The following is a 144,179-nucleotide window of genomic DNA, read 5'->3' as shown; positions in this document are numbered from 1 at the left end:
AGAAGTGATGATACAGTATTTCAGCTGTGAATGCATCTGTGTGACTGTATGTGTGTGTGTGTGTGTGTGTGTGTGTGTGTGTGTGTGTGTGTGTGTGTGTGTGTTTGTGTCTGTACTTAACACTGGAATGTACAGTGCATGATAGGAATGGAAATCTGTTATATTATGTCATATATGATGAATCCTATTCAATGAAGAGATCATCCACAGAACATGTGCACAGTACTTCTTATTGCCATAACTAGAATTACTGGAAAAATATAAAGTCACTTTAGATTTTGTGTGGTAATGTACATGTCTATGATGAGATGCATTGTAAGTGCTGCAATTTAAGCATTCTCTACTTTTCTGTAAAAAAATCAAGCCATACAAATTGTTTGTGAAATATCCTACATGTACATGTATACTTAATTTTTGGTATGTGTATGCAATCAAAAGAAAATGTTTTTGAAAACGATGCAGCAGCTTTTCCCATCTACCCCCCCCCCAAAAAAAAAAGAAGAATTGCAGAGGAGGAGACTGATTGCACTCATTATTGGAACGTCACAAGAAACGTGTTTCAGCAGTGGGTTACTTTGAGATAAAACAACCGTTGGCACTCGACTAAGGTGAACAAGCAATAACTTTTGCTTCTGGCGTTTTGCCTGATCCAGTGGGAAACGTTACTAATTAAACCCTTCTCTGAACGCCAATAGTACGACACTGTCGCAATACACTGCTCTCTGATTGGATAAGATCTTTGTGCATGTAGGTGACATGACGTATGCTTAGTGCCAACTGTTTCAATCAGTTAAAGGGATATATCAGGAAAGCAATGTTTAGATGTAAGTGGAACATTGACTGATTTTATTCTACCTGGACATGACAATATACCTATATCAAGATGTAGCATACTTTCAGAAATGGTACAATATGACCGGTAGTGATATTGAAAAGAAATTTTATTCTTTTTTTTTTTTTTTGATTTTAGAATTTGAATCTAATTCAATTTCCAAAAATTGCAAGTGTCATTGTTATTTGGTAAAAAACAAATGCTACAAGTTCACCTTTCTTAATGTATGTGTTGATTGAGTAAATGCAGCAATAGTAGGTAGAACACGTCTATGAAAGTTGGAGGAAAATAAGACAACCCATTCAAAAGTTATGAATGTTTGAAGTGTCAGTGCCATCATTACTGGCTAAGAAGACTAATAGTTTGTGGTGCCATATGAGTAGAATGATATTAAAAAAAGGAACATATTTTTACTTTTCTCACATAATAAAAGAAAACTTGACTTGCCTCTTTTAGAAGGCAGGGAAAATAATATTACCCTGAACATATATCAGTAGCAAGTCAAGGGAGTGTGTAATTTTCAAACAAAAATAAAATTTTGTGGAATTTTCTTTTTAGTTTCTTTATATGGCTTTATGCATGGGACATCACAAACGTACAGTGATGGTGGCACTGAAACTCTGAAAATGTACAACTTTTGAATGAATTGTCTGATCTTTCTCAAAATTTCATTGATGTGTTCTACTAATATTGCTGTATTCACTTAATCCACACATACAATAAGATATTTGGTATAATAGGCAGTCTTTTTTCCTTGACTTACGTCCTTTTAGCTCTCAAATGATGCCTTGTGCACGTGGAATTAGCCCTGTCAGGGCCACAGATTCAATATGCCATTGACATTATGCATGAAAGGGTTGCCTGCAGTAATGAGGGAGTTAATCATCATTATGTAACATATTCTTAATACCACGATCATCATTTGGATGTCAATTCTACATGCACTTTTTTCACCACAGCTGGCCGTGGCTGTCATTGCATGTATAACCACAGGAAGAAGCATACATAATACGTAGCTGCTGAAGAAAGAAATGTGCCACTTGATGGGCTCTGAGGTTCCTTTCACTCTCAGCCTGCACTATAAAACAGAACACTGGGGAGTGATGTAGCCTGCACTATAAAACAGAACACTGGGGAGTGATGTCAGCTCAGACTTGGGATGAAACAGTGTACGCTATGAAAGCCTAGAAACAGTGTACAATATGAAAGTGTAGCCACAGGTTAAATTGAGTCACTACTTCGAATGACTTTAGATATTTTTCACCTTGAAAATGGGTTTTGTGACTTTATGACAGACTAGACAAACTTTTTGCATAGAACCCCTCCTCAATGTTTTCTGTTAATTAAATGTATATTTTTTCTGCTGATACAAAAAGAGCCAGAAATACAGTGTGCCATCATTTATTTGCTTGCTGAATTGTCATTCTGGTCAGACATACCTGATCAATATCTGATGCATATTTACAGTTTGATAGATGAAGGCTATTTTGTCGACTTTATATTTCCTGTAGCATTTATCTCTTTGCTAGATAAATCAAAGTGATCTTATTGTTTTGCTTCCTGCAAGAAGGTCACTATTACTACTTCATAAGCATGAAAACATTGACCTTTGTGCATGAAAGTGATGAGCACAGACTTGGGCCATTCCCAGATACAAGTTCATGAAATTACAGTTTTGACTATATATGGTGAGATTGGATCAAAACAGTCAAAGAAAGGGTGCCCAGTTTCCTGACAATGATGCAAAACTTATGATTTAAGGAGTATCTCATAATTGACTTAGCAACATTTTGTGCCATTTGATATCATACACAAAAAGTTTGCTGATGGTATTAAAAGAGTTAAGAAGGATGTAGTATACCTTACACTGCTTCAGGGTGGGGGATCAAATTGACTTTTAAAAGAGGGTCTATCTTTCAGCGTCATCCAGAGGGGGAGACAGGTGTCGTAGGAAGCTGTCTATTTTCAAAACAGCGGATTTGCTTGACATTGCGCAATTGTTCATTCTTTGTCACGGACGAGGCAGGATGCAAAAGGGGTAGGCAGGGGGGTTCGAAGCATGGCCCACACATCTTTGAGGTGAATGCAGTTTCCCCTAACATATGACATCCTGAAGTTGAAGTAACGCCTACCTAAAACGTCTCGCTGGCGCGGTGCGTAGGTGCTAGGATCGTCTCCCCTTCCCGACAGTGCGAGAAGTGGTCGAGGATAAGGAAGGAGGGAGCGAATGGGAGGTGAATGTTTTTGTGTCTGATTCAGAGTTTTCTCAGTGAAATTGTAGATGTTGCACCTTTGGTCTGAAACTGGATTTATATATCTGTGATGGCATTTATCAATGATAGCAAGAAGCGTCTACTTCATGGCAGAGAATCGAAGAAACAAGGTAGGCTATTTCCTTTTTAATTCATGATTTAGCAAGGTAAAATGTTAACATGATTAGCTTTTTTGTGTGTGTGTGTGTGTGTGGGGGGGGGGTCCAACCATGACCTACTGTCTACAGTGCAAGAGATTTTACAGGGAAGGGTAATTCATAGAGAAGATTAACACTGTGTATACATGTATTTCACAGAGATTTCTATTTTCGCTGAATCAGTTTTTGAATTGTTGTTTAATGTGGGAGAAGATTTCACTCCTGGGTTGTTCAGATCAAGAGTAGAAATATGTCAACACACACACACACGACAAGCACGCACACACACAATCCCAAAAGTGGAAAAAAAACCCCCAAAAACGATCAACACATGAAGCTTTTCAAATAGGAACTGTGGTGGTTGCAAACACTTTCTGTTAGCAGTGAAAGTGCAAGGTTATCACTTTGAATCTAGATTTGCTCTGATTTATGGCTTAAGCGAGAGTCTTTGTCCATTATCATGCCATTCCTATTTGTTAGTATACTACTTGAGTAGGATCAAGTACTTTTTATAGAGGACACTTTCCAAACAGCAACATTGTAGTTTTACTCTCATCTGCGGTCACTATCTGCATCTAATACTAGTAAAGAAGTTCTTGGAAGTTCTTCTCTTCTGTGTGATGGCGATACACACTAGTAGCAGAAACGGAGGTTCATAAGCTGCCATGAAGCACTCTAAATCCTGGTATGAATGGGTAATGTGACTGACCTGATACAATACTAGTACTGTAGGGCACCTTTTTTTTTTTCTTTTTTTTTTTTGGGGGGGGGGGGTAATTTAGGAGTGCTTTCAGAAGCACTCCATCCACAGATTAGATGGTCACCCACATTTAGCATACCCCTTTAATATCCAATGTTGCCTGCAAAGTGTTTGGTGTACCTTACAGGTTAATCTTCCAAGGTGCCACTATTAAACCAACATGTCTCATGCTTGCCTATGGCAACTTATATACCAGAGACTCCAACTCTCCCGCTTTGGACGGGAGATCTTCTAGCTGCCAAAAGCTCATTTTCGCAAAATCTCCCGTTCTCCGCTTGAGATTTAATTTCTCTCGCCGAAACACTTTGTTAAAAACCTGGAATTAAATTTTGATGAATCCAAGGGATTCAAGGTCGAGCATCATTAGATCTATAACATCTGTCTTCATATGATATGATAATTATGATATGAAGTTGTATCAAACCAAAATATGTATGATTTGAATTATTTAATTATCTACTTAGTGCCCTCGTATGTTGAAAAAAGCCTGAGATAGCACAAGAGAGCATCTAGAATCCTAAAGCTGAATCCCTGCTGCAAGGGACTTTGCACTCGTGATGTGCGCTTTTATACCATCCTCGCACATCATGTTTTAGTCTTCCGTTTGCTAGGGGATTCAGGTGGGTGAATCTCCAGATCAGAAGGTGCTTGGGGTTGGAGTCTGTTATACTCTCAAACCATGAGGCTAGTGATGTTCATATGGCACCCGTCTACAATGTAAAATGTGTGAGCGATCCTGCTCATACATGTATGTCCATTTTAGCAACTGAATATAAATGTATATAAGAAATATATACTTTGTAGTCATCAAGTTATGTGTGTGTGTGTGTGTGTGTATTTTATTGTCGTTTTTGTTACATATGAATATATACCGGTACATAGTGTTCCTATTGGCAGGTTGAGTCATTTCTTACTGCATCAGGCACTGTCAAGAACACTGCTCAATTGCTGCCACTCATATTTTCACACAGATGCTTGAAGCAATTCTTGGAAATCTTGTTAAAGGCAAAGACTGTGACAGGATATGGGAGGCTCGCCATGGGAGGCTCACATAATATGTCTCTGTTGACAGTATCATAATTGATATGAAGTTTTGTGAAGGGGGTGTAAGATTTCTTCATACATTGTATGTGTCACTGCATCAGTTAGGCACAAATGTCTTTCTTGGAAAAAAAAAAGAAAAGAAAAAAGAAGACAGTTTAAAATACATGTGTATATAACCCTAAAGTTGGTTTTTATGCAATGTTGGTCTAGTCTGCAAACTGATGTACAACAGAAAGGACATAAGAAAGGAAAGAAATGCAGTGTCTCTAAACATGAGAAAAGAGCATGAAATAAAGATAATTTCATTTACAAGGTGAGGGGACAACAGAGTTTAATTTACAAGGCAAGGGGACAGCAGGGTACAATTGGTTTTGTAGGTATATCAGTAGGTGCTTATAATTATGATGTTGAAATGCTTGTGCTAGGTGGTCATTACTTTTGTACATTGTGCGCATATAGGTGCTACGTTCAGTTAGTGCTTGGGTGTATATACTGTATTATTCAGGTGTGTCTCTCAGTTCTGCCCTGTAATTCAGTGTGTTAGCCATCACAAAGTCATACTGATGTGGAATAATCTTGTAGCAATATCCATTTGATGGAGCAACATGTGTGACAGATGATGATGGAATGATAAAACTTTTATTGGCGTATGATGTTTTCATCATGATATTTAATGAATACATTATCTATGTGCATAATTTTGTTTCTGCTTCTCCAAAGCTGCATGTATCAACTTTCCCATGTTTGAAATGCGTTTCAATACCCACCATCAAAACCTTTTGGATTGCATTTCTAGAGTTGTTGCATTGATCAACTCTGTCATGAGACAAGGACTTGTCACTGAGCAGCTTCATTGTGCAGTTTGACCCAAGGAGCGGAGATGACTTGTTGTAGATGGCAGAGGTTGGCATGGGCAGGTCAAAGCTATATCAAAGGTGTTTCAAAATGACTTTGCATTCCAAATCAACTCTACAGAAACGCATTTATTGCTGAAATGCGTTTGTGATTGCACTTTTTTTCTGGCGTTTCAGAAACACATTTCTAACCCCATAATCAAAATATAACCAAAACTCCTAGAAAGTTGTGTGGAAATCTTTTAATTCTGTACCAGTTGTGAGTTGATAAATGCACCCCAAGATGTATCATGTGTACTCTTCCAGTGTTTGTTGGTGGAGGCTCTGCCGCCTGCATTGTATATAGACACATTGACTGTTTGTCTCTGTTGGTCATGAACCGTAACACAACCCAGTCCGGTATAAATTCTCTTCCAGGAAGAAAATTTGCTGGTACATGGTAGCTGTATATATTTCTTGTACCATGCTTCTTTGCACATGGTAAAAGCATATATCACAGCTGTACATGATATCAAATTGCAACACTGTAAAGATATATATAATAGCCATTAGCAACAAATGATCAGGAAATGAACGAGATATCTGAATCATGGGAAAAATCTCTGAATGACTCAATTGAATCTTATCTTGGCATGATCTGAACATTGAACTGCAATTGTCTTGTGATCAGAGCATGGAAAAATGATTGAGATAATAATGATAATGATAGTTAACAATTCTTATCACATTACCCGTACATAGTGTAGACGTACGTCTCTAGGCCCCAAGAAAAAGAAAGACTATAACTGCACACATGTAGGATATGGGATTGCAAACAGCACCAAGTTTCGTGTTTGCTTCAATTAAAGAGATGCGTTTTCAGGGCAGATTTGAATTTATTGATGTTGGCAAGTTGTCTTCGATTCCAAAGTAGATTATTTCCATTTTTGTATGTACAGGCATGGTATGCAAATATTAGTTCTCCCCATGGACTGTGGTTCTTCTGTTGGAAATATAACATTAATTTGCTTTTTAAACAAAGATTTCTATATGGTGTTTTGATTTGATGTAGATCTCTCAAATAGTGTGGAGCAATAGTGTGGAGCAAGAAACAAAAACATTCAAAAGCTAGTAGTAGGGCTACAATGTAGCATCACTTTAACTTCGAATAGAGATTGATGAAGTCAAGGTGAATTCATTAACAAACAGAATGATGGAAACATAAAATTCCAAACTTTTTAATTCAATGTTCAATTTTAACAAAACTGTTTGCTTGAGAGTGACAGAGAGTAAAGTGCCATGTGCATGCTTTCTCCGCAGCAGCATACAATCATTGTCTGTACCCATTGAACCTGATGGATTGTATTGTACATGTGACTGATTCCATTGTTAAAGTTAATGGTGATCCAAAGCATCTTACTTTTTATACAAGTTTGTGTGCCTAAAATGGTACACGTATAAATCTCTGCCCGAGTCAACCACTGCTTCTTGGTGTCCTACAGTAAGTCTTCACGTAAATTTGACACTGGAGGAATAGTGTGCCTTTATGCACTTACTGCAATACTCTCTTGTTTGGGGGGGGGGGATTTTAAAGATTTCCCCATGAAATTTTGCACACATTTGCTGTTTTCATGAAGATCACACAAATGGAGGTCAAGTCAGGAAGTTATCTTGTTTGTTTTTTTCATATTGTATCAAATCTGTCAATTTCATTAATTTTTTCCCCCAACTACGGCATGCAAAATTTAAGCAATCTGCATATTCATACCCATCGCAGCTTTAAGTTTCTGTAAGTGTTTTCGTGCTTTGTGTATTGCAACCATGATCCTTAGGGTAGATATGAACAACAATGAAGCCTTGAAACATCTACAACAACAACAACAAAAACAAAAAATGACAAAAACAAAACAACAGAACAAAGAGGATCCTCCCATTTAAAAGCATTTTGCATTTTGTTGCCAGTTTGACGTCCATTGGTTGCTAGGAATCGGTTGTTGTTCGTGCATACTTTGTGACATTCTTGCACAGGTGAGTAATGAAGGGGAAGTGAGGTTTATGGACAGTCCTCTGGTGGTTGCCACAACTGCCTCAATGCCGCCAATCTTTTTATGAAACGCATTGTAATCTCATCTGAGATGTTTTCATGGTCTAGGCCACAGAGTTTGTTGGGGCTCTTCCAATTCTTATTTCTGGTGACCTAATTTGTTTGTGCAATGTTAAAGACCTTTTAGGAACTGTGGCATTTTAATAGGGCATGCACTGAAGTAACATGAACTTTCATAGCAACTGATTGACAAATTGCCCTACATCTGAATAAATAAGCACTGAATTGATCAGTGTTTTAGTGGTAGCCGTGACAAAAGAAATCATAGGCATACATATTTGGGCAGGGTTCAAACCTACAACCTCCTGATCTCCGGACAGGCATCTTATCCACTAGACCATCGAGCTTCCCACCGACAGCCGTGCAGTGCTGGTTCTAACAAATCCTTACAGATGAATCTGACTTCAGAGCACTGTAACATATGGTGGCCATAACTGGGGGCTTCCAAAGAAGAACAAAAGCACTTTCAATGGCTTATGCAATGAGCCAGATGCATTGCTAAAGCCATGTTCAGACGTATTTTTATTTGGAGTAAAATTTTATGGTGCAGCAATTAAAATTAAAATTAATACTTATGTTACCACGACCCTGTGTCCACATGATGGTCGTGGGAAGAAACTCCGACCAAGTTACCATGGTCTTTGCGGAGATCACCGTGGAGGGTCGGTGTAACTTTCGGAAGTGGTAGCACCGCGCATGTCGAACATACGATTGTATTTTACCAGTGGCATTTGTCTTCTCCATTCTTGTTGATGAAAATTTCTGAGTGCTAGCTTCTTCGTCGCGATAGAATTAGGTTAGAATTGATTGCACTACACGCACACGTGTACTCGCAAAATGTCAACATTGCGATTTGACCTTGGAAGTTTTACCTAGGTCGTAAGGTACATGTATAGTTCAGAGATACTCTGAGGGCTTGTCCTCACGGGCAATTTACTCCGACCGGCTAGTCGTGGTAGCGAGATACTCCTGAGAAAACTCAGGAGTATCTTGGTCGGAGGAAGAGGTTGTGGTAAGTTCCTCCAATCCGGAGGAAGTTACCACGACCTTGTTCAGACGGGCACTACTCCGATCTTTCCTCCGAAGTTACTCCGACCAAGCTTCCTCCGACCCTTTCTCCGAAGTTACTCCGACAAAAACTGCCCTCGTATGAACACAGCTTATGTCAGTGCATTAATTATCGTTTGTTGGGCATACTTGAAGGCCCCCGGTTTAGAAATTACCATAAAAACCAGCACCCAAACCAAATTGATCTATAACATGCAGCAGGTACAGCATAATTATTCAAATTCATTAAATTCTTCTGTCGAGTTTTTTTTTTTTTTAAATTTTTTTATTGCAACTGATTGGCAAATTGCCCTACATCAACATAACCCCCCCCCCCACTGAATTGATCAGTGTTTTAGTGGTAGCCATGACAAATGAAATTGTGGGTGTGCATTTTGAAAAATGAATTCTACTTTCTTTGAAAAACAGCGTGACTCTCCTGACCTTCAAAAAACATTCAACACTGGGACAAAAGCTTTCATAGGTGATTAGACATGATTGATAGCTACCGGGTACTGCCCTTATTGGTATTTCTCTTTCCATCCTAGTCCTCATCAAATTCAAATTCTGTTTCTATTTCTCTTTCCTTTCTGATCATTTGGGATCAAATTTTCTGTCTGTGGTTTCTTTTGTGGCTACTTGGGAGAATCCCCACCCACATGACAGAAAAATAATTCTCAGAAATAGCAATGCACACATAGTATGTGCTCTTTATTATGAGAAAAAATGAAAATGATGAATTAGGTCTTCACCTGTATTGTGATGCAGTGAGGTATGCATATATATACTATATTCTATGCAGGACAGCATAACAGTGAAATTCAATGAAAGCCTTTGAATATACAGGGAGAGAGGGTAGAGGCAAAAGAGCCAGAATACAATGAGGGAGTTCGGAGGAAAAAAAAAGAGGGAAAAAAAAGGAGAGGAAAAAATATGATATATGATAGGATGTCAGCAATTCTGTTTTTCATCCTTTTTTTTTTCTTACTATCTTATGTACTTTTGATCGTGTGGTATATAGGCCTACAGTAACTTTGCTGTGCCGTTCCTCATTTAGCTTCTTTTTTTTTTTAATTCCTTGGAGATGCCTCAATGTGGTATCTACCATCTCTTGGATGATAAGCCATCAATTTTTGTAATGTTATATCCGCAAAATCTGAATTCATTGGTAATGTCTTCCCACAAATATCAATTACACCATATCATCTGTCACACCACTACCCTCGGACACTTTTACCCAATCACAAGGAATATTGTTCAGTATGATTAGGTTACATGTAGGCACTGCAAACCTCAAGGAGGATATATGGATAATCAACTACACATTTTGTGAAAGTAATCTTATAATAATAATTTTCTCTTCAGTCAAATTACCAGTGTGACATTCTAAATATTCCACCAAGAAGTTACATGATATGTATACAGATATGGGGGAATAAAATGTGTGTAAATGCACTCACATCATTAGAATCTGTACTTGCTATGTTGTCAAATTATTTGATAATAAGATAAACTGTAACTGTATGAATGACTAGAATATCCCCATGGATATAGGTCCTTCGAAATACTTTTTGATGAAATGTGTTTAGTGCCTATATCTGATAGTCGTACTTGTTGATGTCCTCGTGTCTTTTCGCCGAGTATCCAGAAACCTACTGTAATACTCTTCACGGTTTGTATGTGCTGTATAGTTCTGCACTGCGACACTGTATCACACTGCGATCCAGGTGACCATGTGGCAAGGATTTCAGAATCTCATTTTCTCGGTGACAAACTCAATTTCTGTGGTATGTGCCTGAAAATCAGTAATTTCAGGGCTCAATAGCCATGTTGAAGTGGTGCGCTCAAGTGCTCATATATCCATGAAGTGAGAGGACTGGAGAGCATACATGTAGACCAGTAGAATACATGTGTGGATCCCCTAGTGTAACTGAAATTAACTGCCATGTACCGATATGACCTCTGCATTCAAGTAAAGATTCTTCGTATCTATTTGAGACAATGAATCATGTCTGGATTATTCTATTGTATTTTTTTCCTCCTGTTTTTGCAGTAGTGAGATGAATCAAGAATTTCATACCTTGTACTTTTGATGTTTCTGAAATACCACACAAAAACAATGCATTAGAACACATTAAAGCCCATATGTAATCATAAAGTATCCAGTTAGTGTGGGAATGAGTTATTCATTTGGATACAATATTTTGGGGCAAAAACCATCAAAGTGGGCAGGAATCAGTCAAATAGTTACATAATTTTCTCTGTCATCTGCAGGGCTGCCAACTCTCAGGTATTGAGCGTGAGACTCACGCATTTTGGTCCTTTCTCACTCTAAAACTTTATTTCATTTGCATGCATTTCTATTGATCTCACGCATTTTGACTCCTAAATTATAGCATTGGCCTGTGGGAGTCTCACTCTCAACTAGTTTCCAGTGTTGACAGCCCTGCATCTGTCATTACATACCTGAACTCTGATGAACTCACTTTGGGCTCTGTAACAGAAAAGACAGTATTCATTATCACAAGCCAGCTTCAGAAATTAAGACCACTGAGGCATAAGAGAGCTGAATGTTAAAAACATCAGTTTCGAGCACTGATGTCTCTATAATTTAGTGATGTGCCTTTGTGGCCTATTTAGTATAGGTTGAAGGCATCACAAAGACATAATCAAGCACTTTCTCAAGACATTACATGAAACCATTATTGAATAGAGTTCAAAGATGGTCACTGTGACCAGCTGGCTGATGTATCAAGTATCTGTCTTTGAAAAGATCTGGTGCCTTATGTAGTTTACAATGAATAATATGATGACAAAATATTACACAAGTAGATATGGCTAAGCAATAGTATTGTGCAATAACCATATACAAAACATTGTAAATATGATACGTATATTTGATTTTTCTGTCAATAAATGAGAGAGATAACTGAATGCAGGAGATTCCAGTTTTGAGGGGTTAGGATGGAAATCGATTGGCCTCATAAAAATAATGTTTGAAGAGTTTGTTTGCAAAAACCGATAAGTCCATTTTTGAAGATTTTGAAATACGGTCTCTGCCATAAAGTACAAAATAATACCTTTTAAATGATATATTGGTCACTATAATAAAGGTACATTTTTGAAGTTATGGTCAAAAGAAGCCAACATTTTCATATAATTCTCTTTATATTTCTTGACCTTTAATCGCAAATATCTCCATTTGGCAAATATGGACTTATCGGTTTTTGCGAACAAACCCTTCATTTAGTGACCTAACTCTCCTTGAAAATTTGAGTGTTAAAGTGCATACAGTGCAGAACTTGCAGGTGAGGATGCAGGATGCAGTTGAATGATAAAGAAGGAATCCAGAAATTACTGTTATATGGACCTACGATATGCATTGTTTTCATAAAGAGCGGGTAGCATATGATTGTATTAAATGCAGTTTAAGTGTAGCTTTTGAGGCGTTAATGGTTGAACAAGACTTTATGTAGTCAGGAAGATTATTCAAAATGTCCCTACCAGAATGTTTGATTTTTGATTGAGACCTATAAACTGATCACCAACGTAATGTGGAGTATATCTCATAGAACTTGGAATAAATCATCCCAATAAAGAACTGGACCCATGATGAGGTGAGCACTTGATAAATATTCCTTCAGGGTTGTGGGAAAGTATGGTTATTGAAAGGTCAGACTGTTTAGAGAGATTAAACGATAACAAATTAGTCTCCTTCACTGCTTATCTATGGCATGACGGATGGCTTTGTTCTTGAAAAGTTGCTTTCGCTTGTTAATCTCATGTATATGTCACTTGATACCATGGACTTCCTTGTAGTATACATCACAAGCATTTTAGCTCAGCTACTGGACATGATTGCTTCTGTGAAGAGTGTTATCTGATGAAAATAAGAAGTGCATTGGAGCTCAGGCTACTGTCAAACAGGAAATGTTTGTATGCATTTTAATTTTGTGAATTTCGCGAGAGCCAAGATTACCCAAATTAAAATGCGTGCTGAAGATCTTGTTTACCCTATTATGATGCATCGGATGCCTGTGGCACTTCACAGAAATTTCATGCCGCAAAAAGGCCGTCAGCTCCAATTCACAAAACTTTCATGTTGCGAATGTTTTCTTGCCTTACAGTTCATGTATTTGTGATTATCTTGTGCTTCTAAAATGATGTTTTCTAATATTAGGGAGTGATCACTGGATGGAGACCAAACTCAAGAGAGCCCCAGCTGCCTTTTATAATAGGCCCATTCACACACAAGGGAAAAAGTGCGATTTAAAAATCGATTTTCTTATCGTGATCAAAATTTCGAAATTTTTTCGTGTGTGGACAGAAAAATCTCACTAATTACCACGATCCTTATCGCGATCCAACTCGCACTATTAGTGCGATTTTTCAGAATAATCGTGATTATTTTGCTTGTTTACAAAATCGAGTCTCTTTGAATCGCGCGTGCGCGAAACTCTATTGGGACTGCGGGGTCAGTCTTCGGTCATGCAGTTTTTGCGCATGCGCAATTTGGCCACTGATCGTTCTTTCCTTGCTGCAAAGTGCGATTTTTCCCTGTGTATGAACGGTCGAAAAAAAAAAAAATCGAAATTTGGATCGCGATTGTAATTTCGATTTCCGTTGTGTGTGAACGGGCCTATTATGTTCACGACAAAGCTTAAAATCATCAGTGGTAGCTAGTCATTGGTGATATCAGGGGCAGATACAGGGGGAGCACACTGAGCATGCACCCCCTCTTTATTCTTTGTTAAAACAAAAGAAATAAAAAGAAAAAATGGGGGGGGGGGGGAGCGTGCACTCGCCTTTAATTTTGTAAAGGCGCCTCCCCCTTACGGAATTTGTGGATCTGCCCCTGGATATGGTCTTGCATTGTGAGTCGACATGATGCCTAATCTTAAAGATTGTATTTTGGGGTGAGAGTCCCATTCTACGATAAAGCCACGTACCTAGAACCATACAGGCAGCGCTACCAATGAACCCAATAATCGCGCAACAATACAGTAGTATAGACCTACAACATACTGTATACGTTGAATATTTTGCTAGGTTTTTATTTTCGCGAATTTCGCAAGTCAGCTGCTATTCACGAAATTAAAAACGCAAAAATATTGACTCTAACACCGATATGAATGTGATGTACGCATATATATGTGTACATTTCACCATTCAGTAAAGGACTCCATTATCGTGAATTTAACCACTCACGAAATTGTCAGGAAGTCCCGATTTGCGAAAATTTAGACTCGCGAAATATATGGCATATACAGTACTCAGGAGGTTGACCCTAAAGCTGAAGAGGAATAGGTTTCAAGGAGAGGTCATACTAACTTATGAGTTAGTCGATTATTATGTCGACATAATGCTAAACTGTGAGTGGGGACCCCCATCAGCTCATGGATAGAGCATAAACCCTCAGAAATCTTGTGGTTCTGATCCTCGGCTGGCTAATCATCATACACATTGTAGTTTAAAACTTTGAATGTCGTGTAAACGTAATCTAAGTGATGTTATCATTTTCTTTGTATACGTCTGCCACTGGCAAGCGTGTGCTTGCCAAGAAAGGGGTGGGGTAATTATCCAACTTCCTTCTCCCATGGGACAGTTAAAAATATGATGGATCTCAAAGCCACTGATGGTGATATCAGTCGATTAACCCTTATAGGACTACCAAATGCCCTTGGCATTGTGTGCATTCATGAAATGTCAGCAAAGAGTGAAAGATATCCGGAATGACGATCAAGGTGTGGTCCGAGACTTAAGGATTTCATAGTGATTATCTTTTCTTTTGAGTGCCTCTCCGTGAGTTTCTGTTCTATTTTGTCTGAAGATGGTATTGCACATCATTCTATATGTGAGCCTACATGTATCAATACACAGGGGCTGTGAAAATGTTGTGAAATACAGTAGATATTTCTTCAGTATTTATTACCAATGACATTCAGAGCAATTAAGGAACTGATTCACACTTGCCTGAGAGAGAAATTCCACTGAATGCGAAAGTTGAATACTGAACAGGGGCAGATCTAGGAATTCTGTAGAGGGGAGGCGCCTTTACAAAATTTAAGGGGGGTGCATGCCCCCCCCTTTTTTTCTTTTTATTTCTTTTGTTTTAACAGAAAAAAAGGGGGCTCACATCCAGTGCGCCCCCTCTTGATCTGCCACTGCTGAATATTAAAAGCAGACAAAAGAGAGAAAGTTTAATTCAAATGAAACTTGTGAATATGAAAGATGCCAAATTTTTGAATTCTGTGTGTTTCGTGACACAATGATCACAATTTGCACATTTGTAAAATAAGTAAATTAGATGAGATGATAATCTTAAATGTCCTGTTTTGTATCTGTGGGATTTTTATATTTGTTAGATTTAAAACATTTAACTCTTTTAATTAAAAAAAATCAACCTAAAGTTGAAATTTTCCTTCAAAGAGAGGGAAGTCTAATCAAGGTTACTGTATATTACATTGTAGTGATGAATTGCAAAGTGACACTGATATTTGAAGAGTTTGTTCGCAAAAACCAGTAAGTCCATATATGCCAAATGGAGATACAGCTGTATTTGCAATTAAAGGTCAAGAAAAATAAAGAGAATAATAAGAAAATTTTTGCTTCTTCTGACCATAACTTCAAAAATGTACCTTTATATGTGGTGACCAATATATCATTTATTAAAAAGGTATTATTTTGTACTTTATGACAGAGACCGTACTTCAAAATCTTCAAAAATGGACTTATCGGTTTTTGCGAACAAACTCTTCATTTTGTGAAATAAGATATAGGCCCTACAGTATATGACCTATTTCATTTCCAGACCCCAAAATAGGCCTATGCATATTTTTTTTTTTTTTTTTTGTGGTGAATTACAGGATTGAATTTATTGCCAGTCGTTAAACAAACACTATCTATTGATCTTCCTCAACTTGCAGAAAGGATGTCATACTTTGTGCTATTTGTTTTATATTTCCAAATACCAAAGATATGTGTGTGAGTTGTGTTTATGTCTGTATGTGTCTGTGTGTTTTGCTTTGATGCACACATTTACAGTTTGAGAAGAAATTTACTTTCATGAGGTTTATATCCCACGATGTGTCATTTTTAGCAGCAAGGAACCCATAAACTCCCTCAGGACCATAGAACTTTAAATCATTGTTAATAAAATCCTGACAGTGTTTAGTTCACTGATCTTCATAATTCTGAAGGTCTGTTTATCCAAAAATTAAATTTAAAGGTTTGTAATTCTGAAGGTTCATTCATCTGAAAAATGAAAACAGGATCATTAATCAGAACATTTGTGGTGCTATTCTAAAGATATGTCATTCCGACGATCCGTTAAATCAGAAAATGAAATAAGGTCTGCTATTCCAAAGGTTCGTTTATCTGGAAATGTACAAGGGTTCATTATTCCAAAGGTTGTTAAATCCAAAAATGAACTAACAAACCTTATTTCCTATGTGGATTAACAAACTTTCGGTATAATGGACCTGTATTCATTTTTGGATTAACAAATCTTCTTGATATCATTTCTGTAGTGACAGTAAGAGAGTTTAGAATCTGTGATGAGTTAAGACCTTGAAAACTCCAGGACCAATCTGTGTGCTTTGCCGATCATGAGAATTTTAGGGGTTTCAGAAGAAAAAACAAAACATGTCCAGGATAGAGGCGACAGATTAGAAAAAAGAAGACCAAAGCCGCAAACTTCTGTTGCTATGTGATAGACTTGTTAATGGGTCGCTGTCCAGGTTTTGGACTGTCACATTGGCTAAGCAGACAAATTGTTCACTTCCTTCCCCTCCGTGTTCAATTGCTTCCTGTTCTGCGTCCCAGGCCAGGGGGCGTTAGCTGCAGATATGTGTGACCGTGGCAGTGAGAACAATTCGTGAGGATGAGTGATAAGCTAATTGTTGTCAATGGTGCTCACGACAAGCAACATTTTTTGGCATGCATGGCAGGCTGATAAAAACTTCTCTTTTTTTTTGTGTACATCTGTGTTTTTGTTTTTGTTTGTGTGATTACTGTTATTAGTTTGTAACTGTGTGTGTTTGTGCACTTATAGAACTTGTCAGATTGCCAGCATGAGTCCCTAAAACTGAAATCTTTTGTACAGTTTTTTTTGTCCATTCTATTTGTTCCTTTTTGTGTGTCTCTATCACATATGTACAATAAAAATTTTTCCATTGTGTCATTTATGGCAAAGAAAACATCTAAATTGAAATCACAGTATTAGTCATGTTTATACATTTTAGCAAGATATTGAACACAAATTCAATTGTTTTAATAAATTCTATTCAATAGATATGTAAACCCATCAAATCCCTGCAGAATTCTGCAACAGAAATCATCATCTCATTATCACATGAGTATCACACACCTCTAAATTTCAAGAGAAAAAGCAGATAGAACTGGTCAAATTCATGCATCCATTTTAAGAGAGAAACAGGAACTATAATCATTTAAACGCGTTGCCAGGATCAGTTTCAAATCTAACAATTGAAGAGGCTTTTACAAAATCCTGCAACCAAAACAAACCACTGTTTCTGAACACAAAGGGCCCAAATGAAAAGATGCTGTACCATGTTATACTATGGACATTGAATGATAAAAATTATAGAAAACTCAAAAGATACAGCACCACATATGAGACTGAAATTAGTTTCTTGGACTTCAACAGGTGAAAGAAATACATGTAGTTTTGTGCTTTTTCAGAGAACTGGAGTTATGTAGCGTCAAGTGGGAATATTTGAATGTTTGAGTGTTACAGCTTTGTTTCACAAAGAGGAAATGATATCAACTGTTTGGTTTATTGGTGAAAACTGAAACATTGGTTTGTTAGTATGGGGGATTGAATTCATAATGTGTATTAATGTCATATATTTTGTGATGCAATTATTATTTTTAAGAATTTTATATCAAGTCATCTTACAGTCACAAAATTATGCAAAAAATATTGCCATCAGAAGCTGGAACATAATGATTGTCAGCTCCAAGAGGGGAAATCACCAGCTTTTCTTATGAAAAAGGTATAATTTTTATTCCTCTTTCCTTCCTTGTAGTTCTAGATTGCAAATTCAACCACTAGCAAAATTGTCTTTCATACAAATCCCAGTTTGTGAAATGTTACGCTCATTTGAAGGAGATATTTTTTCTTACCCTTGGTAGTTAACTTTGCTAACACCAAAGATTAGCATGGCTTACATTAGTACTGTCTGACCATGCGTCAGCTTAAAATGAATTTTACTTTCATTCATACTGCCAGTGAAATGTTGAGACATCAAAAGACAACTTCAAGGAGATTGCTAAGGCTTGCAACTGCCGATCGATGGCCACTTGAAACCTTGACGGAAAAAATGCAGACTGGACTGCAATATTTTTAACTTTGTGTGAAGTTTGTTGTGCCACTTTGCAATGAGAACACTCACAGCAGAAAGATCGCGCTATTTCTCACATGACCATCTCTTGAGAGAAAGAGAAACACATCCAGGGATCTGCCTAGGCCGTATTGCTACTTCAACATCTTCACAGCCAAGCCAAATGTGCATGCTCATCACTGTAAAAATACACATTACAGTGAAACCTAGATTGTTATAACAGGTTCAGATGTGGTGAAATACTAAAAATAATGAGGTTATATTGCAGGTCCTCCCATCCTTCTACATTCTTGTATTTGTATCCCTGATATATTGAGATGCCTGCGGTAATGAGGAACAATTTCAATGGTGTCAAGTAGCTCATTATATTATTTATATAAACAAGGCTCCAATGTTGTATCTTTGTGTTGCTGTATATTTTTTTTTTTGTTGGAATATAATTGAAGAATCTAAATATTGGGATACTTTTTGTTGTGATATTGCCGGTGTGAATAGGCCCAGTACTTGAAAAGAACAATAGATGTAAAGAACTATGTCAAAAATAGGCTATATCATCATTAGGGTCAAGAACTGTCTAGAGCAGAGTGGGTGAGGTTATAGATAGTCACTGATGCTAGACATAGAACTGTAAGAAAGAGGAGCAAATATGCGAAGTTAAGAGAGACAAAATGAGAGAGGTTAAATGACTGATTCTGACGAGGAGGAGGGAAGGGGGTGTAGATGGCATTGAGGAGTCACTTTGTGGCAGCGATGAGGGATTCGGAGGGAGGCTTGTTGTGGATGGTAATGCGTGGTGGCATGAGAGGGCTTGATGTGATTGATATTGCCCCCCTTCCCCCTCCATATCACTCTTTAAGGAGTGGATGGGTTAATATCAACCGCCTTGTCCCTCCCTTCCTCCGGAGCGTCATGTCACTTCCCTGTTTTTGTCTGAGAATGCCACTTGGTGTGAGTGACAGACAACGCCAACATAAGATATCATGCACAATGGATGGCTTCCGTTGGCTTAAAGGTGCATTCTTGGTTTGCAGTTATTTTCCCATCAAAAAAAGAAATAAAAACAGAAACAAAAGAAATGTTCAGTGTTGTATTGTCCAAACATAATTCATGAAAATCTTAAACATTTAATTGCACCCAATTGATACATTGCCTGTGAGCCATCACACTGTTTCATTTTAGATTTTGAATAGATCACTTGATAAACAGAGTATTTCAAGAAAAAGACACATCCAAAATGAATTTTTAACAAAACCCATGAAAGCAAACTGTAGCAATCACACTGTAAATTGCAAATATTAACTCCTCCATCAATTTTATAGATACATTGATTTGAATGTAGTGCCCACGTCATAACATTGTAAAAAGAGTAATTTTTCCAGTTGTTTTCTAGAACACTTTGTATTGGTCTGATTTGGGAGTCAGAGCACTGGAAACCTTCAAACACTTTTCACTTTCAACTCTAATAACTTTTGAAAGGATAATGATATTGTGTTGGATGTTAGCATCCATCATGAATAGAATGTACTTAATGATATGTACAAACTTTCATTTTAGTTTAGTTATCCCTGCAAAGTGGTTGCTATGGAGTTTTATATCTTGCTCTTTATTCCATTCATTGCAGAGAGCACAGCTGGGTAAAATTATGCACTTGACAAGACCATTAACGTCAAAGCCTCTTTTCTCCGTAAACACTTTTCTAGAGTTTATGCTTTCTTTCCGTTATTTAACTGAGCGTAGAAAGTCCATTTGAATTGAAATACATATATCATTTTAAAGCCTACCATCTGCTCTTTCAGAATCTAATCTTAACTAGAAATCCATGTATGGTGACTTTTTGGTTGTTTTGTGATGCAGGGTCACATATAAATGTTCGTGTCACATTAACTGCCTTCCTGTGATTATACACTGGTTGGAAAAAAAAAAAGGAAAGAAAAAACTAATTCAACATTTAATGAATGTATTGAGTGATCACCAATGCAGACTGATTGATAAAGGTTTGTTATGGTGTTCACTGTTAGTAAAGTAACACTCATGCCAACCCTATTTCTATTAAATCTCATTTCCAAGAAAATATTCAATGACAAAATATAATGATATAATTATGTCAATTAAGTTTCATTGTTCAAATCATGGTCTGAGTAATAAGAATAAAGTTAATTTTATAAAGTAATTACAACATTACTTTCCTTTGGTGATTGGACCACTATTAGATATTCAGATAAATCATGATCATCGAAATTAAGGCATCTGTGGATATATTTGATGTCACATCAGAAATAAAAGGTGAACATAGGAGTGATATTTATATTTGCTTGTTATATGTTTACCACACCCTCAAGTCAATAAAGATAACAAAGAAGGAAAGAAAGAAAACATGTTGGTACTAGTGAAACTTACAGCTATTTGATTTTAATACCATATAGATAAAACGTGCTCCAGAATTCTACCTTTTGCACTTCTGTTACTATTTAATGTAATTCACCTAGGACACAGACTGTTTGTGTGGATTCAAATTTTGCTGTCACCATTTATAAACTGCACTGTCTATATTAACCCATTGCGGACAATTTGATTATGCAACAACATGCATTTCCCATAGACACATGCCCGAGTATACTCGGGACTCATCCTCAACGGGTTAAGCATCTTCACTTTGCCCCCCCCCCCCAAAAAAAAAGTAACTGAACACTAGTTAAACCAGTTGAGGTATATCGAGTATATATACTTATGTGGAAAAGTTTGAATATCAGTGATTCTGGTTGACTTTGTTATATTTAATATGGAATTTGGTTTTGTGTTGAGAAATGAGTGAGAATGTTTTGACACAAACTGAGTGAGTTTTTTACTACAGAATTTATAGAATTTAAAAACAGGAAGCATGCAAGCCATTACTTTGCAATTTCATAGCAGAATTCTCCACTTCTGTGAATGCTTTTATATCATGAGAAACATGAAAAAAGCTGTGATCATGATTCTTTTTCGTGGATTTGTATTTTTTATAGCCTGACCTTGTTTAAACACCTTTCCGCAAGTTTCAGGTGAAAACAGGAATTGCCTCTTATAGAAGCATGTTCTGTGTTTGACATCATCGTTCAGTTTTTTTATACAGTTGTTGTTGTCATTGGTACATGTTTTGTAAATTCACCACAGCATGAAAAAGTGATATCACTACATCCTACAAGCTTTAATGTTAATGACAGGAAAGGAAATCTGTTATAATCATGATGTGCCAAGATTAAAGGGTCTGTAATTCCATCGCTGTGTATGGAGAAAACATCGACCTGTAGACGTATGCTTCCGTATCCATCGAATGCAGAATAATTGATCAGTAGAATGTGCGTACTAAACAGTAAATGCCTTCCCACATGCTTTTTAATGCTCACTGGGATATATAAAAAGCCAGTTTCATCAAAATTTGTGGATATGTATGAGGTTTGCATTTGCTGGGGGCATGCATCAAAATAATTCATACGAGCAATATGTATTTTACAGATGTATGTCAGTTTCATTTAAACATACAATCGTGACATTCCACAACAAACATAATGAAACTTACAGTGGAGGACAAGTACAATGTACATGTAATACACTTAAATCTTTATACATGTGTGAATAAAGATATAAACAATACTTTTCCTCCACTGCAAGTCTTGTATCTTTCAATTTGAGTGACATTGACTCATTTGTGAACTTCAGGTTTGAGAGTCTATAAGAAATGAACAGTTTACAAAAAATATTACCTCCAGGAATTTAAGGACATTTTGTATTGTCTCTCAGGTGGGAAACCACCATTCATTTATCTTTCGAAAGAGTGCTAATATTTGTACTTCTTTCTCATTCATTCACTACGGGTCTCCATCACATATTCAACCATTCATGAAATTTTTGGACAAGTTTCAATACATGTATGAAATATTATATAAGCATATATAGTGACTAGGGAATTTTCCAGTGTTTTATGAATGTTACTAAAATGATTTTATTTTCTTGACTACTTTGTATTCTACTGAAGAAGGGCCTCTTTGGCTTGTTCTCAATTACCAGAGAAAATAGTGTTTAACATGTTGAAAACTTTCCCAAGTACACTCAGACAGGTGTGTATGGGAAATATGTGTTATAGCGAAATCAGCTTGTCCTCAGCGGGTTAAAGGACAAGTCCAACTTCATGTACATGTGGATTGAGTGAATGCAGCAATATTAGTAGAACACATCAGTGAAAGTTTTGAGAAAATCAGACAATCCGTTAAACAGTTATAGATTTTTAAAGTATCTGCACAGTCACTGCTGGATGAGAAGACTACTACAGTATACACTGTATGATGTCACATTATGCGTACAACAATACTAGGAAAATATAAAGAGAATTTCACCAAATTTTACTTTTGGGAAAAGTCCACATTTTTTCGACTCGTCACTGATGTATGTTAAGGGTAATATTATTCCCCTTTGCCTTCTGAAAGAGAGAGGTCAAGTGACCTTTTATTATGCGAGAAAAGTGAAAATATCTTGAATTTTCTGTATATTTTCATAACAGCGTTGTACACATGTGACATCAAAAGCTGTAGTAGTCTTCTCATCCAGCAGTGACTACTAAAGCAGAAACTTCAAAAATTTGTAACTTTTAATTGGATTGTCTGATTTTCCTTAAACTCTTCCTGATGTGTTCCTTTAATTTGCTGCATTCACTCAATCCACATTTCTATGAAGGTGAACTCTTCCTTTAATGATGACAAAGTACCATCAAGATTGCATGAAGAAAAATTCAAGTAAAGGTTGATGTATAGCTCTAAGATGACAGATCGTTTGCGCAAAAGTGTCTAAGAGGATGCTTTGAACAGCAGAGACTCCAACTCTCCCGTTTTCGACGGGAGATCTCCCGCCGAAAACCCATATTTGCAAGATCTCCCGTTCTCCCGTTTGAGATTTAATTTCTCCCGCCCTGGCTCTTTGTCTCCCGTTGGAAAGGATTTCTTACTTATTTCTATCGTATGTTAAAAAAATAAGCCTTAGATAGCACCAGAGAGCATCTAGAACCGTGGGAATTTCGCGCTTCGCACACATCAAGTTGGAGTCTCCCGTTTGCTAAGGGTTTCAGGCGGGAGAATCTCCAGATCAGAAGGTGCTTGGGGTTGGAGTCTCTGGAACAGTGTTAACAATAGGAAAGACCTCCTTGAGGTGAGGGCTCAAATAAAGTCTGATGCAAAGTGAAGAACCACCTGTTGCCCATAGTGACTTCAATAGATGGGCCCAACTGTAATTGCCAAAATGTTCACAGTTTTTTTATTTCAGTGAATGTGATGAATTGTCTCTTCATTGCGAAATATTGACAAAAATGAAAACAAAAATTTACCCGTCACACACGTGTTACTGTCCCACGCAAGCATGCTAGTTGCAACATCAACCAAGCAGAATGGCGCGGCTCACCTCCCTGCATTAACCATTAGTTGAGGACGGGCTGATTTTGCATACAACATGCATCTCCCATAGACACCTGCCAAAGTAGGCCCCCCTATACTCGGGACTCATAGTAGAACCCTAGTTCTGTAATGCTATTAGGCCCCTTGCTGAAATCTTTGGAATGTACGTACTCTGTTTTTGAGAGGTTTGATCTCAATTCAAACAATGCTGTTACAAAATAAATGGTTTATTTGAAAAGGCACACTTTCTTGTGAAAGTTTGTGACATGTTGTTCAGTGGTTGTTGCTGCAATTATCAATGTAATGAGAAAACAAGAAAGCACGGAATTCATGAAAATATCTTATTAACTGGCATTCTTAAAAATATCTGTATACGAAAATATCAGAGTGTGCAGTAAGTGACATCAAGCACGAGGTAAGCAAAATCACAGAGTACAACTGTTAAAGGGAAGGTAAACCCCAAGAGCAATGTGGATTGAGTGAAAGCAGCAGCATTAGTAGAACACATCAGTGAAAGTTTGAGGAAAATCGGACAATCGATGCAAAAGTTATGAATTTTTAAAATTTTGATGTTGGAACCGCTGGATGAGGAGACTACTAGAGGTTATGACGTATGAGTGGACAACAATACCAAGAAAGTATAAAGAATATTCTGCAAGAATCCATTTTTCATGAAAATTACAAATTCCATCAACTTGATATTGACATATGTTAAGGGTAGCAATTATTCCCCCTGCTTTCTGAAAGCGGTTGGTCCATTGCTCTTTCATAATTCTAGAAAAGTGAATTTTTGTTGAATTTCCTTTATATTTTCTTTGTATTGTTGTCCACTCATACGTCATATCCTCTAGTAGTCTCCTCATCCAGCGGTTCCAATACCAAAACTTTAAAAATTCATAACTTTTGCATCGATTGTTCGATTTTCCTCAAACTTTCACTGATGTGTTCTACTAATGTTGCTGCTTTCACTCAATCCACATTGTTCTTTGGGTTTACGTTCCCTTTAAGTAAGAGAGTGACAGATTGTGTACTGTATTTGCCATATATTTCGCAAATCGAGACTTCCCGACGATTTCGCGAGCGGTTAAATTTGCGATCGTGGAGTCGTGTACTGAATGGAGTTCTACGTACGTGTACGTCACATTCATATCAGGATCAGAGTCAATATTTTCGCGTCTTTTTAATTTCGCGAATAACAGCTGACTCACAAAATTTGTGAAAATAAAAACCTTGCGAAATATTCAGCATATACAGTATGTCCTCATGGTGTGATTTATGCATGCACTGAGTGTACTCTATCTAATAATGTGGAGATGTTTCCTTACAATCCATCCAGTCTTGCCCTCTAGATGGTAGGGGCACTCTTTGATGTCATCAATTTTCAATGTTTTGAGATCTGTGGACAATCATTAGTCATCCTAATTGTCCAGAAACTGGTCTGGATCGGGCTCACTAGCCCTGAATTGAATTTCTGATAGCCACTGGGCATGAAGGTTACAGTCACTCCTAAAGAGCGCATATTTGTGAAATGTTGTGTGTTTTAGGGGGAGGGGAGGTTGAATAGGGATTAGTGTGTAAATGTACTGGTGCATAGTGAGATGTCAGAGTGTTAATAATATGGTGGGATAGGAATTACATACCTATGGCTCTGGGAGGGAAGGGCTTACTCAAGATGATCTTAGCTTTTAAAGAAAGTGTAGGATGCTGAACATACCTCCTTTTACTGTCAAACATAGCAATGGTTTCAACTGAATTTTCACACGCCCTCTCTTCTTTTCTTTTTTCTGATATGGATTTTAGATATGACTTTTAGTTTTGACTTTGCTTTCTAACCATCCATACCACAGTAACATGTTCACTTTTTGCCACATGATGTAACCGCACTCTGTAATTGATAATTATATCTCATTTTTAGATCCAACAACTTTCCAAATTTGCTTCTGAGTGTGGTCTATCATGTGTCTTTCACTCTCGCTTGCTCTCAATACCACATGATATTGATTTAGAGTAATTTAATGATTATAGTTTGGTATTTATTTGGCAAGCCTAGCTCCGTTTAACATAACATAATGTCATGATATGTTTTATAATGATGATCTTTTGTTTCACCTTGAATTATATGAGAAATAATAAATTAAAAATTGAAACTGGAATTTTCTTAACTCTCTAACAATTTAAACTTTATACAGAAATGTATGCCATTGGTAAAGCTTTCAAGTAGGGTATATCAACCTCATTAGATGCTTGCTCTGCTTTGTTAGCAGCTGTTTTAGTTTTCACAAGAAAATAAGGTTAAAGACAACTTTAATAAACATGTGCATTCAATTCGTGGAGATTTTGTACAACATCTACATGAAGAACGGTGTACCAAAGGTACTTCAAGATGAACATGACTGTGAAAAGGATATAGATTGACCGTGAACAACTTCTTTTGCATTCTCGAACAGATAAACTCAGGTATTAACCCATTTAGAACAATTAGTCTCAAGGATACTCAGGCAGGTGTCTAAGGGAAATGCATATTGTGGCAAAATCAGTCTGTCCTAAATGGGTTAAATTAGGATTAGAATGAGATATACCAGTCTTTTGTTGTCATTAACATTTGTATGGTGCATGGACCCCTTTCAAACCCTAATTCTGCTGGAAGCTCCCTGAAAACTTTGACATTTCTTTCATTTCTTGATTTAAAAAAAAAAAAGTTATTTCTATTGTGTTGTTATGTGTTTCAGTGTTTTCCTTTGTTGTTGTATGTTAGATAAAGTTATAATGATAAAGAAATATAAGTTTTCCTGATCTTGGAATTACTTGGCCGTATTGAGATGCATGTATCATTATATGCACTCATATCTTCCTGATTACTTTTTGGAACTTTCCTGATTTAAATGAATGAATATATGGCAAGCCTAGCTCTGTATATAGCACCTGCTATAGATGCTGCCAGGGGCATGTGTGGACATTTCTATTACGTGTAAAAGCCTCCCCCTTATCATGACGATTTTATTTGGCATCATCACCAGGAAAACAAAAAAACATATCCCCACCCCCTCCCCACTCCCCCCCCCCCCCCCCCACAAAGTGGCCGAAAAAATTGTGAAAGGTATTGTTGAGATTTGATCATTGAGGAAATAGATGTGAATTTGGATACCTAGGAAAATGTGAACCATTACTCAAACAAGAACAACAAAAAAAGAATGCATTTTCATTCGTAAGTCTGAGGAAGTGACACATTCAGACCATTAACTGTAGTATAGATAATGAATCAAAGCTGTGCAGTCACAGATTTGAACGCTAGGGTTGGTCTATCTGTAGTCTGTGTACATTGACGTTCAGGTGCAAATTTTAGCATTTAGAAGGTGAACAAACATATATGGCACAGGTTGGATGAGTAATCAAAAAGGAATGTGGATTGATATGTAGATTTTTCTGTGAAACAAGCAACTAAAGTGAAATCAATGCTTTGGAAACAATGGAAACAAGCCTTGGAAAGTAGGAAAAAAAATCCTTGCCCGACATAGCCACATAAAGCATAAGAACTAAATTCTGAGAATTGAGATGCTGTAAAATGGAGAATAGTGGCGTGATACAAGGTCCACGGTGGGAATGGGAATAGGCAAAAGTTTCCAAGAATTGGCAAAGCTGGTCATTTGCATATACCTGTGAGTTTGGGCAGTATGAACTATGATGCCATGTGTTAGAAGAGATGTTAACCCCTAGATTACATCGGCAGCCTATATTCCTATACACTGTACATGTAACTTCAGTGGCATAACTTCTCGGCGGCGCCGAGCATGACTTCAAAGGAGCGTAGCAATTCTTTCTTTATCTTTGACACTTCTCTGGTTCAATATGATTATATGTACACCTAATTCAATGAAGGTACAATGTACAACGTGTAGAAGAGAACATATTCACTTTGTATCAATCACACGTGATTTAACCCAAACAATGTGTGATCTGCATTGTTGATTACCTCTAAATGATAGCCTACTTTTTAATCTGACCTTGCCTCCAACAGCTATTCGATGAAAAACTCTTAAAACAAGATTTTATGGACTTGTGGACTGAGTATCACTGCCATGGCAAAGATTTGCTCACTCATGTCAAGGGCCATTAACCAAGTGCGAATCTCCTTTTATCCTTCCCAATTCTATTTCCTGATTTCATTAACAAGCGATTCAGCCCTGCTAATCAAATTATCCCTCTCTATATGTACACAGAACATGGATCATGTGAACTCCTGGCACAACACCAGACAAAAAATTGTGGCAAAGACAACTTCTCTTTAACATGTATAATGAGAGACATTACAGATGTTTGAGCTCCCCCCCCCCCCCCCCACAGTTGACAAACATCAAATTGAAATCAGGTATTCTTCTGACACTTGTAACATCTTTATTTTTGTATTCTTTCAGTGAAATTTTCTCCAATCGACTTGTGGGAAAAATTGATTAAAAGATTAAGGGTTTTATGTAATGGAGTGTGTGTTGTAATAATGAAGGTCAAAAGGTTAACATAACATTACAGCTTCATTCACACAAACAAATCAAAAAGCGTGCTCAATCAATCTCCCTTTTTTTAACTTCATGATCCACCTGGAGAGCAGTTCACACAAATGATTGAAATGAGTCAAGTATTCCCTTTTCTGTTTTTATTACAAAATATATAGCTCTGGTAGGTATGTTCAAATCTAAATAGAGGTCTATTGCACAAAACGGAAAAGTGTAATTTAATATCATGAAACACTCAAAATGTGGGAATTAACACGTACGACGTACGACATGTAGAATGTAAAATGTTAGATCTACAAGATGTAAAATGTAGCGTTACAGAGTACAATGTACAATCAATATAACAATGAGGACATACCAACAAAAAGTCAACTTGAAGTCCATTCAGTAAATGCAAGTGTTTGGTGGATTAGTGTCCACAGTTCACGGTCCATTTAACTGAGCGATTTTACCGTGCCGACTGGTTAAGGTGAGCGAATTGCTGTAGCAGAAGACCAAAATGAAGAACTGGAACGGTGACAGAAAAAGGGGCTCGACGAACGGGATCCTGCGGAGCTGAGCGGACGCGATGCGATGGAAGAGCTCAATGCGGGGATCGTTCGGAGACTTGATGCGACACTCCGTCGTACGGGGCTGAAGAGCCAACAGAGGTTGAGATGGATGTCAGCTCTCTACCGGCGCGGTGAGTCGGGCATCGGCGGGAGGCTGAAGAAAACAGAGTTCGACAGGACAGTGAGTCGCCTGGAACGATGTAGATGTTGATCTAGATGCTCAGCCGGACAGCGGGTCGTCCATGGCGGGAGCGATAGATGGATGAGGTCACTCGACGACAATATCAATGAAAGTTGTGCAGTAACTCGACGACATCGTCGGAGGACGAATAAATGAAAGTTCTGTGCAGGAGGCAACAAAAACTGCGAAGCTCCATCCCCGAATCTCTGGTACGGTGCACAGAGAGGACAGCGGCCGGGTAGAAACTTTAAACAGCCAGCGGGCCCATAAAAACACAGAAGGTGGAAGGTGACTCTACCGCAGGACAGATCCGGAGGTCATTCCTCAACGGTGGTTGAAGTGGGAGTGTTTCGATGATGCGAAGGGTCGCGTGACATCTCGCACGTGCGATAGGTGACGCGCGAATAAAGGTCGCGATTAGTCAAAAGTGACATTAATGATAATAATTACGCACTTAATACACACTAAAATCTACAGTGATTGGATTAACACTATATCATGACAGAGACTCCAACCCTCCCGTTTTCGATGGGAGATCTCCCGCCGAAAGCCCATTTTTGCAAAATCTCCCGTTCTCCCGTTTGAGATTTGATTTCTCCCGCCCTGGCTCTGTGTCTCCCGGTGGAAAGGATTTCTTACTTACTGCTATCGTATGTTGAAAAAATAAGCTTTAGATAGCACCAGAGAACATCTAAAACCCTGGGAACTTCGCGCTTCGCACACATCAACTTGGAGTCTCCCGTTTGTTAGGGGTTTCGGGCGGGAGAATCTCCAGATCAGAAGGTGCTTGGGGTTGGAGTCTCTGTCATGAATATTAAATCTACGTAACGTGTGCTACATCATTGCAACACGACATAACAGTGAACCGGTCTAAACCAGATTGAAAGGTCAACCAACTATACCAGGTACATGGAAATTTCCACTAGCTATGTAAGGCTGGGAAAATCTTACTGATATTCATAGTAAGCAGTGACAAAATAAACTAGCCATTTTCAATACACAGGGCTACTACACATAAAGTAATGATCGGCTAATCGAGCCACTACAGACTCATTTTCTTTCTAGTAAGGTTTATGAGAGCATGTCATGTTGTTTCCTAAAAAATGGCAGGGAAACAGTTACAGTTACAGTTGTGTTCAAACTGACCTAATGGTGCTGATCATGTGTACTTGTTATAGTCTTGTTATCAGATCTTACACCAAACTTTGATAAACTAGAGATGCTACCCTAGGTTGGTAAGACTACATCATATTAATCATTTTGTAGATTAATTGATGCTTGAGCTCTATTCAGCATTTGACAGATAGTTTCTAGAAAGGATGCCAACATCCATTAATTTTGAAAGTCATGATGGCAGTCGGTTGTCGTAAATTCTCAGAAGTGTCAACTTGTCTTGAAATGCCATATACCCAATAACAAGTCACCATAAACATGCACCATGCCTTATGCAGATGGAGGGGAAAAAACATGATCACAGTAGCAGAGGGAAATACATTTGATATTTTGATATGCAGTGCCTCTTATATATATTCCATGGATGATTTTTAAACTGATTTGAATTACCAGTTGCATGAAAATTACTATGCCATAAAACAGCAACAACAAAAACACCGGTACCCTGTATTGTGTTAATAGATGCAAGTAGGATTTGGGAAATCTTCTGAGGCCAAGTTTATGATTATGGTTAATGTAGAAGTAGAAGTTGCCTTTCCTTCTTGACAAATCTGGTGTCAAAATTGTGAATAATACTGAAAATGATATTTGATTAACTTTATGTGTCAGAGGAGAATAGTTTATTGGGATTTCCCCTCCCCCTTAAAGAAATGTCAACAAAAGACAAAAAAGGAGAAGAAAAAAAATGTATTTCCGCTTTGATAAGTGGGTGGATGCTGGAAGTGAGTTTGAGTTATGGGCATGTGCATTTACATTCCCACTTTCATGTCAGAAATATCAGTTTAAACAGCTATCAATTTCTGTTGAGTGCTGAAGAGTTAATTTCATGATAATAGGAAGGACAGATATGAGTAGAAAGTAAATCAGAAGGGCTGTATTTGCATTTGCCAAAAGCAAACTCAGAAAGACTTTTGACATTCTGTTTTATGTTTCTTACTATTTTGCTCCACTGTGTATACATGCAACTAAAAACAACATCAAACAAAGAACAAAAACAAGACACAATGACATTTTTTGTTATTTTTCTTAGGTGTAGTTTTGAGACCCCCAAAAGATAAAGGATGTCAGTGAAAGTAATCATCTATATTCCTCAAGGATGTGCTTTAATCTGTTGGCAAATGAATAGGGTGTTCAGACACAAAAAATTTATACCAGAACGGTATAGCTTTCGGTATAAACTGGCTTGCATCTGAACAGGGGGTTAGAGGGTCATGTGACCTAGATTTGTCATAAGTGAGAGAAGAGCAAGCATTTCCACAAAAAGAAAGTAACAAAGGACCGGCAAAGTCATAGTTAACTCTTGGGGTAGGTTTGTCCAGTCATTTTTTTGTTTCCATTTAGTTTTTTGTTGTTGTAATTCTTATCAACGTGTCAATCCTGATGAGACCATGAGAACTATTTCCCAGAATAATGTGCTGCCACTCAGTACCAGTTTGATGTCCTTGTGAGCAATGTTCGATGTGTGCCTCAAAATTGTTCATTGTTAGGAATTGGGCAATAAATCTGCTGTTTCCAATAAGATTACCGTAAAGTTCCGTATATAAGACGCACCCGTGTATAAGACGCACCCCTACTTTCGGACCTAAAATTTAAAAAAAAAAAAAAAAAACACGAAAATTTTCACGCAAATATTGCGTGTGTCATACATATTATTTCATCTCAAAATTTCCCTAGAAATGTATTTGCTCTATTTTTCGTTTCCTTTTATATTTTCTTTTAACGGTATTCATCGGACATCGGCAAAATATGGAAGTCGCAAAATGCGAGACTTGTCTCGGTACTCACTTGCTATTGTTTTGCCTTTCAATCGTGGTACATGTGTCATGCATATCGTACTCACGAGTGTACAGTACGATCTTTGCTGTCATGATAGCAGAGGGTCTCGCATATTGACGCATGTCAGACTGGAAGGTTCATTACGGAAAATAAGAAAAACATCAACAAGTGTAGCAGAGGGATCATACGGCAAGACGTACGGTGCGTACGGTAGTACACTCATGCACTACCAGTAACGTGTGTCTCTTGTACCATGCTTGTATGCACAGGCACAGTGCTAGCCTTTTGCAAAAGGCAGCTCGCTATAATTTCAGCACACGCACACAGAGAGCAATGGACTTGCACACACAGCGCGCAACGGGCAAGCGCACTTCGATCCGATCGCTGTGTGCACGCGAGTCCATTGCAAAAGCCTCTCTGCAGCTGCTGCCTTTGCCAAAGGCTTGCTAGCTAGCTACAGTGTAGCTATGCTATCCTAGCTGGCCTCGTGAAAGTGTAGCTATGCTATCCTAGCTGGCCTCGTGAAATGAAGAGCAAACGAATGACGTGAATATGCATGCATGCTTCACACATCGTTCATATTTGCGGTGACATAGTGTCGATCCTGTGGCCATATTGATACTAGTACATTGATAAGTTTTACGGTATCGGTAATTTAGTAATGATACCTGTACATCGCGTATTCCAGCTACTAGGTTGGCTGTTGGTAGCTTGGTAGACTGACATCGGTAGCATACAGCAGTGCTGTTACAGCTGTTGTCTATGGCCAGATTGATACATCGTTACTGCACAAGGCCGATGTAAGTTTATCTCGTACTTGCAGCTTTTGTGTGTGTCCAGATTGAAAGATCGCTAATTTATCCGTAAGTTTTAGTGATTGCTTACCTTCCAAACGTCGATGGGCATACATGGCTCCAAGTTGGCCTTATAAAATTGGGTGTACATGACGGATTTTTTTCCGTGATTCGACTGTACCCGTGTATACGACGCACCCCCGATTTTCAACGTTTTCCGACGAAAAAATAGTGCGTCTTATACACGGAACTTTACGGTATATGGGGATATTTGACCTTTGTACCTTAGTGTTTATGATTAAATGCCACTTTATGAGTTCAATGTACTCATGAATATCATTGTCATGTTCATGGGGCCTTTGTCCTTGCATTATTGTGCATACACTTGCAAATGCCATTGCAAAACAAATTTACCGGCTATTTGGTTTTTGTTACCTCCTCAGTCACACTATACCATGCTGAGTCCTTGACACACATGGATCTACAAAATTTGTACAATGGAATATAGGCCTACTTAGCTTGTCATGTTTAGACTGTGATATTTCATTGTGGATAAACAATTAAATGGGCTTACTCGCTAACTTTATGAGCAATAAAGTGCTCTAACGTGCCTGGGGATGAACGAGATGTACATAGAACTATTAGAGGGTAGGATTCTACAACACGTTCATCACATTCAGGGGCAGATCCAGGAATACCAAAAGGGGGGGGGGGGATGGGCGCCAAAAATATTTCTGGTGCCACTTACGGGGTTTCATCGGCTGACAAGCATAAAAAAAGTGCTTTAGTGCAATTTTTTCGTTCCTTATGCCACTTCTGGGTGTCATTGGATGACAAGCAAGCAAGCAAAAAAAAAAAAAAAAACGCTTCGGCACACAATTTTTCCATTCCTCGTGTCACTGCCGAGATTCATCGCCTGACAAGCAAAAAAGAAAAGGCTTCGGCGCAGTTTACGATTGGCTGACAGGATGGTTTCTCCGAAAATTAAAAGGGGGGATGTCTATGCCCCCTTTCATATGTTTTATTTTTATTTCTTTTGTTTAAAAAAAGAGGGGGCCCCGCTGATACCCCCCCCCCCCCCCCCCCCCCCCCCCCCCCCCCCGTTCACTGCGCTGATTTGCAGAGTGAAAGAGGTTATACACACCACCTTTTCTAAGGCAAAGGGGAAATTCCCGCATCGAAGTATACCGGTAGTTCCGTTTCCCTGGATGTTGTGATACTTAATTACCTTTTCCGACTGGCAGGTATCTATCATTTGTAGTTATGTTTGAAAAATGCATCAAATCTTTCTTCAGACACTGAAATGAGGCTCGGTCTGCGATGACAGCAAACTGTGGTTAGAGGCACTGTTTACCAGTGGGAGCAGTGATTTTAAAAAATGTTCAAGTTTTCGCATTTTCAAATTTGATACATATGTGTAGATCAGTTGTATCACAAAATCACAAAACATCCTACCATATAAAAGTTTTGCCATATAGCCTAATTAATATACAGAGATATCTCTATTTTTCTCAATAAACCATAACTTCAGATGGTTTATTTTAGAAACAATTCTTGTATAAATATTGTTCACATTTTGTATATTTAGCAATACTTGACATTGATTGTAATGATTAACATTTTGACATTGGTTGTTTCTATCCCTAACTCACATGTTAGAACTATTTTGAAGCACTAAAGCTAGGTTTTTCTTTCATCTGCAAATGGTAAATAATGCCTTTAACACATTTTCATATAAGTTCTGTTGCCAGTGATGTGAAAAGGCTCAGAAGGAATAGCAGACACCTTCCTTTCCTGGATATCTTCCTGAAGTGTGATTTTCTCGCTAGTAGGAAAGGAGCTGCTTTTTCCTTCAAATATCGTTGGATTTATGTCAACTTTCTCTGTTACCCTCTGAATTTTTTCCTCTGTAATCCAGATTCTGCATTATGCCATTTGGAGTTATGTAGATCTTTTTGGCGATGTTTATTATTATGAAAGTTCATTATTTCTAAACACAATAAATTGCCTATACCTAGAGGTTCGTTTATGCAAACATTTTTGGCATTATTCAGAAGGTCCGTTATTTGGAAGGTTCTTGAATTTCTGATTCTTGTGGAAAAATACTGCAAGATAATGACCATGACATGTGATGAAAAATCAGATGTGTTAAAGGATAGGACAGTGCAATCAAAGGTGTTTTTCAGGGTTCGAAATTGGCGATGGTCCGCTGGCCATTGGCCACCCAAAATCATGTCGGACTAGCTAAAAATCATAAAATTCTGAAGTAACTAGTCCGTCTGGCTAGCCAAAATATTGCTTCAATGTCAAAATTGATTCTAAGTAGTCAGCCTGGCTAGTTAAAAAAAAAGTTAAGTGCGACCCCTGTTTTTTCAAAGGACTCCTGTACAATTTTTCTGCATTAATCAAAATGCAATTTACAACAGATTTTGCAGTTAAGCTGCTGATTGTTAAATGAAGTGTATTCGGTTGTCATCCTTGTCAAGTTCAACTTTTACTTCAATGTATAGTACTTGAAATGCTGTTGTTGTAAGCACATGGAAAGTCTCACTGTATACTGGGCAAGATTTCTAACTATAATTAGTTTTTGAGGAATTTGTGTCTTTTTGCCCAGTGCCTACAATTTGCTCTCCAGTGGAGCAATGGAGTCTCTATATGATAAAGTTACTCCCATCCATCAAAAAACAAAACAAAACAAAACAAAAACACTTCAAGTTGTTTAAAGGAGCCATAATTTGTTTCAAAGACAGAGTTCTGTTGTCTGTCTTTCAGCCTACATGTACTTTAAGAAATACAAATTGTTCTCTTAAAATATTGAAGATTTATCTAAAACAATATGTGTGACGTGTACATGGGAAGGACAAAGACAGATTTTCCTCCTCTTATTTTTGGACTTCAAGTGGAACAAATGTTAAAGAAATTTCTGCTTGGGTGATTGTATCTAGCTGTTTGTAAAGTACTCAAGTAGATTCTTTTTCCTTTTGTGCTAAGAGCACAAACCTTGAAACATGACAGTGGAAAAAATTTAAACAAAGGAGTGATTCAAAGGAGAGAGCCTTAGCATCTCATGCCAACTTTGTTACTTAACTCTGCATTAGTCATGGCTGCTATTTGCGAGAATTACTCATTTGTATTCTGCAACCCCCTGTACTTTGAGAAAGTCGAAAGAATTGTCAAATAGAAAGTCCTGATAGATAAGAATATTGTACCTTATTTCTCCATCCATTCATGTCAGAAAATATCCCAATGCCGACACTAATGGGTCTGTGAGTTTGTCACAGATTTGAGGTCAGTCATCATTCTTCATCTTTAATACGATATTAGGAAGAGAAAAGGAATTTCTTGGCTTCCAGCAATGCTTGCATAGCAACAGGTTTTGGGATGGTACACTATTCGTCTGTTTTTTTTTCAGCACCAGCATGAGGGACATCATTTATTTTGGAGGCAGCTCCTTGCCAAATTTGCAAGCATGCTTTGTCAATGATAACATTTATATTGAACCTATCTACATGAAAACAGATAAAGCACCTGCCTCTCTCACATCCAATAAGCTGTGTGGGGATGTTTGGGTTGGGAAGGCAACAAATCTTGGGGAATCTACGCCAAAAAAGAAAAAAAAGAAAAAAAAAAGGTTTTAGCCCAGAAAGTTAAGTTTAGAACTGGACGGTCAGTACACTGTGGTCATCCCATGCATGTTGTGTCGGGGGTCATGGCCAGTCTTTGATCACATTCCTTTATCTTGTATATATGAAGAGTTTTATTGCAAAATGAGGTAAGTCCCATCTTTACACATTTCAGAGTAAGTCCATCACCAGATAGAGCAAAATTAACCCTTTCCAGTAATGCCTCACATAATAAGGAATATTCGAGAAGTTATGATTAAAAATATCCTGTATTTTGATATAATTTTCTTTTTCTTATGTCAACTTAACAAGAATGGAGTTAGGTCCTTTTTTCCAATAAAACTCTTCATATATAGTATCATTCTACTGTATAATTATGTGACCCATCACCATTATACAAATTATTAAGTTGTGACATTCTTGATGGCAGCGTTCCTTGCAGAAAGTCGCAATCTTTATCATCACATGACTTTTACTTGACATGTTGTCACACACAAATATGGAAGCCACCCATCCAGGCTGCATAGCTATAGTTACATGAGGCAGACTGTAGAACTAGTTATGCATACTCATTTTGATGGCACGATATTTGCTCCTGTGACAATTGCTCCTGTCTTATTTTCTTCAAGGACTTAGGGTTAGGGTTGTGATAAGGTTTTATGTTAAGTTTGATGTGAGGATTAGGATTAGGGTTGGGGTTATGTTTGTGAGTAGAATTTATGTTTGGCTTAGCATGGTGGTGAATATATTTTATAGGAGTAATTGTTGTGGATGCAGATGACATGGAACCGATATTTCCTAATGATAATGGGCCTTCTGGAAAAATATTTTATCCTAGCAATCTGTTTTGTGCTTAAGCCTTTTTAGGAAGACCTTGATATCATTTCCAGTAATACTTGTCTATACACAACACTCTCTTGCAGTTGTAGTTAACATAAATTACTGTACGGGCAAATGCTTCCGTACATTGTAACAAGACAGAGTAAAGAGTTGATGGGAGAAAAATGTTGATTACAATTACAAGTGAATGCTGGGATGTGGTTTTCCAATAACGATAATGCTGTGACTTGTAAAACCACTGCATGCGGAAGTCTGAGGACTCTAAGCCATAGAAAGGAAAAGGATCTTATCTAGCCTGCAATAGCATTCGTACTTAAGAAAGAAAGTTGATATTGTGTGTGATTGTGTGTGATATTATAAGTAGACCTCTTTCATTTTCTTGTAGCCCCTAGGATTGTTTAAAAATCCAGGAAATAAAAAATGAACTGAATACTACATGTTTCACAACCATAATGTGAGCGAGGCTTCCAAACCATCACCAGCTTTCAGCAGTCAAATCACCCTCTTGTTCTACACCCCACCCCGTAACCGTATTGTTATCAGACTGCATATGGTTTCAACTAATTCAATGTTGAATGCATTTTGTGACTCTATGTTTAAAGGGATTATATAGTTTTGGTGGAGACCTAACTTCAGGTTTCTAACATCTTTGGTGAGATAATGAGAAACCTCTTATGAAATATGAAAGAGCCTGTAATTCCAAGAGGAAGTCAAAGTTTATTTGATAAAAATTGGTTCTGAAATGGCCGAGATACCCAAAACAGAGCGATCCAAATAAAAGGTGGGACCCACATTTCATTATGATGGCTTTGTTTTACTTTGTTTTTGGATGTCTCAGCCATTCCAAAACCGATTTTCATCAAATCAACTTTGAATTCCTCTTAGAACGGTGTGCTCTGTACTATTTCATGAGTAGTTTCTTGGTATCTCACAAAAAGTTAAAAGCCCAATTCTCACCTCAACCAATACTATACCACCCCTTTAAATCTAGTGTTGTCTCCCCAGATTGAAGGCACAGTGAGTTTTTAAAGAGTTTTTTTTTTTTTTTTATAGCAATTTACCCCTTCCACTCTGTAGCTTACACAGTGTAGTTCTTATCTTGTGTGCATTCCTCTTTCTTTAATTCCTTGTATATTTCTGGGTCTTTGGCTCATCAAAACAGTAGGACTTGGGAGAGTCCATTTTGTTCACAGGTGTGAGGCACAGCATGTTCATGTCTAAAGGCTTGAAGCTGAGTGATTAAAAAAAAAGATGTTTTTGGTATCCCAAAAAAACAAACATGGCTTTTTGTCTGGTATGGATCCTGTTTGAAAGCAAGGTCAAATGGTTTGTAGTCAGAATTTTGAGGGAAACTGGCAAAGTTCCTCATAGATTTTATAGGAAATGAAAAAGACTGTGGCAAATGATTATCATTTTATGGTGTAAACCTCAGAGCAAGCATAATCAGATATAGATGATGAGTTTCCGTTGATGAAACCAAGGAGCGGTAGCTCGCTGATGAAACTAAATTGCAGGCCGGATGGTTTTCAGGAAGCAAAGGAGAAGAAAGATCTGAATATACATTGTACTCCATGAATTCAGAGGAAAATTTGAGGAATATTCAATGCATAGCTTTGCAGCAAGTTAAGAAGGATATTTATACAAAGGTTTGTGAGTTAAACCTCTGCTTAAAAAAAACAAACATTGTGCAAGGATGAAATGAAAACATTAGCTCCCTAGCTGTGCTGGCATAATGCTGTAACACAGAGAACTATGGGGGGGGGGGGGGGGGGGGGGGGGGGGTTAGTCCCCTATTATACTCGAGCGGGTGTCCATGGAAATGCATTTTATAGCAAAATCAACTTATTCTCAATGGATCTATCGCTACAGACATATTATATGTAAATGCATCTTCTGTTTTTGTTTTTGTTTGTTTGTTTGCTTGTTTGTTTGTTTGTTTTAAGTACCACTCACTATCCTTCAGGGAATAGTGGTATGACTGGACTTGCCAGTTGTAATAAAATGTGACGGATTACAGGTTACTCTAGTCATGGTCGTTTTTAACGTTTCTTCTCCGAGGAAGTACTTTTTTTTCGGGGTGGTTTTTATGGACTGCAGACCGCACTGACCAGGCATCTTAATGATGGCCCAGTGCAAATATCACAGGTGAATCCAAAGAGGAGTTTAACCCTAGAAACCAAATACAGATGGATGCCATGGACAACAGATTACAGTATTTATCCAGGCTTGAATCACACTGACAGAAAATAGTATATTGGTGTCTGTAACTTTACTCCACAGTAAGCATAGATGATAGTCTGTTGCAAAGTTGAAATCATTGTTTTTTAGACTCCTTTCCTACTTTTTTTCACATATGACAGTGTACTTGGCCATTAACAAGGAGAGTAGCCTCATGCATGACTATAGATGGGATCTAGGTAATTGCTTCTTCTTTTTTCCCTTAAAATATTTCTGCCATTTTTGCACAAGACCTTGGCATGTGTAACAGTCAGATCATAGAAGATAACTCTATTGCAGACACAGTTTTGATATGTGTGTTTGATTCAGGTTGTTTGTTTGCCTAAAGTGGCAGTGCAATCTATTGTGCTAGTGCCGAGTATACTACAGCTCTGAAATACCATGCCATTTTTGCTGCAAGGACATTTATGTATATGTACACTATTTGAAATAATTTGTCCTGCACATACTTCCTCATTTTGGCACATCCAAAATGCGATGTCAATAAGCCCACAAACAATGTAATTATATTATTTTAAAAAAAGTATTTTTTTAGATCAATTTTATCACAAAGGCAAATGAATTGAGTTCTTTTGTTTTTCTTGTTGCAGTGGCATGTGAGAAAATAAGTAATGCGGTCTAGACATAAAAATAACATTTGATGTACTTGACAATATTTTGGTAAGATCTCATTTTAACTATCAATCACATTAGGGCACAACATGATTATCAAAGAATGCACCCTTTGATAATTTTGTGATTGCAAAATGTGGAATAGTGTAATGGATTAACTGGTCATAATATTTCCACAAGCAATCTATGGAGCAGTTGATGTACATTGTAGTGGATGGCATGACGTCCATGGACAGAATTGTTTGCAAACCAGTAGTGTGTGGAATAAGGAAGTTATTATGCCCTGAAATGTCTTCTGACATATTTACAGTCAATATTTGAAGACAATGGGTGGGAACATATTGTGGAATTGATCTTTGGGCAAGTCCAAGATAACACGCGCGTTACGTATGGGACATTCAGAGACTTTTATGACCTGAAAAATAGTGTTAATGGCCTTTGATCATATTGAACTTTATCATGGTGATGGATATCTAGGAGAAGTATAATCATGTAAAAAATTGAGAAAAATGACCTTGACAATTATATTCTAGAAGAGAAAATATGTGCCGTTACGTATGGGACCAGAAAAATTTTGTTTTTTTGAACATTTTTTTCAACCTCAAAACTCTCTGAAAGTATTTCATTCTACAACTTGTAACTCACTGTGATGAAAGTCACAACACTCAAGATTATCACAGGTAAGTTTCATGTCATTAGGCAAAAAGCTCTAATTACAGGTTCTAATTAAAGACAGACATGACGTGTTACGTATGGGACAGTTACGTATGGGACACTTTGTCCCCCATTCATTTAGTGTGTGGAGAACCATGTTTATGGGTATTTTGCATAATTATTGAAGTAAAATCAGTTGAAACTACTCAAATACTGATCCAGATTGTCAAGGAAACAATATTCCCCAAATATTCACCATCATAGTCATATTCAATCATATTTTCATATTTTTATGACCAATCTGAGTATGCATGCCCTTTGTCCCCCATTCGTTTAGTGTGTGGAGAACCATGTTTATGGGTATTTTGCAAAATAATTCTGCAAAATACCCATAAACAAATTTTTGCATAATTATTGAGGTGGAATCAGTTGAAATTACTCAAATACTGATCCAGATTGTCAAGGGAACAATATCCCCCAAATATCTACCATCATAATCATATTCAATCATATTCTATATTTTTCATGACTAACCTGAGTATGTATGCCCTATTTTTTATCAGGATAGTTACTACTAAAAAATTGAATAGTTTAAAGTGTTTACTTCCATTGAAGAAGGGCAGTTTGCCATTTAGTTTCAATAAAAAACAACTTGACACAAGAAATATTAATTTCAATAGATAAGCAATACCTGCTGCGTGGAATTCCAGTAATCGAGTAGATGTATGATGTCTGTCTAGCAGTCAGGTCATTGATTTGATTCACACCTCAGTATGTATGTACCCATTAATTTTGTTGTGGCTGCTATTGAAAACTGAATAAGGACAATTTGTGTATCACTTGCAATTTAAAAAAAATCATTTTACTTTATTTTTTTTTTGTTGATATCACAACCGTTTCAATTTGGATCTCCATCAAATTAACTTTGAATTCCTATAGTCTTACAATTGTATGCTCTTTAGTAATTCATATCATTGGTTTCCAGTCATCTCATAAAATGTTGAAAACTGAATCCCCATTTCTACAAAAACTATACCATCCCTTTAATGCTGATTTTCATTGTGTATTTTGCCATCTTCCCCTCCCCCTTTCTGAAAATTGTTCAGTCAAGTTCATGTATTGTTTCAAGTGTCTATAACTCAAAAAGTAGCTACAAAGTTGGGATGCTTTCTTCAGGATGATTGACCATTTGTGTACAGAGAGACCTTCCCAGCTAGCTACATGCATTCACATGCAATATATATGAGGATGTCCCATACGTAACATTATTTCAATGCCTTATAAAAAAAATTTCTTTTACTGTTTTTTCTTTTTTCTATGGTATTTAATTTCTCTAAACAATAAATTAGAACTTTCCAAAAGGGCATTCAAATAACCTTAGCAATTTGAGAAAAAACCTAAAAAAATGACCTCATTTTGTTACGTATGGGACATCTCATGATAGGACACGAGCTAATTTGCATAATCATTTGCATAATCCCTAAATTTTCATACCAAGTTAAACTATTTGATGAACTTCTTATGTCCACATATTAATCAAATATCATTTGCTTTCCTTTGGATAAATATGAATTTTTATAAATGTCCCATACGTAACGCTGTGTTTTACATTTATGCAAATGAAGCCCTTGAAATTTGCATAAATTTACGTAATATAATTTTTTCCTCCATGGAAATCAAAACTTCAACTCATAAGCTTCAAAATGATACCAAATATGTCAATATTGAGCAAAGATGAAATTTTGCCTTCTGAGGGGACCTTATCTTGGACTTGCCCCTTTGTGTTTATATAAATTTGCTTTTAAAACTTTTCCTTTCTACTCCCTGAATCTGATAAAAAAAATATCAAGGAACTTGTCACTGTATCTGTGTCAAGTTACCTGTTTTGTTTGTTTTCAATCGTAGTATATTCTTTATTTCATGGAAATAACATAACATTTTCTACTATAATATATAATTCTATTTTCTCTTGGACACTGCCTTATGGGAACACAAAAATTCAGAATTCAAAGATAAATGTGCTTTATTCAGTATGAATTGTGATATTCACTACCCATACTTACTCATTATCGCTGGTACGTATTTCATAGTCTACAGCCCTGAAAACCATTCAAACTGTTATGTTAGTATTATTTTAAGACATTCTTTTGACATTTGGAGAAAATGTACTGTGGGCTTCTAAGGGTGTGTAGAGGCTGAGGAAACCATTCTGTACCATGTTATAATTGACTTTGATATTACCACAGAATTTTTTAGTCATAAAAACTGTGTGTCCCTTTCTATCCTATTTATTAAATGACCTCAAAAATAATGTTCATTACAATAATGATTATCATTTTAATTGTGATATTGACAGGGTCATTACTTTCAGGAAAGTAAGAACCATCATCATTAATTATGATTAATTACAGTACAATCATTGCCCTGTACAATATAACTGGCTCCACCAAAAGGAATTGCATAAGTGCTCTGCAGTTGAACTTTTGCGCCTCATATCATGACAAATTCACATGTATCTGTTGTCATGCCATTTCTGGATATTTCTTGAAAATGTGTACATGCCACAAAAACAAAAGTATTGGTGTAGATACAGAAAGAAATGCATTTATGTAATAAAGAACATGGTGCAAGTTAGTATGAATCATTGCACTGCTCACTCACTTGTTAACTGTGGAAGTTGGACTGACCAGCAAGATTGTTTGGTATCCATAGTAACCTCCAGCCTCTTTGATTGTTCTCAAACCACACATACACCTTAATAGCATTCCAGAGTAATGATTGTCCTGGTGCTAAATTGCAGAGAATGATACAGGGACGTTGTCTTGAATCATCACGTTTAAAGGACAAGTTCACCTTCATAAACATAAGGATTGAGAAAATGCAACAATGTTAGTAGAACACATCAGTGAAAGTTTGAGGAAAATTGGACAATCGATGCAAAAGTTATGAATTTTTTTAATTTTTGTCTTGAAACCGCTGGATGAGGAGACTACTACAGCTTGTGAGTCATATGCGTACAACAGTATAAAGAAAATGTAAAAGAAAATTCAACATATTTTCACTTTTTTCGCATAATAAAAGAGCACTTGACTTGCCTCTTTCTAAAGGCAGGGGGAATAATATTACCCATAACATTTGTTGGTAACGAGTCAGGGGAATGTATACTTTTTTCAACAGATGGAATTTTGTGAAATTCTCTTTATATTTTCCTTATATTGTTGTACGCATGTGACATCTAAGTTATTCATACACTGCAGTAGTCTTCTCATCCAGCGGGTACTGCACAAAAAATTCAAAAATTCATAACTTTTGAACGGATTGTCTGATTTTCCTCAAACTTTCAATGATGTGTTCTACTAATATTGCTACATTCTCTCAATCCTTATGCTTATGACGGTGAACTTGTCCTTTAAGTTTAATACTAGTACCTGGGTATATGCTTTCTTGTGCCTTTGATGCAGTAGTGTGCTCTATGATTTCTTCATGGAGTGAAGTTTATGCAGCAGATTTGAAATGTACCATAACCCTTGGTGGAATTTTCAGTCAAGAATGTGAAATAATGTCCATTTTATAGCTAAATTTTCATTCAGTAAGAAGAGGATAATATAGCAAGTAATATGAAGTGGGAACAATTCATCATCCAAGTCTATAATCTATTTATCTGTCTATCTATCTATCTCTCTATATCTCTATCTATCTACCTATCTATTTATCTTCCCCTCTCTCTGTGTGTCTGTGTTACATTCTTTCATATAATTTCATTCTGTGAAATTTAGTTCTGAAAGTACCTGTAGATTTGAGTGTGTGCAGTGATATTAAGGGAAACCAAATCCAAGCAAAAAAGCAACAGCAACAACAATGATGACAGTGATGATGACAACGATGACAACATCAACATCAACAATAACAATATCAACAACGTCAACAACAACAACTGTTGTGAAATTATATTTACAAGTATGAACTTGTAACTTTATTTACCAGTCTGGAAAAATACTAGCCATGCTATACTATATACCTGGTTTGACTTTGTAGTTTCTCGTAATCTGCTGTGGGAATGCCTTGTCAAAACAGAGAAGAACAATGACAGAGTAACAATGTCCGCTTTAAAACTCAAAACTGAGAGTGTGTGAGCAGATTGCTCTCTGTAATTTTTTGTGACATCACAAAAGAGTGATTGTGCCTTGCTGGCCCTTGCAGAGCACCGAATCGTGCTGGTGCTGATGGCCGAAGAAGTCGATCAGTCGCTTTGCTGCTGACATTGGGATGTTAGCTTGACAGCGGACAAAACAATTGATCGCTGGTTTCGAGTGTCAATTACTATATCACAAAGTCCTGATTTTTTTTTGTACCATGTGCGTGAGTGTGTGCGTGTGTGATGTTGTCATTATCACTCGTGTATCTTGATGTTGTCAAATGCTTCTTGATAATGGGTATCGTTGCCCAATATGAAACAATGAATTTCTGAAGGAGTAGGAAGTCCTACTTCAACTATAGATATAACATCCAAGTTGTTCAGTGGTCTGTTTAGAATTCATGAAAAAAAAAGAAGTCAGTAATTTTTGGCTGCATTAACTTCCTTTTCTCGGTATATAGTTTAGCGAGGGGCTCATGATTCCTACCATGCAGTGCCATGAGATTATAAGCTATTGTTACAGGCACAGCTATAATCATGTGTGTGTGATAGTTGTGATTGGAGGGGACATTTGGAATGTTTCATCCAAGGGGCTTGAAATGCTATTGAGGGAGGTTATAAACCTCTGAAACAAATATCGAGGGACTCATACTCTCCCAGGAATAGTTTTTCAAATCCATTCTTTTCTCTCTTTTTTTTTCAAAACATGCTTCTTCTCAGATGGGCACTGTTATGAGTGCCTGTATTTGCCCCAACCTAATTTTCATTGTGTCAGTGTCTACCTTTTTATATTTGCAAGACTTTTCTCTGTGGAATGAGCCAACAGTGCAACAAAGGACAAGGGTGAATCAGACTGCTTGTCTGACTTTACTGTTTCTATAAACAGATGCAGCTCAAACACAATCAAATTATATTCTAAAAAAGAACCAACCAAACAAATTCTTCATCTTTACAGAAATACCCTGACACAATTAGTCTGTAAATGCAACAATGTTAGAGATTACCAGCAGTATTTGCCAAGGTATGTTGATTGTCAATACTTGAGATGTGTGTAATTTTTGTTCAACCAATATATATCTCATTCTTTTTTTTTATCGTGGCTACTACTAAAACACTGAATAATCTGTACTTGTATATACAAGGTGTATGTCAATGTGAGGCAATTTTTCAGTCAGTTGCAATAAAAACAACTTGAATCAAGAAATCATTAATATGAAAAAAATAGATGATTTGTAAATTTTTAGTGGCTTTAATTTTTATATTCTGTCCAATTATCATGCTCAAATGATGCAGGAGGCATTATTATCATGTTCTCTCTGATATGTATGTGTTAAAGTGTTGCTGTTCTGAGCAACATCGGTATATACCTTTGCAGTAATTTCTTGCTTTGAATCTCTTTTCTAGCCGTGGAGAGCCTCTTGCCAGGCTTCCAGGAGTTCCTGTCGGACCTGGCCCTCATCAACCTGACCAGTGGTCTAAAGCAACAGGTGGAGAAATACCAGCAGAGCATCAGGGACTACAAAGAACAGCACTTCACTGCCCCCACCATGCCCCTGCCACCGGTACCTACAGGTAAGCGCCACGCCCTACCATAGTCAGAACCCATCTAGATGGCATAGTGTGCCCCTTGTCACCATCAGTTGTACCCTTGAGTAAGTGACATGCCTTACCCAAGCCCATACCCGGAGGTGCAATGCGGGTACCATGCCTTACCTCCACCGCCTGAAGTCTTATTTGGGTGCCACATGGCACCACAACCCATATCCATCATAGTTTGGTGCCATGTCTGAACACTCGGTTCAGTGCTTCATTTCATCACAGCAGCTCCAAACTTATGTGTTACAGTAGGTGCCATGTCCTACCACTGCTGGAACCATAGATGATACCATGCTCCACCGTTGCGTAGATGTACCAATTAGATGGCAAGTGTGTCCCTTGTCACCATTAACCATACTCCTAGGTTGGTGACATGCACCACCAAAACCCATACCCAGAGGCACAATATGGGTACCATGTCTTACTGCTGCCTCCTGAAGTCTTATTTGGGTACCCCACCTTACCACCACCCATAGTATACTGATAGTTCGGTGCCATGCCTGGACACGTATTTCAGTACCGGTGCTATAACTAAACTTATATGTTGGTGCCATGCCCCACTACCAGAACCATAGATTAGGCTACCTATGTGACCAAGTAATTTCAACCTATAGATACAGCTTGAAACTTTATCCTCATATGGATGACTCATACTGCCATTATATCTGCAAGAAGATGAAATCGAGAATTCTGTGTCCTTGAGGTATGTATTCTGTGGGCTATATAACTGGATATATAGGTGTGCTGTTTGTAACTTCCAACAAATGCCAGAGAATGCCAGCTGATGACAGAGAAAAGATTTGTTGTTGAGGTATTCATCACATAAAACAAAGGCAACAAATCATTGAAGATTCCAGAAAATTTTGACAAAACGACATCAAAAGGGTTGTGAGCATTGGACTGTTGTTGTGTCATCTAAAGTAGATGACATGTGATCTCTTCAAAAGCATGTTCTTCATCATGTGGCTGTGATGTTGTTTTCAATAATCTCCCTGTATATTTGTTTGTCTACATGTAGACATTACTGGTGCTTATTTTATGTCAATTAAAGAAAAGAATGGTGTTTTGTTGTGATTTATTGAGAGTATGCCAAAGTTTAGCACATCCAATGAAACAAAGATATTTGATTCCTTTGAATAAATTTATTTAAAAAGTGAATTTTTGCTTTTGGGATGTAAGTGATGAATAAGGACATGATGATTATGCAGTCATTATCATGTGATGTGATTATCAAAGACTCCATGGAATTAAGCTTTCATCATTGTGTCAAATTTTACAAAGAGCTCTTTTCTGCACTGCAGATTTGTTGGGCTTACGTTTCATTTTGTAATAATGTTAAATGACAAGTTCACCTATGTGTGGATTGATTGAATGCAGCAATATAAGTAGAACACATCTGTAAGTTAAATATGAAAATCGCACAGTCTATTCAAATGTTATGAATGTTTGAAATTTTAGTTCCACCATCACTAGATGAAAAGACTGCAACATTTTGTGACATCACTGCAGACAATGATATGAAGAAAATAGTACATAAAGAGAATTATACAAAATTGAAATCTTTGAAAACTACACATTTCCTTGACTCGTTCCCGCCGTATGTTAAGGATACTATTGTTCTCCCTGCCTTCTGAAAGATGCAAGTCAAGTACTCTTTTATTATGTGAGAAATATGAAAACATATTGATTTCTGTTTATATTTTCTTAATATTGTTGCTCTGCAGTGCTGTCACGAACTGTTTTAGTCTTCTCATCTAGTGATGGAAGCACTGACACATTAAAGGGATCGTATAGTTTTGGTTGAGACCTAATTTCAGGTTTCTAACATTTTTTTGGTGAGATAATGAGAAACCTCTTATGAAATGTGAAAGAGCATGTAATTCTATGAGGAATTCAACATTTATTTGATGAAAATTGGTTTTGAAATGGCTGAGATATCCAAAAAAGAGCGATTCTAATAAAGTGTGGGACCCACACTTTATTACGATCGCTTTGTTTTACTTTGTTTTTGGATGTTTCAGTCATTTCAAACCCGATTTTCATCAAATAAACTTTGAATTCCTCTTAAAATGGTATGCTCTGTACTATATCGTAAGTGTTTTCTTGGTACCTCACAAAAAGTTAAAAGCCCAATTCTCATATCCACCAATACTGTACCATACCTTTAAAGAATAAGTAACTCTTGAATGGATTTTCCGATTTTCCTCATACTTTCAGTAGTGTGCTCTTCTAGAAATGTTTCTGGATTGTTACTCAATCCATGCATTTACTTTTGAGTAAACTTCTCCTTTAAGTTTTAGGTGAAATTCCTTTGCAATGCTGTCTGGCAATGCTGTCTAGAAATTGTATTTTTGTTGTTCGTGCATGCATGAGTGTGTGTGCGTTTGTGAGTGTGCAGATGCTAGCGGAGCCCTCTGTAGCAGCTTGAGGGACAGTGTGTGTGATATTTGCGATACTTGAATGCAGCCATTTGCAGTTTATTAGTTGACTCCAGCTTTAGTATCCTACTTTGTCTCGGATCGTTAATCATAACGATGTGCGTGATTGCCCCCAATGCACTATTAGGTGGAATGAATTATGATTTTTCCTACAAGCCTTCACCCGCTTACATTAATCACCGCAGACCATTGTCTCGGAATTGTGGTGTGAAAAGCGTAGCTCTTCGTGACCTACCAGCCAAAGTAAATATCAGACGCAAATATGTAGATCAACTTAATTGTATAAAACTGCAGACAATTGAATAACATAAATCTATGTATATATTTGCACAGGAAACTGTTTTAAGAGAGGAAACACACACACACACACAAACCCTAAATATATCTGCAATGTATGTGCATAATGACAACTGTGGAGGTGGAATATGGAACCAAAAGAAAAAAGGAGAAACACCAACATTTTAAACATTTCTCAACAAAAACTAAATATGCAAGACAATAGTCACCCTTTACTCAGTAGATTACTGCATCAATTAGGGCATGTAGAGTGAGCTCAGTTTTGCATCCATGATCATGAAGTAATCATGAAGAATCTTCCTTTCGGATATGCAAAATAGAGTTTTACCTCTAGCTGAAAGGACTGCATCCAATGCAACAATGAAGGATTATTGTGGTTTGTTATGAGCATTAAAAGATTTGTTTGCCAGCATCTGTAATGGGTTGTGAGAAACTTTGTAAACCAGGAAAACTCCTTCTTGCAGTTCTAGGACTGTGTGCATGTTTGCCAACAGAGGGCAGCATATTGTTTGATGATTTGTTTGACATACATTTCCCAGACCTCATTTTCTGAGAACTTCATTCCTTTCATTGCTTGATCATGGAGTCAAATAACGTGCCTAGGAGCATTTAAAATGTGTTTGAAACATAGTGAAATTCTCATTTTGCTGAGAATATCCAGGTGATGTTGTACTTTCCATATTGCGAAGAATTAAGGAGAAATTACCTGAAAGGAATCCCAGTTCTGTAGTGCAGCAAGAATAGTAGGCCCTACACATGTAAAAGTGAAGACATCAGGGAAATGTGTTTATTTCATGGACTGATCATTGTCTTTTACTAGGATAATATGATTCTAGGCAAATGCAGGCAGAGACTAACATGAAATATGATTAAATGTCATATCATCAACAGAACTAAAGACAGCAAATTGACAAGGGGAGGAAAAATGTCAATATCATTGAATTTGATGGATCAGTGCTGAGAATGAATGCTCTGAATTGTGAATATATCAACAACATAATCATTCCAATAAAAGGATTTTAAAATTTTGGTATTTTATGAGAGCTCACATTCATTCAACATGTAAAAGCGAATAATTATACTCCATGCCATCCCATAACTAGGTTTTTGTATAAAACTGGTGATGTTTGTCATTGATGTTTGTCATTCCAAAGGTTCATTAATCTGAAAATGAAATAAGGTTGATTATTACAAAGGCTTGCTATCCCCCCCCACACACATTTATGATATACCTAGATGTTCATTAATCCGAAAATTTAAAAGGATTTCTTAATCCGAACTTTTGTGGAAAATTGAAAGGATTCCTTAATCCAAACATTTGTGGCATTATTCCGAAGGTTAGTTCTTCAGAAGGTTTGTAATTCCGAAAAGGAAATAAAGTTTGTTATTCCGAAGGTTCCAAAAATGATCAATGGAACTTGTTAATACAAAAATGAAAAGAAAGTGCATGCCAGCAAATTATGAAACTCTCTTCATAATTGCATTTTGTTTTCTGATTAATGAACCTTTGGAATAGAACCCTTTTCATTTGTGGAAATAAAAAACCTTATTTTGTTTTTAATTAACAAAGCGTAGGAATCACAAACCTCCAGATTGATAAATATTATTTAATTTACAGACTGAAGGTACAGTTTACCTTTGGGAGCAGTAATTTAAAAAATGTTCGAGATATTGCATTTGATGTACAAGTATGTGATGTGTATGTGTAGGTCAGTTATATCAAAAAACATCCTGCCATGTAAAAACTTTGCAATAAAGCTTAAGACATAAGGAGATATCACTATTTTTCCTCAATAAACCATAACTGTTGACGGTTTAGTCTAGAAACATTTTATTATAACTATTGTTCACGTTTTGTACATTTAACAATATTTACCGGTAACATTGATTATACTGATTCAAATTTTTACATCATGGTTGCTTCTATCCCTAACTCATATTTTAAAACTATTTTGAGGCACTGAAGCTGGGTTTTTGTTTCATTTGCAAATGGTAAATTATGCCTTTAACGAACCTACGGAATAAATCTTTGGAATAAGGAACTGTGGTTAGCATATTTTTGTATCCAACAATGCAGTACATCATAACTTGAGACAAATTGACTTGGAAGCTGGCATTGAGTCAAGTTGTGAAGTTCTTGAAACTGAAGCAAACATTTTCCACCTCCCCTCCTGGCCTGGGAATGAAGTATATAAATGTGAGGTATAGAGTCAGAGAATGCAACCTTCGAATGATTCATCAGTGATCTAGAAACCACTATCAGGATATCAGGGAACATTATTTGGTTACTTATCTCCCAAGCAAAACTGAAACCAAAACCAAATGCTGCAAGACAAGCCAAAAAAAAAAAAAGAAGAAGGAAAAAAAAGAAAGAAAGAAAGGTGGTACGGGATAGCAAGGGTTTACTCTCTTATATTATATATCAACACATTGCAATTAATACAAATAATAGCCTAGATAATGGAAGTCATTGTCATTGCTCTAGTTTTTTTTTTATTTAGCTATTTAAATTTTCTTTTTAGTTGATGAAAACAAAATCTTGCTTCCTATGCACAGTCTATTGGTAACTTGATAAACATGCATGCTGTTCAGCATGTTTTGCTGATTTTGTCTGCTGTGGATGGTGTGTAGGTCATTAGAATTTGGAGGTACCAGATGATTAGCCACCCTGACAAGAAGTATGATCATTTCTTCTTGAAAGAATGTTTCTGCACTAAGCTTTACTGGGTGAAAGTTTCAAAGGGCAGAACTTGTGAGTATGCAGGACTAATAACAAAGAGAAAACAAGAACAAGAAAACAAGAAAATGTGCAGAGAATGTATATTTGGAGCTTCGACAAATAAGCAGCATTACAGTTAGGTATTGTTACAATCGCTTTATGGGGAAAACAAAACTACTATCAACAAAACCAATGCCCACTGCTATCTGGTTGAGAAAATAGGAGTAAACCTTGTCTCCATTCAAGCATTAGCTATTTGTAAGGGTGTTAGTAAGATAATCCCACCATTTTATATCAGTGTGTATACATGTAGGACTAGGCAGGGAGTGATCAGTTTAGCTTTTAAGTTTGTCCTCCCATTGCTAGACAATTGGCAATCAGGAAGTCGGGATGAGGTCCAGCTAAGGGGCAGGATCAAAGGATCAAGTCAAGCATGTCTTGATGGGATGGATAACGGAGATATTTCCGCACAGAGATGTCCATTCCTGTATGATGCCAGCCTAAAAGTGGCCGAGATATTTACATTAGACAAGCCACTTGGCAGCTTCCTGTAGATCTGGCAGATGAAAGGAGATATAATTAGGCCATTCATGCTGTCACTTTAGAATAGTGATCAGTTAGACATACCAGGATTTAAGCCTTGGGCATAACTGCATTTATTAAATGAAAAACTGGAAATTTCACAACTTTATGTACAAACTATATGGCAAGTTGCAAGGGGATGACATGCTCACTGTGCTATTTGCATATTCTTATTCACTGGTCAAGAACTGTTTCCTGAAAATTAGTGAAACCTCCTTATTTTTCACCCAATTTCAATCAAAATTTTACCATTCAGCTCGTAATATTTTATTCTTTCTTATCAGACTAACTTATATTTGGACTGGATTTCCCCTTTAAGGGATGGTATAGTTTTGGTTGAGATGGATATTTAGGTTTTAACTTTTGCCGGGATGATTTGAGACCATTGATATGAAATATTGAAGAGCATACAATTCTAAGAGGAATTAAGAGTTTATCTGATGAAAATCAGTTTTGAAATGGCTGAGATAGCCATACACAAAGTAAAACAAGTAAGTCATAATAAAAGATGGGTTCCACCTTTTGTTAGGATATATTTCTTTTTAAATACATAAGCTGTGAACTGTTGTATCAGATCATTCACAGACAATGAAACAGAACCAAACTCCCTTTGTAGAATTCAATTTATTTAAATTCTGTTCCTATACTACTTTCATGTGAGACTAATATATTCCCAGGTACACAATCTCCTTCAGACTATTTGAAAAGCCTGTTGCATGATCAATGTCTGCCCTTCCGAGATCACCTTCCTTGCATCTTCCTTACCACCCTTACCACATTCCTGGTCAACTTTTTTTTTTCCATGGGCATCATGCCCAAAGTCTGACTAACACGTGATGATAAAAGGCATCCTTCCTAAACTCTGGACGAACTGCTGGAATTAAAGCACATAGTCAAGAAAATGACAAATTGTGTTCAGGAGCATCTGATATTGCCACAGCACGTACAGCTGTATGTGGGTCTTTTTATTGTTGTATGATGTGAAGTTATTTTTTTCTATAGATTTAATGCCACCCAATGTTGAATAATATTGACAAGGATAACAGAGCAATTCACCCAATTCTAAGTGTCTCACTTGGATTAAAAAAAAAAAAAAATTCTTGTGCCAAAATCTAGAAGATAGAAAGTAAAAGAAAAAAAAAGTAATGCTTGAAATCATGACAAAAGTATAAACCAGAAGATTGCAATTTTTTAGAATTAAGGAAAAAAAAATGTCTGATTTGCTGAGTGGAGTATTACTTAAAGAGGAAATCCAGTCCAAATATAAGTTAGTCTGATAAAAAAGAGTAAAATTTTTTTGAGTTGAATGGTAAAAATTTGACTGAAATCAGATGAAAAATAAGGAAGTTATGATATTTTGAAGTTTTGATAATTTCTCCAAAACAGTTCTTGTACAGTGGGTATGAATATGCAAATGAGTGAGCTAACCATGTCATACCCTCACAATTTTCCATTGATCGTGTCCCCCAAAATGACGAAAATTCAATGTTTCTGTCATTGAAGTCTGAAACATGACGTTATTCCTGGTTGAATAACTTCAGAATAGTGATCAGTTAGACATATGAGGATTTGAGCCTCTGGCATAATTGCGTTTGAATGAAAAAATGGAAATTTCAAAATTTTATGTACAAAGTATATGGGAAGTTTCGAGGGATTGACATGCTCACTTTGCAATTTGCATATTCATATTGACTGTTCAAGAACTGTTTCCCCCAAAAATAGCGAAACTTCAAAATGTCATAATTTCCTTATTTTCATCCGATTTCTATCAAATTTATACTGTTGAACTTGTAATATTTTATTCTATTTTATCAGACTAACTTATATTTGGACTGGATTTCCCCTTTAACTTACTTGACTCTATTCATAACAGTGAACTGGTATATGGTGTCAAATTCCAATCTCCAAACACTTTTTCAAACAAACAAGCAAAAAAACAAGAAAAACAAACCTGCCACTATGAAAAACAAAATCCAGGCTATTGGAAATATGCCCTTGTGGTCTGTGTCATGGTCTGATTAACCTTTGTACAAGTTGACCACTCAAGTTAGTCTGACTTTCAGCCTGTGTGCTAATTTATTTTTTTTTTCAACTGTTGAAATGGACATATCATTTTAAAGACCATCCATCTTTTCTAGTGTGACCATCAAATTGCCTTCCTACCAAAACAATCGAAATTATGAATGAATAGTCTCTACCTTGGGTCACAACTTCACACACAATCTGAAGTAAAATTCTGTGAATGTGTTATTGAAGTGAGGCTGCCTGTACATTTTAGAGGGTTTAGAGTGATTGAGAAAAGAAAAAACAATAACACAGAAGCCTCTTTCATGGTTTTTGACCTCACAATAAGGGCCTCCCCCTCAACCACACACTTAGGGTGCACCAAAGAGGATCAGCTGCCCACATTAGCTGCATACCCATGTGTTAAAGTCTTGTGGGAGGTGTGTGTTGGATATACCAAGATATCACCTGTTCTATACTTCTTCTGTGGAGCAGGTGTATTCTAAGAAGGCTGTGCTATTCTATCCTGGTTCTTTCACATTGTTGAAAATGATGTCATTGAAAGGTTAACCACAAGAGGAGGTGCATGAGGTCTCCCCTTTCACAGAAACTTCTCAAACTATTTTGGAGAGCCTACTGAGGATCCGAAGCCAAGGTATCCAGCAAAAAGTTCATGGACACTCGCTGAAAGTTTGTAGGCAGCCCGATAACGGAGAGAGAAAGGGAGAGAGGGAGGTCGAAGGAGGGGTATGAGTCACCCCCATATCGAGGTTATTAGCCCCCCTTGTTGTGGTTCAGGACTTATTTCAGGATGCCAGAACTGCGGAGTTTTGGCCAGAGCTTGCCCCAGGTGTGGTGGTGACGCAAGAGCATTACTAAACCTAGTTCTGAACAGAGAGGAGTCGTGCAGTATAAGGAGAGACTGGAGAAACAAAGAAGTTGAATAAACAAGGTAGAGCTTCCTTCATCAGGGACTCTGGTATTTGATATGCCCCAGGAAGAACAGTCATTCTAGCTCACTGTTAGGAGCAAGACCATAGCCTCCAGACTGCATGTAGCGAGTGGGAACATTTCTTGATATGCGGCCAATGAAAATCATTGCCATAGCAACTGCCTGCTTGAGATGCATGTCATCCCAGGGAACATGGACTGTTTGCTGTGTAATCGATGCCCAATGGATCAAGTTTTAATCAACCCTTTGCAGTTAGACTGTTCTTCGCTGTAGACCAAAGAAGAGGAAGAAGTACCGGTAGTGAAGGAGGGGAGGCACCTACTTTTTGCTCCAGACAAAGCTATCACAGAGCATCTTGAGCTCAGTAGAGTTGTGCCTCTACACCTGTTGGCAGCTGGTATTAAATACCAGTCCTGTGATATCATCCTGCGACACCAGCAAGCGGACTTACACAGGGATACTATTGGTGCAGTTGGACTGGGATGTGATTTTAAGATGATGACATTCTAGTTGAAGGAGACAATCAATTCTGGAAATATCGTGTGTGAAAACAACAACAACAACCTGGCAAGTCTGTGCTAATATCTGCCTTGGGTTATATACATATGTGCAGAAATGAATGCTGGTTAATTGACTCATGTGGAGTGTGGCTTCAAGTTGCTGTTGATTTTTCAAGTATCCTTGGAGTTTGCTGGAACAGAGTTTGGATTTGCCTTCATCATCCATACTGTCTTTGCTGTAAGCTTTGCCAAGCATTTGAGGTATCCCCTCTATCATTCAAAAACAAGAATTCTGCACTTGCTTCAGTGACTTGTTTGCATTGGACTGCCAAAAAGAGAGAGTAATAAATCAGATCAGTCGACAGCCACTGACCCTACTTGAACTCAAACTCGTAAAGATCTCTGCGTTCCCATACTCTTACTCACTTGTGTCATAATCATGCGTGTAGAGCCAGGGAAGACAGAATCGAGACTTGATTTTCATCAATCACTCTTTCTGTGTATGTGCCAAAACCAAGAGCATCCAGTGCATTTAGGATCTTACCGCTTTCATAAGATATGAATCTTCTGTTTTGTGATGCTGTGTAGTACATGTAAGATTAGTGCTCGAATTACTGAATTCAGACAGTGGAGTTTCTTTTTGGATACACCCTCTTTATGCACGGTTAATGGAGTGCTCCTTTCCATCTCAACCCGTTGTCAAGACAACCATCATGTCTCTTTGTATGCACTTGTTCACTGAGTGATGAGTAATCGTGCCACGAAACCAAAGTTGATTGGAATGTGCACGTAGCTGGAGATACCTGCATTAAAAAGAGGATTTCACCCTATTTCGCATGGTGAATTCCCGAGGATTTTTGGGATTTACGGCAGGGAAAGAAGGCAGCCACCTGGCATCCGTCATCGAGAGAAGACCACTGTCATGTGTTAATGTAACGGAGGATTTGCAACTTGCGTCACGGACATTAAGAGATCGTCTCGTGAGGCTGAGCGACACTGGCACGTCTTGAAATCCGCGGGGACTGAATTGAGTTGGAAGAATTAGTGAGCTGCTTAGCCGTGGATGTTGGCATCAAAGTCTCTCGCAGCTCATTTGCGTCAGGGACATGTCAAGCGAGGACACGGGAATCGTTGATTCTTGGCATTTTGAGTTGTGAAGGCAAAAAACAGAAACAAAAACTAGAGATTGTAATTTGTCATCACTGACAAATTAAGGTGATCCGATTTTTTTTTATCAATGATTCGAGTCCTGATCGCAATAGGCATGACCATACAAGTTTCATCTGTGTTTAGAGACATTGGCCGTGTGATGTTTGCATTCTCATTTAGAAAAGGGAGTCATATCTGCCATCTTTGGTACCAAATTCTGTATACACTGAATAACGAAGATACAGCAATGAATACATATGACCTTTGACCCACCTTTGCACTCCCAAGATTGCATCTGATGAAATAGTGGTTATTTTGTGAAATGATTCTCGCGACATCGTCTATACGTGTGAAAAATATGGGAAAGATAGGACAGGTATTCACTAAGATACAAGATGAAACATTTATGACCTTTGACCCTAATTTACTTACCCAAGATGTTGTCCGATCTAGTAGTTGTTATTTTATGAAATAATGTACGAGACATGAACTAAACATGTGCAAAATATGGGGGTGATAGGGCGTGTTTTTCTTGAGTTATTGCAAAGAAAGTTGCAGAAAGAAAGAAATATCTCAATACATAGAAGATAAGCTTTAATTTCAACCAATTTTTTATCGTAATTCCGACATCGTATGAAAAAACGAAGGAAATGAAACGATAGCGCAAAGTCTCAGCTACAATATATTAAAATCTGGGAGAAATTCACCGAAGAGTAAGTGAGCTAGTGTTCGATAAAGACAATCATGTCAATTTTCACATTAAAGAAAATTCCCTCCCATAGAGATAACACGTCATAACGAAGATACAAAAAGAAGTACATATGACCTTTGACCTCAATTTGCACAGACAAGATGGCATCTGAGTAAAAAGTGATTATTTTGTGAAATGATCCTTGTAACATGGTCTTTGCGTGTGCAAAATATGGGAAAGATAGTACAGGTATTCACTAAGATACAGGATGAAACACTTATGACCTTTGACCCTAATTTACATACCCAAGATGGTGTCCGATCAAGTAGCTGTTATTTTATGAAATAATTCACGTGACATGAACTAAACATGTGCAAAATATAGAAGTGATAGAGGCCGTTTTTCTTGAGTTATTGCAAAGAAAGTTGCAGAAAGAAAGAAATATCTCAATACATCGAAGATAAGCCTGAATTTCAACCCAATTTTTTGACGTGATTTTGACATCGTATGAAAAAACAAAGGGCACACTTACGGTAGCGTAAAGTCTCAGCTACAACATATTAAAATCTGGGAGAAATTTACCGAAGCTTAAGTGAGCTAGTGCTCGATAAAGATAGTCATGTCAATTTTCATTTCCAGAAAAACTGCACTCCCATAGAGATAACACGTAAACTGGTCAAATTTGACAAGATTACTTTTAATCCATTTTTACGAGGTGATACCGTTATCCAATCAGAACACTGTAATTTTATGTTTGAATGAACATTAAATAAGCTACATCATACTGAAATCTGGGTGAAAATTGACAAAGGACTAGTGAGATACGCTCGAAAAAACTTGAAATTTGATGACGTCATTTTGAAAATTTACTTTTTTTACTTTATTAAGAAATTTGATATCTTTTAATCATTTTGTCAGCGTTGCCAACCCATGAAATGACATGTACAACTCATCAATTTTCAAAATATGTATAGAAAATGGGGGGTCACCGTCCATCCTGACGAGTAAAATCGGATTTAAAATTGGCAGTTTTTGGCATAGTTGTACTGTATATCGCCATTGACGCGCGCGCGGAATTTCAACTTTGACGGGCCCGTATGACGTCATATTGAGTCGGATTGACTTGAAACTTGGTAGAAATATTCCTTGACATTTCAGGCAGCCGATACGTGTGAAAAAACGGGAAATTTCAATTGCATATAAGCTGTGCGTGCGTATATGCGCGCGCGCGTACGCGTCCGTCCGATTTTTTCAATTTTTCTAAAAATGCTCCAAATGGTCTGAAACGTGTGCAAAAAAAATTTGAGCTCGATTTGAGCATACAAATATTTCAACGCGCGCGTACGCGCACGTACCAAGAGAAAATGTGAATTTTGAGAATATGAGTAGAATGCGCATAACTTGAAATATATGTGACGTAAATTTCATTGAAAAACTTCATTCCATTAATGAGATATGACTGAAAATGTGTTTTCATATAATGACGTCATAGTGACGTCACGGTCGACTGATCACTTTGATTTTAGTTCGATTGCCGTCTTTGGGACACGATACATACATGGTATAAGTTTGAAATTGATAGGCAGAGTACTTTCTGAGCTAACCTCTGCACAACTTTTGGGGAGAAATAAAGAAAGAAGAAGAAGAAGAAAGAATCCGTACAGATACAATAGGTGATCCGAGAGGATACTCGGATCACCTAACAAGACAAAACTAGGAGCAAAACTGTGAAAAAGCATTTGTTTGAATAGTTGTTCGATTATCTTCAAGACAGAAACAAGATAACTTTCTTTTGTGATGGGTGACATTTTATCTCTTTACATTCTGTGGGACTAAATCCCTTCACCATCAGGCAAGATAAAGCTATGTGGACCATGCAGAATAGTAGCAACTAATATGTGACTCTGAATGTTTGCCTAAGAGAAAGTACTAATTGTGATTTCTAACAAGTTATTCTTTGCACAGACCATTTATTGTGGACCCAAATGTTCATAGAAAGGAACATTGACACAATGACCATATGGTTTCAATGATTTCTGTAACTGTTCATTCAACTGGTTGAAAAGGGGGAAAAAAGAGATTTTACTGTCAGACATTATTTTGAAGTTAGCACTCTGCTTGGTAGTGGGACCGCGAGATGAAATTTTGGGATTGATTCGCCACTGTGCTGACGTCATTCGGGGCTGCCTGGAATGCAGCGCTCAGTGGAAAGAGGATTAGGATGTGTCAATCCAAGAGATTGTGCTAAAGGTGGTCATGAGAACTGACTTAAATGAAAAGAGGAGGAGGCACGTAATTTGTTTATTGCCCTGCTTGCTTTGCTGCATCTAAAAAAGAAAGTTTTGACTTTTCTGCAGACTCTTTTAATCTGACTTGTAGAAGTTTTGGGGAACCAGGCGTGCTGTGTTCAAACCCTATATATGGGCTTGTATAAAAGTATCTTGGAAGGCAAAGTGTTAAATGATAAACTGCCAATGGGAGGGAGTCGTGGATGCTCAAGACGTGATGTTGTTAAGTCATGTAAGTCAGAATCTTCATGTTGAGGAATTGGAATGCTTCTCAGTCACTGACGTTTCTAGAGGACATCGACTGCCAGGGAGTGGATTGCTTGTTTCCTGCGTTACGTCACTTGTGGCTTTTTGAGGACACCACATGGAACGACCTGCGGCTTTCTTGGCCAGAGGGCTTGTTTAGCCCCTAGCACATCAAAGACCAGACAGGACAGAGAAAGAACCCCTCATGTCCCTTTTCACTCTAGTCTCATTTCAATTGTGTGTTTGTCCAGATTGTCCAGACAAGTTTGATGAAAGACCATATTTGTTAAGTTCTCAAGAATGTGATAGCATCTACTTGAACTCTGATTTCCCAACTTCTGTCATCTGTGAACTCAAGAAAAGTGGTTGGAACTGCAGCGATCCATTCTGCCCTCACAAATCCGGTCTTGCCTTTTGGGTATCATTGACATGTAGCCCACCCCGCGATTGATCTGCTCTGGATGCGTGGCATGCATTATGGTGATTATAAGACTTTGAACGATTTCCATCATTTCTGAATAAATGAGGAATGCATGTCGCCGGGAAAATGTTCTAATCATTCAGACATCGAGGTACACATCTGTGGCATTCTAACTCTTTTGACTTAGGCAGGATTTTCTAGGAGAGGATGCTGTCAAGCCATTTTGTGCCAGATGAGATGTAATCAGGGTACAAGGTGATACAGACTACGACAGAGATTCCTGGAGCTCCGCGCTAATTCTCTGACCTATGAGTGAGTGATAGTGACGCACGGCCCTCAGAAGGGGGTGGCTTACACCTCCCATTGGATTCTGATTCCTGGATGCATTTCTTCCTCGGCAACCCAGATCTTCAAGTGAGTATAGTGAATGCAAATCATCTTCAAGACATTTGATAACCTTGAGAGAGTTGCACATGAATGTTTCACATGGGAACAGAAGGAATGCCACTGTTCATAAATGTTCAGCAATGATTCTCTCCGAACTGTGTGGAAGATGCCCATCAGACTTGTAAGAGCTCTATTCGCAGTGTACAAGTTTTTAACTGTATAATTGAAAATTTCTATCCGTAGTCATAGCACTTGACTGCCACAACATGGAGAACTTACTCTGTATGTCCAAGCCTTCCACGGAATATGCAGTCTTGCCCGACATGGGGCAACTTTCACGCAACAATAACGCTGATACAGAATCCAGTGACGGCAGCATTGTAAAGTCCAGGATGTCTGTGAAAAGTTCTTCCAATGCGGCGGTCTCATCATCAGCCGTCTCCAACGAAGAGCTGAAGGAATTCTTGGAGCAGATGAAGTGGCACATCAACAACAAGCTGGATAAGACCAGGATTGAGATGGTGGAACTCAGGAGGAAGGTGGAGGCCATTGATGTCAAGCTGGAAACGGCTCTTGGTGACAAGAATGGAGTCATGACCAATGGCGAGGAGAAGAAACCTCACCTTGAAGATGAGAAGGACCAGACAGAAGGAGGTGGTGGTGGTGGTGATGAAAAGGGAGTAGGAGGGGGAGGAGGAGGGGGAGGAGGAGGAGGAGGAAGCAGCAGCGGTGGAGGGATTGCAAGAGGGAAAGCAGCTGGCAGCAAGAAGATGAATGGCAGCTTTGCCAGGAGCTTTAAGGGTGTCTTCATGAACAGCAACAATAACAAGCTTGACAAGAGTGCTGGAGGGGTAGGGGTTGGTAATAGTAAGGGGGAGGATGAGGAGGAGGAGGGGGAGAAGCGGAAGACAGTAACATTTGGACAGGAGGTGGTCGTCAAGGAGATCCAAAGGGTATTCAGTGGCAAGAGACGCTCCAGGAAGTCAAAGAAAGTTGAGAAAAAAGAGGAAATGCATCTGGAAGAAGAGGAGGTAGATGAGGAAGAGGAGGAGGAAGAAGGAGAGGAAGAAGAAAATAAAGAGGATCATTCAGTGGTGGAAACGAGTAAAGGATTGGATTGTGTTGTTAGAGATGATGACGATGATGTCAGCGATGATTTCACAGATTCAGATGGAGACGACGGTGATGAAGGTAATGTAAAATTTGATGTAAAAACATTGTTGAGTTTCCGTGATGCCACATTGTATGATATGACAGTCAGATTTGTTGTTTACCCATTGAAGACTAGTCACGATTATACTTGGGCAGGTGTCTATGGGAAATGCATGCTGTTGTAAAGTCAGCTTAAAAAGCATATTTCCATCTACCTAATGATTACAAATCTCAACAAGTTCTTTTATCTAACATGACCAGATGTGCACAACCTGATAGCAAAATCCATACACCTTTGTCACAAGTGTATTTTATACTTCAAAAACAAAGTGCTGTGACTGGAAAGCGATTAGCCCCTCAATAGCATTCCAACCTCCTCAATACATTCTGATGTGTTTTGTCTCTCCCGCTTGGTACTAACTGATATATGTTACTGATTTTCAGCATATTGTTCAGAATCTTTCCTGGCTCATTGAGTGTGAGTACTACACTGAGCAGCAGGAATTCAATGAGGGAATTATGCTCTAAGTTCATTCCCAGTAAGTGACCGTGCAAGAACTATGAAGATTAGTGGGTTCAATGATTATGCTGATGCACCAGTTACATGGATTTTTTTTTTTAACCCCTGTCTGACTTCCCCCGAGGTGCAGTAGTTAGCACTGTATTATGCCCTTTTGCATTCATACACATGTGGGAAACAGGCATGCATGTGCCTTTTTTTTGCAAGTATTTACTCAGTTTGGCAACCATCCTGGTTACAGTGGCCAACTGCCAAGAAAGACTGCATGTCAATTTTTCAATGAGTGGCTGTTGAGTGCTACATTATCAAGTATGATTGTATAAAACATATATTCAGAATCACAAAATGATAAATCAGTGTGGCATAGGAGAGAGGGAAAGTTGCACACTTCCCCCTGTTGATGTACATACAGATTTTCCCCACCACCCACCCCCCCCCAAAAAAAAAGGCTCACCAGTATCTAGATTAGAAGTTGCTGTGTCATTCTTACCGTCACTGCTTGCACCTATAGGCCACTACAGTGTGCATCTTTTGTATCGAATGTCAAAGAACAAAATTCTTTGTCTTCACATATCATGTATGTTAAAAAACAAGAGATTGATTTTGAGGAAACTCACATTCCATTCACTGTGTGATCCTGCATCTCAGAATGATATACAGATATAGTTCCCCCAATGCTCTTGTAATTAGAATACCTGTGCTTTATTGAAGAGTTTTCTTCATTATTTCAACACATGGCCATGGCATTCTCCTATTCGTGCCCCCCCCCCCCAAAAAAAAAAGAAAAAAAAAAGAATGTCTATTTTTTTCTTCCTGTGGCAGAACTTTTGAAAAGGAATTATATCAGAAAACTTTCTCTCAATATGCATGGTTTCAGAGAATCACCCCTGAAGATACTGTAGAGTGTTATTTAAAGGACAAGCGTTTGAAAATGCATATATGATTGACCTACCAAAATCCCACTATTAAAATTAATATGTATAATAGTGTCATATAGCTAATACTGATCAAAACTAATTATGAAATATGCATGTCAATCAAACTTTCACATTTGATATAATGACCATACTAAATACCCTTTTAAGGTTATTTGATGCTGACCACATTTCCTCGATGAGTTTGTGTGAGGAAAAGCCTGTTCCCACTGCATATCCTGTTGTAATGAGAGGCATATTCACACTGATATCTATCTACTCAAATTTCCTCTATACTAGTAATCAAATGAAACTCATCCAGACACGCCATGTATACTGATATCTCATTTTTTCTTGATGTACTTCCTACTGTTGAGCTTTTGGCATGGAAATAATTAATTGTTTAGACAGTTATTCAAACCAGCTGTGGGTCCACAGCATGGCTATTTCATACTGCAATACATCAATATTTCTGGTAATGAAGATTATCTCCTAACATGTTAAAATTTAACAGTCTCTTGTAAGATATTTTCAGATAAGAATGAATATGGTGTTGTTTGTTAAGATTGCAATATTTTGCTTTGTTTCACTTCCCTTTCAAAGAAAAAAAATCCCAATCAACATTTCATCAATGTATTCCTAGGGGAAGCTGAACTGATTCTGCACATCGCATAGTTGTGATGCAACAGTACATGAGTTTGCAAATTGACAGTTATTCATAATTTGGAATTAAGTTTCTATAGGATTCTATGTTATCATAAGATATTTATCTTTTTTAACCAGAGGCAATGTGCAAGGGGTATACTGGTGTTCAAAATCAAAGTCATGAAAAGTATACCTCATCAGAACTTGTAATGATAGAATATGTGACTGGCCTGGAAGAACATTTTAATCCTAGGATGGCATTGTAATGAAAACTACTTGACCAAGGTTGCCACTTAGAATTATCTTCTTCTCTTTTTTTTTTCGTCAGTGTCAGGTATCAGGTATGTCTGTTTAGAAACACTTTAACTTCATGCCACGGAGTTTCAGTTTCTAAGTGCAGCTAGACATCATGGTGAAAGAAAGTTTCAGAACTCTTGCCTGAGTAAAGTGACTCATAGAATACAGATATACAATTCCAGGAAATATGAGAGAAAAATCACAAAATTGGAGCTTTGACCCTTTGAGATGCAGCATGATATTTTTCTGTATATGTGACCGTGCACCTCAAAACGAACATAAAGTCACACACACTGATTTTGCGTGAGGACTGAAAATAAGTGAAATGGGTCAACCTAGCCGAACTTGACTTTTTCATATTTTCTGAAAGAGCGGGTCTTCTTTTACATTATGCTAAAATTTGGTATCATAAAACGGGCAGGAAAGTGTGTTTATTTAGCAGTTTATCTCGAACATTTTTGGTAGAATAGTGTGATTAGGTGTGTCTTTAGAGTAAAAAACTTGTCCACACTCTTCACTTTCAACTCTAATAACTTTTAAAAGGATAGTGCTACTGCTTTGAAAGTTAGCATTAAGTATGGACAGAATGTGTTAATGGTGGTATGCTTAATTTCAGTTTAATTTGATAATCCCTTCATTGTTGTTACTCTGGTGGTTTACTTCCTGTTTTTTGTCCCATTCATCGCACAGCCAGCACGGTTTGGTAAAGATTAAGTGCTTGAATAGACACTGTACTTCAGAGCCTCTTTTCTCAGTTCACATATTTCCTGAGTTTGTGCTTTCTTTCTAATATTTAGATAGGTTAGGAGAGTCCATTTGATTTGAGTTATACATCATTTTAAGGCTTAAAGTCTGCTCTTTCAGAATATGGTCTTAACTAAAAATTCATGTCTGGCGACTTTTTGTTTGTTTTGAGGTGCAGGGTCCCATAGTCTGTAGGATTTATTCGAGAAAAGTGCATTTGTAAATACCCATGCACTAGTGACACTTAACGTCTTAAAATATTGTTTCAGCGTTTAATGACCAATCTTTAAGTCTTTGTATGCTCGAGAAAAAGGAAGCTGATGTGACATTTTGCATAATCTGATTAATAGCAAGCAAAGGGTTAATTATTTAATGGGGAGTGGTGGAGCAGGATTGAAAGGAGCACATCCTGAACTGACACTTCTTTCTCTGTGATGGGCCTTGCCCACCCCTTGTAGGGATGAGTCAGTGTGGTGTTGGGACCCATTAGTTTCCTCCATGCTACTGCAGGTATCGCATATAAAGTACATCATTTTCAGCAGCAAGATCTGTTCTGAAAGACCAACAGATTTGAAGATCAGGAGAACTATTGACAACAACAGCGAAAACTGTAAACATTTGGTACAGAAAATAAGCTGACTCTGATTTGTCCTAGTATAGGGTCTTCAAGAAGCCCACTACAGTAATCATTTTTCTCCACTCACTGTGTAAAGGAAAATTTTTTGTTTTTATTACAGGTTACTCACATCAACGAGTGGAAGAAAGAAATAACTCCTTTAGGGGAGAAACAAACAGAGAAAGAAGGAGAGAGAGAATGAAAAAGAGACAGAAAGGGAGTGTCAGTGAGAAACAGAAATGCAGAGAGAGGAATAAAGAAAAAAAAGAACAAAAGAACAAAAAGACAAACAGCAGTGAGAGTATGAAAGGGAGAAAGAAAGAGAGACATACAGGCTGAGGGAAGAATAAAGATTAAAGGGATCGTACAGTTTTGGTTGAGACCTAACTTCAGGTTTCTAACTTTTTTTTGATTAGATAATGAGAAACCTCTTATGAAATATGAAAGAGTATGTAATTCTATGAGGAATTCAACATTTATTTGATGAAAATTGGTTTTGAAATGGCTGAGATATCCAAAAAAAGAGCGATTCTAATAAAGTGTGGGGCCCACACTTTATTACGATCGCTTTGTTTTACTCTGTTTTTGGATGTTTCAGTCATTCCAAACCTGATTTTCATCAAGTAAACTTTGAATTCCTCTTAAAATGGTATGCTCTGTAGTGTAAGTATTTTCTTGGTATCTCACAAAAACTTAAAAGCCCAATTCTCATCTCTACCAATACTGACAGGAAGGAGTGAGACACACTGGAGGAGAGATGAACAGACTGAGGGAGGGATATAGAAAGAATGAGAGATAGACAAAAATGGAAAAAAGAAAGAAAGAAAGAGGGAGCCAAACTTAGAGAGAAAGAAAGATAAAAATAGGTAAAACAGACTTGGCAATGGATGAAAAAGAGAGATGGAGAGTGATAGAGAGAATGACAAACCAATAAAAGAGAGAGAAAGAGAAGAAATCAGGGACTGATACACCTAGAGAAAGGGAGTGAAAAGATACTGTAATGAACTGTAGGAAAGAAGTAGAAGGAAAATGAGAGACAGAGACTTGGGAGAAAGAAAGAAAGAAAACTAGAGATTGTAATTTGTCATTACTGACAAATTAAGGTGATCCGATTTTTTTTTAATCAATGATTCGAGGTCTGATCGCAATAGGCATGACCATACAGGTTTCATCTGTGTTTAGAGACATTGGCCGTGTGATGTTTGGATTCTCATTTAAAAAAGGGAGTCATATCTGTCATCTTTGGTACCAAATTCTGTATACACTAGATAACGAAGATTCAGCAACAAATACATAATTTAGGCATGACCATACAGGTTTCATGTGTGTTTAGGGACATTCGCCGTGTGATATTTGGAATCTCATTTACAAAAGCGAGTCAGACCTGCCATCTTTGGTACCAAATTCCGTATACACTGTAACGAAGATACAGAATGAAGTATATTTGACCATTGACCCCACTTTGCACAGCCAGGATGGCATCTAAGCAAAAAGTGGTTATTTTGTAAAATGATTCTTGTAACATGGTCTTTGCGTGTGCAAAATATGGAAGAGATAGGACATGTATTCACCAAGATACAGAATGAAACATTTATGACCTTTGACCCTAATTTACATACCCAAGATGGTGTCTGACTAAGAAGTTGTTATTTTATGAAATAATGTACGTGACATGAACTAAACATGTGCAAACTTTGAGGGTGATAGACGCTGTTTTTCTTGAGTTATTGCAAAGAAAGTTGCAGAAAGAAAAGACATATCTCAATACATTGAAGATAAGCTTTAATTTCAACCAAGTTTTTTAACGTGATCCCGACATCGTATGAAAAAACGAAGGGTAAAATACGATAGCCCAAAGTCTCAGCTACAACATATTAAGATCTGGGAGCAATTCACCGAAGCATAAGTGAGCTAGTGCTCGAAAAAGACAGTCATGTCAAATTTCATTTGCAGAAAAACTGCACTCCCATAGAGATAACACGTCATAATGGAGATACAGAAAGAAGAATATATGACCTTTGACCCCACTTTGCACAGACATGATGGCATCTGAGCAAAAAGTCGTTATTTTGTGAAATGATTCTTGTAAGGGAGAGATAGGACATGTATTCACCAAGATACAGGATGGAACATTTATGACCTTTGACCCTAATTTACATACCCAAGATGGTGTCCGATCAAGTAATTGTTATTTTATGAAATAATATACGTGACATGAACAAAACATGTGCAAAATATGGGATTAATAGCCATTGTTATTGTTCATCTATTGCACAGAAAGTAGTAGAAAGAAAGAAAAATAAAGAAAAAATTATGTTATTTTTATAGAAATTTGAAGGAGAAGCATGAAAAAATCAGAAAAAGATAAAGTTAGGAAAGGAGATTCAGACTAACTAAAGAAAAAGAAGAAAAAAAGTGTTAAAAAAAAATAAAAAAAAAACTGGCAGGGGTGAGCATCGAACCAGGGACCTTAGGATTACGAGTCGGATGCGCTATGCAATGACCTATTTCATGCTCCATAGGCCCTGTGTATTAAGCAAAATGACGCTGCATCGAAGCCACATGCAATTTTTCAACCAAGTTTTTCGACGTGATGCCGACGTCGTATGAAAAAATGGAGGGCACATTTACGATAGCTCAAAGTCTCAGCTACAACATACTAAAATCTGGCAAAAATTCACCGAAGCATAAGTGAGCTAGTGCTCGAAAAAGATAGTCATGTCAATTTTCACTGCCAGAAAAACTGCTCTCCCATAGAGATAACACGTAAACTGGTCAAATTTTACAAGGATACTTTCAATCCATTTTTACGAGGTGATGACGTTATCCAATCAAAATGTTGTTTTTACATTAATGAAAGAACATTTCATAAGCTACAACATACTGAAATCTGGGTGAAAATTGGCGAAATTTAAGTGAGATACGCTCGAGTGAATTTGAAATTTGATGACGTCATTTTGAAAATTTACTTTGTTTACTTTATTAAGAAATGTGATATCTTTTAATCATTTTTTCAGTATCGCCAACCCATGAAATGACATGTACAACTCATCAGCTTTTAGAATATTACAAGAAAATGGGGGATCACCGTCCATCCTGACGAGTAAAATCCGATTTAAAATTGGCGGTTTTTTGGCATAGTTGCACTGTGTATCCCCATTGACGCACGCGCGGAATTTTGAATTTGACGGGCCCGTATGACGTCATATTGAGTCAGATCGACTTGAAACTTGATAGAAATATTCCTTGACATTTTGGACATGCGATCCGTGTGAAAAAACTGAAAATTTCTATTGCATATGAGCTGTGCGTGCGTATATGCGCGCGCGCGTACGCGTCCGTCCGATTTTTTCAATTTTTCAAAAAATGCTCCAAATGGTCTGAAACGTGTGCAAAAAAAAATTGAGCTCGATTTGAGCATACAAATATTTCAACGCGCGCGTACGCGCACGTATCAAGAGAAAATGTAAATTTTGAGAATATGAGTAAAATGCGCATAACTTGAAATATATGTGACGTAAATTTCATTGAAAAACTTCATTCCATTAATGAGATATGATTGAGAATGTGTTTTCATATAATGACGTCATAGTGACGTCACGGTCGACTGATCACTTTGATTTTAGTTCGATTGCCGTCTTTGGGACACGATACATACATGGTACAAGTTTGAACTTGATAGACATAGCACTTTCTGAGCTAACCTCTGCACAACTTTTGGGGAGAAATAAAGAAAGAAGAAGAAGAAGAAGAAGAAGAAAGAATCCGTACAGATGCAATAGGTGATCCGAGAGGATACTCGGATCACCTAAAAAGAAAGAAAGAAAGAAAGATAGATAGATAGACAGAAAGAGAAACAGACAGACTTATAGAGAGATACAACATGTGTACTGAAAAATGAGGAATGTTGGCATGCATTTTAATTTCGTGAATTTTGCGAGCCCCAAGACTCACGAAATTAAGATGCACGCGAAAGTTCTTATTTTTCACTATATGCATTGAGCGCCAGTGGCAATTCGTGAAAATTCCATGCCACGAAAAAGGCTGTTGGCTCCAATTCGCGAAAATTTCATGATGCGAATCTACATATCATGTTTTACAGTATGTATGCAGAATATTTCATGAGGTTTTTGTTTTCGTGAATTTCATGAGTTGGACGCAATTTGGGAATTTAAGAACACACAAAAACATTAGTAACTTGCATCCCGATATGAATGTGACGTGCATACATACATTTTTCTATTCAGTACTGCTCAATCATATACTCCACAATCGCGAATGTAACCACTCACGAAATTGTCGGGAAGTCCCGATTCAAGAAAAATTAGACTCACAAAATACATGGTGTATAAATTACAGTAAAGAGGGAGAGACAGACGGACAGACGGACAGACAGAGGAATGAGAGAGATAAAATGAGCGAAGAGGAGGGAGGGCGGTACAATTTTTTCTCTCCTTAATAGACTGAGAGTACCTTAACTCTCGTTCCAGAGGGGGGGATTTTCATGCGTTGACAGCAATGATAAATGGTATCCTATCGCAACAACATATACTTTATGATTCCATATTTCACTGCAGGTGATGTGATAATCCGTCTAAACCAATTTAGCAAATTAGCTGCACTAGCAGGCTTGTGGCAAAGTCTGTAATGAAAGATCCATGTAATTCTCTCTTTTTCTTTATGAACTTTGGTATCATAATGTGCATGTGTCAGTTGTTTTAGTCAACGTTTGCATTTTCCTTGATACCATCTTCAGTCTGTAGTGTGTTTGAAGTGTCATGCTTTGAAGTCTGAAATCATAATTTTGAATAGTTTGACCTTTAAACTGTTAATTCTCTGTGATCCTTGAGATTTGCAGTTTGTGTGGGATCTGACTGATAAACACTTTTTTGAGAGCAAGAAGGGCATAAGTACTCCATCTTCCCTTTCCGCTACTTTGAAGATCAGCAGCAGTGAAACTAATGATTGTGCTCAGAGAAAAAAGGGTTAAGCCTAGAATAAAAGAAATAAAAGGGAATGCTAGCTTTAAAGAAAAAAGAATTACAAAAAAAAATGAAGACAAACATTATGATTGCATCATAGGAATAATCATATTTACCAGGACCTAGATATCTTTTTATCATAGCAACTTTCAAATGACAGCTTAATTGATCCTTCTGTTTAATTTCTGTCTTCAGCAAATATTAAAAAAAAAAAGAAATGAATAACAAAAGTCAAGTAATACCCACTCTATACGATTGAAAATTAGAAACGATCAAAAAAGAAGAAGAAAAAAGGAACTGTTGAACAGTTGTCCCAAGTTGGAATTACTCATCACCGAATATTTCTTGCTATCTGTGATATGTCCAAATGGGTCACATGACCTGGAGATGAAGAAGTCCGGGGAATCCAGTGGAACATGTGTCAAATCTCCGAGAGGAAGCTGATTTAAGGTTAAAGGATTCCAGCGGTTCGTGAGAATGTGTGACATTAATCTTGATCGCAGATGACTGCCCCCTCCCCCCCCCCCCCCCCCCCCCCCGGCCTTTACCTTGAGTCTGTGTATAGACCACTGGCCGAGATTTTGTCGGATGCTATTATCCCATTGCCCTTTCTAATTAGGATGCTTCCGTAGCTATTCCATTCTTCTGACAACCTTGAACAAATTTATGTCTTTTCTTCATGTGCAATTTGCACAATTTTGCCTTAACAGAAAGGAGAAATAAATGGTAGTAAAAATACATACAATGTACCCACTAAAACCCCCAAAGTGTATTTTTCATTGTTCTTCTTATTCATCTATTCATTTATATATTCACAGATCTATCTTCGGAGGGGGTATGCTCAGAATTTTGTCCCTTAATCCTATACTAGCAGCAGAAAAATACCCTCTTTGCTGGTCCCCCCCCCCCCAAAAAAAAAAAAAAAAAAACCACCAAAAAACAAAACAAAACAAACAAAACCAAAACAATATATATTTATATATATATATATATATATATATATATATATATATATATATATATATATATATATGGAAACAAAAACAGATAAGTCCATATTTGCCAAATAAAGATATTTGCGATTAAAGGTCAAGAAAAATAAAGAGAATAATAAGAAAATTGTTGCTTCTTTTGATCATAACTTCAAAAATGTACCCGTATATGTAGTGACCAATATATCATTTAGAATGTATTATTTTGTTCTTTATGACAGAGACCGTGCTTCAAAATCTTCAAAAATGGACTTATCGGTTTTTGCGAACAAACTCTTTGTATTCCGTGGCTCAACAGTGGTAACCACATAGATATACAATTTCTTCTCACAACACACATTCTATAACCCAAATAAGTGAAAGGCAATGTAGTGAGTTTCAGTTTAAGTAGTTTCAGAGTCATTCAGTTATTGTGGAGAGCATTTGATGAGCTTCTCTGCAGATTAAGGGGGAGGATGTTTCTTCTAAGATGGAACCTCTATGGGCACTGTCAGTTGCTCCTCCCCCCCCCCTTCCATACACACATTAAAGATGTTCAGTGGCCCCTTGACAATAACCATTACGACATAACATTTCCCCTGACCAATGGTTGAAAGAAAAGAAATAAGGAAGTCAGCGAGGATAGTCTTCTAGAAGTTTTAAGAGAAGTAAATTTTTCATCGCGCCTCTTTGCTGATTAAGTGGGAGATCCAAATTTCCTGCCAGAAGATTTTAGCAAGCTCTGTGGGATACAAGCAGCTGCCACATGACTTGGACCGAAAAAAAGAAAGAAAAAAAGAAGAGGCAAAGATCTTCTCTTTTTCTTTTTTTAAAAACATTTGTGTTCTCAAGGTTCACTCTTTTTATTGTAAAACAGAGGGCATGTACCATATTTGATGTGAATCACTTTATTAATCCAAGCAGCATAATTTTGTGTTTTAGCATTAATTTTTCACAGAATCTTAGAAGATTAATCAGTCATGAACCAGAAAATATTACGTGATACAAAGCATATATATATATATATATATATATATATATATATATATATATATGCGTATGTCTCCATGGCAACATGATGTATGTAGGGGTACCTTGTCAGAAGGGATGGCTCATCTTTGGATTTGCATATTTGGGAAGAAGAGGACTGTATGTGTCTTTCAAACTAAATTTCTTTTCTGGTTTTCCTTTTGAATTGTCATGCATAATGTACTTGAATTCAGGTCATCATATTTGGTATATTGATTTGCAGATGTGCATCAGATTGAATATGTCTTCAAAGGCAAGTTCAAGTTCACATCAGAAATTGCTCATTACAGAAAAAAAAATCAGTGTTTGCATTTATCAACTCACTTCTAGTGTGGAATTAAGGTTTCCAAAAAACTTTCGGGGAGTTTTGGGCATTTGATAAACACAAAGCTGTTGATGGGGTTAGAAACACATTTCTGAAATGCCCCCCAAAAAATGTGTTTGAGCCGGAAACGCATTTCTGTAGAGTTGATAAACGCAAAGTTGTTTTGAAACATGATGATAGCTTGGACCTGCCCATGCCAACCACTGCCAACTCCACATCTCTGCTCCTCGGGTCAAACTGCGCAAGGGAGCTGTGCAGTAACAAGGCCTCCCAATCGACTCACGACAGAGCATGAAAAATGCAACAACGAGAGAAATGCGATCCGAAAGGCGTTTTCAAATGCATTTGGATAGTGGGTATTGAAACATTCAAACTCAATGTTCTCATGTTAAGTTTGTTGACCCCTCCATTTGTTTGTTTGTTTGTTTGTTTTTGTACCATGCAGCCCAAACAAGTAATGGACCACTTGATATTGAGAAGCTGAGGCAAGAGGCATGGAGGAATAGCAAGACAAATGATTCAGTGGTAAGAATAAGCATTTACTTTTATGGGTAATTACCTCCGCCTAAGGGAGGAGGTTATGTTTTCATCGGTGTTGGTTTGTTGGTTTGTTTGTCCATGTGCAAAATAACTCAAAAAGTAGTAAATGGATTTGGATGAAACTTACAGAAAAGATTGAGAATGACACAAGTAACAGACAATTAAATTTTGGCAGTGATCTGGGAATTTTTATGGATTTTATGAAGGATTTTTGATATTTTGGCAGGTATTGTCAATGAACTTTGGAGTTCAAGTGGCATATTTTTTTTAGGTTTTCATACGTGCACTAAAGTGCGTGCTCTAGTTTCTGGTCCAGGGCGAGGCATGCCGCGCAGCTGGCATTGATGACTTAACCAAAGGTTTCTATATTGGGAAATAAGGCGATTTTCAGCATGCATACTAGTACATACTCAGTATGTATGGGTAGAAATCACTGATCTCCCTACGAAAGATAAAGATCAGTGGGTAAAAAGTTCTGTTTAACCAATCATCATAATTGTGTTACCTTCCAGTTTAACTTTGCTTGACTGTTGTCTGATGTCTTTTGTTGAATTGAATGCTGAAAATCAAAAACTTTTTCACTGTCCATTTCCCAAATGACTCTCTATACCAACTTCAACAGAATTTCTCTCTCTCTTTCTTTTTCCAGAATGAATATCAAAATACACAAGTTGGAAGGTAAGTATTAGAAATGTTTATTTTCTATTTTTATTTCTGTTATTGTTGATGTATGATAATATGAGAGAATAGCAATTGTGGTCGATCATCTTATCAAATGTGACCCGCTACAACAAAATGATCCTAAAGTCGGGCGAGGTCGATTATTTGAAAATTGCATGATATAATCCCCTAATCTTTCTGCTTTAAATTGATATATAACACATTTTATAAAAATGATCGGCTGTGGAGATATCGATGTTTAAAAGAGAGCATGTCGAGACGTCTGGAAAATCGCTGTTTCGAGAAAAGCGTCCTAGAAGTCTTCCTTTCGATGCAATCGTGATCAAGGGACACGCAAGTCAGTTTTCACCTCTGGACAATAGAAGGTAAGCCCTAGCAACCCCCGAAGAGTTCATTCAAGAACATCAGCGTCGGCGGTCTCCTCACCAACCAATCAGTGACCAGGATGTGAGAAGCATAGCGCACCCCGCCCGCACGCACCAGTCGACTGGGCAGTGTGCGAGCTTCACGCTTCGGTTAGCAGCAAGCAGCAAACTGACCAATGAGATCACTCTGGTCGTTGTTAGGGGCGGAGCCTATCTGTGGCGCTCAATCCAAATTTTCGAACCAGTTTCTGCTTCATTGAAACGCCAAAAAACATGGCTCAGAAAAACGCTATTTTTTTATCTTTCCTTTGATTATTTTGCTTCAAAATTTCGACAGATGATAGAAGACATGTTAGACTCCAATAATATATCAAAATCAGAAAATCGTAAGTTTTGACCAATTTTAATGCTCTGACTTCAAACTCGATTTTCACGGCTTCGACCGTGCGCGACTTTAGGACCTTTTTGTTGTAGCGGGTCACAAATGCATTTTACAGAATTTAGAGTGTCATGTGAACTTTGGAAGGTATGTAGCAATAGTGTATGACACCTACGCATTTGTCAGTCATATGTCGCACAGTGTTTGGGTTACAAATTACGTATGACCACACATCTATACATGGTGGGCATCCTTGTGTTAGTTTTATTATGATGATGATGACTTTTATGTAATAGAAATAACTACAGTAGTTACAGTAATAGTGATTGTAATAATGATATTATAATTGTAGTAATGCTATTGAACAGTAATGATAATGATGAATGTAACTGAAATGACATTATAAATGATGTTAAAATATTGTAATAACTCTGACAGAGAATTATTAGCACTGGTAAAAATCATCCTGTATGTACAAATTGTTTGACATTTATATGCACTTTATTGTCCCCCTTATAGTATTACTGAAGACTTCTATGAACTCCCCATCGCAAATGAACCCCCCAAGCTGCCGTCGATGGACAATCGGCCACCGATCCCCAAACAGAGGATCGTGGACGAGGTGGAAGATGTCTACGAGGACCCAGATGACAGCACCACGGAATCCGGTCGGGTAAGGGTGCTAGGAGGCCACGCCCTCCCTCTCCTCCTCCCCCACCCACCTTGATCTCACCCCTAGTCTCTTGCCCTAGATATGCTAGCAGAACACACAGTCATAACACTCTTAGATTACTGCCAAATTTTTATGCACATACCATGAAACAGGATTCTTCAAACATCCAGTTGGACAATTAGAAGCAACTTTCTGGATTTTACAATCAAGGTTTGATTTCACCTGTGTGAGCTTTCTCCTGCTGTTTTCTGCAGACTTCATCAGACCAGTGTTGACTTGATATAGATGTGGTTATTGACAGTCTTATAGTCAGATAGACTGGGAATGTACATTGAAGATAATTTATTTTGTCCCATGTCGCAATTCATTGTGTTTTCGCGCCCCCGCTGGATGTGAGCCTCCCAGATCCATCTCTTCAATTTGTTCCTGTGTTCGGACAGAATGATGAGACTGACAATATCCCAGTGAGTCAACGCCAGTATGATAAGGCCTGCATAAATCAGTAGGTGAAATCTCACAAAGGTAGAATGAAACTCGAGTTGATTACCTATTAATAAGATTTGCATCTAACAGACATTTACCAATTAGATGAACCCCTTCAAAAGGTCCAGTTGGTCCGTTTATTCACTAAATTGATAGTGAGATATGGTTGGAAAAACAGAGGAATTGGTAGAATAGGCAATAGAACTGAACTCACAGTGTTTAGAATCATCCAGAAAAGATGCAGGCAACATTCACAACATTAACCAAACACAGCACAGTACATTTTATTAGTTCAAAGAGGGCAGGTGGTCAGACTCTTTGGCCCGAATGCATGAAGGTGGTACAATCTTGTCCATGGTTTAAACCATGGACAAAGACCATGGGGTGCCAAGTGTTGCATGGCCTATTTCATTACGAAATGTCATTTCATTACAAAATAATCATTTCATCAACAAAATGACTGATTTCGTAACGAAATATTCCATGCACCACTCGGCGTCCCATGGTCTTTGTCCATGGTTTAAACCATGGACAAGATTGTACCATCTTCGTGAATTCCGGGCCTGTATAGTCGCAATGTCCTGTTTGATCATTCTACCCTCATAATATGCATAATGTTGACACATCTTACACAGTCTGCATTTGAGTGACCAAAGGCATTTTAAAGATACGATGAGAGTAACTGACTGAAATTGATTGCAACTTAACAATGCAATTGTATATCAACCTTTCGGTTTTTTTCTGTGTATGTGTGTCTGTGTTTGACAGGTGTTATGTGTCACACATTTAGCCATAATGAAGCCAACAATGAAATATTTTAGATGGCAATTTATGAAAACACAACACAAGTAAAATAAACTGTAGAGAAGGCACTGTATTTTCAGCTCTGTACAGTGTATGAAGACAGTGTCTAAACTACAGCATAGAGGAAGTGCACCTGTGGACACGTTTACACTCAATCGCTGTGTAAATAATCGTTAGATAGATAATGAATGTGACATCATAGCGTCGTTACAGAGGTAGGCGTGGGAAACCGGACGGCGATAAAAACACGAAAATGCTGTGATGTCATTCAGGATATGGAGGAAACAATGTGAAGTGGGCCAAGCCACGACAGACACCTAAACTGATTCATTTAGATTCACAGAAAAAATGTGAGCTGGCCAGGACTTATATCAGTCATATAAAAGTTCAGTTGTGACAGATTAATTTGTTTGCTAGTCAATTGTGGCTGTACCTATATGGTGGACACTTTAGCTATATCATACTCCAACCACTGCTAGTCTTGGATATGTCTGTTACAGGGGAATTAGAGGATTTGTTTGTGTTTGTGCACATACAGAGAAGAAGTTTGTTTGGAAGATCGGTGAGTGCCATTAGATATATCACAAAAAGCTCTTTTTCACGTGCTCATTATTATAAGATCTTTGTTGGTAAGTGTTGCGCTGTTTATTTTTCTGGAAAAAAAACCCAGATATTTTTGTTCTCCATCACAGTATGGTATTTCTTATTCTACCACACCTCTCTTTGTACACCTCACCAAACACAACAAATGCAGTATTTCAGCACTCATTTATAAACATTCTTAAGCAACTCAAATTCATGATATTTTTTTTGTTTGTTTTTCGTTCTTATTTTTGCATGGATAGATTTGTCAGAGAGGACTATGAAGGTTAACCACCGTTTATTTGTACCTTGTTGCCATAGTGACATGCCTCCATAGAAAAAGTTCACACTAGTTAATAGGAGCTTTGAGTGTTAGAATGAAGTCATACTAGTTGTTGTTGTTGTTTTTTTTTTAATGAGTACTAAAGTGCAGAAATCCATACAAAAGTCACATCTGGCTGCAATATCAAATGCATTGCTGGACTATTTGATAGCACAAACAGACAAACATATGGATAATCAAAGAACAACGCTTCTGTCATTGTTTTCAGTGAACGCATAGAAAACCAATTTCTGTGACATACTCACAAATTGTCTTATCTTATTTCTTGTCAGATTCACTCATTATGATAGTAATTCGTCTCCCTTCTTACGTTTTTGAGAATAAGGATCAATACATTTGTAATTGTCTTTGATCATCCACCAGAAATACATACTGTACTAAGTACATGATAGTTCAGTAGTGAACTCAATTTTCACAAATGGTTAACCAGTGATCAACTTGTGTACTGTTTTATCACTTCCCAGTCGTAGAATTTAACTTTTTAAGGGTAGGTTAACCTTTTTTTTTTTTTGGATGGAAAATCATAATTTCCAAAATTGGTAAATATGGTTGTCAATCTTTAAAACCATAATATGATAGCAAAAAATGACCATGAAGTATATACCCAAGTTATAGTGACATATTTATTTGGGGATTTTTTTCTTCTTTTCTCTCTCTCTTATATGGTGCAAAAAGACCATTGATCAGTAGTTCATTATTTTATAAGCTTCCTCAGTTTGAGAAATGTCACAATGGCACATGTATCAGTATGTCAAGCTCATCTAAAATATCAAATTTTAGGGGAAATGGCTGTTGATGATGTGGAATAACATACAAATAGCAAAATAGTCATCGTTCGTCCTCTACATCCTCTTGAAATTGACGTATGTACTTATTTCATGTTTTTCCCTTTTTATGTGAGCAGTTTCCACTGAACAAAATATAACTTATTCGCACATGACCTCTTGCAACTATAGACACTGCTTCATTATTTGCATATGCCAGACATATATATATAAGAAAGCACTCAAATAGATCGCGTAACTTTAGCACTTCTGCCACGTAGATCTTTCTGTAGGAAAAAAAAAAATTCTCTCAGTTACTGCATCACTGGTGGTCATGCTCCTTACTATGCCAAACAGACAGAAAAGCACTCTAATGGATCGCAGAGCCATTCTTACATGCGCCAAGTATACTTCTTGCAACGTTTCCTTTCTTAAAGGGGAAGGCGAGTAACTGATCAGTGGGAATCAGTGCGAATGCTGGGGGATGATTGTTCCAATTCTTGTGGGATTCATTTAAGAGTACATAATATATCTATTGTTGTGTGAAAATAATTTGCTTCAGAACGGTCTCATATTCAAGTAATGTGCAGCTTAATGCCCCGTCACTGACCAGGCATGCTAACCTGGAAACATTAAACTGCACATTACTTGAATATGAGACCATTCTGAAGCAAATAATTTTCACACAACAATAGATATATAATGTGCTCTTGAATGAATCCCATAAGGATTGGAACAATCATCTCCCAGCGTTTCCACTGATTACTACTGATCAGTTACTAGCCTTCCCCTTTAAGGGGATGGTATAGTATTGGTGGAGATGAGATTTGGGTTTTAACTTTTTGCGAGATAGCAAGAAACCACTTATGAAATAGTACAGAGCATACCATTCTAAGAAGAATTCAAAGTTTATTTGATGAAAATCGGTTTTGAAATCGCCGAGACATCCAAACACAAAGTAAAACAAAGCGTTCGTAATAAAAGGTGGGTCCCTCCTTTTATTGTCTCGCCCACCGGAGGTGAAGGTGAGACTATGGGATCCAAATGGCGTCCGTCTGTCGTCCGTCCGTCGTCCGTCGTCCGTCCGTCGTCCGTCCGTCATCCGTCGTCCGTCCGTCGTCCATCCGTCGTCCGTCGTCCGTCACAAATGTTAAAGTTTACCTGCAAGACTCTCTTATGATGCATAACTTGGCATCTGTTACAGCAATGGCAGCCACACTTGAATGATAGAAGCACTAGGGGTATCTTCATGTTATGATGTTGTCAGAGGTCATGTGATGATGTCAAAGGTCATTTGAGGTCATATATTAAAGAGTATGTGCAAGACTCTCTTTTCTATGTTAAAGTTTACCTGCAAGACTCTCTTTTGACAAATAACTTCACATAAGTTGCTTGGATTACAACTTAACTTGGGTCATAGATGCACTGGGGGTACCTTCATGTTATGGTGCCGTTGGAGGTCACAGGATAAGGTCAAAGGTCATTTGAGGTCAAACGTTAAAGTTTACTTGCAAGACTCTCTTATCACATGTAATTCGACACATGTTGCTACAATGGCAATCAAACTTGGGTGGTGGATGCACTGGGGGTACCTTCATGTTATGGTGCCATAAGAGGTCACATGATAAGGTCAAAGGTCATTTGAGGTCATACGTTAAAGTTTACTTGCAAGACTCTCTTACCACACGTAACTCAGCACATGTTGCTACAATGGCAATCAAACTTGGGTGATGGTAGATGTCTCTTGGGAAGTTGAAGGTAACCACAAGGTCAAAGGTTACAGACAGGGGTCAACGAACTTTTAGGGCCCAATGTTAAGTTTTTAGGGCGCATTTCGTTTATGGCTCATAACTTTTGATCCCTTTGTCCGTTTGTGACCAAACTTGGATGGAAGATGTCCCTTGGGGAGGTGAAGGTCGTCACAAGGTCAAAGGTCACAGACAGGGGTCAACAAGCTTTTAGGGCCCAATGTTATGTTTTTAGGGCGCGGTTTGATTGTGGCTCATAACTTTTGATCCCTACGTCCGTTTGTGACCAAACTTAGACGGTAGATGTCCCTTGGGGATTTAAAGGTCATCACAAGGTCAAAGGTCACAGACAGGGGTCAACAAACTTTTAGGGCCCAATCTTATGTTTTTAGGGCGCTTTTTGATTGTGGCTCATAACTTTTGATCCCTTTGTCCGTTTGTGACCAAACTTGGATGGTGAATGTCCCTTAGGGTGTTGAAGGTCACCACAAGGTCAAAGGTCATAAGCAGGTCAATTAACTTGTGGGAGTTATAAAAAATATTAATTCCTTGTACGCGAATGGGCGAGACACAATTCGGCGATTGCCTTGTTTGAATCGCTCTGTTTTTGGATATCTCAGCCATTTCAAAACCAATTTTCATCAAATAAATGTTGGATTCCTCCTGGAATTACGTGCTCTTTCATGTTTTCTTAAGAGGTTTCTCATTATCTCACCCAAACATGTTAGAAACCTGAATTTAGGTCTCAACCAAAACTGAACGATCCCTTTAAACCGTAGTCTTCTCTACTAGCCATGTTACTATAAAGAGCAACGCCATATAAAATACGCTGCTTTAGAATGCTCAAGCTTTCTTATGGTTGCTCCATCTCTCTCTGTAGCATTAACCTCCTCCAGCAAGAGTAGACAAATTCAAAAGAAAGTAAAAAAAAATATTAAAAAAATAATAAGAAAATCAAAGTTAAAGGGAAGATGAGATTCACTAATCTTTCTTTTTCTAGAGTGCTGTATTGAACAGTCTGCCATATGTGCAACAGGTAATGTTATGTATTTTATATTTTGTATTCTATCATCTCTTTGTCTGTAGCTACTAATTAATAAGTAAATAAAACAAAAGATGCATAATGCATAGATATATGCATAAATACATGGAGATATAAAGATGGATGGAGAGAGAGAGAGAGAGACAGACAGATTGACAGACAGACAGATAAACAGACTCTTGGAGACAAAATTAGATATTGGAAGTTTTGTCCAAGTGATTTAGATTTACTCACTCGCCCAACTGACTTGTGCCTGTGATAAAAGGTATTCGCTGTCTGGAACACAGTTGTATTTTGTAGTGTGTGTGAGCACTGGCCACAAGATGGTGGCTTGATTCACTGTAAACCTCGGATACAGTCAACTGCCAAAGAAATGGCAAAAACGCTAAAATATTTTTCATATGCTGATTTGTTCTTTTTCTTTAAATTCAGGAAAATCTATCATGAACACTTATTTATGTTTTGAGAGTGCATTAATGTTTAAGTGGTGAAAATTTTTCTGAATGATAGTAATGTGTTTATACTTGTGTATATTTTCAATTTGTTTAAACTATACTCATTCAGGTAATTTGTTAGATTCCCTCTTGTCTTTGCTGATTTTTAGTTTTTTTTCTTTGTGTTGCCTTGATTTCTTTTGGCAGTGCACATTTCTGTTCTTCCATGTATGTGTATTCTGAACTGTCTTGATAATTCCTATATCAGTCTCTTGCTCTCTTATATCAACTCTAAATATATTCATTTCTGTTTTCTCCCCATCTTTATTATTGTATATCTGTGTCTCGTATATTTATCATTCAATTTTCAGTCACCAAATCTCTGTGTGTTGTGTGTGTGTTCCCTAATGATGCATATCACTCTTTGTATAGATATAATTCCTCCCCCTCTGTCCCTCTATCTCTCCCCTCCCCCTCCCTTCCCTCTCCCCTCCCCACCTTTCTCTGTATCTCTCTTTGTTTCTCTGTTGGTTTAGTCATCACCATATTCACCTGTGTTTCTCCCTTCTTAACTCACTTTCTCTCTTTTTCCTTATCTATCTATTCCTTTTTCTCTCCCTCTCTTCATCATTCTATGACATCATTTAAGAGTAACTATCCCTTGTATTTCCCATGTTTCTCTCTCTCTCTCTCTCTCACACACACACACACACACACACACACACCCTCTCTCTCTCTCCCTCTAACTATTCATATCTATCTCTGTCTCAAATAGTCTTCGTCTCTCTGTGATATCATCATGAGTAACCTCTCCTTACAATTGTATGTTCCTCTTTTAATCTTGCCTCTTTCTCTTTTCAGTAACTATCTCTATCTCTGTCTGTCCTTGACCCTATGTGATACCATTGTTAACGGCTTTCCCATATGTTCCTCTTCTTTATATATATCTCCCCCTGAATGCCCCTATCTCTATCTCTATCTCTATTTTCTATCTCTATCTCTCTTTCTATCTCTATCTCTATTTATATTTCTCTCTCTATCTCTATTTCTATATCTATCTCTTTATCTATTTCTATCCCTTTGTCTCTGTCTATGTCTCCCAATGACATCATTGCATGCAACTTTTCCCCATGTTTCAATTTTTAATCTCTTTCTCTATCCTTTTGCCATCAGGGATCGATGCCACCTGGTTCTGTCAGTGATGAAGGAAGCGGAAGCACATTCATGTTCCAGCATGGGGGAGGGGGTAAGTTTTGCACCCCTTTCGGATGCAGATGTCTGTAGCATTGTCGAAATAACACCAATGGACATAGCAGTTTGCTTTGAATCTTTTTAGCTGGTCTCGTGAGAATTAGTATTCTAAGTAATTGTCATGTATAGGTCAGTAATTTAACAAGTTTCAGAATATAAGATATTTCACTGCCCATGAAACACAATGGTGTACTTAAAAAACAGTATTTGTTAGGGTAGAACCTGTAAAATGTTATACTGGTAACTACCACAATGATTTGTTTATTGAACAAAATGATACTGAATTTTATGTCTTATTGATGATCTTATTTGTATTATTTATATTTTTTGTTCCAAATGTTCATAATTATTGTGTAATTTGTATTGTTTGTAATCATGAAATCAATAAAACGTACAAATACAAAAAAAAAACCACCCAGTATTGTATAATCTACTGAGGAGGCTCAGTTAATTAATGTGAAATACGCTACACCTATACTCAAGGAATTTGGAATGTGAATGCAGAATAGCAATTCATTGAAGATTCCTTTCATTATGTGTGGAGACACTCATTGTTACACAGGAGGTTTGCTCTGCTGGCTCAGATAGAATATACTGATGCTTAGAGATTAGTGACTTCAAGCAAATTTGTTTTTAAAGGCTTTTCTTTGTACTTAAAGCTTTGTTTTGTTACCAATATTAGTTATAAGCGGAAAAACTTGGTGTTCCATTGTGCCTTGTTCATTTGTGTGAAGGCTTCCCAAATAAAACAATTGGAATGCTTCTCTTTCAGAAATACCAGTGGATGACTACAACAGTGACTCTACAGATTATGATGAAGTCGAAGTCGAGGTTACGTGAGTATCATGAACTGAACACATTTTGCTTTCGAACATTGAAACTTGAACATGGACAATTCACTATATAGGGTGAATTTATCTCAAAGAGGAGGCAGTGTTGCAGGGGAAAACCAATTGCAATAGATTAATGCAGATCAGATCAAGCCTACATATGTGTGGTAATAGCGATGAGCATTGCTAACATAATTTCCTTTGAGAAATTCAACATGAGAATCATGATAACATGGTTTATCTTCACTCCCCATTCAATGTCCCCTCACCAGTTTGATATGAAGAACCATTCTTTGAGGAATGTTTGACATAACATGATTTAATTATAGGTACTGTATGAGACCTTGACTAAGAAATTATATGATATGATATCCTTCTTTTTTTTTGGGGGGGGGGGAAATGAGTATGATATTGCATGAAGCGATATGTGCTGTATAAAGTTGGAGCAATTTGTATTTTGTTTTCCAGAGAGAAACCTAAAAAGAAACAGACCGACAAGCTACAGGAGTTCAAAAATGAGCATGCGTCAGAAACAGACATCGACCTCATCGACAGACTCTCCTACTACAACAATATGATCAGCACAATAAAGGGAGGCATCTCTCTTGGGAAGTGGGAGAAGCGCTACGTGATTGCCAGGGACAACCAGCTCATGATTTACAAAAGTTACAAGGTTTGTTGTGCGGCTGTCTTGCAGACAGCACTGAAATTTTACAACCAGAATGTAACACATTACTTTCGTCTCTGACTAGTAAAGTGGTCTCTGTCATTATCACTATCACCATCATCACCAACTATTTCAACATCTTCACCACTACCTCCATCACCACAACCATCATCACCACCGTCATCACCACCGTTATCACCACCATCATCACCATTCACCATCACCACCAGCATCTCCATCACCATCACCATCACCATCATTGTCACCCTATCACCACCACCATCATCATCACCATTATTGCCAGTACCATTACCATCACCATCTCCATCACCGTCGTCATCACCATCAACGTCAACATCGAAATCAACATCACCATCACCATGTGAATCTCAAAAACCATCACCATCATCACCATCATCACTACTGTCATTTTTATCATCATCATTACCATCACCATCATTATTATCACAATCATCATCATCATCGTCAACATCACCATCACTGCCACTGCCACTACCACAGTCGTCATCATCATCATCACCATCACTACCATTACCATCATCGTCACCACCATCACCACCACCACCATCACCATCATCATTATCATCATCATCATCATTATCATCATGGTCTTTTTCTCCTCCATCTATTTCTATTTCTGTTTTCCTCATCTCCTCTTCTTCCATCTCCATCTCAGTTCCCCCCTCCAACTTGTCTTCCTCTTCTTTCCAACACTCTCAAAGGGTCTCCTCATCCTACCATCCCATTTTCAGGGATAGCAATGACAGTCTTCAGGTCTATGTAATGAGATAGAGTAGAAATTGCAGATTCTTTCAAATCTGGGGCACATTTTTTCTGCATTGTGCAGTCATCAGCAATTAATAGTACTGATGTATATTTTAAAATTTCTGAATAAAAGACTATTTGGAGGATTTTCAATTGCCATAAGTGGGTACAACCTTGAAACAACATTCATAGGAATATAATGGTATTTTGAAGAATTCTTGCTGTTCATGTTCACTACTCTTCCCTGATTTCATTAACTTTTTTCTTTCATTTTTACTGTGATGATGATGATGATGATGATGAATCAGGACAAGAAGGCCCAGAGGTTGCCCATGATGGGGTTAGACGTCTGGTACGTCGGTGTCCAGACCAACAGGGACTTTGTCTTCCGAATCAACCACCAGAGCATGAAGCACCCTCTACTGATGGCAGCAGAATCCAAGCTAGATGCCGATAAATGGGTCGCTGTAAGTATCTCTTTCTGCTCTCTCCTACTGAGACTATACAATTTTCATTATGCTGTGTGACCTCAGTTATCCCACCATCTCTTTTCCGAACTCTTCTATCATTCAGACATGTTCATGTAGTAAAGATTTTTTTTTAAAGGTGATTTTAAACTCAATCCAAAATGTAACAAAACTCAAGATTTATCTATACCATTCCCTCCAGAAACTTGCTATGAATTTTACATTGAAATGATTCAGTTCCCTTTAAAAATGGACAGTGATTTTAAGTGTACATTGGCTAGCATAGATTACTACCACTGTTGTGGCACATGTTACCAACTTAGATACCACTGGGTCGGCAGCTGTATGTTCATTTACATTAACGCCGTTTCTCCCATATCTGACCATATTGGTTATCCGGACGGGTGCGGGTCCCAACATGGCCGGATATCTGAGGTTGGACTGTACATAATGTATGCATGAATGCATCTTTCTATATATGTCTGTATGTATCTATCTGTGAATGTATGAAGATATGAAATTCACTATATATACACTTTTAGATGTATTTCTCTCTTTATGTTTATTAACTCTCACTATTTAGGAAGAGAGAGTGAGGAAGGAGAGAGAGGGAGAATTTTGAAATTTACTTTTAATGATCACAAATATACATTGTAGTATTAAGAATGAATATCATTGAGTTTGTAATTAATGTAGATAGCTTTCAAGAACTGCATTCAAATAATCAAGTTAGATAATTGTATTGAATCTCTACCTCCTTTATAGTGTAAGTATACAGTCAAGTGATATATTCAACCTGATTTACTCTTTCCTTTATTCTGTTTCTCTGCTTGTCAGAGGGGATTGATGTGCTTTGAAAATTTGGCTCTCCAACATTATGAGTTTGTACCCTACAAAAATGATTGCATTTTTATATAGTTTCCACGCCTTCCGGGAAGATATTACAGAGCCTGTGATTCTACCTGGTATATGGATTTGCTTTTATGCTGCAACTTATTTTGCAAGTTTTTTTCCCTTTTTGTTGTCCTTTTATAAGATTGCAACACGTGCTTAATGCATATACTTTCACAGAGTATACATGAAAAAAAAATGGCAGTGTCCTCAGAAAAAACATCCTTCTTGTTCCGTAGTAGACAGACGTTGATAACTATTCACATTTCTATTTCTTGATCTTTCATTTATGTGTAGGCAAGTCTCATTAGTAATTTCTATCAAGTTTTCTACTCACGCCCAAAAGTGAATAATAGGCAGTTGTCTTTTTCAGTTCTTTTTTTTTTAGCTCGTTTTTGTTTTTGTTTACAAGATGTCCAAGTTTTAGAAGAATTCTATGGTGGTAATTCAAGCAGGGCCATTTTCTGCAATTGATTAAGCTGCAAACGAAATGATATTCTGGCTCTCTTCAAAGTTCAAATTCTTGCTTAAATTTGACACGAGAAATCTTTTCCATTCAACAGATATCATCCAGACTCTCCTCATTTGCTCAACCCTCATATACCTTTTTAGCTTATCACCATGCTGAACTCTGCTGATGTGTCATATTTCTATTTTCAGTGCCTTGCTGAAGTTGCTAAAACATATGCATGTTCTCGTGATCTGCTGTACCTGTTAAAGTTTCTGTTGTGATGCAAAAATGTCAAATGTACACATGCTAGTGAGAGCTATCAGCAAAGAGATCTATCTAAAGCAAGAGACATACTGTCTTATCAAAATCAATTTGTTTATCCTGCCCTTAATCAAGATGTGTTGTATTGTTTTTACTTTTTGTCTTCATTTTATACTTCATGAGCATTTACCATTATTTTGTGGAGGTTTCTCTCTTTTGTTGTTTTTTTATTTATCTATATTTCTTCAAGATATTGAAAAAAAAACGTCTTCAGTTTGTCAGGATATATTTTTGAGAGATGAATATGGTTTATCATACATATATATGTATTTTGCTTCAGTGATATCACAAACATGCATGGCAAGAAGCAGAAAACAATGTATATTTTTTTCCCATATACATTAACAAAATGGCATAATTCTTGAGATAATGTATTGGAGAGTAGGGTGGTGAATTTTGTTATCTTTATTCCTATGAGAACCAAACTTTGCATTTTCTCATCATAGAAGTGTGTATCAGCATATCACCACACTATATGAATATCAAAGTTTGGTCACATGATGTAAGAAAGGATTATCAATAAAACCAATTCGTGACTGAACTCAGTCAAGAGACACATCAACAGCCCTTCCTGTCAATCACAAACTGTCGATTTCATTTTATTTTCCCCTGCCTTGTGTGCTTATAGGTTCTCAAGCGATACTCAACCATCGACCACACAATCATACCGTCATCAGGATTCCAAGCCGAGGAGCCGGAGGAAGGGAGTGGGGGCAAGAAAGGTATCTTGTAATTGACTCAACATCCCCTTTTCCATCTTGGATTTGATGATTGAAAGTAATTTGTTAGTATGTTTTAGTTGCTAGTGTATTGAAATCCTGACCCATAAAGGTGCCTTGCCTTCTACATGGGATACCGTAACGAGTAGTTGCAACAACCCAGGTCATCAGATGTTCACTTGTTTAGAATAATGCAGGCTGCTATGTAAGAGTATGAAGTAAAATGTTCAGAAGGCAAAGAAGCAGAACAAAGCAGCTTTCATTCCCATGGTGTAATCATTGTCAGCAGACACAATAAAACATTTCCACCCATATTTGATAACTTGATGTACCTTCATTACTATACTAATTCAGTCAACGGGTACACTGTGCCAAATTAGAGCATCAAAAGTCAGAACTAGTATAAGGCAATGAGATGCACTTGCACCAATGTTGCATTGCTTTGATTCAATATTTTTTGGCACTTGTATATGAATGTTTTTCATTGCATTCTATTGTTGTGTTGCTTTGGTTCAAAATTTTGGGCACTTGTATATGAATGTTTCATGCTGACTGTAATAGATATTTTTCGATCTGCACCGGTACAGATAGATTGTCATTCAGATACACACAGAAAGTGTGTGATAAGATTCATAGAATGATTTGCCTCGAGGCTCATTTACTTTTGTATAATATGTGATAAGATTCATAGATTGACCTGCAGCTGCACCATGAGGCTCGAATATTTTTGTTTAAAATAGGGAAACTATTTTCAAGAGGGGACAAGAAGGAGAAGGAGAAGGAAAAGGAGAAGGAGGTCGCACCCCAACTCTCCTTGGAACCAGGTGGTGGACTATCAGGTGAGTGTACCTCTTGTTCGGACCTCTTTATGTGCTACACCCCTTGTTGAGACTTTGCAAATTTTGGTGGAATCACCAGCCAAATTTGCCTAAACTGAAAAGTTCCTCGGATCAATATTTTGCTGACAGCGATGAGTCACCATAGACCCGTTGAAGACTTGTCCCGACGATACTCGGGAAGGGGGGGGGGGAGGATTGTCTGTGGGAGATGCGTGTTATAGCAGAATCAGGGGGGCGTTTCATCAACGAGTTCGTCGGAGTTTTCACCGACAAATTTGCTATCAGCCAATCAGACCAAGGATTTCATTAGCTTTTAACAGTTGTCAGTATAAATCCTTGCGTCTGATTGGCTGATAGCAAATTTGTCGGTGAAAACTCCGACGAACTCGTTGATGAAACGCCCCCCAGCTCACCCTCAACAGGTTAAGGATTTGACCGAGAGCTTCATTCTTTGCTGCCAGGGTGGTGATTCCTAATTGTTTTATGCTGATTTTATGGGAAATGGTGGCCTGAAAGGCCCTCCAAATGAATGGTTGTGGAAATACTGATGAATTTGCTGTGCTGTTGAGGTGATGCTGACAAAAAGCTAGGTGATATTAGGTGGATGCGTTATTGGGATCATTGATTGTCATTTAACTTCGTTCATTGCCTTTTATTTGGTCTTACAGTTGGACAGAAATATGTGTCAGTGATATTGATAGGAAGGTTTCCAGTGGGAGAGTCCAGTGGGTAAAGTTGGTGTAATAGGGATATGAGACATGGCGAATGTTGATGGGAACCAACATGGATAGAGATGAAAAGCAGATTTAGAAACTGTGGTCTAATTGATGATAGCTGGTTTTGATGACAGGAAAAATGATAGAAAGAGAAGTGGCAGAGTTTATTTTGATGATGATGATGATGATGATGATGATATGGTGGTGGTGGTGGTGATGATGATGATGATGATGATGGTGATGATGATGATGATGATGAGGAAGAGGAGGAGGAGGAGGAGGAGGAGGATAATGATAGTGATAATGATGATTATGAAGATCTCTTGATGGTGGTATGGGTGCTGCTGGTGATAATAATGTTAAAGCATTGGAGGGAGGACCTTGATGGTACTAAAGTTGATGATGATGGTGGTGGTGGTGATGAAGTAAACTAAGTAAATTTGCATTTTTGGTGCCAGTGCCAGCAAATTTCTATCACTTAATATACTGCTTTGCAGGATATGTCAATATATATGGCATCAAGTATGGCGAGCCGAAAATCAAGAAGAAATGGATCACGGTGAAGAACACCGTGTTCTCCTGCTCTGCAGCGAAAGATGATGTGACGCTCTTTACCTTCAACATGAAGGGGATGCAGATTGAGATCGCAGACAAGAAGGAGGTGAAGATGAAGGGAGCCTTCAAGTTGATCCAAGACGGAGAGGTCCTCCTCTACATTGAGGTGAGAGGGTGCACACACACAGGGGGGAGTGTAGAGATCTACACAAGAATGAGATTAGCAAGCTGCAATGCTATCTTGTACTAAAAGGCCACTTTGGGCACATTAACTCTTTATGTGCCACGTTCCCACGTCCGACTCAGTCGACGGCGTGCCAACGTCGCATATTCTGCTCAACAAACAAAACCGCCAAGACCGATCGATAAACCGCTAATTACTGCTAATCCCTCGGCACAATGAAAGCGTTTCTCATGCTTTTGTTCCTCTCATATACGGCTTGCATTCTATGTGGTGATCGACTATCAAGCGATGTTCCCAACTAGATTTGCTCGTACATTGCTTGTAAGTTTCTGTCACGGTTTTATGTGCAAAAGTCATGCCTTTACAGTAATGTAGCAACTGGTCATTCAAAAGAAAAATTGAAAATAGATTCGTCATACAATTTATATCGAAACAAAGCTTGGCATTCCTCTTTAACTTTGCCTACTATTATGCCCATCCTAACAGAAATCTGTAGAAGTTAAACAAATTTGAAAAACAGAATTCTTTCTCAAAGCATGACTACCTTCGTGTCTCAGAATAACGTGGCAAACAGGGGATTTCCACCATGGCACATAAAGAGTTAAATATGTTGTGCCATTCTCAGGAAAGAGCGAAAGATGTGCAAAGTGTGCCTTTGTCCCATTTAATGCCATGCCAGAAATTCAATGAGAAACTTCCTTTTTTTTAGTTACGTTACCAGCTATAATGTTTAGTCAGTGTTACCAGATCACAAAACTGGCATATCTGTTTTTCTCACTGACATGTGAATATTAAGTTATCTTAATAGGTGATTGAGAGTCAGCCAAGAATTCTTTTCTGACTTAGTGGTTTACGAGTGTACATTGTCTCATGCAACATCTTAACCTGGTGAGGATGGTTTAATCTTGCTACAACATGCATTCCCCCATAGACGCCTGCCCAAGTATACTAGGACTCGTCCTCAACGGGTTAAAGTGCCATGTTGAGATGCATGTACGAAAAAGAGAAGACACAGATTTTTGTTAAAGTGCACATGTCTAGTGAGTCCCCATCAAACATCTCTGGTTCCCACAGACCTTAAACATTCTAGATGCAGGCTACCTGCTCAAGGCGCTGGTGGCGCCCTCGCTTGGTAAGCAGCCAGACAGGAGCAGCACAGTGGGCAGTGACGAGTCGGCGGAGGACGGAATGGTCCAGAAGCTGCTGGCCGCCTTTGAGAACTCGTCTTCGAAGGCGGACGAGACAGACAACATCCAGGTATGTTGGTGGTTTCTCGCATGTTTTATATACGTCTGTTTCCTGGTATTCAACTCTCATGTTTTTTATCTCTTCTCCTCAGCAATTAAAAGGACGCCCTCTAGAGCCAACTCTCTCTCTCTCATTTCAGATATATTTCTTTTGGAATTGGCAATTATGAACAGTGTTTTGTAAGAGAGGGCTTTAATTCCTTCAAACATTTTTCATAGTTTACTTACCTTCTAGTTTGCTTTATGTTTTATATTTTTTGGTTTTTTTTTTGGGGGGGGGGGGAATGAGACAGGGGCTTGAGTTTTCTGATTTGCAGAAAGTTCTTTTGAAAAGTAACATTCCTGTGTTATTAAACCTTGGTTATCTTTTCACAGGAGTATATTATATGTGAATTTTTGTGTTGCTGTGAGAGTCATATTCCTATCATATCTTGTCAGAGAGTGAGTGATGTTTTTCATCATCCCTTGGGTATGTTTCATTTTGGTTGGATCATGTCATGTGAAGTTATGGTGTACATCTTTCTCAGTGGAGTAAAATGCATGATTTTTTTTTTCTCTGATTTCCCAATTTCACACAAACTGTGGCATGTTAGTTATCCATTTGTGACTTTTTGGGGGGAGCGTGCATCAAAACATATTGTCTCCTGGATTCTTGAAATTCTTGTTAGAATGGGCTTTATTGCCATAAAAGCATATGTCCCACAGAGTTGGCCAAACAATTTGTTTTCAGTGCAACTGTAAGAGCATGATGTTAGGATTTGGATGACGCCCTAATTATGGCTGTTGGATATGATGTGAACAGCCATCTAACACAAGCGCATTTCATTTTCCAATTAAACTATGATGAGACACCTGTCTTTTTCCCCTGGAGAATTTAGTCAAAAAATTACAGGAAGATCCGATAAAAAGCTCTTTAGAATGAAAACATGTATCACTTTTACTGTAAAGAATATCATGAGGGAAAATTTGGCTACATAATGTGATCATTTTCAAATGAAATATAATATCTCCTGAAATAGCATGAGATACAAGCCTGACATGTCAGTGCATTGATTAATATTTATTGCAATATGACCCTCTATATTCTTTTGAAGCAGAATTATTACTGGGTGTAGTGATTGATGGAAAAACCATTAATATCTCATTTGCGTGTCCTATCCTAATGTGTCTATGTAAAATGCATGTCAGTGATGAATGTACGTGTTTGGATGGAAGAGAATGAAACCTGGGAGCAAATGTGATCAAACAAAGGTTGCACAAATCAAGTTTACCAAAGACATTTTGTCCACTTTTTCTTTGCATGGAAGTTGCAATCCCTAATCCTAGAATTGTTTGTTTGGTGTTTTTTAATCTGTTGTGGTAAATTTTAGTTGAGAAGAGTCAAGAGAGGTCACACCCAAGCAAACAAGGTTTGTTGGTTTGTAGTAGGAAGAAGCCCACCTGTCCACCCAGTCCCTCCCCTTTCCCTCAGCTCCTCTACACCCCACCCTTTTCCCATCCCTTCCTCCGACCTTCCCCACCTCTTCCCTTCCCCTCCCATCTCTTTTCTTCCCTTCTCCTCCTTCTCTTCTTTTCCTTCACCCCTTCTCCTTGCCCACCCTCTCCCTTTGTCACCCCCCTCTCCTTCACTCTCTTCTCCCATCTCTCCTACCCCACCCATGTACCCCTACCCCTCCACTTTCCCTGAATGTCCCTCTCCTCCCTCCCCCCCCCCCTTCCTTTTTGCCCGAACAGGACAACAGGATCCTTTGTATCAAACTCTGCATGGCTACCACCAACAAGTATACCAAACAGGCTTACAATCCAAGGCTTGTGTAATTGTGTACCATGAAGAATTTGCCCCCATCCTTCCCCTCCCCTTCTCTCCCCTTCCCCTCCCCTCTTCCTCCCCCTCACTCCACACCTCCCCTCTCTCCTCACCCCACCCCCTTAATTGGCAAGACAGGACTAGAGTAGCTTTTCTGCCTGCCCCAGCATGGCTACCTGTGATGATTATTACACCAACTAGGCTTGAAATCCCAAGGCTTGTGTACCTTGTATGCATGTCTGCTTGTGATGTTCTGTTTAAAAAAAAAAATCAAGTGGATGTGCATGTATTTACCGGCTGATTTGTAACATTGAAATCCAAAATGGCAGCAATGATCAAACTTATGAATGTTGAATCAGAATGGTGTGATGTGAGTGCCCATAACTCCAGACTGGTTCCCCAATTCGAGTTGCTTTCTGCCATGCACAGCTCCTCCGGTAAACCAGGATACATCGGCACCAGCAGATGCTCACTTGCACGTGTGTCCAACTTGTTCAAAGTTTTTGTTTGAAGGAATTCAAGGAGATTGACATTATTTTTTTTTGCCCTTTTGGGGTTTTTTTTTCAAAATATATTTATATCTATTTTTTCTTTACAGGTGATGCCTTTAGATAATTCAGCCATAGATTCGTTTGTTTGTTTGTTTGTCTTTTGTTTGTTTGTTTGTTTGTTTTCCAAATGCCTTAGATGCTATTTAATCCTCATGTGGGACTAAAGCCAGCAGTTTTGCGTGTTGTTTCAATGTTTTCACATGAGGCATCAATATCTCTTTTGAAGCATCTAATACAGTAATTCCCTTCACTTATTCGTATGTTTTGTGCCGTAACCTTTTTTCTTGTAGTGTGTATGCATCCTCAAAGTAAGAGAATGAGACTATAAATAGCTGTCAAGAATCTGAACACTTCGAGAATAGGTTTTATTTTTCTCTTCAGTAACATATAATTTTTGAGAGTTCAGCTCTTTTCCTGTTCTCATTTCCGTAGAGTACATTTCATCATACAGATGTATCATCCAAGTAAATTTACTATTATGTCAGGTATATTGTTCTGGCAAACGAATAGTTAGAAGGTGCAACTTTATGGTGCTACTCACTCTCTCCGACATATCCACACTGTGTTTAGAGTATACACTAAGAGATGGAGGAATTTGGTCATGACTTTTTAATGTCTTACTTGACTGGTGGAAGAACTTCTTGTAAGTAATGATTGTCGTATAAAAACCAACCAAACCAACCAAACAAAAAACAAATGTAGAGGCCATCATCATTGGACATCCCTGACGGAACGTATGTCGGCATAACAGAGTCACCTAGTCAAGAAAGTGTCTACGTAAACAGTTCCATCAACACAAATCCCCACGACACCACGTCACGTCGCCGGAAACTCGGCAAGATTGTGAGTCTTTTTTTCACTTTTTTTGTTTTGCTGAGTTTTTTTTTTGTTTTTTTTTTGGAAAAAAAAAGACACCATTTGGCCACAGATATTCAATGAGAGCACAAGCCTACATTTTGAAATGCATAATCTCATGTCGGCACAAAAATTGAAAATGCCACGCTCACTTTTAAAACCTTGAAAAAAAAATGTCATCAGATGCCCTCTGTTTGGCTAGTAAAGTGAATGCATTTCACTCAGGTTTTGAAGAGTTTTGAAGTCACATTCTGTTGAAGTATATTGTATGTGACAGGATGAGACAAACTATTTTTTTTTTACTTGATGAAATTTATTGTATGAAAATGTAATTCCTCATTATTTACAGTCTTTTACATCCTATTCACCTTGCTGTCTGTGAGAATGCACAGACTTAAAGCTATTAATGCTTTGCAACCATTTTGTTTATTCGGGACTTGTCTAACAAATTCAAATCTAAAGCTATTGCTTTGCAGCTGTGTTGTTTATTTGAGACTGGTCTAACTCAAAGTACATGCACATATAGGCATGTGTGCCTGCATTCAGATGCAGTTTCTATGGGTGGACACATGCTGTTTGCCAAACATAAGTGGGACTCTAATTCCTCCATGTTACTTGTCTATGGTACAGACCCTTGTATCTCTCTCTTGGTATTTTCTGGGGAAAAAGCATCAGAAACAGGAAACAAATGCATTAACATGATGCAAACAGGATTAATTGTCCAAATGAGCAGCTTCGACGGGTGATTCATAAAGGATGAAGCAGACAAGGTTTTAGCATTAATACTGCATAATATTAATGCAATATTTTATTTTTAATGAGCACTTATGGCTTATTGCAAGTTCTCACATGCAAGCAAGCTGTCTATCACAATCATATATGTGTATATATACATTCGTTTTTGCATTTAATTCAATATTTTAATTTTCCCTCATGTAACAGGTTGGAAATGCTACAGTTTAGGATGTATTCCCGAACTCCTGTTCTTTTTGTTTTTCCTCATATGCTTCTAAATGTGCTGTAAATGAGCCAATTAATATTTCACTTTCAGCAGCAGTAACTGATGTAGTTTTATTTTGCAGGATTGATTTGCATGATGAAAACGCATTTGCTTTGCTGTCTTCGATTTTCTTGTACATTGCCTTCTCAGTTTAATAACAGCAGATCATTTCATAAGCCTTTCATTTTGCTAATGCCTTTGCAGTTGGGATTCCTAAGCCCATTTATTCATTTATTTATTTTTTGAGACTTTTTAATTTGGCAGAGTAACCACCGTTTCTCACTGACTTTCCCTGTGGCATTGTGTTCACTTCAAATCTTGGATTGTAAATGTCCGGGCATATTGGGCACTGTACTGGTTAGAATTACTCATACGTGGACTCAAATCTGGCCACAAACTACTGTATTGGCCATATATTTCACAAGGTTTTTATTTTTGCAAATTTTGCTAGTCAGGTGCAAATTGCAAATTTAATAACACACGAAAAATATTGACTTTGATCTTGACATGAAAGCGACATGCATGCATACATTTCTTGGTTCATTGCAGTACTCTCAGATCGCAAATTTATCCACTTGTGAAATTGTAGAAAAGTCCTACTCGTGAAAAACTAGATTCAGTGAATATATGGCGTATACAGTAATCTCACTTGGATATTGAATGACTAGGTATGGCAAAGTAGAACTGGCTCCATTTACAACAAGGTAGATTTTGCAATGTCCATTCTCATGAGGGAAAAAAAAAAGTATTTGCGAACAAAGTAAAAGAAAGAAGTGTGAGAAGGGTCAATTTTTTTTAAAAGGAAACATGGTTATGATAAAGTAGTCACTGGAACAGTGCTGGAGTTGACCATTTGAAACCAGCTCCTGGCCTGGAATAAGAGATTGGTGGTCTTTAAAAAGGGTTCTTCCCAAGAATGAAAGTGAGTTTGAATGACATACATTTTCATCTGATAGATAATTTTAGTGATTTTTTCACTCCTTATTCTGAAGATGGCACTTTTTTCTTTACTTTTTTTAAACTAAGCTCTGACTACTTTTTTTTAGTTGTTGTTACTAAAACTCCCTTCTTCAATAGAGTAACTACTTCTGTAATCACAGACATTGAGCACCAGAGTAAATGATACGTTTGCTCAGGGAGTTATACCTACATGTTTGCCTCAATTGATTTAGCCTGCTCATTTTAATATTCATAAGCTCTCTTGAAGTGTAACTTTATCCTTTTTCCCTAGCGCAGGTTGATATGGGGGAAGTCATTAGCACCAGACCAAATTTTCCTCAATCTGATAATGCTTTTGGCCTTTTGCTTCAATGCACTTAAATTTACTCAATAGCCTGGAGCTACTTCATGTCATTTGGCCAGTGCTTACAATTGAACAAACAGATGAACAAGCACACACCCAACAAAAATGGGTCAAATTGGTTACTCAAATGACCAAATAAGAGAGAGAGAGAGAGAGAGGAAAAAAAAAATATGTCACTGTTTGGATGTAATCATAAAATATAATAATAAATATTAGCACAGAGGTTTTCATCACAGGGATATTGTGCACCTGGCCATTTATTTGCTTTGCAAACACACATTTATCACAAATTTCACAGCCCCAAAGCCACAAATGATTTGAAATGATGATGGATTAATGTATTTTTTTTTATAGAACTCAAACACAGCACATCATATCTCTGCAGTCATACTGCATGAATGCTTGTTATTCCTTGAAATCATTATTTTAGCATCAAATACGTTGTATGTAGTCTTTCATCATTTTTTTTTTACTATGCCAAGTAGTAATTATTAAAAAAAAAGTTTTGTGAAACCCATATCATGAAAAAAAAAAAGAAATTGCTCTATTTCACAAAAGTTAGTCAAAATATGGAAAATCTGCTTAAGTACATTTGCTGCTAAGACATACAGTCAAACCTGCCTTAGTGGCCACCTGTCTATAGTGGTCACCTGTTGCATGCGGTTAGTACAAACAATTGTCCCAGTGAGAAAAACCATGTGAATGACCCTATCACATCAATTGCAGCCTCATATCTGTAATAGCCACTTTTTGTCTCCCTCGGGTGGCCGCTATAGACAGGTTTGACTGTACTAAAATAAATTCAAGATGAGTGATTTGCAAATAAAGGGTACAGCAAAGATTTCTGACCTTCTGTGCATATTTTTCTTTATTGAAGCATGTATAGTCTTTTTCCATTGGTTGGGATGCATTCTTTTATTACATGTATATTGCATGTCAATAAGTGTCTTATATAAAAAGATTCAGTACCAATCTTTCTTTCAGGAAACTGTGGCCAGAATCTCCAAAGTCTAAGTCAGTCTTGATTTTGTGGACCATATCAAGCAAAATCACAAATGCTACCCAAATCATAAGAAAAAAAAAAGCAAATTTAGGCATTGAGGTGATTTTGCCATTTTCTTATGCCATGTTCTTCTTATTTTGTTTGCTTTTGCCAGGCTTTTGGTAAATGATTTTGCTAAAGGGCTACTATATTATGGTTCATGATTATGAGGAAATAGCATATTCAAACAATTTATATTAACTGTAAAGTAAAAATGTGTGCCCACTCGAATCAAGCATCTTTTAAGATGCTATCACGTAGTCAGTATTCATTTCACAAGGCTACCATTCATCTTAAAAGAAAGAAGAAAATATAAGCAGATACTGTACAAGTAGAAATTTTCGCGGTGTTGAAATTTTTGCGCATTTCGGGCAAACCAGAAATTAGCGCAAAAATAAAAGCACGCGAATGTTTTTGCTTGCCATATGTTCCAGTAGTTGATGTCTTGATTCCGCGGAATCAAAAACACGTGGAACTCTTCTTACATGGCCGAGCGCGAAAGAATTAGTTGCGCAAAAATATCCACTTGCACAGTATCAGGCATATTCTAGGACATATTCTATATGTGTGTTTATAGAATCTACATATGTTTCATATACATTCTAGGATATGCTCTAGGATATATTCCTGGATGTTAAGGTTTCCAGAGGATTGAAAGACCCCACTCTTTACTGTTTTCTGTCGTTGAGAATGAAACCAAACAATGTGACTTTTGTTTAATCCTCCAGAGACCCAGCACTTTGATTTACCATGTACATCCTGTACGTTTTTGTTGCCAATGATAGTCAAAGAGTTAACAAGACTGAGACTTCTCTTTCTCTCTTTTTCTCCCATGTGACTTTGTGTTTTGTTTCCATCCACCATGTTCATCAATTATCATCCAAAAATCATGAGCTTTGTGTCTGAAATCACCTGAGTACATCTACCATTGACACACTTCGCATTGTTCTTTCTTTTTCACTTCCGAACAGTTGTTTAGGATGTCTTGGGGGGTTTGTATCCATGATTATCTCATCTAAACCAAACATGCACACGCAACTTAACGGCGCAGTGCAGTCTCGCACAAATTGCACAGTAAAGGGATGGTACAGTATTGGTGGAGATGAGAATTGGGCTTTTAACTTTTTGCGAGATACCAAGAAAACCCTTATGAAATAGTACAGAGCTTACCATTTTGAGAGGAATTCAAAGTTTATTTGACAAAAAATCGGGCTTGGAATGACTGAAACATCCAAAAACAAAGTAAAACAAAGTGATCGTAATAAAGTGTGGGTCCCACACTTATTAGAATCGCTCTGTTTTGGATATCTCAGCCATTAAAAAACCAATTTTCATCATATAAACGTTGAATTCCTCATGGAATTACATGCTCTTTCATATTTCATAAGAGGTTTCTCATTATCTCACCAAAAATGTTAGAAACTTTAAATTGTGTCTCAACCAAAACTATACAATCCCTTTAAAAGTGATGTTGGGTTAAACTGTGCACGCATCTCTGTAATATGTGGTTTCATGAAATTGTGAGAGGAAACTGAAGGACACTCACATATAAAAAAAAGAAATAATTCATGCCATTGACAGTTAGTGCACTTGACTATTTAAACATAAGCACACATGTCTCAAATGTGCATCAAGTTCAAGTAATCTAACATGGTACTTAAATGTCTGATAAACACAAAATATATTGTTTTAACCCTTCATGTGCCTAGTAAGTTTTCAACCAGTGCCAAGACGCAAACCGTTTGGGGCCAGATGGATTTGAAGACAGAGTTAAATACTATAAGGAAGCAATATTTCAACTTCATCAAAACATGTCTTTTTTACAGGCAAGAAAGTAAAACTAGACTGCTTTGGGAAGATGTAAAAAATATAATCAGATATCCTTATGATAATAATCCATGAAGATGGATAATCTAGACAGTATAGGCAATGACTGTGCCAGTTGCGAGAGAAAAAGTAAGCATGACGATGTTTGGGGCAGATTATAACCTGGTGCTCCTTTCATGAGGTGAGTAAACGTGCACATGACATATTAAGGGTTAAACACCCATGGTTATATACACATGAGAAATATGACAAGGTGTTGATGATGTAAGCCCATAGGAAAATTTGAGGCTTGCAGCATACTCCTGCGGCATACTTTCCGCAGGTCTGCGGCAGACCTGCAGCAGATTTCACATGCAAATCTTAGGAATTTCACATGCAAATTAGTCTGCAGCAGATCCTAGTATTTTAGACTCTATGGCCCGAATTCACGAAGGTGGTACAAATGAAACTATGGTTTAAACCATGGACAAAAACCATGGAGCGCCAAGTGTCGCACAGAATATTTGGTTATAAAATCAGTCATTTTGTCGATGAAATGATTATTTTGTAACGAAATGAACGTAACGAAATGACAACATTTCGTCCACAAAATTATAATTTCGTTAACGAAACGGTCATTTTGTCGACGAAATGACCAATTTCGTAAGGAAAAAATCCGTGATACACTTGGCGCTCCATAGTTTTTGTCCATGGTTTAAACCATGGTTTCATTTGTACCACCTTCGTGAATTCGGGCCTATGTCTACATACAATCGCAATAGAGCACATGGTTAGATTCTGCGCGCACAGTTCAATATAGAGTAAACATGCAAGCAGATAGCCTCAAACAAGGATGATATAACGAGTGTGAAGATCAAATTTTCATAATGCTAAAAATACTTTGTAGCAGTTCTTGTAGTGATATAGTTAGGGGGTACAGAACTGGAGGCTAGTATTTGTGGACCAGATACACAGCCGCTTACAGCTATTAGAATAAAGAGACTGTCAATGTTTATGTTTACTTTGAATTAAAACACCACAGCAGCCTTTTATGAGATGTACACAGGACACCATTCACATTGCATTACAGCAGTTTGAGAGTAATAGATATGTGCTGATATTTTCTTATTTTGCTCACATTCATTTTTGTTTTACTACTCCAATGCAAAATTCAAAGTCACTTTCAAAGTCACTCTTTGAGCTAATTCTGAAAACATACCAGAGTCCAGGTCATCTCATAGTTATAAAGTGATCTGACCTGTCTTCATGTTACAACGACTGAATCACAGGTCTTAACCCGTTGAGGACGGTTTGATTTTGCTACAACACTCATTTCCCATAGACGCTTGCCCGAGTATACTCGGAACTCGTCCTCAACGGGTTAAATGTTAAGAGAAAAAAAAAAACAGAATGAGCCGATTTGACTGCTCCAAGAGATTTTGACTTGTGTTCAGTGCTGCCAATCTATTTTATTTTTTATTTTTAACTTGTGACATAATTTTCTTACAGGATGTAATGCATTTATCCCTGAAAATCTTCTATAAAAAAGGGAAATGCATTAAAAGATTTGTGTCAGTTGGTGACCAGTGAGATGATGGCATCACCTCAAGCTAGTTTGCATATTTGTGATTATGACTGATATCAATGAGAATATGTGACACTTTAGACTAGAAAAGCTTGTTTGCTTTTTGTGCAATCATGATGGCATAATCACTGCTCTGCTCATTTGATTTGATTTTTGTATTCCGTGAGTTAAGCTGAACATTGTGTGCCGTCCCATTTGGAAGTAACAGAAGAAAAATTACATATTCATAAAAACTCTAGGAAAACACAGAAAATGAAGATAGTAGAAATCATGGAGTCCATATTTTTCAATGAGTCATTCATCATTTCATTGCAATTTCAGGTGGGAATTGTAGAAAGCTAACATATCGTATTTTCAAAGTGAGAACTGTAAACATAGCTAACAAGGCATTATTTGTACTGGGACCACATACGAAGCTAATGTTGGGTCTGTTTGTCACTGGAGGACTGTGAAAAAGCTAACACATCAATTCATTATTCCCCAAAATGGGGTCCATGGATTAGCCTTCTTGATCTTGGGGAATGAGCTGTAGAGACGTGATACATCAAATATTCTGGGCACAAACTGTCACTAATCAGTGGGCATCTCTTTTTTTTCTTTTATTTTGTAAGGGTAAAAAAAAATGTACTGAGCAGAAATCCCAATAGTCCTTAGAGGAAGATCGCTATGAAGAATATGTGACATGTTGCCATGCCAACCTGACGAAGTCGTAGAATTGAAAGCAGAGAAGTTTGGAGAAAAATGCAGATTTGGCCTCAAAATGCAAAAATTAATAAATAAATAAAGTGATATCGGCACAAAAATCATATGAGAGCGACATTTTATTATCGCCTGTTCAAGTTTCAAGGTCAAAAAATGTATTGAAACCTCGTCAAACATTTCCTGCCTTCATTAGGCATGCTCTTTTGATATTTTGTATTGGTGTGGTTATATGCGTAGTCTTCAGCAAGATCAAAACCATCTAAACTGCAAAGTCAGTATTTGCAAAACGATATTTGTGCAGGGGGCTTGCTTTCTGACCACTTCTGTGGTAGAGTTAAGGAAGTGAAATGTGACAATTTGTGTGAGCAGGTAGAGTCTGAAGAATTACAAAAATAATTTACTGCCATCAGAGCATCAATGCATGGTGACGGGTCACAGTTCAAGTGCCATGTTAAGTGTTTTGATGATATGTCAAATGGTCATTACTCATCCTTGGTACAATTTTGCCTTGGATCTCACTTTTCTGTTACTTATTTTATTGTATTTTTTTTCTTCTGGGTTTACTGAGCCAAATGGTCATGAGATACTTGTATTACTATTATTCAAGGCTTATCTATGTTATTTTCATTATTTTGTACATGTGCTCACCTGCATGTGAAAGGGTTAAATTTCATATCATTTTTTGCAGTATTTCTTCCTCATCATCATATCAATAGTGTTTTGCAAATTTCACTTTACGGGCAGCTGTTGGATGATTTTGTAAATGTACCAAAGAAATGCCATTTAAAAAATATTTGTGTTTGAAATGCATGAAATTCAGCACTTAATATATTGCTTTGATTGCATGCATGAGTAAAATGTACATCATTGTATATTTTTTTTAAAATCACATTCACAAAGAGAAGATCACAGCTTATTTTTTTTTGTTTTTTTTTCATCTTTGCTCTTAGAACAGCACGGTTGGCCAGATTGCAAGTCATGAACCACATTGTCAGACTAAATGTATTCTCATAAAATAGAAAAAACACACATGACCAGAGTGGCTATAAAGAAATCTATTTAGTACAGTACGAGTATGGTTACAACAGTGACCTTTGACCTTTTGTACCACGATACCTCATCGAGTAGAACTATATATGGCTCATTAGTTTCAGAACAACCGCAAGTCGTGCGCACCGGAGTTGGACGGGACGTACGAGAACACTACCTCGCCTAGCGATATTCCGGAGCAGGTTTACGATGATATTGACTTGCCCGCCGCTCCTCAAAAGACCCCCCAGCAACGAAAGGTCATGACCTTACCTTCCATGGCTGTGAGTTGTTACCAGCTGTACAAGTTCTTGTTGTTTTATACACGCTTTCCATGTTCTTGCTTTTACACTAACAAAAATGCTTCTCTTTTATCAAAAGATAACAAATAAAAACACACACAAAAAAAAATTAATGCAGTTCATCCAAAGATTTCATTTCTGAATGTAACAGCTGTTGAGAGATTGATGTTAATTGGTGTGTAATGAGCACATGTGGCCCATTGCTTATTATCAGTTGCTTCATTCTTTGGCTTTCCACAAATGATACTATAGCTTCTTTTTTTTTGGGGGGGGGGATAGCAGGGGCAGTCAGCTCCCCCTCCCCCTTTGAAATTGTCAGAGCATTGATTGAGAGTGTGACAAGTGTGACAGAAGGTTTAATCCACAATATCTTACTTCCCATGTTGAGATGTGAAAGAGTAAGAACATGGGGGGGGGGGGTGGTGGAGAGTACTTCTGCCCCCCCCCCCCCAGAAAAAAAAAACATGTTTGGCCTTGGTTGTTTATAGAAAAGTTAAACATGTCTCTTTGGGTGCTGTTCTAATTTTTACCGAGTTGAGCTGCTTCTACTGAAATTAGATATCTCCCCTGTGTTCACATTAGTCCTCGCGATGCGCGGAAAGTCCTGTGCTGTGGGACTTTTTCCTCGAAAACCATAATGTGAATGTTCATTGGGACTTATTGTTCTCTATCCACGCAAAGCAAGTCGGGTCCAGGGACAAAATTTGGAGGGGGGAGTGACCTTTGGCCACAATAAATAGTGCCCAGCTGTATTCATCAAGTATATGCGCAAAGTCTTGTTTCAAGTGGCAGGACTCACCCCAAGCCCCAATTGCCCCTGCAGCTTGGGGACAGTATGAATAGCAGTGTGAACGGTCATTCGTAAAAAAGATAGGATCTCTGGTGACTTTGGTGACTGTCCCTGCAACGTGGGTCCAATGTGAACGCGGGATTACTCAGGAACACATTCTAGGGGCTGTTGATGGATGTTCTCATTTTGCACCTGTCATATTTAATCACTCATAGAAGCCTGTTTTCTGATGTGTGGCATGCAGTGACTGACACCTTCAAAAGTCTGGGTTTGTGTTGGGCTTTCTCCTTCTTCTTCAGTAATAATATTTCAACATGGTCATATTAGAGGATTTCTAACAAATCTATTGCAGTCTGCTCTTTTCTACTCTGATGAAAGTGATATATAGGAAAGAGATGTGTATTTTGCTAAACCTTGAGCTCAAAATGGACAATGACATAGTGTGATAAGATGACTTGCTTTATGCCCATATGCACCAGCTGTACTTCCTATTTTGAAACCATAGAATCATGGATATCCAAAAGATAACCACTAGCTTGATGTAGTCCCCTCATTGTTCATATGTGATTTTGTTGTTGTTGTTGTTTGTTGTTTCAGTGGCAGAATTTTCAAAAGACTGTGTATTTGCCATATCTATATCTAATTCATAGATTGCAAATACCCTATAGGAAGATTGGTGGTCCTGTCTCTTTCTCATCTTTGCATATATTTCTTTCTTTGTGTATGTGTGTGTTCATCTAATAAAAATAAACTACATAGTTCCTATACTCTTTCTCCAACGTAAGAGATGAAATGAACAAAATTCAGAATTGCCAATTTGAGGATGAGAAGATGGTAATTTCTGCAGCAAAATTACCCCAGGACTTGATGGGACATTTAAATAAAAATATTTCTACCATGTTTTAGGAAGGGATTATGGTGACTAGGAACATATAGGATGGCTTGGTTGTTTCTATTATGGTTTCAGAAGGGTTTATGACTATTGTGGCCCCCACTTTCCCTACACTTCAAACAAACAAACAAACAAACAAACAAACAAACAAACAAACAAACAAACAAACAAACAAACAAACAAACAAACAAACAAACAAACAAACAGAAACAAAGAAAAAAACAATAACATTGGTAATAAGCAAAAGAAATATGCAAACTTTTTCTACATATTTGACATCCAAGGACATTGTTCAGCTTGTTATTTGAAGGTAGATTTAGCCATGAATTTGCTCTTGACCATACTGACAGCAATCAAATGATGGCATTAATTCTTTGGATTTGAAAAAAGAAAATGCAACAGCTCTTCACAAGTGGGATGTACAAGTGGGATGTAAATCCAACAATCTGTACATTACATTGTACATGTAAAACACTGCCCTCTCTTGTTTGCTGTCGATTAGTTTACACGCCACAGTGTGCTTGAGCGGTGGATTTGATTTTGGTTTGATGTTGGGGTGAGGGAGTCACTCATGCCTGTGAGGTACTGTCCAAAATGTTTGTCCCCTTGAAGATTTAAGCCCTGTGCTTTCATGGGTATCATGTGGCTTGTATGTTGCATTACATCAACGATGCTTTGACCCCAAAACCTCTTCTCATTCTTCAAAGGTACCATGGAAGCGATGTGTATTGAATATTTGTATGCTGGTATTATATATTCCACGGTATACTCCAGCTTATGTTATTAGAATGTGGACTTATAGTCCACATCATGATTTTCTTTTTCACGAGGTCATTGTCACGAGGTTGTCATTGCTGTGATGAAATGCTTTGGTGGAAGGGAAAAAAAACATCTTTTTTTTTTAAAGAGCACACTGGGATGGTCTGCTAGGTGGATTCCCAATCTTGACTGTGATCATCTTGAAATAACATCACACTTTGAGCTGTGTGTTTGGAGAAAATTTGTGAACATGTTTTCTGAAGAGAGAGGCATAATCATATCACCATGATGTGTCAATAAATAAAAGTTCATTAAATTATTTTTCATTGGCTCAGGTTTTTGCTCACAATATATCGACCATGAGTTTGGCACAATATCAAAATGCAGACAAAGGAAGGTGCATATTATTATATTCTTGCTCAAATCATCTTTTGTATGACCACTGGGAATCCTGCTCGGTGTGTTTTAGATTTTTGCACATTTGTTTTCATTGTCATATATAAGAGACAAGAGAGCATTATTTCCAATATAATTTTCATGTATTCTCACAAACAGGCATACTTCCTGCGTAAAAGTGAGTAAATGTTGATGAGTGTATGAAGTAGAAGTGATGAATATGCAGCATATTTTTCTTGAATCTGTGTTACTGTTTGTTTGTTTGCTTGTTTGTTTTTTGTCCAAAGTCGACAAGACAAAATAGAAATATGTGTTAGTTGTTGCAGCAGTTATTGTTATCAATTTTGCAAATGAATAGTTGTTAGACATTTTGTGTCAAAATGCTGATTATCTGTGTCAATGATTGAGGTTGTATGTGCCACATTTGTGTTATCCCATTGTGGTGAATTCACAGTGGCATTCCCATATTTTTGTTGGAATTGCTTTTCACCAGCCCATTTCAGCTTCAGATTTTATTATTTTTTCTCGGATTCAATTCAGTTCACTTTACTGAATATCTTTGAAAAGTATGATATGTATCCTTGTTTCATGTATTTTTAAGTTTATATGTCTTATTGTTTTTTTCTTGCCAGTAGCTCACTTTTATCATAAAATACATATTGATGTGTGAAGATTGTTACATGAATAACTGATGAGACAGCTATGATTAGCAGAGAAGCTGTATGCAACACCCCAACATACTGTGGCTTGCAGTGTCAGAAGGTTGTAAGAATATCTTGGGAGCTCCTGTCATTTATTTTACATCCTTCTAGCACTAAAAATGTCAAATGATTTGTGGATCAGAAAGCTTGGAATTCAGTTTGAAAGCATGCTGCAAGTTGGTCAAGATTGCTGTGGTATGGTCTGTATAGATAAACACTTTGCCAAAACAGACCAAAGAAAATAATGCAAAGGAATATCATGCATGCAAGAATCCACAATCATCTACCCCAAGTAGTGTGCAATTCTTCACTTACATGTACTTATAAGCATTATAATAATTTTGTTTTGATGTATCATGATATCATAACATTCTTAACAGTAGTTACTAGGATATGGCAGAGATTTTTTCCTATACAATGATTTAGCCCCAGCATTCACTTGGATTTACATGAACAGTTTTTATTACCTTATTGGACTTTTATTTCCATATATCTCGTAGAAATAAAGAAGCATGTCAGTGCCTCAGATTTCCTCCCCCGCCATGAAGAAACAAGATTAGCATGCCCTTTTTTCCCCTCATAGTGAACATTTTTTGTGGAATTATGAGGTAAAACTCTGCATATTCTGCTGATAATGCAGGAATATCCATTTTGTGCTTTTGTTGTTGTTGTTTTTTTAATCAACAGGTGAGAGTTTTTTTTTTCTTCCTCCTCCGGCAGCTCCCAGCTTCCTTTCCCCACCCTGAAATTAATTATGTTGATTTGATTTCAGCAGCTATGCTACTTGTTTCTGCCTTGTACCGAAGGAAGATTTATGCATGTTATGTTTGATTTAGGATTCATGTATAATTCTGTTTGAGTTGGTTTATATACCATCAACAGCATTGCTTTGTTCCCTCACTGAAGCACCAGAAGGTCAGGTGAGAAATCACTTCTCTTCTGCTTGTGGCATCAAACGGATGCGATGGATTGTGTCCGATACCAATATACACAACACATGCACACACAACACAGACTTTGTTCTTGCTGTGGATTTCCCCATGCCCAATTTCCCCTTCAAGGGAGTGGTGACGAACAGATTTAAGTGAAATGTCCACCAGCTTGCTGCACGTTACATCATTCACTTTATGGTTTTTTTTTATTCTCACTCAATGCTGTCATCGACCACCCACTCGTAGTCGCAGGATAAATCCCAACCGACATTCGAGGAACTCTATCTCGAGGTGGTCGGGGATGACGACTTGGCACCGGTGTCCCCCAACGACGACCTTCCTAGTCCAGTCTCCCCGCAGGCCCCCTCCACCCCTCAATCTCGCATAAAGAATTTGAAAAAATTAGTAAGTGAAAGAGTTGTAACCAGTCACAACATCCACCAGGTGTGTCTATAGTACATTCCAGCAAACACACACACACACACATACACACACTCTCTTTTTCTCTTTATTGTATACACAGACCTACACCGCTCACCCTGTCAGCCACATGCTCATACTCCCTCACATACAATGTACATATTCCCTCACATACAACAGGGAGGTGATCTCTCACCTCCCTGCATACACAGATACATGCACACACACATTCTCTCTTTCTATCCATCTATCATTTATCTTTCCCCTTCCCTCTTCATCTCTATGTCCATCTGTCTATCTCTCCCTCTCCCTCTATATCTGTCCCTCTCTCCAATATCCCCATCCATCTATCTCATCAGTCTATCATATCTCTCTCTCACACATACATCTACCATCTCTCTCTCTCTCACACACACAGATATATACACATCTTTCTCTCTCCCATCCATCTATCTCCCCCTCTTCCTTCCCTCTTCATACATCTCTCTCTCTCTTTTTGTCTGTCTGTCTATCTCCCTCTATTCCTATTACATACCCAGTTACAGACCCTCATCCATCCACACACACACACACACACAAACACACACACACACACACACACACACACACACACACACACAAGCATCTACAGTATGAAACTGTAAACATGAAAATTTTTGCAGTGTGAAAGTTTCATGAAATTTACCCTCAACTGCATCTGTAGTGCAACGCAGCAGTACCATGGGGGAAAGGTTTAAACATTTTCCCAAGATATGTGCAGAAATGCTCTCATGCAGCAGATTAGCAAAAAGAGAAGTTCAGCAGCACTGGACTAGTTACAAAAAAGTACAAATGTGAAAGTTTCCATGTTTACAGTTACTTCTCACTGCTAGGCACCAGTAGTCGAGTAGTTGAGTAGTCTCGTTTATTGCACATACCATGATATTTACCTTCCTGCATTGCATTGACACATACATACATACATACACACATGGAGCATTTCGTATTCTCTCCCTACAAATACCTTTTACCTTGTACGTTGATGTGACTTTGCTTGCGTGCTTCAGGGGCATGTGAACTCACCTTTATGTGTCTTGCTGCCGGATGGGAAGAGCTTTCAGTGGAACAAGAGGACGTACTGAATTCTGGATTGCATAACTTCCTATGCTCATGCTTACTCCTTTTTGCGTGCTGTGCTCTTTTATTTCCAAGTCTCGTTTTCATAATACGTGATCCGGGAATGGGAACACTCTCGTAGCCAGCAACTGCACCTGTGGTGTGTACAACGTGGTTATCCCTTTAAAGCATTGGCAAAACTTGTTCATATGAATTTCGTGATATGCAAGTGTCACAATGAAGAATCAATTTGCTGGAAGATTTTTTACAATGTGGAAGGAAAATTTTGTAATTCAATGTTTCTTCAAAATGGGCTAAATGCAATACTCATGCTCAAAACAACCGTATGATCTACAGAAAGAGGGGAAAAAATTGACAAAAATAAAAAAGACCTCTCGCATGTATAAGTCATAGCTTATTAACACTGAGGCCTTCCTGGCTTTTATGTGGAATGATGGTCTTTTTACTTTACCTTGCATTTCTGAGGATGCGTTTCAAATCTTCTGTGGTACTTGGTGCACTGTCTAGCTGTGTATTCTGCAATTTACAATTTATTCTGCATATTGCACAAAATAATGTTCCTAAATGCTGCTCATTCATCTGACTTAATGCATATCTTTCAAATTCCTCATGTTTAATGAAAGCACTAACGATTAGTTGTGAACGATGACCAGTGGCCTAATTTGATTTCTAATGAGTGAACATTTTGTCTTAACCATTGTATACCTGAATCCCAGGAAAAGTTAAACTGTTTGGTATATGATTTTTATTCTTTTTTTTTTTGGTCTTTGTATATGTAAGTTTGCATATTTTGGCTATTCCTTCTGTGACGAAGCATGTAATAGTATGATAACAAATGGACCAAATGCATCTCCCGTGTGTATCACTTTCAGAGGCGTTAAACATACATGAGCACTTTGATGATGTGTGTGATGATGAAACAGTCATTATATCTCTATAGGTATAGAAAAACAGTCATTCCCTGCTCCTCCTCCCCCTTCCAACTACCTCATTTAAAATACATCTTTTTGTGTTGAGTGATGATCCTAAAAGTATTGTACACATGCACTTTCCCCACCTTTTTCACTTATGTCACTTAGGTGACATAGTGAACACATGTACGCATATTTTTACATTACCAGTGAGTATATATGCACACATTCATTTTGTATTATGCACATAATATTATGATGTATGATTATAGACATACATGTCTTTTCATGCTGAAAAATCATATTGTGTACATCGTGTCACATTGTACATGATGTTATGAAACATATATTCACCAAAGAATTCTTTTGCTGTTCTGAGAGTGGATTTGCTCAGCTGTTCAGCATTGAAGTCCTATGTGATGAATATTCATGATTTAAATCACGAATGAAGTCCATACTGTTATAGCAAGGCAAGAAAGTTCACAGCATGTTTGTGTGTTTAGTGCACCATACGCATTCCTGAATGCATATTTCTATTTGTGTGGTATAAATTCACGCATGAACACATACTGATAAATGAAAAGAAAATAATCTGATATATTTACCTACAAATCTGCACCCCTGCTCCCATTCCCCTTATGTTTTGCGTAATTCTCATTGTGTGGTCATACAAATGTGTGAAATGTCATTGCAGTGATGTAGCAACAGTTTGCCCATCAAAAACAAGCATTGCTTTCATGAAATCTACTTGTGTCTCAATGCACCATGAAGAAACCGTGTTTGTCATTTAGGATGTGGCATTGTCTTACGTGTTACAGTGCCACCAAGGAATAAAAGTTTTCATATTCACAGCTCATGTATGAGTGATTGAAGATGCTATACCCTGATATCTTTCATTTCAGAAGGATTTTCACTAATTTCTTTAGATTTGGATGGCTGTCTGTCTTCTGAACATATATATCTGCTCATCTATCTTGTACCTATTTATCTGTATGATATATATCCATATATTGCTTTATCTGTTGTGCATATTTGCAACCTGAGAATGAAGACGTTTAAAAACTTAAGTCTGAATTTGAACTCACTTCACTTGTTGGTACATTGTATTTGTTTCCCCTGTAGCATGTTGCTCTTTTTACATCCACTCCCAGAACATATGTGTCAATGTTTGTTTGTTTGTCTGTCTGTCTGTCTGTCTTGCCCTGCATGCCCTGCATGTGATTTTCACCTGCATGTTAAAAAGTCACCATGCATGCCACTGACAACAAACTGTAATCATTAAACTTCTCTTTTGCATTTGTGGTACGTGCATGGAGCAATTAATATGTTCATATGACAAAATAGTGATAGATGTAACACAGACTGTGTGTCCTGTCATCTTCCTATCGTAGTGTGGCAGTATTACACACATTTGTATATTACTCATCCAGCAGAGTATGTCTCAAAATGCATCATTTGCGTTCCTAGGTTCACTCAGAATGTGTAGATAGAATGCACCATGTGAATATAATGTGAACAGCATGCAGACTTAGAGAACAAGTAGTGTATATGCACATCAAAATCTTCATCACAAGAATTTTAACTGAAAAAAAGAAAAAAAGAAATGCCTTTAACAGTACTTTGATATCTAGCCTTGATTTCAAATGTCTAACAACAAACACATTTCTTTTTCTGTCTGATCATGAAATGTACAATTTTTTTTGTTGTTGATAGGAAGTTATTTAATTTTTGTTTTATTTTGTTTAGGGTTCTTCTGATAACAGGTTGTATGACAATTATACTGCATACATGAATGTGTCAAAATATATCAATATAAGCTTTATATTTACCCAGTTGTGCATAAAATTAATAAAAGTGATTAAGATTAAAAGCACATGCATTCTTTGTAGATATTGATTTTACAGCTTTCTGCATTAAAGATGTGAACTTGATGGCTTATCGTTCTAAATGCCGACGTGCCATTAATCCAGTTTCTTTATTCACAACATATTTGACATTATAGCAATTTAGAGGTGGGAAGAAGGAGAAGGAGGCCATCTCGCTGTCCATGGATGTACCCCAAACTGAGAAGGTGGAGACGGAGAAAGAGCGAAAGCAGAGGGAGAAGAAAGAGAAGAAGGAAAAGAAGGAGAAGGAGAAAAAGGAAAAGGAGGACAAGAAGAAGAAGAAGAAGGAGGAGGAAGCGGCGGCCGCAGCGGCTGCGGCAGAGGCAGCAAAAGATGCGGCAGCAAAAGAGGCGGCAGCCAAAGAAACGGCTGCCAAAGAGGCGGCGGCGGCAAAAGAGGTCCCAGCAGCAGAGGAGAAATCAACCCCGTCTCCGGGGTCCCACTCTCCAGCAAGCCTGCACTCTGGAGCAGTCAAGAAAGAGGGGGTAAAGAAGTCCCCCGGCCTGGAGAGGAAACCTTCCGGTTCGTATTACCACTCTTGTGCAATAATTGTCATAGAGTGCTTCAAATCAAAATGCCATGAGGAAAAGAGTTTCAGCAGAGACAAAGAGCCATTTGCAATTTGCACACTCTCCCTGACAAAAAAAGAGCAAAAACAACAATCTATCCTCTTTGGTAATGCCTTACTCGTTCATGGAAACTAATGAATTGTAAGTAAGACTAGAGAAAGAGAAAGCAAGGTGAGGCATTAGGTAAACTTCATTGTGTTACAGCCATGAACTGTCACTGCCAACTGAGCAGTAGGTGATGGGTTTAAGGTCTTGGATCGATTGCTTCTGTTTCATTCCCTCTATTATGTTAAAAGTTGAATATGTGATCGGATATGAGGAGAGAGATAGCAAAAAAAAAAAAAAGGAGATACAAATCTATGATAGCAAGTTCTCTATGCTAGTATGCAAGTTTAACGTAGTTTTGCTAGTTCAGCAATTAGTTATTGTTCATGCATGAAGAGACTGCAAACTATTAATCCTGCTTTTTAGCAGTCCCCTCCATTTCCAACAATTTTAATTCTGTATTTGTCGTAAAAGTCACAGCATTCATTGTATTTCAGTCTACAGTATTTTCCATGATTACATTGTCGTGCTGATTTTGTTGTCATCATGTGTATTCAAATGTTCTATTGCCTTTGCATTTTTGGTGGAACTGAAATAGGTGAAATGAAATGAAATTTAAATGAAATGCAACTTGCAAAACCTCTTGTCTGTAAACTGGTCTTTGCAGCTACCCTCAATAAGTTCAAAGACTCGGAGATGAGCCACCTGCTCCTTAAGGACAAACTGATGCAGGAGAGGAAGGAGCTGGAAGACAAGAAGAGGGAGGCCACCAGGAAGAAAGCGGACCTCAGGTATCTCTCTTACAGTGGAACACCCTTATAAAGGGGTTTCAAGCAATTACCCTCTGGGCAATTGCCGCGGACTCTTCCCCTGACCGTAACCCTAATCCTAATCCTGAACCTAATCCCCAAACTCTAACCAGAAGCCTAACCCTAAGCCTAATGTTCACTCTAACTTTATCACTAACCAATACTTAGCCGGGGCATGGTGGGGGAGGGGGGGGGGGGGGGGGGGTAATTGCCCTCCGGGGGTAATTGCCCTTATACATTATAAAGAGGCCCCACTCCAGGATAGGAGGGAATGCATGCATGTTCCCCAAAAGGGGTACTTTCGCGCAAAGAAATCTGCCTTGAGAATTGTAATAAAAGGGGGTTTATTTGTCTTTTCACACAGAAATTTCTTTTTAAAGGGGGTTATTTCTTCCTCTCTTTCTCTTTGGACTCCTGAAAATTTAGAAAGCATGTTTAAACATTGATGTCTTGAGATTTGAATTTTTGTTTGGTTTCTCATGAGTTCTGAGATTTTGAACAAACGCCCACAAAATACTGCTGAAGGCATTCTATAATGACAATTTACGAGAGATGAGGTAGGGGCGTCTGTCTTGAGATAGGGGGTTAGGATTAAGAGCTCACCTGCAATAATTGGCGTGCATTGAGCAGTGTTCTGGATGTAGGGGTCTCCAAGGTAGGAAAAGCTTATAGAAAGACTACAAAAGGGGGTTCAGAAATTTGGCAGTACGGTGATGGGGAGTGCTTTTGAAGGGAGGGAACAAGCAAATGCATACCCTAAATAATACTGAAGTAAGGGGAGGGGGTTAGAGAGATCAGATGTAACAAAATCCATCGTTTGACAAGGTGATTTGTAGTTTCCAACTATATATATTTCTTTGTTTTCGTACACTGATGTAGCAAGGTAATTGTCATAGATTTTAGATTCTCATTATGACAAGATGCCCCTGTAGTTTAACAAAAATATAATCAATTCTATCCTTATATTTATGGCGTAGATGAGAGTATGTTTTATCATGAAATTAAAGGAAAGGCTGTGTTTGCAGTAATGTTTTGTGTGTGTGTGTGTATGTGTGTGTGTGTCTGAAACACAGATTTTCATCAAATAAATTTGAATTCTTCTTAAAATGGTATGCTCTGTACTATATCATAAGTGTTTTCTTGGTATCTCGCAAAAAGTTTAAAGCCCAATTCTCATCTCCGCCAATAATGTACCATCCCTTTAACAGTTATGAGCAGATAGAATTTCATGAAAATAAAAAGTTGCAAAGAAGAATGAATAAATTTAATCTTATTTGACTATCATGTTGTTTGCTTTCCTCTCTCTCTCTCTCTCTCTTCCAGAGCAAAGATGATGTCCGAGTCCGATCCGACGGAGAAGGAGAAGCTGAAGAAGCAGGTTGAGGCCGCGCAGAGCGAGTGGTCAGAGATCAACAAGAAACTTGTCAAGATATCGGTTGAAATCGAGTCAGCCACTGCGCCAAAGAAAGAAACGGTAATTTTGAGTAGTTAGCTCACCAGAGCAAAAAGCTCTGATGAGCTGTTGTGTATCATTCATCATCCATCATGCATTGTATAAAGACCTTTCATATTTTGATCTTCTTCTTGAAAATCCCATAATGTACTTTCACTAAACTTGGCAAGTAGCATTCCTGGAGTGAAAGAATCTCAATTTGTTTAAATCAGGACAAACCGTGCAGGGCTAAAAGCCTCCAAATTATGGAATTTCAAAAAATCTTCTGATCTAGAACCAAAAGTGATAGAGCCAAGTTTACTTCTATGTGTGAGGAGATTGGTGACTTTAGTTTAAAGTTTGTTCTTGGCAAATCTGGGGATAACGGGGTGGGGGGGGGGGGGGGGGGGGGGGGGGGGGGGGCAAACTGGGCCAGTAATAAAGCAGCTTAAATGACTTTAAGGGGAAAGAGCATGCAGATAATGAATTAGATTGGCCGTGAGGAGACTACCAGATTATCATTATTGCCTGTGTTAATTTGCATACTTGTTTTTGATGAATATTACTCTTTCCAGAAAATGCATGATATTTATCAGGCCATTTCTTTCCAGTCAGAGTATGTCCAGTTTGTAATAAACTTTGACTAGTTTGATTCTTTCCACTCTAATCAAATCTGTGTTTTGTGTTTGTCTGTCATAAAACACCTCTGTGGCATCTCAGGTATCAAACGGAGAGAAATCGGAGGGAAAGGTCTCGGCTGGAAACAGGAGTTCAGTGAGGGCGCCCTCACCCGACAGAGAAAAAGTCAGCAAGGGAACGGTGCAGGACAGAATGAAGGTATGCTCATTCCTGCTTCATTCTTGCTTTCTGTAGCTGATTTCAGTAATCTTTTTTTTTCAACATTAATTTTGGATGTGTCCACTGAATATAGATTTGTTCATGTATTAATTAATTTGTGGCTACTGAGTGTATGAATTCATTTTTCATTATCACTTACCTACATGTATTGACCAGTCTGCATACATATATTCACTTGCTTCCTTATATGGTTTTCCATTGTTTTATCCATACCACCTCTTTAGGTTTGATGCCAGATTAACATAAAATTGCTATACCGCCCAATTTGGCACTTCAAAAAAGATGAAAATAGAAGCATAAAATTGGTTTCTACCCCAGAATAGAAGGGGGAGCTAGCATGCCCCCCCCCCCCCCCCCCCTGATCATTCTGCAACCCTTGAGAAATTGGGTGCGTTGTCTTATTTCAAGTACACAAAAGTTTGGAAATGAAGACAAAAATTACACATTTGTACATTGCAACTATTCATGGTACTGTGAAGGCAGGTTGGCAACTTAACCAAAAATTAATGATAGATGAAGGAGAAAAAATGCGTGATGAATTCCTTGTCCCTTTCTCCATATTACAGATGTTCAACTTAACCAAAAATTAATGATAGACGAAGGGGAAAAAATGCGTGATGAATTCTTTGTCCCTTTCTCCATATTACAGATGTTCCAGCAGGGAAACTGAATGATGGAGGAGTGATATCAACCAACCAACCACCAACTCATCCTGTACGACAAACCTTGCCATCTCATGCTATGACAATGATTTCTAGTGGATGCCATACCCTTTTCCTGGTAGGATGGGGTCAGCACAGTGTGAGGGAAAGTTCATAGCCCCTCCTGTTGACCCCTGACCCCTATGCCCTACCTTCCAAGAATTCCTAGAGCATATTACTATTGAGCAACAACAGCTCCCTTTTTATGTTATCACATCCCCTCATCTCATACCTGTAAAACCAGAAATCAAAGTGCACGCAAAAGATCTTACCTACACTCTATGCATTGAATGCCCGTGGCAATTCACGAAAAAAGGCAGTCGGTTCCAATTTGCAAAAATTCCATGCCACAAATATTTCTGGTTATACAGTAGGCCTATGCTTTTGTTATTGCCCCTTATTATGTATTATAAATGTTTCTGAATTATGAAAATAGTTGCTATGTGATACAGTGTCTGGCACTCCTGTAGTCCGTTTGAATACAGGGCTGTTTAGAAAATCTTGATATTTTAGTGGAAAGAAAGCTTTTAAATGTTGGTCATCTTACTCCATCAAACAAGCTGATGTCTTTCATCTGGCATGAGAAATGCTTGTTCCGTTTGTGGAAGGGACTGTTTGAGAAAATAAAAGGAAGAAGTGAAAAACCATGACAACAATGTTGTCCTCTAGATTTTAGCTTGCCTTGCATGGGACTGACAAAATACCGGTAGGAGTTGGACTTAAAGCTTTGTGTGGCCATGGTGTTGAGATAGACGTAGAGAGGTGTCAAAGTGAAATCATTCACAAGTTGACTTCTTAATAGTGTGGATATGGGATCCTTGATGAGTGTGTGAATCATGCGATAGATATCTGTTGTGCAGCTTATGAGAAGCTGTAGTATTAAGTGTATTCATATTTTTCAGCGTAATCATCATGTATCTTGCACAGAGCATATACACACATATGCATATATATGTATGATGTTTATACAATTATATCTATTCATATTGTACAGTGTGTGTAATAAATATGGATCATCACTTGTAAGACAGTGACACAGGACTCACAAGTGCAGTGTGCATGAACATTGTGAGAGTCTTAAGGATCATTTGAAAGCTTAAAAAACTTTGTTAGAACAATATGTGCTAGTAGAATACGATATTGTTAAAAAGTTCAGCAAATGGAGTTAAGATGTGTGTTATGATTGTACAGATGTTCCTAGTCTTATCTGTATAGACACACTTTAATGCTGGCAGAAACACACTCCGAATGTCCTATTCTTTGTGAGAATACCAATGCGTCCGACAGATTGTGTCTGTAAAGAAAAGGCTTGGATAAATTCTGGTGATTTGTCTTTAAGATGTGGAGATCACTATATTAATGGTTTGCAGAATTTGTTCTGCAAGCAAAGTGATTCCCTTACCACTAATGATTAGTACAGAATGTAACAACTCATGCAAGTCACCTGGCCAGTCCTTGCTGGACAGATGGGCAATCACCATTGCTAGATGAAGAGGCCATTGTAATGCGTCTATTGTCCGTGCATCATAGAGTCATCTGAGTGACAATATGTTGTACACACACACTTGAAAGGTTGATTCTCCATTCACCTCCTCTGTTGAATAGAGAAGCATTTTCTGCATCCACATAGATTAGATGGCTTCCCAGGGGCCCCTCTGTTCAAGCCTCCGTGGGTGCTCATCCAGAACAGTTCAATCCGTATCCTCATAAGTGCTGTCCTGTCTTATTTGAATGTTTGAGCAATGATGTGTAGTGTCCTCCTGGCCCCAGACTTTGGTGGCTATGAAATCATTTGTGGGGTGGCTTCTTAAAAATCCCCTGTCTACCCATCCTTGTAAACTTTTCATTGTCACTAGATTATGTGTACCATGTGGTTCTGTTTCTGCTTTGGTGCTTTGTTCTTCGGGGAGAGTTGGCTATGTCACAGTATATTGGGTTTCATGAGAAAAAAAGCAAGGTCCGATTACCTAACTTTTCAAGAGCTACATAGCATTTCTGGGTACCGGGTAATGGGTTTACTCGAACTAATATCCACTCTGCTATGAAGTGTTTGTGGTATGTATGGCATAGGTTCCTGGGAGTGATCTCCTGCAGAACTGGGCAATTTATATTTTCTTTTCTTTTCTAGTATATTGTTGGCATCGTAGTAATATATGCAAAGCACTACAAAGGTTTCCTCTTGTCCCATTGCCTTGTATTGATGCAGGGTTGAAATAATTATCAATATGCTCCATGATGGAGAGATCATAATGTGAGAATGTTTGACTTTCATTTTTCGTTTCTCCAGTAGTATAAGTAGTTTGCTTTGTATCATAACAATATTCTTTTCATTCTCAATAATTAAATGTTTGGTGTTTGCTTGTTATAGTTGTTGTTTCTCTCTTTTTTTTTTGTATTTTGGTTTCTGGGAGAAATCCAAATATGAATTGTTTCAAGCGCTGGTCGCACAGGGAAGAATCTTGATGTTAAAATGTCTATTGAAAAATGGAAAATTTTAATCAATTTGGTGTTCTATTTTTGTACCACTTATTGTCATTGAAATCTACATACTTTGATGTTCCTGCCTTCTAGCACACGCATTATAATCTGAAATATGAAATAATTAGTTGTGATTTGGAAGGAAAAATTAAAGTGAGATCGATTAAAAAGTACAGTGAGTGCTTATGATCATCGGCCATTGAAGGTAACTAATGGGAAAGTGGAGGAAATACACCAAAAATTTCTAAAAGTTTATGAGAAAATGTATTTTTCCGCAAGAATGGACCATTTGTCCCACCATTGAGTCAAAAGATTATGTCTGAACTCTCAAAGCAAATTCTCTCCCCCGAGCGAAAAATAAGATTAACTTGGCTTTTATTTTGTTTTGAGTCATTTTCTAAGCTGAAGCCCTTATTTTTCCTGTGTGAAAGGGGGGGGGGGGGGGGGGGGGGGTCTGGGCTTCAAACAGAAAGAAATTTGTCACTTTGATGTCTTATTGTGATGAGTGTGTCACATGACGCTGTGTGTAGCTGGTAGACTTGACATGGAATTATCCCGATTGTGAAGTCTTGTATTATCAATGCTTACAAGACATTTTAAGTTTGTTGAGAAATCAGGGGACCCAAAGAGCAAGTTATGAGTTTTTCCACATCTTAAGGAGTTATCCAGCTGTAGTTTTCGGTGTGAATCTATCCATGATGCCCCAAAATTATATACCACCTCAGAATGCCTAGGATCCATCTATATTGCAGCAATAAGTTTAAAGTGCATGGACGATCGCTGCAATCACACACACTTGATGTGTTCTGATTTGGTAGGATTTATATTAGTTTCATATCCAATTTGGAAAACAAACGATACAATGGAAACAAAATGTAAAATCAAGAAGTGATGGTCAATTGACAATCAATATAAAGCTGTAAAGATTTGCATTAGAATAAGCCTTTTGAAGAGAGCATGTAAGGGCAGAATTTGTAGGAAAGTACTATTCATGGACAAGAGAAGGTGTAAGTGTGTATTTGTAAAACAAATAGTATTAGAATTGTAGATAGTATTATATTGTAGAGTTTGCACCTTTATACTACTGATAATATTCTATTAGAACTCTTCCTTTTTTTATAAGTACAGAGTATAGCAAGATATGTGATCTAAAGAGGTAAGTTTAGTGGTCTTAAGCAACTCTTTATAAAGAGGTTCCCCTGTTTTGTCTCGATCACAAAGAGGGTTATAATGCCGTCTTATTCCAGTATTGTGCATTTACTATTCTAGATCACATGATTTATTGGGTACCTTGATATCTTAAGGTATCATATCATTCTATGCAAAATGTAACAATGAAACAGTAACAAGTTCAAAATAGACAAAGAACACATTGTATATCAAACTTCTCGTTCTGCATTAATGATTTCTTTGGCATAAATGTATTATACCAGAGGAGAATATAGATAAGAATGAATTTCAAAAGTGCTGGGATTGCCGTGAATTAGCAGATGAGGTTCTGTTTCCTGACTACAGAAGGTTTTTGGTTTGAATCCTACACAGCTCATGTATCTTTGCACAAGACATTCGTACCCACTTTTTCTCACTCAACCAAGGCTTATACATAGATTTTAAGATGTTTTTTGTTCAGTGTCAAAAGGATATCACATCGTTATAATTCATATTGCAATTTTTCCTATCACGAGGGTATAGTCATATACACCGAATGCATGTAGTTTGTGCATATATTTCGTGAGATATTTATTGACAAATTCCATTCATGATGGAGGGTCTTTGAGACATATTGTATGTTACTTTTCTTTCAAGAAATAGATTAAATGATATCGTGATTATTATGGAATAAACATTCACATCATGAAGTGCCATTACAATCCATCTGCAATGTACTTTCTTTCACATATCTTACGAGGTGTATTGCGGAAAATCAATCGACATAAAATTGACGGGCACAAATTTGATAGAACGCAAATATTATGGTCTCCATTATCTTGTTCTGTACAAAATTCCCAAACTGCTTCTGTACAGAACCAACTAGGTTCCGTAGAGCAAAGGGTTTAGCCTTTTTCACGCATAATATCATTCAATTCATTCTCCACATCTAAGAGAGTCTGGGGATGGATGATCTTTATTAGATGCTGAGCAATCATGTATGTCCCTCTTTTTGCCCCAAACTTGAGCACCTTTCAAAGGTGTTCATGCTTTATTTGTGCCAACAATAAGCCAGTCCGGGTTCCACTTTGTGCATGAGCAGAAAAAAAGGTCATTGGTACCAACAGGCACGTTGGTTTTAAATTCCCTGGGACAAGCATCTGTGATGTAATGATTATTCATGTAATCCTTATAAATGCTGCTTGCCAGCACATCCACCTGACAGCAAAAGTGATATTTGGCAATACAGTGTATCAATAGTTAGAGATTGTTAAAACATTCTACGCCAAATTATGAAATGGATGTGTTTTTGCAAATGTTAACTGATGGATCATTCTGGTTATCTGGTCTACGCAAGTTCATTCTTTGTTTGAACATGGTTGATGAATTCCATATATTGCTACATCATGCAAGCTTATCTACATGTATTATGTCACTTTGAAAACAGTGAAGTGCCTAACCAACTTAGAAAAAAATAAAGGCAATTGTACCCATGTGCACATGAGCTAATTCCAAACCTGCTTATTGCATCAAAGCAGCCTGAGGTATAACCTTGCATCTAGCTTGTGGCTGTACATGCAGCACGATACTTTTGTGTGATGTAACCTTTAGCTTGCTTCACTTAATATCAACTCTTACCTTTGCTTTAACTTTCATGTTAACGTCTATTCCAGCCATAATCGGGGAAGGGGGGCTCCAGTATGCCTAGCAATAGTTGATTTATGCATTGGCATGGCAATGCAATGACATAGCAATGAAGCTGACTCATTGCATAACCCATTGAATAATCATTTCTTCTTTGAAGCCCCCCCCCCCCCCCCAGTCGCAGTGTCTTAGAACTGAATAGGTATGGACTCAGTGACAAGAGAGAGGTCATTGTTGGGGGGGGGGGGGGAGGGGAATAAGAGTATACCAGGTATTTAGTTAAACTTCCAGTTCTCTCATTTACAAACAGGTTGTATTGATTTATAAAGAAATTTCAAATTTTTCACTGACAGAGAACAGTTGTATGTAAATAATAAATAATAAATAATAAATATAATTTATAAAGCGCTTATTACAATGTTTCTAAGCGCTGAAGAAGAAATTGAAAATGTATAAATACTTTCTACCAAATGTCATTTATGAATATGCATTATCATTCTTCATTGCATTTTGATAATTCTATATCATTACAATCATATGTTCCTTGAGGTAATGGATATTGAAAAAATGGGAAAAAAATCAATTTTCTACTAGGCTTTATGTGTAAATATATACATTTGTAATATTTTTGACTTCATGAAGAGTGGTGAAAATTTCAATATGCAATCCTATCTGTGGCCATGTTGTAAAAATTCAGTTGATTGGAATGACCACAATATTTAAGTAAGAATTTCTATGTATATTATCGAATATTGTTTCAATATGACATATGTTTTGTGCTTCCATCACCGAAAGAGGTGGTATATACATTTAGGGGAAAAAAGAAATAATGAAGCCAACTTAAAATGTATGTGTTTGTTTCAGATGAGCTGATTTCGCTGCATTCTAGTTGAATTCAGAGGTGTGCTTATTTTGTTAGTCCTCAAAGGGGAATGTGAGCAGCTAAAAGGCAAGCTGAAGGATTCAACCAATTCTTAAATGAACAAAACAATATAGGCTATGGTGATATGTCAGCTTTCAAATAATTTTTACTATGTAAATACATGTATCGTCGAGAGTAGATGCTATTCTTTCTTTCATAGTATGTGTAATTTACCATCATATAGCATGAACAAATATTTTCAAGAATTCCTAAGGAACAGAAAAGGAACAAATCTCTATTTCTGATGCCTTTTCACAATTATTATGCCATACTTGGCTGACCAGGATGGTCACAGTTACGATATGCAGAAGTAGAGAATAGGACATTTCAAACTTGCACGTTGATATCAATCAAACATTGAATTTCTGGACAAATGGTCTTGCAGATCATTTTATGACAGTAACACATATGTGTGATGCAAAATAAAATAAGACATACAGATTGCACTTTATATTTGTTCAGTAAATCACCACGTGTACAAGTATTTGTGCATATGCGTGTTTTAATTAAACATGCTCTCATACGAAGATGTGGGGTCCTAGACTTCAGAAGCAGTACAATGTATGTACGCTACAAATTGCTGGTATGTCTCAAAGCAACTTCTCTCTATGTGTATTTTGTAATGTTTCAGATGATTTTTCCCAATTGACAATGCATGGGTGATATTATATTAGCATACTGTTATTTGTTATCGATGTGAGGTATTAAGCCGAAGAAGTTGTGAATACTTTTGTGCCTTCTGAGAAGTTATGAGGGTGATATCACTGTAAAAAGTCCACAAAGTTCTTTTCTACTTCAAATTGAAAATGTATCTTCTTCACTATAGATATGGAGTGTGTGGGTTGAAAAAGGTATATATTCATTGCCTATTGATCCATCTATAGTAATTCCACCAGCCAAATCGTTGTTGTTGTTTCGAACTGCAACATTGTTAACAGGACGCAAAAGCATGACTGTACATATTTTGTTGATAACCAGAAGGGCTGTATCGACAATACACAGAATTAACACCCTTCTATTTCTCAACTTATCGAATGTCATGGGAAGGATGTAAATTGATCATTTTTATACTCGGGAGAAAAAAGTCTTTCGTAAAATAAACGCATACAAAAATAATCTCAGTTGTGTATTCGTTTATCTTTTTATTGTTGTGAAAACATGCCTCATACCTTTATGAATTGTATACACACTCAATGCCATACAGTCATTGCTTTTGTAAATCAAAATCCTCAGTGAATGATTTCTCAATACCATGTAATGTCTTCTATTACATGTTTCACACATACACACAGACATGCTTGAAATCAAACAACAAAAAATGTATTGCTCATTTCCAAAAACAATGCATTTAGTTGTTAGTGAGCAGATCTGAACGTTGAATTAAAACAAACAACTCTTTCAAGTTATTTCAGTGAATTCCTTTCTTCAGCGGTAATACTAAACAGCAGATGGTAGAGGACAGAACACAACTCATTCCACGTACCAACACAGGGTGTGTGCATTGAAAATATATTTTCAGATATGAGATGAATTCCCAATATACGATGCATTTTGATATACATCACAAGTTTGCAAAATCATAGATTGCATATAAAGTATATTATCTTGTATGTATATGGGGGAAACTTGATTTAACGCTGCCGGGATCGAGGCATTTCCCACGTCATAACCGATATCTCGTCATGAATCCTGTTGCATTTTATGATGGCATGCAAGTGTGGGACTATGTAACTTGATTTGTGTAATATCGGCGCTGGAACTACAGCAAAATGTTTACAGAATGAAAAACTTAGTAACTGAGTAGAAAAACAAAACAAAAACAAACCAAACCAAAACAAAACAAATAAAAAAAACCCTTCCATACATAGTCTTATTCATTTGTGTGTGTGTGTGTGTGTGTGTGTGTGTGTGTGTGTGTGTGTGTGTGTTGGGGGGGGGGGGGTGGAGATGCTGGGCAGTTTCCATTTTAATTAAGAGGACGAATTGTTATAGATGTGCTATGAATAGATAAGCCCTGGTGATGTGCTCACACCAACAGTGTGGACGAGGGCATATGCTGAGCACATTAAAACTCCATGCAGGACCATAAAGACTCTGATCACATAGTATGACATTGTGATGTTATTTTTATGGTAGGTCCTTAATGTAATATTTTGCTTTGTAGACAAACAATGGGATTATGGATACTTATATTATTCAGTGGCGGATCCAGAGGGGGGCGCAACCGGCGCACGCCCCCCCCCCTTTAATTTTCGTTAAAAACAAAAGAAATAAAAAGGAAAAAAAATGAAATGAAACCCGGAAGTGGCACCAGAAATATTAGTCACGCCCCCCCCCCCCCCCCTTTACCGAATTCCTGGATCCGCCCCTGTTATTGAACTTTCGCAAACTTTGTCAACTTTTCAAGACAGTTTCGTCTTCCCCTTTCTTAGAAAAAAAAAGACTAGTTCTGATACAGATAATGAGAAAGTAGCGAAAGTGAGGTTTGTGTAGTTATGACATTCACAAGTATATCTTTTTACGAAAAACAGCACAAGACCAGAGCCCTGTTTTATGAAGAGTTACAATTGATTATAAAGTTGATTTCTATATGGTAAGTCTATTATGGCAACCTGTGTGGTAAGGAACTTTATACATGTAATCGATTATATCTTTTGGTAAAACGGGGCCCAGGATTGAGTCACCAGGCCGATCGAGGTCACAACCTGACCGCAGCGGTTATATTTCAATATGTGTTCAAGCTCGTATCCGGGCACTTACCCCCTGGGCAACTACCCTCCGGATAACTACCACCCGGATAATTACCCCCCAGGTCTATTCCCCCTTAGGGCAACTACCCCCCGGACAACTACCCTCCCAGGGCAATCACCCTCCAGGGCCATTACCCCCTAGGAAAACTACCACCCGGTCATCTACCCTCCTAGGGCAACTACCCCCAAGGGCAATTACCCCTAGGACATCTACCCCCCGGATAACTACCCCCTGGGTAACTACCCCCTGGATGACTACCCCCCGGATAACTACCCCCCAGATAACTACCACCCGGATAACTACCCCCTGGATAACTACCCCCCGGATAACTACCCCCTGGATAACTACCCCCCGGAGAACTACCCCCTGGGTAACTACCCCCGGAGAACTACCCCCCGGATAACTACCCCCCGGATAACTACCCCCCGGATAACTACCCCCCGGATAACTACCCCCAGGATAACTACCACCCGGATAATTACTCCCCGGATAACTACCCCCAGGATAACTACCACCCGGATTACTACCCCCCCCCCATTAACAATACCCCGAACCCCCCCCCCGCCCCCTCCTGATACTTACCTACTGGACAACCCTCCCTCCCCGCCCCCCGAAAGTTACCACCCGTCGTATATTTTCCATAAGTTCATAACACCATATCAGAAGATGCACCTTTCTCTTACACTGTCATCACTCTTTTGGCTTGTCATTTATTTTCTACCGTTATAACACATGATAGACGATAAACATAAGAAAAGGAGAGTTGATTTCACTGCAATTCATATTCCCTTAACATTAGCGAGGGACTCTTCGATATAAAGCCATAATTTCTGATAGGATCCGGGCACGGTTTTATGAAAGTTATCAGTCCTGACAAGCTGTCAGTTCCACACAATTACCAATCGTTGTAGGTCGATCAAAGCAGGTCCATGGTAACAAGTCAGTGACTCGAGCTTATCAATCAAGCAGAACCCATGGTTTTATTGAAATTATTAGATACTAACAAGATGTCATAACTGGCAACTTTTATCAAAAGGTGCCCTAATCTGTCATGAGAGTAAAATTACAGCTTGTTTTACATACAAGTAGAATTGTGCTAGTTTTCAAATTAAATGTTCTCGACACTTTAAGAGGAAATCCAGTTCAAATATAAGTTAGTCTCATTAGAAAGAGTAAAATATTACGAGTTTAACGGCATTTTTTTTTTTTTTTACAAAACACCCCTAGTTGTTAACGAAGTCTTTTGTCCTGCACCCTCTTTTTGAATAGATCTAGGGAGAGTTGTAGTTGACAGAATCCTTTTTACATTATAGGGCTGCTCTGTTTTATCCCGGCCATTTCAAGAGTATTTTTTTTCTCAAAAAATTGAATCCTTCTTGGAATAACATGCTCTTTAATATTTCGTAAGGGGTTTCTAATTATCTCACCCAAAAGATGTTTAAAACCTGAAGTTAGGTCTCGACCAAAACCAGACGATATGAAAAAATGTTGGGTTTTTTTTTCAATTCAAATAGCTAATGTGTTCGAAAATAATAATGAGAGACGTAATTTTCTGGGGGAGAGTTATTGTAAGAGGGGTGATTCTTTGGAGCCTAATTCTAATAAGGAGTAATTGTCAAGGGAGGTAATGTTCTGCAGTGATCATACCAAGGAGGTGACAATCTCTTCCCACATCCTTGATATACTAGTTGTTAATATGCCCAATAATGCAGTAGGGCAATTCTGAAATGAGCGTTAACGGTATAACAGTAAAATAGTTACAAAATTGATGAAACAATGCAAAGAAAGCAAATTAAGACAGAGACGAAGTACACAAATAAAGATACAGTGCACTCCCGTTACAACGAACACGGTTATAACGAAATTTCGTTATAACGAAGCAAAACTTCTGGTCCCAAAATTATCGCCATTAAAGTCTATGGTACAAAATTCGCTTATAACGAAGACGGTTATAACAAAATTTTCGTTATCACGAAGTCTTTTCTGAGCGCCACTGACAAAGAAAAACAAAAGAAATGCGCTCCGTTATAACGAAATGCGGATCGCATTCGAAAATGCGTAGCGGAACAAGCATTATTAAAGCGTCTCTGCATGAGCGAACGCATCATTAAATGTTCACTCCGTGTATCACGCACAGTTTCCGAGGGGAACTTGCGTTGTTGTAATAAAATAATTTGAATTCAGATAAGGTTTGTTTCATTGTTCCGAAGTCCTTTAATACAAAACACACAGATTCTGATACAACTAAATGTCCGTTAGTTCGGAAATGAAAGAGGGTTTGTTATTAAGCACATTTTGGCGTTATTCCAAAGGTTCGTTAATTCGATAATAAAATATGGTCCTTATTCTTATTCTTATACGGTTCGTTAGTCCGAAAATGATAGGAATTCAAAACGTTCGTTAATCGGAACATTACAAAAAGTATCGTTAATCCATGGTGGAAAAAGCAGAGTACACTAACAAAACTTAAGAATTGCAATCTTTATAATCGTCTTAAGATAAATAAATCTTCGAAATAACTAACCTTTCTCATCTTTTTTTCATTAACAAAATTTCTTCGGAATAACGAACCTTATTTCATTTTCGGATGAAAAAGCCTTCGGAACAACGGACTTTCTGACTAGTGAACCTTTTTCTTTTTTTTTTTTGATTTATAAACCTTCAGAATGACGAACCTCATTTCATTTTCAGATCAACGAACCTTCGGAAGATGAACAATATATTATTTTGATCTAGATTATGAACTTTCGGAATGATGATTCTGCGGAAATGCGAACCTTCACATAAACAAACCATCGGAATCCCGGGAATGGCGAAACTTCGGAATAAGGAGTCTTCGGAGTAACGTACTTTAGTAAGAAAAGAACCTTTGGAATAGCGAACTGTAACCTAATCCTACACCGTCATTTTCTACACATGTGTGACAACACAAACAACTTTATGCTCTTTTTAAAATGTTATATTTAAACGAAATTAAAAAGGTATTCTCCCATTTCACATAGCTTTCCAGCGTATGATGAGGATTCAACAAACAAAATTTTTTTATGCGTGGTTTCCTTCTTTTCGTTATACATTGCATATTATATTTGTTCGGTTACAACGAAATTTCGTTAAAACGAAAAAAAAAAAAAAAAAACTGCCGGTCCTGAGCATTTCGTTTTAACGGGAGTGCACTGCACATGAACACACACGAGATAAATCCCTTGTAATGAGAGAAAGAGGAAAGGTGAGTTATGAATGACGGGAATAGACTACCTTCACAGTGGACAGAGAAAAGCGAGAGGGAAGAGGAAGATGATGGGTCAAAACCAGGGCACGTGAGGCATGAGATATAAGCTCCTCAAAATAAAGAAGTGTTACATGGAGTTGTGGTAAACGATAGACAATTGTGGTTAAAAAATATTGCAAAAAGTTTAACTCATTCTGAAGTGTAACATTTCTTCAAAATGTCTTTAGTTCAATGGTAAAGGCATTCAAACTTAAAACTTCTTTTATACTATACTATCAAGAGAAATCCGAAATTTCGGAACAGTAAAAGAAAATACAGATTTAGCGAAAATAGTTTGGTTAAAGGCATTGACATTTACTGGATTACCGGGTAGGATATGAAGGGACAGCTTCGTTTTTTATGAACATAGAGTCAAAATACAGAGGGAGAAATTAAGCTTTTACATAAATTGTCCTAAGTGCAAACAATACAAATCGTAAATCTTTAAGATGTTGTTTTCATAAAATGATGTATCAGTATGGCATCTCCGTGATTCCTGGCAAATAATACAAAGAACTTCGTTTCCTGTAGTAATGATATTCTTTTTATTAAAGGTAAGATGGGGGGGGGGGGGGCAATGACCCGGGAGGTAGTTACCCAGGGGGTAATTGGCGGGGTGCACTGTCCTGGGGTAATTTTCGTCTTGATAGTTATAGGGGAGGGGGAGTTGTAGGCTTGCTTATCCGGGGTAATCATCCTCGGGAAGTTATCGGAGGGTGTAGTTATCGGGTGGAAGTTATCTGGGGTCTAGTTATCGGAGGAGGGGGTAATTAACCTGGGGATAATTATCCTGGTGGTAATTATCGGGGGGGGGGGGTAGTTATCCGGAGGGTAATTATCCGGGGGGGGGGGGGTGATTATCCGGGGGGTAATTATCCGGGGGGTAATTATCCGAGGGGTAATTATCCGGGGGGTAGTTATCCGGGGGGTAGTTATCCGGGGGGTAGTTATCCTGGGGGTAGTTACCCAGGGGGTAGTTCTCCGGGGGGTAGTTACCCAGGGGGTAGTTCTCCGGGGGGTAGTTATCCAATGGGTAGTTCTCCGGGGGGTAGTTATCCAGGGGGTAGTTATCCGAGGGGGTAGTTATCCAGGGGTAGTTATCCGAGGGGTAGTTATCCAGGGGGTAGTTTTCCTAAGGGGGAATTGCCCTGGGGGGTGATTGCCCTTGGAGGGTAGTTGTCCGGGGGGTAGTTGTCCTAGGGGGTAATTACCCTGGAGGGTAATTGCCCTTGGAGGGTAGTTGTCCGGGGGGTAGTTGCCCTAGGGGGGAATTGTCCTGGGGGGTAATTATCCGGGTGGTAGTTATCCGGAGGGTGGTTTTCCAGGGGGTACTGTTCCTAGAACCGTTCAAGCTGCCATGATGAATACCTAACCGATAGATAAATCGTATATTCATTGTAGAATTTCACTTAATTATACTTAATCGTTTCACTGCCCCCTCCCCCCCCCCCCCCAAAAAAAAAAAAAAAGATGGAAGGGGGGCGCCTTTAGTATGAGCAGGTCATCAATTATGATTCATGTTCATTACAAAGGTATCAAGAAAAGGATTCAGCCTTTGTTTATGTCTACACGTTTACTTGGAATGCAGCTCTCATGTACGTATGAATTGTGCCCACAGAATATAATACAGAGCGTCGCAATCTCAAGACGAGTTTTACTCATTGCACATAAACAGGTAAATATATCACAAGTACCTGAGATATCCTCCTTTCTGATACGCATTTCAAACTTTCGTCACAATATTGTGAATTCAAAGATTATACAATGTAAACACATTTTACATACATTTTACATAGCACCACACTTTGTTTTAAATAGTATCTCAGATACATAAAAAGAACTCAATTATTATCATTACAGATATTGTGAAAAATTTAAACTTGTTTAGCATCCCGTCTTTGGTTCATCGAATTACAAACAAATTCACATCATAATAGACACGTAGATGCGTAAAAACTTCGGAAACTATCGAGACAACTTTGCGGCCTCATATTGCAGGAACAAGACACAGATGTCTTTTCTGTATACTTGTAAACATAATCAGAGTGGCATCCAAAACTGCCCTCGCGTCACCGTCACTATACATGAAAAAAAAAAAAATCAAAATACATGTACATCTGATTATGCGACTGAGCTTGGCACAAAAGGAAACAGCATGCTTCGGTCTACCTTCGACAAGAAGCAATCACTGGCAGATGGCAGAGGCGGATCCAGGAGGGGCGCGCGGAGGGGCGCAGCGTTCGCGCGCTGCTCCATTTATTTGTTATCAAAACGAAAGAAATGAATAGAAAAAAAAATGGAAGGGGCACACGCGCCTCCCCTTGTAATGGCGGTCCCCCCCACCCCCTCCTTTATGGAATTCCTGGATCCGCCCCTGACTTGTGTTAAAGGGGTGGTATAGTTTCAATTTTGAGACTTGACTTCAGATTTTTAACTTTTTAGATGAAATAATGAGAAACCTCTTATAAAATGTGAAAGTGCACCTGATTCCAAGCACATATTTCCATTTCCAACGTTTTTTTTAATGAAAATTGGTTTTGAAATGGCTGAGATATCCAAAACAAAGGGATCTGAAAAAAAGGTGGGACCCACTTTTTATTAGGATCAATTTGTTTTTGGATATCTAAACCATTTCAAAACTGATTTTCATCAAATAAATTTTGAATTCCTTTCAGAATGATATGCTCTGTAATATTTCATAAGTGGTTTTGAAATATCTCACAAAAAAGTTAAAAGCTCAATTCTCATCACTACCAATACTATACCATCCCTTTAAGGTTACTCACCAGGACAATAAACCACAGACCTGCAATGCCTGGGGATGGTTTAGGACAACGGACAGGTACACCTTCACGATAATGAAGTGACTCGTTAGAAAGGCGTAGACGACAAGGATGTGAAAAATAAGGTGTCCAGTGAAGGTTAAAGAGGAAATCCACCCCAAAAATAAACTTCAAAAGAAAGATTAAATTTCCCTACAAAGCAATACAAAAATGACCCCCCAAAAAACAAAAAAACAAAAAACAAAAAACCAAACAAACAAACAAACAAAAAACAAAAACAAAAATCGGATAAAAAATAAGAAAGATACAACATTGTGAAATTTCACACTTTTTCCGAAGACAGAATCTTGACCAGTCCGTATGAATATTCAAATCAGCAAGTTGACGATGTCATGCTTTCACAATTTCTAATTCATTTCATATACAAAAATGACAGAAATCTCGTATTTCAGCTGTAGAAATATAAAACTTGTCTTAAAACCACCCAAAATAGAAAAGAACAAAACAATGTTAACTTTGAATGATACATGTATATATTGGTATGGGAACATGCTTTTTCGTGTATGAGCTAAAGAGAACAATTTTTCAAAATTTCATATACAGTATAACATGCATGAAAAATTGTGAGATCTTCAACAATGACATCATCAACAATGACATCATCAACTCGCTCATTTGAATATTCAGAAGAACTGGTCAAGAAATATTTTCCGAAAAAATGTGAAATTTGAAATGTCATATCTTCCTTATTTCTTATCCGATTTTTGTCATTCTTTTATCATTCTGTAGGGATTTTTTTCTCTTTCTTTTGAAGTTTATGTATATTTGGGGTGGATTTCTTCTTTAATGTACCAAGTAGTCATGAGCAGCACTGAAGTTCCGCCTAAGTTCTTTACTTTTACCAGTCAGACCGCAGCACCCGATAATTCGCTCGTATTTATTCAACTCGTATGCAAGCCCGCTCTAGACTTGCATACGTAATGAGCTGCGGAAGGGGATTTTGTCCTTTGGCTTTCGGCAACAAAAAAATTAGTATCAAAATAAAGATCAGAGTCTGCAGAACAATTTACCGTGACTTGTAGCCATGATGAATGTATGTACAAGTCGCTACACTGTGAAAACCATAGTCCTGTCAAACTCTCGCAAAATCTCGCACGACGAGACACCTTTCGAACGCAAAGATCGTCAACGAGAGTGCTGAATAAATCTTGCCGGATCGGCTCATTAGCATACGTGCTGCGGTCTGACTGTTACACCAAGCTAGATTTGCACTGCACTGCAGGAGACAACAACTCTGTGACCTTGAAATAATATTACTGTATACACCTCTCATTATTAGAGTAAGATAGGAAAGAAAGACTTTGTTGTTACAATACAATTGCTTGACTATACGGGAATGATCAAAAGCAGCACACACAATATATCGCAGAACAAATGTATCTGTAATTGTGGAGTATATTTTGTACTATGTTAGGTACTATAGACGTTATTCTGTAATCATTTTCTTTTCTGATACTGTGTCACGAGTCTGTTATATTCATTTTCGTCTTCGTGCAGAGAATGCAGTTGGTCCACTCGCTATGACTACGAAACAATACGCCTGCCAGAGAATCTGTTCCGCTTGGCGAGTTTTTCCCCAGACGAAAAATAACGAAATCAAAGTGTAAGAGCAATTGACGAGATGAGCAAATTGTGGAAAACGTGAACACTGATTTCACAGTAACTCTGACCGATCGTGTATGAGTAATCTCGTCGTCCGGTCCTGCAGGGAACTCGCACGATACTGAAATGTTCACTGCGTGTCACTTTAAAATCTCCCTCGCTTTTCAGTGAAAACGTCGCTAATGTCTCATATGTACGGGTAAAAACAAATTGGCGTAATCCTGGTCCACTGGCTCCAGCACAGACATTACCTTCCCACACATCGTCACACATATTATGTAACCTTTGTGAGGATTCAGAGGTAGAATATCAGCACTTCCGGTCGTTTGGCATAACACGCCAGATAGGAGCACTGGCCTAATGGACACTTGACCACATGCAGGAGCCATTTAGATGCTCTCTAGGAGTTTGCGAGTTGAGAGTCTCAGGATCGGTGGATTTATGGTACACCACGCAGATTTCTTCCTTCCTGGATAAGTGCATGGGGTCCTTAAGCGGCCGACTAAGTCAAATCTGACCTTTGAATAGCATCCCTTTAAGAAACCAACTTAGTCTAGTTTCAAGTGGGTAAAAAGAACACAAAGTCATCATAAGTGCTAGAGAGTCTACAGCAGACAACGAACAGGAGTGAAGTTGTCTCTGCAAAGCTAAGTCTTTTGGTCGTTTCCCAAGATGAAAATATCATAGTCGATCCCCATGATGTCTTGCAAAATTCTCATATCTGTTAAGCTGAAAAACGACTGCACATCGTGAAAGGGAATGGAAGTTAAAGCTCGATCCTCACTTCAGTACTCTCTTCTCATCCTGCTTGTGATTGGTCCAACCTGGATATCACGTGCTTCCCCTCGTTTACTCCACCTGTAGTTTCTTCGGGAAGCATATCAGTATTGCGGCCCCTTGCTCCCACATCCAAAGACCTTGGCCATGCTTCCTTCGGATAACACAAGACTCTTCATCACACACATCTCACCGTCAACGGAACCGTCATCGATCCTATCTGAATCGTCTCCGACGTCAATCGAGCCATAAATATTTGTCGTCGTTCAACAGTTTGGCCAGGTCTTCGTTGCATGGCCGGAAAAATTCGTCCAGGAGTTTTCTGGTTTGGGGTAGCATGGGCCCGACTCGCTTATCCACGACTTTTCTCTGGTTGAGGTTCACCCCCACTGAGGCATTCCCCCGAAACTCTTCCGACATCGGGTCTTAGGAAGGAAAATGGACAAGAAGACGGTATAAGGAGAATATTTGAATATAATGATGGGATATTTAAAGGAAACCAAAACCCAATAAGCAATGTGGATTGAGTGAAAGCAGAAACATTAGTAGAACACATCAGTGAAAGTTTGAGGAAAATCGGACAACCGATGCAAAAGTTATGAATTTTTAAAGTTTTGGTGTTGGGACCACTGGACAAGGAGACTACTAGAGTTCATGAGGTCATTGTGTGGACAACAATATGAAGAAATTGAAAGAAAATTCAGCATATTTTCACTTTTCTAGCTTAATGAAAGAGCACTTGACTATTTACACCTCTTTCAGAAAGCAGGAATAATGATATTACCCTTAACATATGTCGGTAACAAGTTGGTGGGATGCATAATTTTCATGAAAAATGAATTTTTGTGGAATTCTTTGCTTAAACAGGCTTGGCCTGTACCTAACATCACACTGACTTTGTCTTACCTAGATCAAGGAATGTGTAGATCTCTTTCATGTAGCGAGAGTGATCCTTGGACCAATCCTCGGTCCTCAAGAAGTACAGCTGTTCCCGCGGGAATCTCCTCAAATAATCTCGCACATAAATGGAATAGCATCCCACGTTTACGTGCTGAAATGAAAAAGGGAAACGAAAGGCGAGCAAGTTTATTTGGCAAAGCAGTAATTCTATTCGCTTTGTATGTCAACTTGTGATATTCTTTCATTTAAAGTATAGTGGCAGCAAGGTAATCACTTGAAGATTTGACATTCATTAATATTCCATTACAAAGTACTGTGTGTATTATTAGTATTGCTGACTGAGCATAACTTTGATTGTGTTAGCAAAAAACAAATCTCAGCCTTACCGTTACGATTTTCACGTACGCACAATACCGTGGACCATGTGCGTCGGTACAGCGGTAGTATTCGGCAATTGCCTGCACAATGCGCTTGTGAAAATCTATCGGCGATTTGACGCGCTTCCATACAGCGTCAAAGTACAAGTAGGAGGAGTATGCGCGGTCGGTAGGGTTGCGCAAGATCCCGACGAAGCGCGTATCGGGAAGAACGGCGCGTAGAATATCCGCGTTGACGTACTTGAGGCTCTTCTGAAGATGAAGTGGCATGCGCTGTATCAGCCGCTTGTTGTCTTGAAACGTAAGGGCAGATGCATCGCCTGACAAAATGAGAGAGTGACGGAAATTAGCATTAGCACTCTTTACATCAGTTTTATAACATCAGTGGCGGATCCAAAGGGTGCGCACCGGGCGGGTGCCCCCCTTTATTTACTTTTTTTTTTTTTTTTTTTTTTTTTTGGGGGGGGGGGGGGGGGGGGTAAAAACCAAAGAAATAACAATAAAATGAAACCCGGAAGTGCCACCAGATTTTTTTTTTCGCGCCCCCCCCCCCCTTCACGAAATTCCTGGATCCGCCCCTGAACATCTCTAGCCCGATATTGAGATTTACCTTGCCCACTGCTCACGACTACATGGGAGGAGGGGGGGGGGGGGGGTTCTTTATAGTGGAATTTTCATTCATTACAATGTAATTATTTCAGTTCTTAAATTTAATTTTGATGTTATATATGTTGTAGGACCTATAAGTAATTTTAATTATTAGAATTGTATTATTTCATTTTCGTTTTGAAAGAGTCTCATTTAATGTATCATTTTTGTTGGAACATGTTTGCTATTCTTGTGTCCTTCTCACTTGTGTTGTAACAGTGTACTGTGATATATTTCCTTGTAATAATACTTACCTATGGGAAGACAGTAATCGAGGATTACTTTGTTTACATAAATATTTTGACTTATGAAAAAATATACATATACATTAAGTATGAACGATCTACGTGTTTTTTTTTTCAAGTGTTATGCAAATCAATTTCAGAATTCCCATGCGATTTTAACAATAATGTATAGAATGAGCATATTTATTATACAAATTTAAGTAAGTATGATTTATGTATCTTTCTTTAAATGATTTGAAAGAAAAACAATTCAAAATCACGAAAAAAAAAATATATATATATATGCGACATAATGATTCACAATGACCAAGATGGTTATTTCGAGGTCCCTGCTGGACGATATCATGTTCAATGACTAGCTGAAATTCAACCCTTTTTCATTTGTTCTGGCACCTGTCCCACTTTACCCAACCTGTGGGGCCAAATCCGAGGAGTTGACTTCCAGAATGCCATTCAAACCAGTTAATGTTCTCCTTGAGGTTAATGTACTTGGACTGCAGTAATGTCCTACTTCTATTCGGCGAGAAGATGTGCAGTCATTCATTCGACATCAAGACAAATGACTTGAGGAATTTGTAATGAGGCGACAGATTTGATTCGATCGACGTCGAGCGGCCCGGTCCCAAGTGGCTTTCCAATCGCTTTCAATTCCTCGACTTCGGTTGCATTTTCCTTCTCCTTTTCTCCTCTTCAAATTGGCTAGGCGGCTACAGACTGACTCTATTTTCATTCACTCTTCTCATACACTATTGTCTTGATGGAGTTTACAGACCTAAACATTCTTTAACTTAAAGTTGGTCTGAATGAAGGATGTACACGTAGTACGCTGTATTACAAAATAAAATCACTATGAAACTCTTAACGTGCTAAAAACGAGAGAATTCTAAAACGTCCTGTTGGATGTGACAAAATCAAGAAACTTTGAAGCTATAATTTCACATATTCCGTGACAATACATATTTCTCTTCTGTAAATAGTTTGCTATGCTTCTTGAAAATCACAAGTCAGCAGATGATTGAAAAATCACACACATTAACCCTATCTGGACAACCATCGTAAAATCGCATAGAAATTGCATAAAAGCATTGTGCCATGATTATTTTATAGGACTGAAATCAACACACGAGTGCAGTTTAAAAGGGTTAACATTGCTCATCATTATGCTTTCGTGTCAGAGTAATACTTACATGTAGTTAGATATTTTTTCCCCGTTGTCTGTATGCTTTTCACAAGGGCAGACTGATGACTGAAGTATTTATCCACGTCTAGACAAAATAATTGAAACAATAAACAAGGAGGTAAAGAGAAATGCGAGGTTCACAGAACGAGAGCGAATTAGTCAGTGGGCGATAGGGTACAGAAGTGGTTGATTATTGATCAAATAGGTACGAAACTCGTTAAAGAAAAATAACTCAATATTTTAAAAGAAAAAAAAATTATTATATCAGTATTTTGTTACAGAGTGTCAGCATTTTGCTACATTAAAAGTCAATATAATGAAACATTAAAAGCCAATGCAATGAATATCAAGGCATGTTCTGTCGGGTTGGATAATCTAACATCCTGTAATATCGGATTTCGTTATATCAAAATGTGTGCTGCATGGTTCAGATTCATCTGTGATGAAGAAACCGAGTATGATAGATATGGAGGTACGATAGAATTAGAGGGCAACACAAGCTACCCTTTCTCCTTTTTCTTTTACATTAAACTGATATACATGCTCTTCATTGACAATAAAGAGAAAGTATTAACGACCGAATGAAATACAGGTACGACAGGACATAGATCTATCGAAAGAAGCAGCAGGCAACATAAAACGTATCATTACTTTGTTTTAATTTGTTTTGTTTGTATGCAGTGATGTTTCAAAATCACGATAAAACACTGCCTTTTTATGGCTTGCACCTTGTGCTGATCTCTGCCTAAAGGTCCCAACAGGGACTAATATAAGATCGAAAGTTAAAGCGCAAGCAGGAGCAGACTTGTCTAATTTGAAGATTTAGTTATAAAGGGAAGATTTAAAATATGCATCAGTTCTAAGCCTTTAAGGTTAACAGTTGAGTGTGGTAATCTAATTGTTTCAAAGGTTGACGGTTTCTGGGAAAGAAAAAAAAAAGAAAGAAAGGTGCGGGGTGGAGAAAACGCATGGACGAACAGATGGAGATTAGAATCATTGCTTACTCAGGTTATCGGTGGTGGTCCACCAATGAGGTTCCTTCACGGTCTTCACCATGCCCGGATGCCGAATGAGCTTACCCCACAGATCCGTCGTTCCGCACTTGGGGAATCCCCCAAGAAAGAAATACGGCAGACACCTTAGGGCGCCACTTTGTTTTCCCTTCCAACAGGGACTCTTGTACTCCGGAAGAAATTCGGACGAGTGGGGGAAACGGCTGAAAACCTGCGTGAAGATTGGCGAGAAACTGACATTGTATCACTGAAAAAGAGGTGAAGAAAAAAACTCAAAGGATCAACGCAGTCCGTAAACTGAATTTACCCTGCGATATATCAAAAGGAAGCCGTTATTACTTTTCTTACTTGAATAGCAAACAATTCCTACATGATCATTGAATCATGTTCGTTTCATCAGTGGATCGGCATATCCACCAAAGTACAAAAACATATAGCAAAAGAATATTGAAAGTTACTCCTGGTTTAAACATTAATACGTGACGCGTTTGAATATGCTTGAATGAATTTATGACTATTTCACTCTCTTCAATGATAGGCTTTTTTTTTCATTTTATAAATCTGTAATTTTAAGAAAATGAGAAGGCGCTGTGATGCTCTTACTTGCTTTTGCTGTCTTTTGCTCTTCTAAAGATGGGATGGGATCCAAAAGCATTTCCCTTCAAGTTAGCATTAAAGAGCAATTAAAATCATTGGGTCTGGATGGATTAGGTATGATACATATTCGTTAAGCAATATAATATTGGTGATCTCAAACTGTCAAAAATTTTACCTGGGGTGCAAGTTGCCTCAGCTCCTGTGGAATGTTGTTTCTATCGTAACTAATCGGATCACCGATAGTTTCTGCGCCGATTTCCCGCATCATCCGCTCAAATCGAAGCTTCGGGGTATTCTCTTTTGTCGGTGCCACCCTCGCTTTTTCTTCTTTTAACCCTGATGTACCCTTCTCATTTGCATCAGCAGGAATGCGAATGACACTGACATTAGACGTGTGCGTGGTTTTATGTGCCAGATTCAAAACCTGCTCCGACTTAGACTGTGATTGGTCAATATGTTCGCTCTGACTCGCGTCGCCTACTTTCAAGAAGTACTCCGATCTCGCATCTGATTGGCCAGCAGTTCCAGCGACATGGTCGGTTCTCGTTTCTGATTGGTCCCAGAAAAATTCTGCCGCTCGAGGAGATCCCAGCATGTGGGCGGGCCTGGAGATCGCGTCGGTCATCGATGACGATACGATGAGGTAGCTGAACGAGACACAGGCCGTCGTCACGACAACCGCAAGGGCCACCTGATCCAAGAGACAGACATTAAAATCACAGAGAGAGATAAACATCATAATATCCCATGTTTACAGTTCAAATAGTCTTGCATCGTGACTGTCAGCCGATTTGGCGTACGAGAAGACAGAGCTCATCAACAGCAGTACTAACGAATCTAGTTTTTTTAAATAGTTTTTTTATATACATTGATTTCATTCAAATCATTCATAAATCAACCCATTCTGGGTGTGACATGAACAAAAAACGGTACAAATGCAATTCAAAACACAAACAAATCCATTTGTCAATTTATGCTGCAAATAATCTCTCTTCAACATAGATAACTCGATTATAAATCAACCCTACTAACAATTTCCTCACGAAACACACACACACACACATACACACACACCTCGGCACTTTCCTCAGTCAATGAGGTCATCCCCAAAAGGAACCATGGCTATAGCAACTATACAACAAAATTATTTGCAGGTTTCAAATCGCGACCAATCCTAATTTAATCTGTAGGAAATCATGACCAAAATGCATTCACTATTTAGGCGAAGAACACACACACACACAAAATTACCTGGAAGGAAAACTGGTTCGGGGAATGTTTTCTCATCCCTCAATGCAAAACTGGGATGCCGTGTTGGACCAAAATTCAGCAAAAGCTTTCCCAACAAACCAATAAATCTCCTGAAAGGGAACTCTGTTTATATTTTTCGAGGCGACTTCCGTTTACGGGTATCTATACAAAGCCAAAATACTTCTTTTCAACGGAAACGTCACCATTCCTTTCACACGGAGATCAGAAAGGATGAGTCGTTTGAGAAGAGTGTGGATTCATTTTAGAAGAGTTAGAGCTACTGACATCACCTTGTAAAGTTTGTTCCCATCGCTACAATTGCCTGATATCTCTTCACCCTACTCCTAAAGACGAGTGTAAATATCAAACTAAAAAAGATCGACAAAGAAACAGGAGAACAAAAAAAAAAAGAACAGAAAAAAGAAAAAAAGAAATTTCATACTTTGCACACATGATTAGATTCACTACAAACTCCGTCATTTTATGATCTTTCCAGGCAGGTGTGACACCCTCCCCCCCCCCCCCCCCCCCCCCCCATGACATCCCCTGCTCCCTGATCTTCTCATTCTCTTTTCTTCCACATTGCACGTTCAGAAACGTCCGTGACGAGACTTTATACTATAGGCTTGCCACTAAAAATTCAGTTCAAGAATTTCTGATACTACCAATGTTGCTGCGCCAAAAATTCCCCGTGTGATCTCTCTGACAACGTTGTACAGTGCACTCCCGCTATAACGAACACGGTTATACCGAAATCCCGGTTACAAAGAAGTAAAAGTTCAGACGCAACAGTATCTGCTCTGTGATTTTTATTGTTTATTTGCTCGGTTATAACGAAATTTCGATATAACGCAAGAAAACTGCCGGTATGACCGAGGACGTCGTTCAAAACGAGAGTCCACTGTATAACTGCACCTGAAAACAAACTGGTTCATAAAAATACAACACAAAATCAGATAACAGTGATACAAAAATGTATACTGTATTAAGAAATATATACATGAATACAATCTGATGAAAACCCTATGTGGTTCACCTTAAAGCAGAACGCTTGACGGGTCATGATGCCGACTTCTGATACCGTCCAATTCAGGGTGTGAGCTGTTTGATGCTAGATGATACAGTCTGCGAACTGGCGACTCGCGAAGTGATCTGTAACGCAATCATAACATGAAGAATGGACATGATATAAACGATCGATGTCATATTCAATCACAATTGCCAATATTAAACCTTCGAATTTAATCCAAACAATAATTAAGGGCAGAATGTGTGGGAGGCACAATGACGCGACGGCCTCACTTCTCGGAGGGCTCTGCAATAGCCACAGGTGACAATAATTAATGATATAATGACTGTTGAGAACCTAGATAATAATTGATTATTGGCCCAGCTGCGACGAATATATCCTGGGAGCTGCAGTAACTGCATATCTGAAAAGTTGTCTTGGATTGTTTCATGAAATATGACTCGACAAGGCGGTGGAGAAGGTCACGCTATTCATCACGTTCGTCCAAATATTGACATACGATGTCGAGCCAAACAGAGGCCAATGAAATAGCACAGATGTGAAACACTTCTATACCAGATGAATAAATATTCATCAACATTCAAATCACACTTTTTGCAAGTCATATGCAGGAAGAAAAAGGGGCAGCATTGCTGAACACAATCTAATGAGGGGGAGGTGTTCACATTTACCCGTCTAGCGCAGTTACCCCCTGGGCAACTACCCTGGACCCTGCCCCTGACCCTAACGTTGAATTGCCGAATAAATAATAAATAACGATAATCATAACCAAAACTCTATGCTCCAAACCAACCTCTAACCATAATCTTTTGTGCTTTTATATTATGCCTTTGTATCATGAATTGACGGAAATATTGTCATTAGAAAAAAAGTTTGTGTCATTTAGTAATCAATGTGATTATTGAGAAGGGTTGATAAGTGTCAAACAGCGAAATCAGGTGATTTCAAAGAGTAATTACAAGGGAGATATTTGTGAATGTGTGCTTTTACGTGTACCTCAAGATTCAGAAAGAATTCTTAATGCTAAGAGACTTTGATATTCTCCTATATTATAGCTACTAGACAGTGAAGAGAGATTGAAAATGTCAATTAAGGGGGCCTCCTGCATAGTCAAGAAAACCGGGGTGGCTTTGATTGAGTGAATTTCCCCTTAAATACTCAAGGCCACTTGACCGTGACCTACACCTGTGTATACATAGCTTCTTTCATGGATGATGACTGCAATTACCATTGTTCACTGAAGTTGAGCTGTACTACGTGAAAGGGGACGTGTCTGTATTTTACAGCTGTACCGGGTGGATACCGCAAACATGGTGGAAATACCAATGTCATGGACATCAATTCATTTCCCAACGATGCCAGGAAATAGAGCAGCGACAGGAAGAGCACGGGGATCGTTACATTGTTCTTATTATAGCATCACAAACGGCCCCCGAGATATCGTATACACAGCCTTATAGGAAGAAGAGAAAAACATTGACTGTTGTCATTTGCCAACTTCACTTGGCACATGCATTCGCTCTCACGTGTGTTTGCTCCCCAAAGCGATTTTTTAGCCAATATCAATGTACTTCATCACCATATAGATATAAATTTCATTAACTCTTGGCGGGTGTAAACGCGTCCATTACATGCAGGGAAAATTGTCCCGACTTCTATATTGAAAATAGACCGATATCAAACATAACTTTCCAAACTTTGTGCATTATTTTCAAAATAAAGGGCGGCGAGGTGTCTCAGCAGTCGGGAGCGTATCTGCCTTGCAGCGTAATGACTCGGGGTTCGGACGCGGATTCGAATGCCGGTGAGTCTTGCTGAGCATTGTTATGTGTTATAATTCTGTCCCCTCTAATATAGCAAAACACTTTGTCTCCCGCTGGATAAGACATGAAATGGTCAAATGGAGGTTCCCATCCCCCTTCCCTCCTGTGCGAGAGTCACACCCCTTCATTCATCCCAAAGAGCAGGGTGCTTGACCCAGAGATGAGGTCCCCCGAAGTACACCATGCACTCATATAAAAACTGGGCCTCATGGAAGACGAGCTTTAGTGCGGCTGAACGTGGGTTATTCGGCCATCTTTTGTACAGATGGAAAATAAAAACAACCAAGCAAAGTTGTTCTTTACGACCATAAAGCTTGCCCGACCCGACATATAGCATTAGTTTACATTATTTTCAACC

At 38.0% G+C, this 144,179-nt stretch overlaps 2 protein-coding genes across 2 annotated transcripts; one reads left to right on the top strand and one right to left on the bottom strand.

Annotated features, from left to right (window-relative positions):
• Nucleotides 1-46,387: 46,387 nt before the first annotated feature.
• LOC139733163 (uncharacterized) lies at nucleotides 46,388-117,456 on the top strand. Its single transcript, XM_071644002.1, has 20 exons — nucleotides 46,388-46,469; nucleotides 73,808-73,887; nucleotides 74,552-74,580; nucleotides 75,847-76,000; nucleotides 77,826-77,849; nucleotides 83,374-83,446; nucleotides 84,224-84,287; nucleotides 84,750-84,954; nucleotides 86,043-86,201; nucleotides 88,493-88,586; nucleotides 89,324-89,422; nucleotides 90,636-90,859; nucleotides 91,952-92,134; nucleotides 95,185-95,325; nucleotides 103,924-104,088; nucleotides 113,026-113,431; nucleotides 114,191-114,314; nucleotides 115,656-115,806; nucleotides 116,485-116,601; nucleotides 117,272-117,456. The coding sequence occupies exons 1-20, from the start codon at nucleotides 46,445-46,447 to the stop codon at nucleotides 117,290-117,292; spliced, it is 2,538 nt and encodes an 845-aa protein (XP_071500103.1). The 5' UTR covers nucleotides 46,388-46,444; the 3' UTR covers nucleotides 117,293-117,456.
• Nucleotides 117,457-131,866: 14,410 nt separating this feature from the next.
• Nucleotides 131,867-142,489, bottom strand: LOC139733161 (carbohydrate sulfotransferase 15-like). The gene is made up of 7 exons (XM_071644000.1): nucleotides 142,005-142,489; nucleotides 139,893-140,408; nucleotides 139,112-139,331; nucleotides 138,115-138,192; nucleotides 136,044-136,354; nucleotides 135,664-135,808; nucleotides 131,867-135,182 (listed from the first exon to the last, which is right to left on the bottom strand). The coding sequence occupies exons 1-7, from the start codon at nucleotides 142,029-142,031 to the stop codon at nucleotides 134,995-134,997; spliced, it is 1,485 nt and encodes a 494-aa protein (XP_071500101.1). The 5' UTR covers nucleotides 142,032-142,489; the 3' UTR covers nucleotides 131,867-134,994.
• Between the last annotated feature and the right edge of the window lie 1,690 nt (nucleotides 142,490-144,179).

Source organism: Diadema antillarum, unplaced genomic scaffold, assembly GCF_040938485.1.
Source record: "Diadema antillarum isolate AM-2024a unplaced genomic scaffold, OU_Dant_1.0 seq00000462_RagTag, whole genome shotgun sequence".
In the NCBI taxonomy this organism is placed as follows: domain Eukaryota; kingdom Metazoa; phylum Echinodermata; class Echinoidea; order Diadematoida; family Diadematidae; genus Diadema; species Diadema antillarum.
Note: the sequence above shows the minus strand (reverse complement) of the source record. Positions and strands in the feature narration are given on the sequence as shown.

Coding starts and splice junctions, on each gene's coding strand:
- LOC139733163 (XM_071644002.1), top strand. CDS start 46,445: ATGCCCCTGCCACCGGTACCTACAG. Junction 92,135..95,184: donor ACGAGACAGACAACATCCAG/GTATGTTGGTGG, acceptor AAACAAATGTAG/AGGCCATCATCATTGGACAT. Junction 116,602..117,271: donor CGGTGCAGGACAGAATGAAG/GTATGCTCATTC, acceptor TCCATATTACAG/ATGTTCCAGCAGGGAAACTG.
- LOC139733161 (XM_071644000.1), bottom strand. CDS start 142,031: ATGACCCGTCAAGCGTTCTGCTTTAAG. Junction 135,809..136,043: donor CGTACGTGAAAATCGTAACG/GTAAGGCTGAGA, acceptor TTTTCATTTCAG/CACGTAAACGTGGGATGCTA. Junction 135,183..135,663: donor CTACACATTCCTTGATCTAG/GTAAGACAAAGT, acceptor TTCCTTCCTAAG/ACCCGATGTCGGAAGAGTTT.